Source organism: Pollicipes pollicipes, unplaced genomic scaffold (assembly GCF_011947565.3).
Source record: "Pollicipes pollicipes isolate AB1234 unplaced genomic scaffold, Ppol_2.1 Scaffold_7261;HRSCAF=8764_pilon_pilon_pilon, whole genome shotgun sequence".
NCBI classification, from domain to species: Eukaryota; Metazoa; Arthropoda; class Thecostraca; order Pollicipedomorpha; family Pollicipedidae; genus Pollicipes; species Pollicipes pollicipes.
In genome coordinates this window covers 56,815,564-56,933,581 of record NW_023597054.1, presented here as the reverse complement: position 1 = coordinate 56,933,581, position 118,018 = coordinate 56,815,564, and the positions used below count along the sequence as shown (strand labels likewise).

Below are 118,018 nucleotides of genomic sequence, written 5' to 3'. Positions count from 1 at the left end.
GCGAACGGCTCCCGTGACGTCACTGGCCTCAGATCAGCCACTGTCTCGTCGGGAGGCTCAAGCGGTGACTGGGTGACGACCCCATCCCCAGAGAGGCGTGTCCTCGGTCTCGCGTCAGCTCCCCGTGCAGGCCGGCGCGCCCCGGTCCACCCAGTCATCCCCTCAGCGTGGAACACCGTCAGGCAGCCCAGCCAATGGTGGGCCAGACCGTCCAGCTCGGTGATCCTGTGGCGAACAGAATCACGATCTCTCCGTTGTTTGGGGCGACGCAGGCAACGGTGCCTTACCCAAACGCCAGCGCTGAAAGTCGGCTGGACTGGCCTGTTTCTCCGGCCCCAGTAGGCCTTCTGACGTCGCTGCTGCTTGACGACACGGTCCTTGGCACGGCTGTGGTCGATCTCCACCTTCCTTGATGGACGCACCGCTGCGTGTAGCACCGTCAGGCGTTTCATGCTTTTTTATAGAAAACCATCCACGAGGGGCTTTTCGGTTGTTCGGCTTGTTGCGACGTTCACTAGTTTCGGTTCGTTACATCATTCATTCACTCGTCACAACACATCACAAAAGATACTTTAACAGATGATGCCACGAAATGTACTATGAAATGCGAAACTAGCACCTAGATTATGGCATATTATACCGTACAATACGATATGATAAATACAGTACAATAAAATACGATGCAATAAGATACGATACGATCAAATACAATGCGGTCAGATACGAGGCGATAAGATGCATTGATATGCAAAACATACAGAGTCGAACGGTGAATCCAATAAAGGTTATAAATTGACAACATAATGTGCCAAACTCAGCGTACACAAACAAAGATGAAGGAAAATAAATTGTTAGTACATGGAATCAGCACTGACTTGCAGACCACACGCACACACATATGGCGTACAATCACACAGGTAACGATCATGGGCTTAAACTAAGGCGCATGACCTAACATTTTGGTTTTGAAATGCGAGTTTTTAATCCCGCAGAAGTCAGAAATGAAGACATAATGGTGATCGGAGGCAAGCGGTTGAAAGGTGCTGTGGCACGATAGTTGGCGTTATCTGACATCGTTTGCCCTAATTGTGATTTTAAGTTTATGTGTTTCGTCTTGAGAATGTCAAAAGATTGACGAAACGTGGACAAGATATCATAAACCAGACAGGAATGCGGCTCGCTTGGGATTTTCTCTCAATGAGTCTTGTTTCTTTTTCGAGCAAGCACAGCCCAGAGAGCAAGCAATTCGTACGCACGATTGAAGTACCCCTTGGAAGATAAACAACGAATCGGCTGCTATTTTCAACAACCTGTATTTATTAAACAACCTGCTACTAAAATACATACACACATACAAACACATGCATATATATATATATATATATATATATATATTATATATATATATATATATATATATATATATATGGCAAATATTCGATGCTACAACATTTACTAGGATGTGTATATGGTATAAACGGTATAGTGTTAGATTCCCTGGCCGTAAAAATAGCTTACTGGGTGCATCGGCTCATTCTGGGGAGGAAAAGCTGCCAGCACCTATTATTTATCCGGGGATTTTGTTCATTTCGTTGCAATACAAAGGGCAAAATATGAATGTATCATACCTGCTAATGGCCGACGATATTTGCTGGTTTTCGATTATTGGAATATCTTTGATTGTACATTACGTTCATGGCGCAGGGCGCTACATTATAAGATAATCACAATAACAAGGAACCACGTCACAAACGGGCTTCTGAGTCACATTCGTATTGCAGAAAGCAGTGGCTGTGCTCATTGCAATAATGTTACGGAGACCATTGAGCATACATTTTGGGACTGCCCGACAGTGCAACGATTTTGGCAAGCAATAAGAGCATGGTTATTATAAAAAATATTATCAGGGGCATAGCTGAATCCAGCGAGTCAACAGTGATGCTAGGAACGGCTTAAGATCAATTGACGAATCAATGGCTGTATGTGCCAAAACATAATTAGAGGGAGGCTTAGGCTTACATCTCAATCGTGGTATCTTTTTGTTTGAAAAAAGACAAGTGGAAAGGCTGATCGCGACACTTAATGAAACCTTGACACAGTATGAGACGAAATGGACAACCCCGATACGGGAACGTGGTGTCTGAGATGGCTGTTGATTTTTTGTAACATGTTTGTAAAACGGCGTAAAAGAACGGGTTGAGAATTGCAGCTGATTCCCTTTGAATTTAATTCTTTGAGCGCCAATATGTAATGATTGTATACTGTCTGAATTTGTGTCTGTCAAATGTTTATATTATGTGCCATTTGTAAGATAATGGCACGGAGCTTAAACAAGAAAGAGGCCACTTTCCGTCCATTCTGAAAAAAACTTCAGCGTTTATGATCTTGCCCGTTTGTTGAGGTTTGGGGTTTCGCATGGTGCTTTTGTCGCTCCCGTGTGTCTATGTAGAATACTTCCAAAAATCATCTGTCTCAATATTTTGATCAGCTTGATCATCATTATCAACACGTTTAATACACGTTGAGCATGCAGTCGCACACAGTGCACATTTAAACTCAAAATTCATCGCATTGATACGAAATAAACGTTCGAGGCATTTGAAAAGAATATTGGAACGCTATATGCAATAACTCGAGGCACACTTCTGTACGACTGAAAGTGTAACATTTGCATCACATCGAGTTGAAGGATTACTGCGCTGGTCCGGTGGCTCGGCATTACGGGAGGGGGTCTGTCCTACTTGCCGCACGTCGCGCAGTGACAGTTGCATAGGTTGTTTGGTTTCATGCTAATGATCGGCGCTGTCTCTAATGAACAATGCTTCAAGTGTAGTGAAGCGTCTGTGGTCTGTGGTATGCGCTAGTACGGTGGTGTTCATGACTAACATATTTTAGTGAGTTTGGCATTGTGGTAAATACACGGATGCGTTTTCGGTACCCCGTCCCGTAAGTGCATAGTTAAACGTCCACTGAGACGCATTGTAGTGCGATTACCTTGGGTGTGCGATTACCTTGGGCGTTTCACATCCCGGCAACACATTCAAACAGTATGTACGTTCGTCCGCCTCAACTCATTGTGAGGACAATGAGAGGCAGAATCTATATTTTCGTGTTCCTGTCGCTGTTCATCTGTTCAGATGACAGCCTCAACATCATGTAGGTGAATCGTGTGCTCCAGGCTAATTTTTGAATGGTACGGCTGATTTTTAAGGACTTTCCGAAGCATTATTTCGCGACGACTGTTCTCACGCGCCCCTCGTCCGCTCTCCGGTGTTACCTGCACCGGCCCACGCCGCTCGGTTTGATTGAAACTATAATCTCGGCCATCGGTAGTCTTGCTCTCAAGGTTCCGAGCACGCAGGCTCAAAACTTTTTGTGTCATTTGCTTTGCAAGTCGATTCGGAGCAAGAATGGGCGTTCTTGTTTGTCTTGGCATTTTTCCTAGTTTATCTCACTTCGACCCACCTTACTGAACGCTAAGAAAACGACCTAGCCCTTACCGGTAAGGGGCCCCGTAGGCCATACTGGCTGCCATACTGGCTGCCAACTCCCCGTTCTGTACTGAGGCCCGTGATTGACACAGGGCCTTTCTTTGTTTCATTTTTGACTCCCATGGGTAAGCTCTCATGTCCACTTTCGTTGTCATAGGGCCACGACCAACACAAGAGGCCCTCTGATGATTGGGCTCCCCGTCCCTGTACCTGCTCAGTATATGTTCCTCTGGTTGACTTGAGGCCTCTTGTCGATGCAGGAACCTCTGTTAGACACTGTAAACCTCTGATCGACGCAGAGATCCTCATCGTTTCAGTGGTCTCGACTAATGTAAATCGTGGGCTCAGGCCTTGTCCTTGCTTGGGGTTGGGTCACCAGGGCTCAGACTTCGTGGGCTCAGGCCTTGTCCTTGCTTGGGGTTGGGTCACCAGGGCTCAGACTGACATGGAGCCGACTGTTCGGTGTTGGTGGTCTCTGGCGGAAATAGAGGCCCACATTGTCCCAGGGTGTCGTCAATCGGTGCGAGAGACCTCCTAACTGACTGACTTGAGGCACGACCCTGCGGGCCGAGATATTTAACTTCACCTACAGCCGGCGTTTCGGGCCATCCAATCGGGCATTTGATCGTTGGTCCCAAGAGGCCGTTCGGGCCCCCTTGCGGGTCCCTAAACACTGTTCCGGACCAGCTCTGAGCCTCTTGCCAATACATGACTCTCGTTAGGCACTATGGGGCCCCCGACCGACGCAGTGGACCTCCCATCGATTAACACGCACCCGGGTGGCCGGCTAAGTATCCTTCGCTCGGGTGGGGGGGTCAATTTGACCGCCGCCCTGAGATCTCGCGAACTAAGAAAGCTAAGGACACCAAATTTACCAGGTGTTTCTAGCTCATGACCTTTGGGTCAAATAGGGTCAAACAAGGTCAAATTCCAGGTTGGTCTCCAAAGTGCCCCAGAATCTAGATAACTGTTTCAGAGGAAAAGGTAACATTCTCATTTAAGGTCAGTGACCTTTTTTGATCTTTTGAAGTTCATGGTGACCAAAATCATACAAGACTGTTCTGAGTTTTGCATTTGGACAAGCGGCAAAGATTACGCTAGGCAGTATGTTTCTGAAAACAAAATGTCGAACTGGGTCATCTTAGGCCAATGACTTTTTCTGACTTCTAAAAGTCCATGGAAGATGTGTAATGCGATTCCTGCTATCAGTAAATTTGAAATAAGCACCATAAACTATCCCATACAGCAAGCCCTTGAGCAATAAACCAGATTAGTTTTGACATTGATCTGGCCCTCATACCTGACCTTAGGTCAGCGTTATTTGTTCATTCAATATTCGTGTTACCTAAGAAGGCATATCAGAAATGCATGGCTTCGTCTAACGCTCCGTTGTTGCATCAGATTGAACTATTCCCCAGATACTGATTTCGCTGAAAACATGGCCTAACTTTGATCTTCCATAGGTGAGTGACCTAACAAAGTACATCTAATCTTTTTATTCCGAACGAACCGCTGTTCAATTGTCTGCAGTTGTGCAAAATTTGGCGTGGCCACGCTAGGCCGTTTGGAAACCATTCCGAAAAATCTTCGGGGGGGAATTTGACCCCCGCCCGAGCGCGTGTTAAGAAGCTCGACTAACGTAAACGCGGCCCCCGGCCTTGTCGCTGCTAGAAAAAAACGGGTCCTCAGCCACAGGCCTGACGCTGGAGTAATAGGGAGGCGAATCCAGCGCGTGTCACGGCTGTTAAAACTCCAGCACATCCCTGAATTGGTAACATCCAGTCATAAACACAAAAAAGTGTCTCTCATTTTGGCCCACTTTCCTCTTGTCGTTTCAGAGGTGAAGGAGAGACGAAAAAGGTTTTCGATTTACCAGGGATGAACGGTGACCAGTTAGACGAGTCTCAAAGCTTAGTGTTTGTCTTTACTCGTCAACGCTTGCGTCGTGAGCTCGTGCAGAGCCATATAAAACTTAAGTGTTTTGCTGCATGTGCAATTTGAACCATGAATTGCTGGTAAGAATAGAAGCTTTAATCAGAATAGTTTGTAACAGATATTACAAATATACTACAAGCCATACTATACCAGCGCTGACGTCACAGATCAGTTGTGACAGTGTTTTCCATTGTTCCTCAAATAAGTCTTTCTCCAATATTCCCAGCCAAGATTTGCTCAGCATACTAAGCAACAGTACCAAACCGTCAGGTTCATTACTAGTCGTAACAATTGTAGATGGTCTCAGCACCTTGCAACATACGTGATCATTCTGCCACGCGGCGTTTTAAATTGTCGTGCCCTTTGAGACAGATGGCTTTGAATGCTCGCCACGCAGTTGTGAGCTGAAAGTGCAAAGCTATTGGCTGCCTTTGGTTATGTCCGTGTAATGGGTAGCTCATCGGCTTGAAGGGCGTAGCTAATTGTTGGCTTCTATAGGCGCTGTGCGAGGATCTTCAAAGGATCTTCCATGGAGAGTGACCTCGGTCCCTGGCCTTAGAAGCCCTGGCGATCTAGCAGGCTCGTTGTTTGTGTATACCCGAACTGTACCTTCAGAGGTCAATGTTGAGGTTAAGAGTTGAAAAGGGCGTTAAAGCGACGCATGCCAAGGATTCATCTGGCGCTTCCTGCCGCTTAGAGGAACGGCGGCTTTGGGTAAGGGGCCGGGTATCGCCGGCGTAGGCCTCGTACACCGCGCACTGCAACGTAGATCTAGCAATTGACCGGTTGACAGGCGTGAGTTGAAGCACTTCATATTGCCAATTTATCGTAAAAGGCTGTCTGAATGTCTTAGGAGTGTTAAAGAAAGCCTCACGCATCTGCTGATATCATATTGTATGGGCATTGTACGAGATTCCCTTGATCAAGGCCATGTTATGAAATACGGGGCCTACGTCGGTGATACTAGAGGCCGCTGGATTACCTGGCCCACGAGTGCTTGCTGAGGTATGAGTTGAAATGCATGGTCTTGTTCTAAATTGCGTGATTTTAACTTCAGGTACCTGTAGGACCATGTTCACTGGTAGATGTACAGCTGAAGGGATGCTGTTTTGCAAAATTCGTGAGGGCGAGAGAGAGAGAGAGAGAGAGAGAGAGAGAGAGAGAGAGAGAGAGAGAGAGAGAGACGAGAGAGAGAGAGAGAGACCCGGAAGAGAGGAGAGAGAGAGAGAGAGAGATGAGGAGAGAGAGAGAGAGAGCGAGAGACGAGCGAGAGCGAGAGGAGAGAGAGCGAGAGAGAGAGATGAGAGAGAGAGAGAGAGAGAGGAGAGGAGAGACGAGAGAGAGAGAGAGAGAGAGAGAGATGAGAGCGTCGCACGCGAGAGAGAGAGAGAGAGAGAGAGGAGAGAGAGAGAGAGAGAGAGAGAGAGAGAGGGGGGGGGGGACTGCTCAGGAAGACATACATGGATGAGCTTGCCTGTGAAATGTATCTGAAAACAGTTTTTCCTCAAATTTCACACACTTCAGGGATGGGCTCAGGGGCGGACTGTTGCAAAATTAGCAGAAGGGAAGGGGGAGGCTCCGCTTCGATGAAAATAAATCCGGGTCATATGATGGCTGGTCCTCCACTATGAAGATACTCAAGGAACAGCCATCCAGCAGATAAAGGCTACTGAATTTTTAGCAAATCTGTCGTTGGCCACCATCCCTTGCGCATGAATCTGGGCATCACCAATATGTACGAAATTACACTTCCAAGCAATTTTGGCCTGGACCCGATCCGGTCGTGCATCGCACCGTTTCAGGCAGCTGTCCACCACCAGACCTCACAGCACATGTAGCCCCGACTGACGAACACCGACCGAGCCCACCCGGGTTGAAAGGCAAACGGCCGCCGGACGCTTATGCCCAGTGAAGCCTGGAAGGGGAGCGGGGGGCGGGGATGTGTGATGTTGCCATTCATAGCAGGCAGTGCATGACGATTACAAACGATGCATTCAGCGCAAAGGCAATGGGATGTCAGGCTTGTGACCACGGAACGCTAGCTCGCCTCCCGCGGAAAATGCATCTCGCTTACTCTGAAGGGCTGTGTGCCGGAGGCATTATGACACCTTTGACTACATATGTCGCGTGGGTCAAAAAGTAAGGAGAAAATACTTTCATTTTGGGATGCATGTATTTCAGTCCTCGCATACACATGTTTGGGCAGTGAGCATGTACAATTCACGGTTGCAGGCTTTTGCGATCGGTGGGGTGAGGGCGACAATAAAGCCAAGGTTATACTAAGGACGGGTACTTTTGGTAGACAGTCAACAACTGTTCACGTGAGTAACGATGGCTGGCCACGCATCCCAATCGTTGGAAACTGCAGATGACAGTGCAGTTATACTACGGATAGGTACTTTTGGTGGATAGCCAACAACTGTTCACGTGAGTAACGATGACTGGTCACGCATCCCAATCGTTGGAAACTGCAGATGACAGTGCAGTTTTATTCAGTTCCACATTTGATTGCTGCAACACTCGATGACATAGTTCACAAAACGTAAAGTACGAGCCAGGCACGTTTTTTATAAAAAAAAATCCGGTTCTCACTGGAAAAAATATGATGCCTTAGGTCTCAATGACACAACACTGCAAGACGCACGAAAATATCCCCAAAACATATCGAATACGTTACGTAGCTTTCTTTACGTGAATCACAACAAATAAACAAAAAGCTGTGATGCTTCCTTGGGCATTTAGCGTGATGCAAGGCCATTGAAAATTCAGTGGTGGCCAGCTTTTCATCGTTTCTGTTAAGAAGACTAGCATGCTGTGCGCACCAAAACCTTATGCAAGTCATTCATGAAATGCTGACAGGAGGGAACTTGGAAAGCATAACATTGATTCGCACGCGTTCGGATGGGGGTCAACTTGACCACCCGAGGATTTTTCAAAAATGGTTTCCGAGCGGCGCGACGGAGGCACGCCATGTTTTGCATAGCTGTAGACAATCGAAAAGCGGATTGCATGGTAACAAAATTAGGTGTACCTTGTAAGATCGCTGACCTACGGCAGGCCAAAGTGAGGCTATGGATTCAGCGAAGTCAATTTCCAGATAATCGTTCAGTCTGATGGAACAACAGAGTGTTAGACGAAGCCATACATCTTTGAAATGCTTTCTTAAGCAACACAACAATTGCATAACCAAATCTCATTGATGTAGGGTCAGGTATAAAGGTCAGACCAGGGTCAAAACCAGCCTGTTTTATTACTCTAGAGCTTGCTGTACGGGTTAGTTTATGCTGCTTAATTGAAATTGATTAATGGCAGGAACCGCGTTAGTCTTCTTCCATGGACTTCTTAAAAGTCATGACAGGCTGCTGACATAAAAAGACCCAGGTCAGGATTTCGCAGTTAAGAACATGCTGCCTAGCATAATCTTTGTCGCTCATTCAAATGCAAAACTCAAAGCAGTCTTATATGATTCTGGTCACCATGACCTTCAAAAAGTCAAAAAGGTCACTGACCTTGAATGAGTACGTGACCTTTTGCTGAGAACAAGTATCTAGGTTTTGAAAACACTTAAGGAGATCAACATAGAGCTTGACCTCGTTTGACTTCACTTGACCCGAAGATCATGACCTAGGAATCTCAAACTTTGACCAAATTGACTTCACGTGCAGGCTAACACACCCTGTGAATGTGGTGTCCCTAGCCCTCTTAGTTGCTGAGATCTCAGAGGGTCAAATTGCCCCTTCACCCGAACGAAAGGTATCCGATCGGCCACCCGGGCGCCCAGGCGGCCGGTCAAGGTTTTCATGTCGCAAGAGTTGTTGACATTACTAACCCCACACAATGACTATGAAAGGTACCAATAAACCCCATTGATCTCAGGCCTTAATGCGACTGACAGCCACACGCAAGACAAGCATCGACGTAACACACGTAAATTACTGTTCCATTGGCACTCGGACAATGGGACAAGTGTCAATATTGTGCCTCAGGAATTCTTAAGATGGTTAGGGTAACCGAGCATAGTTTTGCCCAAATCAATCATTTGTTGAAACGGTGCTGTGGCATTGCTGACCAGCTCGATATACTTTAAAACTCGTCCTGATCGAGTGGGGAGTCGACGCGCCCCCTCCCCCAAGGTTTTTCGAGGACGCCTTTCCGGAATGTCGTGCAACAGCGCCCAAACGTTCAGTAAGCTATGGGGCATGCACTGTGCGTGTTTTGACGCTGAAAGCATGTCCCTAGTTTTATTTTGGTTTCGAAGCAGCAGCTTTTAGGAGCACTGCACGGCGATCTATGGCCTGTGAGGGCGGCAGGAGGCAACCGACGATGCCGTGAGACGCGCGTAGAACCGACATGGTTACATCGACGTTGCCATACTACATACATCATACATATATGATCAAAGAATATAAAGAATATGCGCAAATGCACTCCTAACTCAACAAGAACACACCCTTTCAGGTACTGTGTCGCTACAAGGCATGGTCTCGTGTATATGAGATTGTACAGCTGGAAAGTGAGACTTTTGGGAAATTTTAACCTTTAGCCTGGCACAATGGAATCAGTTATTGACTTAGCGACAAAATTCCCTATTATAAGTTGCGAGATCTCGTTGAAATTAATCCACTCGTGTTTTCCGATAAGCTCTGTCATTCTAAATTTGTAAACGACGGGGGTCACATCGACCCCACATCACTCTGCGTTACGAAACACGGCGAATTAGGACGAGGGTTAATCGATGATAAAACGAAAACAACGCAAAAATGTACACCGTGACGCAGCACAGTATGGAAGTACGTTCTTTTACGATTCACATTGTAATAAAAACAAAAATTACGAACCAGCAAAGGCAACTACCCCAGGTAGGTCAAGAATCGTGTGCACACAGTTCGTTTGCCAATTTATGCAAATTTTCAGTGTCGTATGCCGTTAGTACATGGGCGGGACGAAACTTCTTATAACAAGCACTGATATCGCGCTATGCGATATGCGCTATGCGATTGCATGCCTATTTTCTAGCTAATTGTGAGTACGGAGTTCTCGTTGACCTGCTACATTGACAATTCTCGACGTTTCGGGCTACCGCAGCCATGTGATCATAATCGTGATCATAACCGTGAGCATAACCGTGATCATAACCGCAACGGTTATGATCACGGGTTCACAAGCACAGCTTGAAGCGTCGAAATTACTAAGGTTTACACTTCTTAGGCAGCTAATTATTCCACAGATGCACGAAATTGGTCAAAGTTCAGCTAACAAAAGCGGGGGCCAGATTGGGAAAAATATATATAGCTTAGGCTCTCAAATCTACATAAAACAATGTCAGACAAAGAACACCGCACCTGTGATCAAAAGTGGCGGCTGAGGCATACGTGTAAAAGGGATGAGAAAATTACTTATAGGGAATGGTTCACATTTGAAGATATTGAAGCAAGCACCACACAGGATGAAACAAGCTCAATTGCAGCTATTGATAGACACTTGAGTGGGAAAGACCGCTTTAGACAGTACAATTGTCCGTTTAGTAAATATGCTCCTCAATGCGCCATGGTCTGATTGCGTCATCGTAACCGGAACAGCATTGATTAACAGCCAATTGACGACCGCTGTTTTTGGAAATGGGGCTCGCGAGCGCCATATATGAAGCCTCGACAATTACATTTTAAGTGACGTTATTATGACGTCATGAGTGCCAAGGTGACACGTTCATCCCCTGTCCTATCCATCACATTCCATGTCTGCCACATCAACGTGCAGAGTTTTTATTTACACCTGGAGGTGTACTTTCCGCGCACATGTCTTCAGCCACAGACGTTGGAGAGCCTCTCACGAATGTGACTGACGCTGCGGTGTGACATCAAATGGCAACGCGTTTTCGCGTAGCAATGTTTGCGGTGTGTTTCGACAACGTGGGGTTTTCCACCGAAGAGATCGCTTTGCCATTTTCTATCCGATCAACCTCGGTGGCTTCATCATCCCAACAAAAAAGGGCTCTTCCGTCCTGCAATACAGCTCTTCTTCGTCTGGCCATCGGACTCTTGTCCCACACGCACACGGGGAGGAAGTGTAACGCTGGCTAAAAACTCCGCCATCTAGCTCGCCACCCCCCCCCCCCCCCCCCTCCCCCTCTTTTCCTCGCCTCCTTCCCATCAAATCTCCGAGTCCCGTGTCCTTCTGCGGCCTCTCAGGTGGTGGAGCCCCGGTCAGCGGCGGCGGCGCACTGCGTGGCGACATAGTGCGCGCGCCGCCAGCTCGCTGCCGAAAGCCACAAGCGCGGCGCCCAGGCCCAGCGCCAGACACATAAAGGCACTCTGCATGTCGTGCAGCGTCATGGCGCGCACCTGCTCGGTGGGGAGGCGCTGGTGCTGCTGGCGCGACACGGCGTCCCGGATCCACTTGTCGACGAGGCCGGCCTGCAGTAGGCGCAGCACACTGCGGCTCAGCCGGTCCACATAGCAGGCGTCCGTCCGGATCGGCCAGGCCAGCCCTGTGGCGAAGAAGCTGGCGCTGCTGAGACGCAGCTCGGCGCCGTCCGGACGGTTCGTCTCAGCCAGCCGCAGCTGCGTGAACTCGTTCATGTAGACGGTGTCGCGTCGCATGGTCACCGTGTGGATGTCGCGGAAGCGGTAGGGCACCAGCTTGCCGGCAATCTGCGCCATGCTGCGGTCGGCCGAGTCGGCGAAGCTGAGGATGTAGGACCAGACGGCTGAGTACGGGCTGCAGGCGACGGACAGCGCGCTTCGTCCCAGGTCCTGCAGCGAGTCGACGGCCGGCGCTACGGCCGGCTTGGACAGCTCGGACACCAGCACCGTCTGGTAGCCGATGCCGATCACCATGCAGAAGAACCACCACAGCGCCAGGAAGAAGCGTGCGTAGCCGCCACGCGGGTTGACGCTGTTGGACTGGCCCATCACGCTGGTCAGACTGAGCAACGCGGAGCGCGCCAGATTGGCCTCGGCGCGGCGCAGCGCGCGCTTACAAAGTGGCGAGCCCGGCGCGCCGCTGTCGCCGCCGTCGCGGAACACGTCCGGCAGGAAGGTGAAGACCAGCGCCGAGGCGAGTAGGCTGAGTAGCAGCAGCAGCCAGGTGGCGGAGTCAAACGGTCGCACGATCACCACCCATCGCGGTAGCGGCCGCGGCTTGTGGCTGATGAAGCCGATGTGCTCCACGTGGAAAGGGTAGACGTAGTTGATGGCGCGGCGGCGCGCCAGTGTGTCCGATATGTCGCCGACGGCCACGTCGGCCAGGTCACGGTCGAGGATGCCGATCACGCCTGTCCACGAGCCGTTCACCTCTTTTCCGAACAGGCCGTTGGAGTCGTTGGGCCTCACGAAGCGCACGCCGAACCCCTCGGCGGCGGCGATGGTGTCGAGCAGCTCTACCTCGACGCCCACCTCGCGGCCATCCCGGAGCCAGGCGAACACGGTGGCGGCGGCGGCCGTCGACGTCACGCGCAGCTCTGCGCCGCGCAGCGACAGCGGACTGACGCGGAACTCGGGCACCCGCTGCCAGGCGCCGGGCCGCGCCCGCCGCCGAGCGCAGTCGGTGGCTACCGGCCGCCACGCAGGAGTCGAGGCGTTGTGCGGCCGCAGCAGCAGCAGCGGCCGACGCGAGAAGGCAAACTGCGCGGCGACCAGCCGCTCGGCGTCGGCCGGCGCGGCCGGCGGCAGCGCCAGCACCAGTCGCAGGCAGAGCCGCGCCCAGAGTGTGTGCGGCCGCTGCCGAGCCGCCGCCGGCATTGCACGCCAGCTATCCGGCTTCAGCAGCAGCAAGCACAGGTCGAAGCGGCGCCGTGTCGCCGCCAGCCGCTGCCGCTCGTGAACGCCATCGGCGAAGCGGTGCGTTTCTAGCGAGGCGGCGCCGGCGTGTAGCGTGGCCTGCGCCGACGCCGCTGGGGCCGCCCAGCCGGCGTCGAAGACGAGGAGGGTGCTGCGGCCGGCGGCGACGACGGCCAGGTCCGCCGTCAGCTGACTGCTCCAGGTCGGCTCGGAGCCCGCTGCTGAGGCCCGGAGATGATTGGTGGCCGGTGCCGCGGATCCGGCTAGCGCAAGCAGTATTCCTGCGAATCAGATCAACGGGCCAGGCGTCAGAGGCGTTGACTCGGGTGTTGCCGTTGAATGAGCCATTGCGGGTGTCATGGTTAGCTGACCTCCACCGGCGCGCAAAGGGGTGCCACTCTGTTGCTTATAGAATCAATTTCCGGGGGCGGGGCTGAACCGATGGCTTGTGGCGTACCCTGCTCCAAAATCTGATTGTTGTCGCGATTTCGTTTTTTTACGTCACGTTTCACACGCTTTACATTTTTTGCGTCACTCCAATGTTTCTTGTTTTAGAAATAGTACTGTTTCTTTTCGTAAAATCTCAATTTCCCATTTCTCCATCATCCCACTCAAGAGACGTCCGACGTGCCGCATGGATTTTTAAGTTGCTGGGAGTAAGGCCGTTCATGGTGGCTATTTTCATTGACCTTACTATGACCGACTGATCCTTATTTCGCTGTGATTGCCCACCATGTTGCAAACCCCAGCGCCTTCCTTGGCCCAGGGCATCCGCTTAATGTCATGCGAACCTCATCAGCAGGCGCGCATTTCAAACGCAAGGGTTTCTTTGTTTAGTTAATGAACGCACTTGAGACCATTCATCAGTGTGCTATTGAGAACAATGAATAGAATTGCTGTACCGAGACGGATTTCTTTTTGGAAAGGGTGGCGCCGTCAGCAAGGGGGTAAAGGTAAAAAAGTAACGAGGGTTGCGTGCTCCCAACCATTTTAAAATGTTACGTAACACCTGCGGCGTTGAATGAAACCGTAGACTTAAACGCACTATCCCATCTTTTTTTGCACCTGTCACGCGTAGATAGATCATACGAGTCCGACTTCATTGGTAATGCCAAATTTCCCGAAATGCCTCTGAAAAGCTCAGCAATTTGATTTGAAGGAGCCGTTTTGGCCGGAGCAATCTCTTGGACTACCTCTTTACCACTACGGAGGTAATTAGCTCGATTTGTTTAGCTCTTCTCAACGTGTCTGTTGTGTGATATTCTCAATACACCAATTCGCCAAACCCCAGTGCGATAAATAGGACGTGAGCTTAAACCCTCTATTTGGGGAAGAAGTGAAACATGTGAAACCATTTCCACGCGGATTCAATGAAACTTTGCATTGTGACTTTCATTTCTCCCCGATGGCGTTTAGCAAACTGACTGTTTGAACGGCGCTTTGGCTTTGCAAAGCACTCCATTCAGATGCTTCGTTCAAGGTTGCATTTATAACGCCGAGGTATACACCAGCGACACACCAGCTGGTGAAGTGACGCCTGCGTTTCACCAATGCAATGTTCACCAAAGGCTTACGCCGCACTTTGACGATTACGTAGGTTCATCTCTACTGTCAACAACCGTAGCTGGTCAACACGCAAATGTCACACATGCCCACAACCGCAATATTGGTGGGTATAATTGCCACGCAACTTAAATAAAGATATTTGGCTTAACTTTACCGTTTTACAAAATATGAACGGAAGCGCGCCACGGCATCGATAAGCACTAATGGCGCTGCTTGCCACGATGTGATGACGTTTCACATGGCAAGAACTGCTTACCAAAATGGCACGTCGGTGCTACTGCAGATTATCAATAGTAGTTTTGCCTCTGGGAAAGTGCCATGGAAGTTGAAGATATCGCCTGTGGGGCGGAGTTTTAGATCCGGTCACATTGGAAACTTCAAGCAAATCTCACTCATTTCCGTAGTCTAAAATCGGAGAAAAGCTCGCGCGCGGGCAGGCCAGCACGGGTTTTGTAGAAGTATTCAACTGACGGCAATCCAGAGCTTGTCAGTTAACGTAAGCGAGCGTTGGATATCGGCGATGGGGCCTTAGCTGGTCGTCAAGGATAATTGATTGCGTCATCGTCACTTGTTGTAGAAACAACATGTAGCGCCACGGGCATCATGTCCATGGCTTAACTGCCTACATTCAGGGTCAGTCAAGGCATGACAAAATGTTGAAACCCGAGCTGCGTCACTCATCCCAAGAATTGCAGCGTGTGCCATGGATCGTGCTTAAACCCCTTTGTTAAGTGCCTTCAAAAATGGACGTAATTTTCACGTTGGTGCCAAAGTATGCGGATGACGCCAGGTTCTTGTAACAGAAGCCCACGGCATCGAAACAAACTTAATAAAGTCATAGAGGAAGCTCTTGGATTACAGCGCGACGTAGTTCGCGTCCAGCGAGATGAAGGAGTACGCAATGATAATTGACTCATGACCGCGGTCAGGGAAGTGAGAAATTTGGATGCTATTTTCGATTAATTTCTGTCTTGGAAATCCCAAATTCGTGTGACTCCGCAGAAGTACAGGGCGTTTCTGGTTGCACTTTAATTTCATCGTCATCTGATGCTAACAGCCTCATGCGCCAAACAGTGCAGTCGCTGCTTATTATATCGCTACATGCAAAAAGCCGCCTGTTGGCGTAGACAGCTCCACCAAGATGGGCCGTATGCCGCTATATCTGGGTTTGAAGTGCCTCCAGCAACTCATCACACGTCGTCGGCATCGTTATCATCTAAGTTAAGGAAGAATGAGCCAGGGTCCTTCACCTTCGTTTCTAGCAGAAGCCTGTAACATAAGCGAGCTTCCAGTGTGCGTCTAGCCCTGTTGACATGGTGGATCCGCCGACGCCGTTTTCTCTTCTCTTATTGAGGTAGCATTTCAAATTGTAGGACTCTGGTTAGGTTCTCGCTCGACTGCGACATGCATAATGTAACGTTAGAATGTGTATTAAGGGGTCAATAATAATAGTTTCCTATTCAGCGCGCCCATACCATCAACACACAAGATGCGGAAGGATGCGTTGTTTGTCCGGTATCCGTGGCAACCAGTGCCATGAGTGACATTGCGCGGCTGCTGCGTGACAGCTGGGCCTCAGTCGCGTCGGGACGCGCTGAGCCACATTGGATCCCTTACTGTCCTGTCGCGTCTTTTCGTGCCGTATGGGAAATGCACAGCATGGGGCGGCACGTTCGGCTCTATGCTCAATTGTGCTTGTGTCATCGCCGATGCCATGGATGGTCTAAGCGAGCGCCATACACGCCATGACACAAACTAATTATTGACGCTCTCACAGCGGGAGGGTTTCACTCAGCTGGGGAGGGAGGGAGGGGAGTTCGCCCCGTCACACGGCGGGAGGGTGTGGCTCAGCTGGGAGGGCCCGCCCCGTCACACGGCGGGACGGTGTGGCACAACTGGGAGGGCTCGCCCCGTCACACGGCGGGACGGTGTGGCACAACTGGGAGGGCTCGCCCCGTCACACGGCGGGACGGTGTGGCACAACTGGGGGCGCTTGCCCCGTCACACGGTGGGACGGTGTGGTTCAGCTAGGAGGGCTCGCCCCGTCACACGGCGGGACGGTGTGGTTCAGCTAGGAGGGCTCGCCCCATCACACGGCGGGACGGTGTGGCACAACTGGGGGCGCTCGCCCCGTCACACGGCGGGACGGTGTGGTTCAGCTAGGAGGGCTCGCTCCGTCACACGGCGGGAGGGGGGGGGGGGGGGGCGCTCATCTGGCAGGGTGCTCACCTTGCCACCGTGAGGTACGGGGTGCGAGACGGGTTTGTTGTCAAGTATTGTATCGCCCGCAGCTAAGTCGGTGTAAGAGGCTCCGACGCTAACAGACCTGAGCTGTAGGTGCGACGCGAACCCTAGTAACAATAACAGGGACGCTAATACACTTTGCTTATTTCGGCTGAAAGCATATATGCACGCGCATCCAAGTGCACCACTATTTGTGAGTCTATTCCGAATGGTTTGTTTAAACACTATTCGTGGTTTATGGTTTCTTTAAATGGTTTGTTTAAATGGTTTGTTTAAACACCATTCACCATAAACAAATGGTCATAAAACACCACTATTTCAATAGATGTCAACAAGAATACACGCCACCAGGCATTAAAAATACAAGCCTCTTACTCGCATGCGCCGAATTTCTTCTGCCGCAAGGCAACGTTAATTACCAGTAACCGTGCAGCTATGTCTAAATACATGAAGTAGCAACAGTGGGTCGATGAAGTCTGTCGTGTCCTGCCACAGGCGGCAAGCCTGGCCATGGTATCCCTCGTCAGGCAACATTCAAAGCCTGACAAAGGACAATGTCTTGGAAAGAGAAAGAAAGAGAAAGACTTCTAATTAACTGACCTGCAATTTACTCTGTAGCCTGGCGTGACCACCAGAGGATCGCATTGCGTAGAAAGTTAATTTAACTGCCGAAAAACGTCAATTGGACAAGGGCCGAATGGAGTCTGAGAAATCAACGGGTACTTAGTCCGTGGTCCACTTTTCCTCACCGCACATATTAAGAGCATGCAAGCTGCAACTTCACTTTATGTAACTATTCTGCACAAATGTCGCCTGCCACGATCGCACCGTTTGCGAGTGTGTGGAGGACTCGAACCCAGATCGCACCGTTTGGGTGCGTGTGGAGCGCTCGAAACCGGTATCGAAACCGCACGGGCTGAAGTAACCAAATTTACAAGGTGATTAGGTATTGCAGTGAATATGAATGCATGCAAAACTCATTGCTCCAGGAAAATATCTTATTTAACACACGCCCAGGTGGCCGGTTAAATACCCTTCGCTCGGGTAGGGCCGATTTCACCACCGTGAAATCTAAAAAATAAGGTAGCTGGAGACACCAAATTCACCGGGTGGATTGGTTTGTACGTGAACTCACTTGTGCCAATATTTGAGGCTCCTGGGTCATGACTTTGGGATCAAATAAGGTCAAACAAGGATAGAAATGCCCTTCGCTGACATTCATGCCCTGACTTTGACCTGCCACGCGCCAGCGATTTTGCAAGGCCCACCTCAATGTTAACACCAAAATATCTGCTACTCAGTTCACTACAGATATACATAGACTGGCGTGTTTGACACCCGAGCGCGTGTGGGGTAAGTGTCGCTAGGCTGGCCTTGGGGTTGGTTGGGCGGAAGCAATCCATCGCTGACAGTGCCGGCATTGCCAGTATATTCGACCGACGAATGATGCCCTGTCAGTATTTGTTGGCCGAATCGTATCTGGTTTATTTTGAACGACGAGCCAGAGTTTATTTGCAGTGATTCAAACATGCATATCTTCCGATTCATTTCGGGGATATTTGTGAAAAACTTGTTACCTTACCAAGAACAATAGGCACCACAAATGTTCCATGAACGTTATGAACTTATCGGGAGTCAGGTTCTCACATCCGAGCGCCCCATCCGCGGTGTCGCCATGAACTGCCCAAAAGACAGGCGCAGGCGTGTTGCATTCCAAAAATCGGTTGGGGCCTCAGACGAAAAGGTTGACCTCACCGACCTCAAAGCCCGAATTCTCCCTGAATTTCGGCCACTTGAATTTACATCCTCATTGCTGAAGTTTAACCAAAAACTCCTTTTGATATTCCGTAGATCTAAAATTGCGTTCCTGCGGAGAAGTGCTTCCCATTTCAGGGTAATGTGAGCTGCATTTTGGTGAAAATTTTACAGTGGGGTGTAATTCATAGGAGAAAAATAAATATTAGCTTATCTTACTAAAGGATCACTGATGGCTGTTCTGTCGCTGGTCGTGTTGAATAACGACCACAGCCATAATTATGCGACAAATGCAATTCCACTTTCGGGGAAAACATTGTTAACACGCGCTCGGGTGGTCCGGGTGGTCCCTCACTCGGGTGGGGGTCAATTTGACCAGCTGAGATATCAAAAACTAAGAAAGCAAGAAACACAAAATTCACAGGGTGTGTTGGCCTGTATGTGAAATCACTTATGTCGAAATTTGATGTTTCTAGGGTATGAGTTTTGGTCAAATCATGTCAAATAATGTTTAACTCGAGATTGGTGTACGAAAATTTTTGGGTAAAAAAGCTTGGATTTCTGCATTCAAATAAGCGTCAGTGATTACGCTAAGTGGCATGTTACTATGTTGAGCCGGGTCATCTTATGTCAGTGACCTGTTCTGAGCTTTAAGAAGTTCACTGAAGATGCATACTGAGGTCTCTGTTACAAATAGATTTAAAATGAGTCCCAGAAACTACCCCATACATTACGCTCTCGAATAAAAAACGGGTTGGTTTTCATTTTGGTCTGACTTTTAAACTTGATCCTAGGCCAATGAAAACTGCTTATTCAACTGCTATGTTGCCTTAGAATCTATCTCAGACATGTATGACTTCGTCTCACATTTCGTTGCTGCATTAGATTGCATGGTTCCCAAGAAATTGCCGTTGCTGAATCCACGACCTGCCTTTTACCTGTCATATGTCAGCGACCTTACAAGATACATCTAAATTGCTGATTCCAAAAGATCCATCATTTGGTTGTCTACAACTATGCAAAATGTGGCGCGGCTACACCACGCCATTCGGAAATTATTCCAGAAAAACCTTCGGAGGGGGAGGGGGTAAATTGACCTCTCACCCAAGGACATGTTAAAACCTTGGGGGAGGGGATAAATTGACCTCTCACCCAAGCACGTGTTTAATTCGCATCTGAGCCATCCCTTACTTTTAAAAGCTGTCGCGTATTGTAGTCGGTTGTTCTTCATCCAAAACCTAGTGTTATCATTTGAAAAAGGTTCAAGACCTGCAGACTGGCCTGACAAATGAGGGAGAAATGCATAACAAGACCATCAGGTAACTACAGTGTGCTTTTGGTGCAAAATTCACATGATACGTATTAAAGTGATGTGTTTAGGTAACTACCCTAAAGCATACCAATATTTAAGATAATTTTCCTGCATTTATTTAGCCCCATTATCCCTCTTTGTTCATATGCATTGAGGGAGCTCATAGAGGCCTTGGGGGAGGGCTCGAGCCAGCATTGGGGAGCTCAGGCCCCCCAATGTGTATAAAGTGACGTCCCTGGACAGGCAGCTAAGCCGGAAGGTTTCGATGACCCATACCGGGTATCGGGATAGAAAGAAATTTGCCGGCATTTGCCGGCAGTCCCCCCCCCCCCCCCAATGCTGACTAAGCACCTCAATGTTGATCCGACCCTCTCCCCCTCATTGCACATGAGCAAAACAGGGACAACTAGGCCAATAAAATGCAGAAAGTGTCTGAACTGCAAGTGCGCTAGGTCCTAAACACATCACCATCTGCACCATCATCATTATGTACTATCATTATCACCATCACGTCGGCTTCAAATGGGAAGTCATTCCTCAACATAAAATAATTTTGGAACAGATAAATATTTGAGGCTAAATTTTGGCATCAGGTACGCAAATCAAAGTGGTCAAAATAGGGGCTAATTCAGGATTTGAGCGTTGGTCGGGTTGACTGCACTGGCTTAGCATCGCTCCCCAACCGATTTCAGATAGCAACCCCAGTTAGCAGGCATCGGTGTTCATCACAGCTTAGAGGTAGCTATCACTAAACGTGCATTACCTAAGCAGTGCTCCTCAAACCAGGTCCCACGATGATGTTTCTGATAGAGATCTAGTTTCCTATTCCGTTGAGGGCTCAAGTCCCCTTCCCTCTCCTAACGCCGCTAAATTTGAGATGAAAGTGGGTCAGTTTCGGAGAGAAAATCCTTTTTGAGGTATTATGAGGGCACGTTCAGCCATTTTTTGCTGTAAAGTGGCTCAACTTATTTTGTTAAACTGCACCGCTGTTTGGTGTTCCCGGCTTCGGACAGATTTCGAATTTGCGGTGGTTCTTATGTCTACACATACACGTTGTCTTTAACTGTGGCTAGAATTTACATTAAAGTCGGTATTTGTCACCCTAGACTCCATTGCTGCGTATTGGTGCGTATTGTGTTCCTGGTGGTGTGTCCGATTTCCGGAAACGCGCGCCTTCAAGCTGCTGATTAAACTGGTCACGAATCTATCCTAGGTTTCTTTTACAAGGAATGTTCCGAGCCATGGCTTATAAGAGACCTTACAGCTCATTAACACACTAATGGGCTGAACTCATCAATAATGACAAGAAAGCGGTGCCTGCATGCCATATGCAGAGAGCGGCACGTGTCTGTTCCGATCGCCGGTGATGTGAGCGTAGCGTAGTCTGTCTCTTCTTTTCCGCGAGAACAGTTGCCCGGGAAACCGGGAAAAGTCTCCCGCTTGGAATGCACGTTCTCAAATTGGCGCCCGGACCGGCTCGCGAAAAGTCGTGAAAAGGTAAAACAGACAACTTCAGACTGTAAAACTCCCTTTCATGCCTGACGAGCTGTAAAAGTAGGTGAATGCCGCCCTGCTCGAACGGTTTACACGGTCTTAAGCTAACGTGGGCTAACGATCCCAGTTTGAGATTAATTCTAGTTCGATCAACCCTGGAGACCCCAGCGCGTCCAGCAGGGAGTGGGACTTTTCACACATATGTTAATGGGCCGAGAGGAAATGTAAGGGAAAATGAAGTGTGTAAGATTGCCAGCCTGGGGACCACCATAAGGAGAGGACCACTGGGAGAACACATGACAGACCCACGCGCAGCAATGGCCCGTAGTGCAACGAAAGCCAAAAAAGATAGCGACTGATGATGGTACCACGAACCTCAAGATATTGGATCGCTGTGCATTCGATACTCTTTGCCCTACCTCGAACAAGTAAGATATATTTCATGTATGAGAAACAAAGCGAGGCATTTGTGACCAGGAGAGCACATGGCAGACCGACTCGCAGCAATGTACCATAGCGCAACAAATACCAGCTTCAAAAGGCAGCTTAAGAAAATTATATGCGTGGGGGGTATTCTCCATGTTCAGCCTGGCCTTCGTAAGATTTTTTGGAGACTTTGTGCGTATATCTTCAAATTACGCGCATTGCTCGTAAGGAGTACCTTTCTGCCAGTCATCATGCATGTGTCAACCACGCTTGCTAGTCCCCTCTGCTTGAACATCCTGAGTCTTGCTGAAGATGCAATTCCCGAAACGTGACGAAATGCATTGCACTATTGCATTTTCGTTTTTTTCCCGCAGAAAGTGCGCTTCCAAAACGCATTGTTGTTGGAGGTTTTATGCAGCCAGATTGTCTTGGGCGTGAGGTACCGATCACGCACGGGCATCTGATCCGCATGTGCTCAAACTAGAATTGGAGTCTTCGCCAGCTCTCTAGTGCGAAGGCTTTGGTATATTCACAGCATATGTGGGTGTGCTAAATGTCATACTTTAGAAAACAACACTGGTGCTGGTCTAAGAACAAACGTACGAAAAATTCATCACAAGCCCGTACGTATTATTTATCGCCTTTGGGGCGCTGTGCAGTGCCAGTTTAAATTGTGTGGTTGCGTTGTGAAGAGACCGCGTTAAAAACATTGATCAAAACATCGGCAAGCCCAGATAGCTGGCTATTACCAGTAGCCTGTGCCATATAAGAAAATGAAGCTCAGTATAAGCCCCGTGAGATGTCGAAGCTCATCTGCCCGGTAGTGCCTAATTAATCCGTAGCGTGGTATCATGAAATGTCAGTAATACAACCGATCGATCATTGACTTGCTCACTGGGGAAATCAGGTAGTTATAGTTTGGTTCGAGAGCATACCCATTGCATCTAAATGCTATGATTCAATCTTGCTTTTGTCATATCTAGGCTTGCAAGCGTACTTAATAGGTAATCTATTGTCTCTGCGAAGAAGCATCCCGAATTATACCTTGACCTTTCATTTTGTGCCTCACCAGACCGCTGTAGGATGTGCTTGTTAAACTCTTCGATAACTTTGCTCTAAAACATTTAAAGCGTTGGGATAACATAAGGGTTATTCTAAAACCATCACGTAACATTACCGTAAGTACCTTGAAGACCCCATTCATCATCGGCATTGAGCGTCGTGGTCCAAATTCCTCTTTCCACCAATCTGCGCCAGTTCATAACGTCGCGCATGCTAGTGGACGTCCATGTTAAACTGGACAAAACTAAACGCATCCCTCCACAGGCATAAAATGATAAAAGAATTGTGCGTTTTGTGGAGGTACAAGCCATTGCATTACATGCAGCGTGTGCGTAACCCGACTGATAGTAGGCATCACAAGGAGTAGACGGTTTTTGAACTCCCCACCTCGCCCCCTGTTTCCACGCATATATATCCACTGCGCTCGTGGGAGCAGGCTACAGCTGCAGACCCAGTCTTGCACAGCATCTCCCCCCCCCCCCCACACCACCACCAAGAGTTGTGGGTCCTGTCAACGTGTCTTTCTCACCTGCCAGAAGCCAGTGCATCGTTCAAGTGACGCCTCCGTGCCGCGAGGCGGGGCTTGCTCCGCTGTCCGTCACCAGCGGCGCCGGGTCACGGCCGCTGACCTCCTGACCTTCCCCGGCGAGCCCGCAGCAGCACAGCGGGTCACGAGACAGGGCCGCCCCGACCGCTGTCTGCCGCCAGGCCGGCCCAGCCCGCCCTCTTATACATGGCGCGTGCTCGGAGTTGGCGCATGTGCGGCAAAGGCCCTGCCGTCGAGCGGCTGCGAGCGCCACTATACGTGCCAGGCTCGATACGGGATGTCCAATGTGCTGGATACAGGTGAGTGGAGAATCGCAAGGAGGCGAGCAGAGTCAGTTAGAAATCAAAATAAGTTAGATTTGCTTGAGGGTTGTTTTGCAAGACTGTCAGTATTACATAGAAACAAAAAAGATTGATATCATGTCGGCGTTAAACAGTTCAATAGATAAATACATGGCATAGCATTCACCAAATATCTTATCATAAGCTTTTTTGGGCTGTGTTGGCCAACAAAAATCGAGAATCAGTAATTGAAGGCAAGCCAAATGGTTTGTGCGTGACACAAACTATGCAATGTTGTACCGCGCAAAAAGAAAACGCAAACCAGTATGCTTACAATGCGTAAGAAGATGATAGCAATTAACAAAGACAAACGGTAATATGGACAACCTACAACCACGATATTTTGAACAAGAGGTATGTATTCTCCATAGGCGCTAAACGAGCGCGCTGAATACACACATGGCTAGACATCTTTCGATTTCCACTGCCTGTGCGGCGACGGGACGCTCTGTCCCAGACAAATCGGGCCAGTATCACAGCCTCTGATGTCAGCACCAGTCCTATATTGTAAGCCACCTTGCACCATTCGTCAAAGGTATCTGAATATCCGTAATCTGTTTTGTTTTTTTTTCATTTCACATTTCTCCAATTGTCGACAATGCTCTGTCTGAAATATCTAAAATCAGATATATATATATATATATATATATATATATATATATATATATATCACCCCTTTTCTGTACCAATCTCATTACTTGTGACATGTTTGACCTGGTTACATCTGTCGGTACCCACCTACCTAGTAGAGACAGGGACGTAATTTTTCAAAATAAACTGAGAAGGGCATTATGGCTATACCTACTCGCAGTAGCGGCGTATCCAGAACAGCAGCCAGTCGAAGAGCAGCCCTCACGCTAATCTTTTGAGAAAGACAAACGGACAGCGGACAATGAGACCCAGCGGATAATCTGCTTCCCCCAAGTCCTCAAGATAATCAACAAAAAGAGGTACACTACTGCTCTCGAAAAGCCGTCCAACCGTGAAAGAACATTCGTTTCCTGCTGCCATTGTGTAAAATGGTTGTGAAGCTATGTTGTGTTGGAATGCAAACAATATATTTTCACTGGTGATATGGCCACTATATGGCTACACTTAAGATTCGTGGCCATTTCTAGAATTAAAGATTTTCGGAATTAATTACCCACATATGAGCCCATGATTACTATCAACGTACCATATGTAACCATGTCTTCAAAGACCACTTCAAGACACCCTAATACCACAGGAGTACGAAGTTGCTGAGACTATCAACGTTGAACCGCTGACCTACCAAGGCCAAGTCTGTCGCTGGCAACACCGTGCATCAGAATATCTATGCCATACAGGAAAAGTAGAATCGTTCGGTCATTCTCGCTTCATCTCCGCTTACTAACGTTAACGTTAGCATGACGTCACTGGTGCCGAGACGTCAGAGCGGCGGGCAGCTGGTCGCCGGACGCAATGCTATAGGACAACCGGAGTATCGACACATTCGTGCAGGTGACGAAAAAGCCGCTAGCAGAAGGTGCATGCACCCAGCGAGCCACGTGCGTAGAATTGTATGGCGAATATGATGATGCACTTTGTCAGCCTATGCTGCACATCTTTAAAATACAATGACATTAAAAGTGAAGGCTCCTCAGGAGATGTATTCACAAAAGAGCGACAGGAACACCGGCTGTTTTATACCCAAGGCGAACAAACTGTCAGTGGCAAACAGGTAAGAACAGCGAGCCGATCACATAAGATTCGACGATGAGAATGATGATGTGTGGGACAACCTTAAGTGCCCAGTCATTGTAAAGCACCTAGATCTAACACGGCCTCGTACCTCGTGGTCCGTGCCGCCGGCAGTGCGAGCGAGTGGCGAACGTGGCGAACCTGTTATCTGCTGCGGTTGAGCAGCGTGACAGCAGCGTGGCGAGTGTGTTGTCTGCTGAAATACAAACCACCTTGCTCGGTCTATACCTGTCAGTGGGACCGGCTATGCTCGGTCCACACCTGTCTGCGGAGCCGACAGCGCCCGGTCATGACCTGTACGCGGGGCCGACAGTGCTTGGTCCCTACCTGTGCCTGCATGATTATCACGAGTGTCGTGTTATGTATGTTGCGTTCTTGAGACGTTTGCGCGCGTCGCTATGTTTGACGCCAAACTAGCATGTGGGTAGAATTAGTAGCAGCAAAACTAGGGTGCAGAGCAAGGTACGTATCTGTGATACCATCATTTTTAGTGGGGACAACGTTAACTGTGCAATTGGATGAGTCTCTGTGCATTCCATCTAATTGGCAGTGCGCTCCAATCATTACATTTACTCAACCTACGAGCCCGCTTTGTTAGGCCACGACCACTCAAAGGCCACGATAATGTGGGACCCACAGACTGCCAGGTGCGCGAAGTCTCATGGGCAGCACGCGAGCCCATGTGAACCTGGTTCATGGTTGGATGTGTTTTGGCATCTGTCGCCCCTTGTTCAATCTTCCGTGGCGACATTAGTGCCTCGTAACAAAAGATCGCCTTCCTCATGCTAAATACAACTTCTGTAACACCGAGTTACTTAACCTCGCAAAAAATAAATCTACGATTAGCATTCAGCACAGAACCGGCCAGGTCTCGCACAAGCACGGGGGCAACGGAAGTGCTCCAAAAATGGGGGGCGGGGGGCGATATCCATTTTGTTTGATCACTTCCTTCCGGTCAACGCCCAAAGGGCTCAACGCTAAATTTTAAAAAGTGCGGGTTTGTTCCCTTCCCTATCACCTGCGCCACTATGCAGGCGTGTTCGCTTCCTACGCCGATTGAACCTGAACAGATTTGGTGAACATAACTCACAAAGCACATCACTATGCTTGCCATATAATTCGACCTGATTGGTTCGCGGATATGTGTACCTAGTAGTAATTTTTATTTGTTTATAGTAAGGAAAGAGTCCCATGTTCAGGCTTCCTATATCCACCAGTTCACTGGTGCAAGTTTTCGCTTTTCACGCTGATTGCATTTGAACTACATCTAACCGCACCCGGGAGATGAGCTAGCAATTAACACGTACCCGCGAGGCCGGCTAAATACTCTTCACCCGGGTGTGTGTGTGTGGGGGGGGGGGAGGGTCATTGTGACACCTTGAGATCTAAAAAATTGAGCTAGCTAGAGACACCAAACTCACAGGGTAGGTTGACCTGTACCTAAACACATTTGTGCCAAAATTTGAGGTTCCTAGGTCATGACCTCAGGTCAAATAGCGTCAAACTCCAGATTGATATCCTAAGTGCCCCGAGAACTCCTCCTGCAACCGCCGTGAAGATAGTTACTTGTTCTAAGCAAAACTTCGAGGAGGTCAGTGAACTTTTCTGCTCTTTATAAGGCCAAAGTGACCAATCACCTATGAGATTGTTCATATTTTGTCATTCGAATAAGAGTCGGAGATTGCGCCACGCGGCTTGTTCGTGAAAACGAAAACTGGCCTGGATCAACAATTCTGTGACCTACTTTAACCTTGAAATAGTCCGTGGAACACGTCTGTTGCAGTCCTTGTTTTTAATGAATTAGAGATGAGTACCTGAAACTACCCCATAACGCCATGCTGTCGAGTAAAACCCAAAGTGAGTTTTGACCTCTTTTTCACCTTTGTATCTAACCCCAAGTAAATGGGGTTAGTCGTAATTCTAAATTAAGCTGGTTTATTGCCTAAGAAAGTCCAACACTCCCTGGTTGCATCATGTTGATCGATTCCCTGCAAAGTACCCTCCGCTGACACCCATGGCCTGACTTTGACCGGCAGCAGGTCAGCGATCTTACAAGGTGTATCTCATTTGTTTGCATCTAAAAGATCCAATATTCAATTATCTACAGCCGTGCAAGTTTTTGCGCGCCTAGGCCACGCCGTTCGGAAATAAATGTGGAAAAACCTTTGAGTGTCAGTTTCACCCCTACCCAAGCACGTGTTAACATGCGCTCGACCCAGGTCGATCGTGTGGTATCAAAAAATTAGATGTACCTTTTAAGGTTGCTGATCTAGGGCAGGTCAAAGTCAGACCATGGATTCAGCGAAGTCAATTTCTAGGGATTCGTTCAATCTGATAGAACAACGGAATGTTAGACGAAGCCATACACCTGTGAGATGCTTTCTTAGATAACGCAGCAACTGAATGACCAAATTTGATTGAACTGGATCAGCTATGTATTTCAGACCGAGGTCAAAACCATTCTGTTTCTATTATTCCTAGGGCTTGTTATAGGGGGTAGTTTCTGGCGCTTATTTCAAATTTATTAATAACAGGACCGCATTAGAAATCTTTCATGGACTCCCAGAAGGCCAAAATAGGTCACTGACCTAAAATGATCCAAGTCGGTATTTCGTTTTTAGGAGCATACTGCCTAGCGTGATGTTTGTCCCTTATTCAAATGCAAAACTCAAGGCAGTCTTCTATGATTCTGGTCACCATGACCTTCGAAAGGTCAAACAAACAAGGTCATTGAACTTGAATGAGCATGTGACCTTTTGCTTAGAACAGGTATTTAGGTTCTGAGGACACCTTTGAGACCAACCTGGAGTTTCACATTGTTTGACCCTATTTGACCCGAGGGTTATGACCTAGGATCATCAACATTTGACCTTAGTGAGCTCACATACAGGCCAATACACCCTGTGAATTTGGTGCACCCAGCCCCTTTAGTTCCTGAGATCTCAGAGGGAGGGGGGAATAAACTGACCCCCCACCCAGCGAAGAGCATCCAAGCGACCACCCAGGCGCGTATTAACACGTCACCAGACTCCCAGTTAAATTCTAGCACTCGGCTCTCTGTGCAATGTACCTACCCTCAGCGGTCTGCTCATTATCGGGACGAAGGCAGTCCGATGTCCCGGCCGCCCATCTCTGAAGCAATGCTCGCCTAAGTGTTTTCAGTATCCACGCCGTTTTCATTGCAATGGTTTGTCGCATAAGCATGCACAGCGCATCATAATACCAAAACTTGAATATGCCAATGACTCGTGTTTACATGCACCTACCGCTAACAGTTTGCCCATTACCGATGCAACTTTAACGGAATGTCCACCATACAGCCAGGTGGTGTTTTATCAACGCCGGGGTTTTGAAACGCACCCCACGCACATGGGAATGAAAACCGTGGCCTCTGGGAGGACCTGGGCATCACTCACCATTGTACACACACTGCAGCCATCCGGAGCCCTGTTGACTACAGTACGTATCATAACTGTTTTCCCTCTCCCCTGTCTCTCTCCTTTCTCTCCTCCCTCTTCATAGGTACGTTTGGTGTACCAGAGAACGCACTTTTGCCTGCTTCTGAAAGCGTTTGAGTCGTCTACACCTTCTCAATCTGCCTGCAAAAATGCCTCTGACAAATATGCCTTTCTATGGGCTGCTTACTGTGGCTTGTCCAGGAGCCGCTCACGAACGCCACGGTGGGGTTGTCAGTTATACTTTCGGGGGCCCCGGCCGGGCTCGTAAAAACCAAATCCACGAGGGCCTCTGCTGTATTGGATCAGAATGCACGTCCCACTTGTCAGGCATTCCGTCATCCAAGCAATAAAATACACACTTTCCGATATCAAAATTTGTCTGGGCCAGCACAGACATGGCTGACAGGCAGATGTGCTCAACCACTGTCTGCGCCGCCTGAAGCCTTGCGTGCATCGGAACATCATGAAGATTATGGACCCATCTTTCAAGACCTTTTTGCGCCAGCTGAGATAAGCTCATGACCGGACCATGCAGTAAAACGTTAGGTCTTGAAGGTTCCAGCATCAGTGGTTCGGTTTCATATATTTGTCGGGCGAGACATGTCAAAAGATGGTCTGGGACCCGCACTGTGAACAAAGCAGGTCAAGTGCATGACGGAAGCGTTGCGCTTTTGACAGCCAATTGAATTACTTGGGCCCACGAGATCGACAACGAGGGTACGTTGGCGGGGAGAACCGAAGTCGGATGCATATTCAGTACAGGAGCGACAGTTCCCTCAAGGGTAAAGGTTGGCTCCAACAGTACGCTTTGGCATTTGAGACTATTTTTTCCGTACATCGCCATGGGCATATGTTCAAAGCTGAAATTACTGCCCGTCCCTCATCCTTTAAGTACACAACGTGACACTCATGACGTGGCAAGGTAGACTTCAGCTCACAATTCTGCCAGAGATGTCCAAAGGCATACATGAGCTAGATCTTGACACTGCCAATGAACAGTACCGAAAATTTTGCAGTCATCTCCGAGAAAGCCAAAATTTTCAGCCCTGTTGGAACAATTAACGTGCAATTGTGTGCTCATGACAACTGATTGCCACGTTGCACCGAAAGTATCACAGACATCTGTGCAGCGCATGCCAACCACAACTTCTGAGACCAACCAGCAGGTGGCAGTAAGACATCTCACGAATAGCGTTCATCAGTACACCACCAAAGACATATCCAACAGATGTCTTAAAAAATAGCACTATTTCTGGGCGCGGTGCGCAGAAAATGTGTTAGAGATCCTCCCAGGAGGACTACGTGTTGATGCAAATATTTACTTGGGAAATACTGAGACAAAATGAATTATGGCCAAGGCAAACATGGTTGACAACGTGCATACAGTTTTGCATCCAGAAAGAGTCTACCAGTTGGTGATCATTTTTTATCCGAAATTCCAGATGACTGGCGCAGCCACCTAATAGCATTGACTTCGTCAGAAAACCTCAGCACATCCGCCACCCGCCCGCCGCGGCAACGTCGCCGAATTACACTGAGCTCGTTCGCTAACAACAATAAGCAGCCCGTGCGCCGTCCGCCGGATCCCCAAAGGTCAGGTCGGCGCTGGCGAGCCAACTGAACGCTACTCCGGGGAGGGCACGCTGCCCCGCGAACACACACAGACACATGCACACACACAAGGCGCGCCAGCTGGCGCCTAAGGTGTGGCTGCAGCACGCCGGGCAGAGGGCAGGACCACGGCCACCCTCCGTCCGCTTCGACACATCGCCGCCGGCTATATCAGGTCCATGGTGTTCTTCTTCTTGTCGTGCACCGGTGCCAGACGGTTGGGTTTTCCTCGTCGACACGGGGGAGAAGCTGGACATACCTGAGGGGCAGCCACAGGACGCGTCAGCGGCTGCAACTTCCACGAGCAACTTCCGATGCAACTATTCCAAAACAGGTTAAAATTAGGCTTGCTTCCATGAGAGCTGGCACATTTATGCTGATCACCATGAAATATGGCATGGCTGCTGGTGCATATACTATGTTTTACTTTTCAACCATGCTGCCGGCGATATTAGCCTCCCAGTACACTGACGAGTTGTCAATATCGTTGAAAAGTGTTTTTGCTTATTGTTTTATAAGGCGCAAACTAAGCTAGTGCTCCCTACGTCACAAACTAATTAAAGCGGTGCAGTTTCCTACACCTGCAACAGTATTAGAACGGACTGGTGGCGCAATGAGGAAGTGGGGGGAACATTACCAACACGTTGGAACTCGGCAGACAGCATGGAAATTAGGTACGATAACTGCACTTCCGTAAATTTTCTGATACTGCCCACTTGACAACATAGTTGAAATACCAATGCAGTCTCAAATATTATGCCATCAAAGTTCACGCGACACACAGGGCATGCATTATGCAACAATGCGGATGGATGAAGCGTGGAGCTGTTATTCAGATTCGAATGCGTCAAACGGGACATGCAGGCGCATGACATCATTCCACACCCACAAACGCCACAATGCAGGTGCTCTCCACTGGCTTAGGCCGGAGAGGGACGGAGCATACTTACCAGCTTGCCCCCGGCCCTGCCGCCAGTCCCACAGGAGACCCCAACTGGAACCGCAGGAGAGGGACGGAGCATACTCACCAGGCTGCAGTCCCCTTAAGCCAGTCCCACGAGAACGCTATTCAAGGCTATGGTAAGCCGCATTGCATAGCCCAAAATTCTGATGTCCTTGTTACCGCCTACAGATGTACGTTTCCACATCTACATTCCCATGTGCTCAAATTCACCACACACATATTTACTTCCACTTTGTACAAAGAAATACTTTAAGAATACGCAAGCGAGGTCAAACAATTAACAGACTCCAGCCAGGCAAGGTATCCGAATTTGAAATCATTGGGAAATTATGCGTGTGCCAACACCGCGATGATTATTGTATACAGGTGCACACGTCAGTGGTCGCGTCTCGGCCCTTAAATACGGCGGCAGGTTAGTTGGCCAATAAACGGGACCTGCAAATCGCCGCGGACCTCATTACGCATACGTTTGCTTCGCAATGCAGTGCTCAATTATGCATGTATGTATTTCAAAGAACATCGACGATGGCAAATTAGTTATTGCTGGTACACAGCCATCTTGTCACTTTTCTAAACCACTCGACTTACTTCTTTGAACTATTTGGGATAACCAACCTTTAGCGTATGCTGATAGGAAAATAATAAAGCATGTAATGGTAACAACCTATTCAGTACAATACCAGCACTTATATATCTCAATAAAGTCATTCGACAAGGTCTGTAATATTGTCACCATACCACTGGGAACTCATCTCTAGCAGAACAACATATTTCCTTGAGTCGCCACGGAAGCCTGCTCATAGTGGTGAAAAGGACCTCCTATGAGACGGAGGGGGCATTGTGCTCCAATGTGTCGTTATCATAAATGCCATGACACGGGCCTCCTGACATGCCGCGGACATCGACTGTCCCAGGTCTCCTCGCTTAGGCCGGGGGTCTTCTTTCACTCATGACACGGGTCTCCCGCCATACCTGGGCTCTCAACCACTCCAGATTCCCACACACGTTGTTGAGGGCCGTTCTCATCCAAAGCAGGTGTTTCCTGCAGCACGGTGACGTTGACGGTCATGACCAGCTGCCCTATCCACATCACCTACTGCTGAACATGTACGACAGGCCTATCACGGCTTTCGGGGGTCCCCTGAAACTTGAAAACAAAAGAACGGAATAAGCAAAAAAAGAAGTGCGCGCAGCTTGTTTGACGTTAACTCACCGGAAAGCCTGTTGCACGCGACTGTTGCTCCGTGCAACTAAGGACGAAGGAGCTTCTTACCGACTTTTTTACCGACAGAATAATCGGACGAAATACTTGGGGACGTCACCAAAAGTGTCGTCGCCACGTAAGTGCCAGGGGAGTAAAGCAAGCCCCAGTTATGGGGTGGTAAGCCGAACCTTCCCCGCAATGGCTATGTGTCGGACGTTCCCCCTATTTACAATAACCATTGATAACCTCCCCGGACACGGGCGGCACCAGCATACGTACCTCCGGCCACGCGGCCGTTGTTGGGATGCACCGTGGCCGACCCACCAAGCCTGGTGCATGCAGGGCGGCTCAGAGCTGGGCGCTCGTCGGCAGTGACGACACAGACAGTCCAACGCTCACAGTCGGGCGCGCATCGGGCTGGCGCACGCACACCCAGTGCAGGGAGCAGGCGTGCACGGCCGGGGCGGGCGGGCGGGCATGGCCGATGCGGTCTGCCGGCGCGCCAGGCACCGCCGGCCCGGGACAGTTTGTATCGGCGGCGTGGGGACGCGGGGCGCGAGGCCGAGGCCGCTGATCAAACTCCGGTCACCACGTCGTTAGCGGGTGTGAGGACGGTTGCCACGTGATGGGGATACCTGTTACGTGATGAGGACGGACAGGTGAGGCTAGCTGTCATGTGATGAGGACGGGCAGGTAGGGACGGTTATCACATGATGACGATGGACAGGTGAGGATGTCCGTCACGTGACGGGGACGGCTAGTTGAGAACGACTGCCACGTCATAAGGGCGGCCAGGTGAGGACCGGCTGTGGCGAGATGAGGGCGAACAGGTGAGGACAGCTGTCGCGTGATAAGGGTCGGTGGATGAGGACGGCTGTCAAGTGATTCGGACGGGCCCCTTCCGCTGGTTGGAATGCACACGGCCACGGACCGAGCAAGGCGCATGGAAAAATAGCGGGAGACCGCAAAGGCCTGCAGTCAGATAGAAAGAGCAGGGCGTTACGAAAGATACATATCCTGCCTGTCCTCACGCCGTTAGTGAATGCGTAGTTGTATGCACAGCATGTGTAAATAAGTCAAATGACCGCCTTAATTCTGGGTCGTACGCTCAGAATCACGAATTTTCTGGTATGTCCGTGGATACGCAACAACCACGTGATGGGAAGAAACAAAAGATTTGAATAGCCCGGACAGCAGCGGGAGGTTTAAAACACCAACTGGCAGATATGTGAGCAGATTTTAGATATTCGTAAGGATTTTTACCGGCCTCATGCATGACTATTACAGAAATCCGGCGTGAGAAACATCGCAACACAGGCGAGCGTACAGACGCTGCCGGCGGCAAACGGCGCCGCAAGGTCGCGGTCCTAAAGAGCCGGGCAGGGTCTGACAAGAGGAGAGGCCATGGCCTGCGGAGGCGAGGTCAGGGCCTGCGGAGGCGAGGCCATGGCCTGCGGAGGCGAGGTTCATGACCTGCGGAGGCGGGATCATGGCCTGCGGGGGCGAGGTCACGGCCTGCAGAGGCGAGGTCATGACCTGCGGTGGCGGCGAGGGTTTGGCAAGCGGACCGGACATGGAGTGCGCGTGCGACCACCGCGCCGGGCGTGGCTGACAGGGGCATGGCGAGTGGCAACATCGCCCGACCACAACGAAAGCCAGGTACCTAGCCACTGCTTGGACGCCGACCAGAAACTCAGCGAAGTGTCCAGCAAGGTTTGGGAGCCGGAGGGGCTCCCGCTGCCTAAGCTCTCATTGGAGGAGTGCGCCTCTGGAACGCAGCAGGCACAGTGCGTTAGCGCTCGGCCAGTCTGCCGCCCGCGACCGCGTGCCACCCGCCCGTCGGGATACAAACCGCCCCGGGACCCGACCGGCCAGGCGGAGTCGCGGCACCGCCGGCCCGGAGGACGTGCGAGGACCCGCACACAAGCGCACGGCACGGCACGGCACGCAGCACAGAGCGGACGGGCAGGTCCCGGTCGGCCGGCGGGCGGGTGTACCGAAGCTCGTCAGTCCCAGGTGGCCGGTTGGGGAGTTGCCCCACGAGCTGCTCCTCGAACTGTTGCTGTTCAACGAACCGTTCAGCGAGCCGTTGAAATTGGTCAACGTGTTGAGGGCGTTGTGACTAAAGCTCATACCGAAGCTATTGCCCCCCGTTGGGGCGCATGCGATCTGCAACTGACGTGGGAGCCAAGTTAGACGACAAGGGCGGAGATCACGCACCAGGGGCGAGCTGTCACATCACATACCGTCGTCAGGGATCGCGCACCAGGGGCGAGCTGTCACGTCACTGACCGTCGTCAGGGATCACGCACCAGGGGCGAGCTGTCACATCACATACCGTCGTCAGGGGTCACGCACCAGGGGCGAGCTGTCACGTCACAGACCGTCGTCAGGGGACACGCACCAGGGGCGAGCTGTCACGTCACTGACCGTCATCAGGGGACACGCACCAGGGGCGAGCTGTCACGTCACAGACCGTCGTCAGGGGACACGCACCAGAGGCGAGCTGTCACGTTACCGGACAGTCGTCAGGACTCAACACATCATGGGCGAGCTGTCACGGCACTGGCCGTCGTCAGGGGACACGCACCAGAGGCGAGCTGTCACGTCACAGACCGTCGTCAGGGGACACGCACCAGGGGCGAGCTGTCACGTTACCAACAGTCGTCAGGACTCACACATCATGGGCGAGCTGTCACGTCACCGACCGTCGTAAAACCATTTGTGGAACAGTGAATCCTCGCCGTGGATTAGGATGTAACCATGGGGCATTGGTGCACATGACGGCGGTTTCGCAGCAAAGAGGACTACCTTGTCTCGCTGGCACGCAATGTGTGTTTAAGAGCTGCCGGAGGATTACGGCTCTGAAATACCATCGCTGTCACGTGATCAAGACAAAATTGCTATGAATGTGTGCCAGGTATATCAGTCACGATAAGAACTGAGGAGCGCGCCACGGAGGCCATGTCGAAGAAGCGTGGTTCGTAATTATATTTCAATGGGTGCATGGATGATTGAATGAAGCGAATCCGGAGGCTGGCTTTCTATTTGGCTTTCGCAAACACCTCACCTTGGTTAAGTTTGGCCGCTTCTTCTCCGCTGTTTGCTGAGTTTTGAACAATATTTCTGCTTGCCGGTTTCCAGCAGGGTTTGAAATACTGTCCAGCGACATTCTCCTCAGCACTGCGTTCCAACCGCTGGAAGAGTAACGAGTTTGTGGTGGAACAGATCAGGGCTTCCATACTGCTTCATACCTTTATGTTGTCATTTTGAATGAAGATGAAATTCGATGACGTGTGGCTGGTGACAAGCAAGACACGAAAACACGAGTTATTAGATAATTGAAAGGGCTATCCATATCTGGCTGACTTACCTTGGGAGTCCGGTTGGAATGAAGGCAGAGCTTGAGGCTGTTTCATTATAGCAGCAGCGAAACCCAACGAACGAAGGAAAATCCTTCCTCAACCCTCAGCTAACCCGTGCGTCTTTCCCCGCCGGACCTACACCACCACCGTCGAGTGGAGCTGACCTTGAGGAACTTGTCCTCCTCCTCGCTGTCCCATGCGATGCCGAGTCGAGCCGGCGCCGTCTGCGAGGGCGCGCGGCCGCCGCTCTGTCCCGGTCCCTTGAAGCTGCTCAGACCGGGGCCGCCCAGCACACCGGAGGGGCCTGGCACCGGGAATGCAGCGGTTAGCGCGCATGCGCCGGCAGCCCCACGGTGCGGGGCCGAGGCTGCAGCGCCCCGCCGCTCACTCCACAGCCACAGTCGGCACACCAATCCGGCTGCCCTTGTGGGGTCAAGCTTTCTAAAGCTTTGGTTGTACAAATTCAGTCGCCACTGTCTTGCTCGGATGCTTTTGGTGTCTAGAGTCAGCGCCCATGCTGGGCAGTGCTGGTTGCGTGAGGCCTGAACCCACCATCTGATCGTGTAATTTCGGGGGAACTGCAGAATTTGGTGACGAATACTTTAGCGTGCCTAGATGCACGGCACGGTCCGTCCTGCCCTTTGAAGTGACTTGTTCTTTAGCGCGGCCGCAGGCCAGCACAGTCAGGGGCCAATAGCAGGCGCCTTAAGCGATTCGAACCTACCCCGCCACGGATGGATGAATTGGGTGGCAGGTGCTCTAACCAACTGAACCGCTGGAAATCCTTGCCCATTGCGGAAACGGGTATTAGACACGTAATCTAAGGATTAAAACCCGTATGTCATCAGATGGCAATGTCCAATAGTCATGTGGCACGTACACCTGGCAGTTAGGGGCACACTCCGTCAGAAGAAGAACCCATTTTTTAAGAAAGCGCTCACTCCACCGGCGGCCAACAATGTAGAACAGGCTAGCGTAGACGTCTGATCCTGAAAGAGTCTGTAATTTTGGCTCACCGGCGGGCGGCAGCTTGGTCTTGACCACCTGGACATCGGGCAGCCGCCAGCGCTGGTCGATCTCGTCCCACACCGCCTGCTTTTTGATGGCCTCGACGTCGGCATAGTTGCAATCCTTGCGGATGGTGGGCTGCACGCGTTCCATCAGTTGCTGCAATCAGCTTCAGCTGCTGGTCCTGACGCCGGATCGTCTCGAGGTAGTCGTCGCGCTCTGTGGCGAACTCCCGCTGGATGTCGCGGATCTCCTCCTCCTGTGCCCGCAACTGAGGACGGCGACGGCGGATGATGCCGTTCGTCCAGCGAGCAATGGTGCCAGTGAAGAGGACACTACTTGCTTCATGCGGGGGCAGCGGTGACATGCAGCCATGCCTGTCTTGCAGCGGCTGAATAATGATGCTACTTCTGGATATCAGCAGAACCAACAACCGCAATTATATCTAAAGATGTATGCAACGGCCGTAGCTTGCACCCAAACGCCAACAGCAACTGCAGGAATAGCTTCGGGAAACTGAGTAATTCAAGTACCGATAACAATAATGATCAGTGTGCATCACCTTCGAACAAAAACAGGAGGCAATGCTCGTGAGACTAGCTCTTACTAACACCATGCTAAACGCGGCAGTTAACTCAATCACCGCGCCCACAGAGCCGGTCTCCAACCGCCCGACTGCACTGTCTCACCCATACGCACCCGGACTTTCATCTTCTTGGCGAGCTCGGTGCGTGCCTTGAGCGTGGCCTGGACGTCATCGTAGGCCTTGACCAGGATCTCGTCGTCGTCCTCACCCTCGGCCGCGCCGCGACCCACCGCCTTGGCGATCTCCTTGCGACGTCGCTGCACCTCCTCGCTGACCTTCTTGCGCTTCTGTACGGCCTGCTGGTTGTTGGCCTGCTCTCCACCCACCATCTGATTCTGCAGCGTCTTCAGTCTGCGGAAGGGGAGGGGATGGGCTGAGCCGAGCCGAGCCTGCTGTGCAAAGCTGTCTGTATACACCACTAATGGGATGCACGTTGAGATTATGCTGATTTCGCCGCTGTTGTTACCGCAGCTGACGGCCTACATCAGGGCATGTGTTCTGATCTGCATGACAAACACGAATAAATAGGCGAACGTGTAAAGTTACGCGACAAACGACCGGATAGCAATTGCAGATGGTGTCAATCTAACAGCTTTGCATCTAATCAACTTCAGACTTGCTGCAAGACGTGAGCAGCCGTCCTAGGACATTTTAATGCGATGCGCGTACTTCTCGTATATCTCCGGATCGACGTTGTCTGGAATGGCGCCGCCGGTCAGCAGGGATCTCTGGTGTTCCAGCTCTTCCTGCGAACGTCCAAGCAGCTGATCAGGTGATGGCCGGCGTAAGCGTAGTGGCTCCCATCACTGCCCCAAGCCGCCGGTGCACAGGACTATGTCCCCCGGCGACATTTCAGAGGTAATATCCTGGCCGACTGGCACGAATCATGGGCTGGTATGGCTACTGAGCCAGCTGAGAACGCTTTCATGTGTCATCGTCGACATCACATGCTTTCATTGCCACATGTTTATCAGAAGTGCATCATCCTCATAACCACAACAAGGTTAAATATTAGAAACGTGCATAACTCCCCTTTCTGCAAACGACGTAGCAACGCAACGGACTCGCTCTCCCTCACATTCAGTCACTTTTCATACTCCACCTTTGGTCTGTCTCTTTCAAGGCATCGCAGATACCACGACGCCAACAATGAGCCTGACCTTAAGCCTCTTTTCCCGCTCCAAGAACTCCTGTCTGATTTTCTCTGCTTCTTTTTCTAGCTTCTTTTTGTTTTGGCCTCCGGTGGATTCTCCTAACCTCTTCTGAGCCTCCAGCTCTTTACGCATTTTCTTCATTTCCTCTTCATACTCGGCTTTTAGCCTCTCCCTTTCTTTGGCAACAGCTTCCTCGTCCACAACTGAGAAAATGGAGAGAAATACATAGTACGTGTAATGTATCGTGGCGAGGAGAGAGAAAATCTCGAAAAAATAACGCAACTGAAGAAGACAGGGGTATCAATAGTGCCAATGACAGAGTAAAAAGCGGGCACAGTGTTGCTCTCCGTAGACTATTCATCACCAATAATGCAGGAAAGCGTATGCAAAGGTCCGACCGCAGTGCAAGCAGCCGCTCCATCGTGATAAATGGTTATGTCAATTTGCGACGACAGGTCTCATTCGAGGAGCGATGGGGCAATGGCATGTCCTGAGGAGATGGAGAACACCTATCCTAACAATATTTTTCCTTTCTTTGACACAAAGGGCCCTCAAATTGGGGAGATGACCTCCAAGCAGCCCTTGACCTCCCCCGTGATGCAGTTCTGGATCCGCCCCTGCCAAGTTAGCCATCTACCGACCTTTCTCAAGCTGGGCGGGCGCCGGCGCACCACCGTCTCCAAGTTGCTCCCGTAGCTTGCGAATCTCGTCCTGGTACTCCCTGAGCAGCGTGTCCTTGGGGTCCTCGTTGATCTTGGGCTTGTTCTTGATCTGCTTGGCGCGGTTGGCGTAGCGTAGCGTGCTCAGCGTCTCGTCATAGTTGTTGTCGGCCGGCGAGAGGCAGGCCACCATCATGGTCTTGGTGTTGCCGCCGAGCGAGTCCTGCAGGCAGCGACCCGCCGTCAGAGCCGCCCGCGCCGCACCGTTTCGACCCGCTAACGTCGCCCATTGTCCAAAGGAAAGCCGTCTGTTTGTGGCGGGAGCACTGTCTCACGCCTCACGCGACGCCGACCTGACGCTTGAGCGGATTCGGTCAGCGAGAAGCGATCGCCTAAGCCGGTGGATCACCGGCGGCGGCGGGTCAACTGTGGGGTGGTGACACCGCCGCCAGCGTGGCGGCAGCGGTGTCACCAGTCACAACAGTTCGCCTGCCCGCCCCGCGCCGGCTGCCGGTCGATGGCGGGGTGAATGGGGTGCGTGGCGGCCACGCATGCCACCGCGCGTACAAATGGAACGGCCTTGCCCTAGATGCCACGCACGGCAGTCCCGACAACCCCCCCCCCCCCCTGGCCCGCCCCAGCGGTGGGTGGAACGGAGCGGCCCGCCCCAGTCCTTCACTGACGGCGCCGCGGCTGGTGCAGAAGGCGCCGCCGCCACACGCAGTCCCGAGAGGGTGCTTCTTGAAGCTGGGCGCCCTGGCCGGCGTGGCTCCTGAGGCCGGGCAGCGATACGGTCGAAACCAGGTCTGTGCCACACGCAACCGGGGAGTCGGCGCCAACAAAGCTAACACAGCTGGCGAATACGCGCTTGGCGCTGAATAAACATCGCGGACACACTTTTCTGAGCAAACATCCCATTGTCCCAGTTTCCCCTGATATAAGCAATGTTTTGAAATCTAGAATCGCCAAAATGATAGATCACGACAGCCCACATTCCAAAAAATGACGACGAAGAAGCAGAAAGTGTTGTAGCAACTCAGCGTTCATTCACGCTGAAACAATTGTTTGCAAGCGTTGATCTGTTACCCTTGCTAGGCCTAGTAGCAGGACGCATTGCAAAGCAACCGAGAAGAGAGATAATAGATCTTAAAAAGCCTGACGCGACGGGAACTCCGTGAGGGCAGCAACATTGCGGGCAACGCAGAAGATATCTCGTGAGTCAGGGGACCACGAGCCCGTGCCTCGATGGCAGAAAGAGTGGGACATGTACAAACACATCGGTCATACATATGTACATACATATTGGTCATGCACATGCACATACATATTGGTCACGCATATGTACATATATATTGGTGTGGCATTGCAGACACAAACAAATAAAAACACGACGATAAATAGCCCAGCAGTTGTTGATGGTATCCTTCACTTCTGGCTTGGGTAATCACTGAGCATTCAACATGTATAGTACAGCATACTAGCACACAGTAGATTATAGGACATGGACAGCGCTTGATATCAGTGATAGTATGCGAAACTGAGGACATAACCCCAGGCGGTCCGCGACCAAACTAGAGGTGCTTGGTGTAATCCAACGTCCCAGTTGATGTAAACCAAGACTTATCTGGTGGGAGTAGTGGTCAGCCTGGTATGTTAGGCAGTGGATGACACTGGCAGCAATGGTGAGACCGCGGTCAGACCGAGGTCCTGGCAAAGTTTAGGTGTGCCAGTTAGCGACCCCGGTGAGATTATGGTGAGCAGAAGCCGTTTGCGTAGCTTAAAGGGTGGGAGTTTGATTCGTAGGCGTGCTTACTCTAATTCAGGAGATCAACATAAACAACTAGCTACCTTCGTCTGTACCTCCCCGGCTAGTCAAGCTTCCTGTCTGCATCGACAGATTCAGCTGAAATTCATGGACGCTGAGCACCGACCTCCCCTCCACACCTTGAGAGCGGTCTTCAGGCGCCGAATCGCGCCCTCGTGCGCCGTCGCGCCAACTTCACGGCCGTTGGCCCGAATCAGCCGGGAACTCGAACCGTTATCCGCTGACCAGGTTAGAAAAACAGCGCCCGAGCCGGCCCTCGGGCGGCGGCCTAACCGACCCCGGTCACGCGAGCGTCGTGGCGGCGCAGGGTCGGCGGCCGACGCTCCGGCCGATGGGGCTGAGGCCCGGGGTCGACGGCTGACCCTGGTGGATGGGGCTGAGGACCAGCATCATCGGCTGACCCTAGCCGACGCTCCGGTCGATGGGGCTGAGGCCCGGGGTCGACGACTGACCCTGGCGGATGGCGCTGAGACCCAATGCCAACGGCTAACCCTGGTGGATGGGGCTGAGGACCAGTATCATCGGCTGACCCTAGCCGACGCTCCGGTCGATGGGGTTGAGGCCCGGGTCGACGGCTGACCCTGGTGGATGGGGCTGAGGACCAGTATCATCGGCTGACCCTAGCCGACGCTCCGGCCGATTGTGCCGAGGACCGGGGTCGACGGCTGACCCTGGTAGATGGGGCTGAGGACCAGTATCATCGGCTGACCCTAGCCGACGCTCCGGTCGATGGGGCTGAGGCCCGGGGTCGACGGCTGACCCTGGTGGATGGGGCTGAGGCCCGGGTCGACGGCTGACCCTGGTGGATTGCGCTGAGGACCGGTATCATCGGCTGACCTTAGCCGACGCTCCGGTCGATGGGGCTGAGGCCCGGGGTCGGCGGCTGACCCTGGTGGATGGGGCTGAGGACCAGCATCATCGGCTGCCCTAGCCGACGCTCTGGTCGATGGCGCTGAGGCCCGGGGTCGACGACTGACCCTGGCGGATGGCGCTGAGACCCAATGTCAACGGCTGACCCTGGTGGATGGGGCTGAGGACCAGTATCATCGGCTGACGCTAGCCGACGCTCCGGTCGATGGCGCTGAGGCCCGGGGTCAACGGCTGACCCTGGTGGATGGCGCTGAGGCCCGGGGTCGACGACTGACCCTGACGGAAGGCGCTGAGACCCGGGGTCGACGGCTGGCCCTGGTATCTGCAGATATCAACAGCGACGCACGCCGACGGCATGTGGGCTGGAAACGAAGTCCGGTGGCACAGGTCGTGGATATCCCGGATTTTTTCCGACGTCACAACACAAGGCTCTGATCGGACCGCAGTTGACCTTGTCGCATCCTTCTTGACCTTCTTCTCAGGTGGCACACGAGATGGTCACAAACGATCGGCTACGAGCTTCTCGCTGGCTGCTGCGTAGATCTATGCGAGGGACGACCAGCGATATGCATAATTTATTCGGCTGAGCCGACATCACGCGTACCACACAGAAAGAACCGCCACCTAGGCGGAGCCGTTCAAACAAGAGAGCACCGACATCCTTGAGCCTTGCCTGTAGTAGTCGGGTGAGTTTGGAGTCCCGGTAGGGTATGTGCTTGCTCTTGCCGTCCACCAGCGCCGAGATGACGTTGCCCAGCGCCGACAACGAGAGGTTAATCTTGGTGGCCTCCTTCAGCCGGTCCCCAGTCGCGCCTGTGGCATGGCTCGTGTCAAGATTAAGAGCAAATATCGGCGCCATGCCCATCGTATAGGATAGTCGAATGATGCGTGTGCATGCTGATGCAGCCAAATCCATACGATGTCAGCAGGAGGTTAGATGGAGGTACTGGAATAAGCCGTTTTTTGTTGTGATTGGGGACAGCGTGTTTTGATGTCGGCATTTTCATGCACGATCTTTCTTATTTACTAGCATTGTGATGGAGTTAACTTATACCGACTCGCAATGTAAAAAAGTGCATACGCTCGCAACGTGTTGGATTATAACGTTTTAAAGTTAAAGCAGATGAGCATTTCTGAAATCCGATTACAGTTTGGTTGCTCAGGGCCTCATTGCAAGGCATGGCGGGATCGATGCGTACCGGCCCTCATGACCATGGCTGTGTCCGAATTTTAAGGGAATAGTCAACCATCAATATATCCTTATTTGATAGCAACGTGTTGCTGAAAGATATCGTAGGCATGTCCCACAACGCTGTAACGGTTATGGCAACATGAGTGCAGAGTTTATTGTTACAGATCTTTTACTAGATTCAAGAGAAGCTAATGGGAAGGTTGATGCCTTAATAGAAGCGCACGGTGTGCGACGTAACTTGGTGTTCTGTCATGATACCGCAGGCTGGCTGATTTGGTTTATATGGTGAGCATATATCATTACCACAGAACGTTTTTACAACCGATCACCTGTTACTGGCTTGGGTATAGGGTGCCGGTAGTGTAATGGTTAAGGCGTTTGCGTTTACCACTGCACGCCTGGGAAACCAGAGGTACGGGGTTCGATTCCCCGCTTTGCCCGCCCTTCCTACCATGGCGAGAGGCAGGCGACTCCATATAGCCTCAGCAGCTGAGTGCGTCGTAAAGCCCCAATGACACTGGCTCGGGCATTCTGCCAACCACACCCGTTTGTGAGTTACGGGTTACCCCTCACCACTTCACGGCTCAACATGGAGAGTTTAGAAGCATTAAGAGATAATCTACAGGCTTGGCATAAAAATCATCAACATTCGCGGACGAATTAACAGCTAACTATAACATCGGTAAGATTGGTTGTATAATGTTTTAGCTGGCACTCAAGAAAAAGCATGTTCTTGCAGGTCAAATTCATACTGCGATGTGGGTAAAGGTCAAATCAAAGTCAAGTTAGGTCTGGTTTACGTGACCTCATTAGACATGATGGTTTCTGGTCTTGGAACGAAAAGGAGGACAGGGAGGTGAAGCCTCCAAAATTTTCCGAAAATTTAACACTGACATATGAGCGTCGACTAGAAAGAAATAATCAAAGGGTGCATCGGCCCAACATTGGCAAAACTGCCGTAGGTACCATTCTGTAGTGGTAATTTGTTAAGAGACACGCAAGTTATATCGTGTATGGCACAAATGAGCGGCATACATCCTTTCGGTTCGATGGTTAGAAGATGACCTCAAATAAATTATTTTGTTGACCTCAGGCTTGATGTAACCCGCTATAATGCGACAAACCCAGACCGGCAAAAGCACAAACGTTGGAATAAGTACATGAAACTGCCCAAAACAAAAAGAATCACAATCATTGGTTGCCTGTGGCAGGAAACGTTGTTGTACGAACTCTCACTGATAACGTTATAACGCCATGAACTGTACCAGGATCCAAATATTTCAGCCGTTTCAAAATGCCTTGAAAATTAGCTTTTCAGAATAACCAGAATGTAGTGGGTACGCCTGGTGCGGTTCGGAAATTATTCCAGAAGCTAGGAGCTGGGTGTGCATTTAACCTTCAGTAGGCTGCATTTTAAAGGCGGTTTAAGAGCAAAGTCTCGAAGTGCAGCTACTCCTTGTAAAATACGCATGAACTGTTATGAACGTTACGGTTATAGCTTAAAGGGGACCTAATCAAAAGTACAAAAACGGAAGGCAGCAATCTTGGTTAGGTGGGTAGGATTTCATGCTCAGAACGCTTCAGAGCTAAGGGATTTGAAGAGGGAGGTAAAATGTGAGTGATGCTGTTACAGCCATGGGTGATTTTTGTGCCCCGTTTGGGACTTAGCTTCTAATGTTTGTCTTCGCCCTCCACTGTAGAACATAAAAGAGGAAGTTGGAAAAGGAAAAATCCGAAATCTGCGCTGCCCCACAATTTGATCTTAGCCCCCTGCCGCCTGCCGCCTGCCGCCTCTTGCATTAAGAGACTGAGTTACAGCTGACGGAGCGTCCGAGGGCTGGAAGCCGTCTGGGCGTAGCAGGTTGCGCCATGACCCCTGTGAGCGATATGAATAAATCCAGTCGCTGGCGTTCAATGAAAGGGGCGTGACGATGTGTGTCGCGGTCCCTTTCCATCGAAAATGGAGCCGGGCGGCTCCAGGCCGGGGCCGACCGGCAGCTGGCATGCAGTGCAGCCCCGTTAAGACGAAGTGTGTAAGAATGCAAAACAGCGGACGAAGCGGGCGGGAGGGCGGATGCGGAATGGCGGATGCAGAGCGCGGATACAGAGGCAGATATAGCAGATATAGAGGCGGATACAGAGGCAGATATAGCAGATATCGAGGCGGATACAGAGCGCGGATACAGAGGCGGACACAGCGGATACAAAATATAGAACACGATTCGCTTTGTTTCCTCAGCAGCCTTAGGAAGCTGACCAGAGCATGGCTACTGGAACGAAGGGATGAATATGCTGTGACTACCGGTTTACGGGAGTCGCGAAATGAAACTTTGTTGGAAAATTCCGCGGGGGAGTCAAGATGGGTGGAGCATCTCCCAATTTGAGAGGAATGGCTATAAGCAGCATATGTGCTTTCCATGTGGCCCTGAAGATATTTAAAGCGTTCCTGGAGACCGTTCCTCCACTTCGATCGATGTGGATAGCCCAATCATAAACTGAAATGAAATGAAAAGCGTGTATTATGATTACGCTCTTAATAACAAAGTCGTGTTTCTCCGGTCACCTACAAGTGTATTAAGAAAGATATGATGTTATTTCAGGGATGGTTTTCCAAGAGCCTGGGTCCTACGGCTTCCACGGGGTGGACACGTGTGCCACTTGTGGAAGAGGCACAATAAGTACATCGGTAGTTGGCAAGACCAGTGTTTGTCCATGCGAACTTTGTTTTGAGCAAAGCATGGCATAAGAGTCCAAAATTGTCCATGGCCAAGTAGATTGTCCGTCCCGATAGCTCAGCTGGTTAGTGTCTCCCTCCGAGTCGTCCAACCGCGGTACCCTTGGGTTTGGAACACTTTAATCGCTCGCTATTGGCCGGTGGCAGCGACCGCTAAAGGTCAGGTGACGTCCGAGGCGAGGGCGGAACGTGCCGAGCATTACGGCACATAAACCTTCGCAGCAGAATGCTGTCGTGTACCTGAAATTTCACAATCGGTTGGCGGGATCAGGGTTCACGCAACACACATTGCTAAATGCGTAATGTGGACTATGATCCCAAAAATCCATCCAATAAAAGGGTTCGGACAAAATCTTTAATAATCTGTAATATATATATATATATATATATATATATATAAAATATATATATACATATATATATATATAATATATATATATATATATATATATATATACATGTTGCGTACTGCTGACATACCGGGCTGTGTTCTGGCCATGCAAATTGGTAGCCGGTTGTTGCGCATCTCTATTGATCGTTAACTACATGTATGCATGGTCATTTTGACGCTTTTCTAAAGCGGTTGTTACAAAAGTGGGGTGCAGAGTGCGCTCTTCATCTCAGGCAAAGCATTGGATGCCGTCGGCGTAGGAACCCACCCAGGATGTTGCGCACACGAGCTATTCATTATCGCCTTTCTGAGCTTGTTCCTGTGAATTCTGATCGCGATCATCCACACGAGAATTGGTGACTCACCGTGCGAGACATGTGGCCCTAAAAACTAACAAGAGCTTTCATGAGAACCTGGTCTATTAACTGCATTCTGCGGTAGGCACCCAACACTATGGCTGGGGAATTAAGTGAAGGTGTGAATAGGCACTTGTTCCTGGCAAAAAAATGGATAATGTCGTAGTTACTGTTGGTTCCTTTGACGGTCCTGCAAAACAGGACCGCGGTTCCTGCTGGGTTCCTCCACCTTATCCCGGGTTTATCCTAGCTTGTTTTGCATCTCTTGCCATATTTTAAGCTGACTATCGGCTGTTGCTGGATCACTGGGCTAGTCCCGAGCTAAACCTTGGCTTCTGTTATTATTATACCGATGCTTATTACTGACTGAATCCAGGCCCCTGCTGGTTCCTCAGTATCGTTCAGTGCCTGATTCTGGCCCTTGCTGAATCCTGCGGTTTGAGTCGAGGCTGCTTTCTACGTTCTCACTGACTCAGGAATTGAACTTTCATATTTGAGTCCACGCCTTCTCAATTATAATCCTGTGTGTCAGAGCTCTGGAGTATTTAGGACTTGATTTGACTACGTCATAAATCAGGTGCTCTGCTGACTGGTGTGTCTGTGCCTCACGTGAGTGCTATTCAAAGGGTCACGGTGACGGTACGTATTGGCATGAATAGCTCCGTTGCACCAGTGCCAAAGCAAATCCATGGCGCCGCTGGAATGTAGACATCATTGCTCGGTTTGATGTCCTCCAATCTAACGCTCGCCATCACAGATACTGCTGCCTTTTGTGAATAATCGACCAGCCTATTTGACTTGGAACAGCCGATAAATCGATCTCTAGACTCGGTAACGCCCGAATCGCTGACAAAATGAGGGCCCCCAATGATGCCTTTCTGGGCTGCTACGACATCCGAAGCTGCAAATGGTGTGTGCCGCTCCCCTCCCCCCCCCCCCCCCCGGCCCGTCCTCCACAGAGCGGCCCGCACAGTGCACGTAGCCGGCGCACCGTGGCCGTCGAGCCGCCGCCGCGTCGTGTACGTCACACAACAGGCCGGCCCGGCCACCTTATGGCATGGATCGATGCCGGCATAACCAGCTGGCCCCCGCCGAATCGGCGGCTCGCGCCGGCCGCGGCACCGGCGCGCGTGTCGCCGGCACCTGCCGCCATCGCCGACACGCCCGGGCACAGAGCGATGACGACAGAGCGCCAACAAACCGAGAGAAGCTGCTGGGGGCTGGAGGCAATGTCTCATAATATAGGCTGTTGTATAAATGAAAGATTGCATTGAATGCCAGGGTCGTCATGACCGCATGTGTCAATAGGGATGGAAAGCGTCCTCGAATAGTGCACTTTCAGCCAGGCCACTGTGCATTCCAAATTCCCCATCGAAAATATTTTGCAAGTCAACTATGGTAAGTCGAACTTATGAATGTCATGTGACATTGACTATTTCGGGCATACGGCGCGGAAACACTGCATCTCACAAACCTTAATAAACACATCACCACATAGACATAAACACATAAACACGCATCCTCTGCTTTGTGAAATATTGAGCATTGCTGGCATGACGTGTAGATCTGTATCCAGGACATGGACCCTCAGCCACCTTCCAAATGTGCTGGTACTGAGCCCAACCCCTCACTACTTCCTTCCATACCCCCAAATACCAGCTTACGGAGCCAGCGCATCGATGCTCTTCATAGATCACCTGTCGGTTTGCCCTGGATGTGTCTGCCGCGACAGCCGAAAATGGCCAGGATCGTCCCAAATCAATACGTAAGCGCAAATGCCACGGAAAAATGCGGGCTTCCAACCGCGGAAGTTTATTAAGAGCTCCTTATTCCCGCATGCAGATTAAAAATAGCTTATCATTACTCAAATAATTGCATAGCGCAGGAGTAAGCTAATTGTTATGGGGCTCGCCGGAAAGCGATGCAAGCAAGAAGCCGTGGGAAGTGCGTTCTGAGGCCTGGGCTGGAGCAATGCAAACAGCACGTCCGGAAGGGTGAGCATTTGCGATTGAGCCCTGTGTGCCACTGGAGTCGTGGGAAGAAGGCGCAGGCTGAGCGACGGGCGTTACTGCGTCCCGCACAATCTGAGAGCGATGCGCAGCTTGTGCGCAAGCTTCCGCACTATCTAACTTACACACGTTTGAATGCCTCAAGCCTTTTGAATTTCGTCCCTTGCCGCGTGAATTACCTCACCAGGGCCTAGGAGCCGATTCAAAGCAGCCACGTGTGGATTGGGCACGGTCCCAGCTTTGAGTGATGACGCTGTGCTAGGTCGTCATGCTGGATCGACCCCGCCCCATTCCATGAGCTGCGTATGAGCGCTATCCATCATCGAGCCGGCACCGACGGGCTCACGCGAGCGCTCACTCCAGTCACCCCTGCCTGTCTGTGCCTCCCTCCCTACAGTCAGCTGACGTCGCACACCCCCTCCGGCCCTTCCCGGCACGCACTGGTGTCAGCGCGGACCCGCCTTGGTTTGTCCTTACCCCCGTCACATACAACTCTACGCCTGACCCAAAATCGGATCAACCCGTACCTGGCTTAGCCCGTCCCCATTCCCCCCATGCAGTATCTGTCTTGCCATGTCCACACTATCATCCCGTATCTGGGTTCCCTTGGCTCTACTCCCATCATCCAGCGTCTGTCCTGACCTGTCCTCATTCCCGCCAGGGCGCAGCTCTCCCTGTCCGAGCCCGCTCCCGCCGCTCTGTACCTGTCTTGGCCTGCCGCTCCGAGCCAGCCAGGTCGACCAGGTTGAGCTTGCCGGCACGCAGCTGGTCCTTCCCCTTCTTCGCCGGCGTGATCATCTCCAAGAAGATGGTGAAGATGGAATGCGAGCGCGACGAGTCCTTGTTCATCAGCGTCTCGCCGGTGGAGCGGTTGTTCCAGCCCTTCTGCATGAGCATGTCGCAGTCGTCCTTGTTGTGGCACGGCTGCCGGCTGAGGTCCTGCACGTAGACGCCCTTCTCCGGGTGCTCCTTCAGCTCAATCTTCTTCTTGGGGTCGTTGCCCAGCAGGTCGCGGATCTCCTCGTTGTAGATTTCGAGGTACGAACCGTGAACCTGAAACGTGGTGAGGGGAGTTAGCGGTCGAGCACGGCGGTTCTGGGGTGGAGAACCAGCTGGCACACCTCAAGCCCGTTGGCCCTACCTTCCTGCAAGTTGCTGAACTTAACCGTCACGACCATCCCACCGCAGAAACTTAGTGACCAGAATGATGGTTTGCAAAGCATGACATTGGACTTCAAGTCATGCGTGTTATGTGTAGTATGCTTGGCTTTTTAATGACCGTGAGAGTTTTCGGTTATGCGAAACCCTAGTACCGATCGCCGTCAGGTAATTCGTTAGTACGCGACGTATGCCAACTGTTAATGCCTCACGTCAATATGACTTATCTATGAGTTCATGACTCGAGCGTGGTAACTCATATCTTGCCCTGCAGCATCACCTAATGTTCCATCAGCTGTGCTCAATGCACATCATGTTCGGCCTGTCCGCTTCCCATCATTTTCTCACAGAAACGTTAATTCTAAGCGTCACCAAAGCGTCGAATCATCGTTTACCCGTAGTGTATGCTGACCCGGTAATGACGCCATGCCACTGGGGGCAGTATGCGGTAATCCTCACCAGGTATTTGGTCTCGGTGGACGTGCTGATGACATCAAACACGTGCTCAAAAGCTCGTGGGATGAGCCCCAGCTGCGTGGGCGGGTCGGGGATGCCCTGCATGGAGAAGGACTTGCCGCAGCCGGTCTGGCCGTAGGCGAAGATGGTGCCGTTGTAGCCCTCCAGCGTGCCCTCAACTAGCGGGTAGGCCATGTCCTTGTAGATGTTCTCCGTGATGGAGTCCATGTAGTATACGCCGTCAAAGGTGAACGTCTTGGGCGGTGCGTTCTTATCCCCGGGGTTGATGATGGAGACTTGCATGACGCTGTCGTCCATGAAGACGACGACCTGCAGACGGAGGGTGGGAGGTGGCATGGGCTTCCAAACAGCAGCACACGCCCTCAAGCTGTTAGGTCGTATTAATGCATATCATAGATGCGGTAAGGGGAGCACGTGGCCTTGGGGTGCACCACGTCCGCACACTCCTGAATAGTGGTTCAAAGACCGCTGGTGGGGACCACCCAGCACCCAGACCACATGAAGCATGGACGGCCAGGAATGGTCGAACTGGCCGCGGTGTTGGCGCCGATGAGTAGTCTCCGTTTAGAACATTCAGCCAACCAGCGCCACTGAGCCCGCGACAAATCACAACGGTGTCACCACACATTGGCTAGGGTGCTGACGTTCGCGAAGCACGCTTGCTGCAAACTTGTCTATGACTAAACACATGGTGAATTGTCTCATCTGCCGCTGTTGCCAATCGGTGCATATGTTCGTATCATTGCATATTTCCAATGCTGTGTAAATTCGTTGCGCACGCAACGAACAATACGTACGTGTTTTATCCAAGTACGTGCTGTCCTTGCATGCGTCGTATCCAAGCAACGCTCGCGACTTCCATTAAACACAACACACCCAGTTATTAGCATGTACCAAACCTTCCAGGCACTTCGGATGGCTTGACCCCGCCCCTCCAGCATTTCTGAACATTACCAATGCATTTAAAGACGTTGGGGAGGAAGAAGTGGCTCGAGACGTGGTGTGCCCCAACGATTGTGATAATTTCCACCGCTGCACCAACCCAATCAGGGTACTCTGCAGCTATGAGATATCTGTAGTTCCCTTCACTGAGCAGCTTCTCGACCATCATAAGCAGCTGAATCGCTAGGCTTGTTTTAAATACGCAGACGTTTTGCCTCTCTCCCGATGCACCGCCCAAGTGAATATTCATTTACTTACTCATACTCGGGGCGAATCAATGTCTATGTTGTTTTCAGCAAGGGCTGGCTGCGATGGCAAACACTGGAAAATTTTGCCCTATGCAACGATCGTCATTGTGGTATTATGCCAATTGTTTTTGTCAAGTTGTCGATAAATCAATGCCGATCACATCCTAGTGGCTCAGTTCTTATGAAGCCGGTCGTCTAGTGGTCGCTAGCACTCGGGTTGATTGGCTCCGCCCAAAATACGGCCCTGCCAGAGCGCGCGCGCCTGGCAATAACTGCGTTGTGCCCTCTGTTATGTATGCGTGACGAACTGGACGCCACAGTTTACCTGCCCTGAGCAGCCATAACCCGACCATCAAAGACTGCTGGACAGCAGGCGGAGGGTGGAGACACTCGCACGAAAGTCCGACCTAGAACGGCGGAAGTTTGCTCATCGCCATCGGCCGGGCCGAAGCGTCGGCCCGAGTCGAACATCCGCCGCCGCCGAGAACCGGAGAGCCGTAAAAACTTTGGACCACCTTGCTGCTTGAAGCCTGCTGGAGCCTGCTGCTTGAATTCAACCGCCCTGGACTTCGAGCAGTCCTTGCTAAATCGCACTGGATGGCTTTGCTTTCCCATTAGACATGTGTCACGTCATTAAAGGCAGCAATGTTGCTTCGGGAACGCATCGCATTCCACAGAGGGCTCATTCCGAGTCAACTCATTAGCCTGATCGACAATGATCAATTCAACATACATCTTGGAGCATTCTCAACCCCTTCGGAGGGAGGTATGTTGTGCCTCCATGGCGCGTCGCGGCCGCTCGGCGCCGAGCGCCAGATGTGGTGTGTGGGGGGGGGGGGGGATACCTCCTACCTCCTATACCTCCTGGGCGGTATCTGGGGGGGGGGGGGGGAGGGGCAATCCGGGGGTCGTGCTGTAGACACGCGCGCGGCGCCCCTCAGTCGTCAGCCTGTTGTGGCCGTGTTGGCCACCGCGGCCAGTCGCTGACGCCCACCTCAGGATGGTAACGCTGCAATGACGGCCTGCCGCGCGGGCGGCGAGAAGCGCGCGCCGACCGCAGACCTGCACCACACACATGTGCCTCCTGCAGGGACCGACACAGGCGGGGAATCAGGGTTTCGCTGGTGCCGGCGGCATGGGGAATGACGCCGAGACCGCGCATTGAACCCAGAGCTGGGTAAGGCGGGCCGGGGACGGGGACCGTAGCAAGGTCCAGGGTAGATGCGTGTGCGGGGAGGGCAAACACGGCTGTAGAAGAATCGGGAGTCGGAAAAGCAGCTGTGACCTACGACGTCTGGTGAACCGGGCCTGGTGCGCAGTTCAGGACAGGTATCCGTCGGGATTGAAAAGCAGCTGGGACCTACGACGGCTGGTGAACCGGGCCTGGTGCGCAGTTCAGGACAGGTATCCGTCGGGATTGAAAAGCAGCTGGGACCCACGACGGCTGGGAAACCGGGCCTGGTGCGCAGTTCAGGACAGGTATCCGTCGGGATTGAAAAGCAGCTGGGACCTACGACGGCTGGGAAACCGGGCCTGGTGCGCAGTTCAGGACAGGTATCCGTCGGGATTGGTACGATGGCTGATAGGCGCAGGCGCCAGAGTACAAGGATATACGCCGAAGCAAGTTGGTGTGCGAGAGGTGAAAGGGGAAGGTGACAGTACACATAAGTCAGACGAACTTCGTGTCTGGATGTCGTGGCAATATGGTTTAACAGCTCTCCAAAAGAGGCAGGCTGCTAGATATGTGATGAAGCGTTCAGAAATCCGAACTCGTGCCGGGATATCACGACTTCGCAAACGACAACGAAAAAAAAACACGAACTTCAAACCAGTGAGGGAGCATGGGGCAAGGCACTTCGTTCCTTTTAAGCGCCCACTTGGGATCTCTGCCGTCTTTGCGTTCTTTAGGCCGAATTGGCTCTGAAGCCTCTGCGACCGAGCGCTTGTAATGGATGGGTACTGCGTCGAATGGACTAAAACACAAAACCATTATGAATTGAATGAAACGTCGTTTTACAACACATAATCCCATTAGCCCCGATATTGCGTGTTTCAGTACATATATGAGAGCATTAATATTTCAACAATATGATTCATTGGCGTCTTACGGACAGCGTGCAAAACAGGGAACACATGTAGTCCTTTGAGTAAATGTAAACCATGGGATCTGCGACTTTAATCGGTGACAATGCCGTCGTGTACAAACGAACCTTGTTATCTTGATGGCTCCTTCCATGCATATGGTCGTCGTGTCGTGCAATATCAGATCACTCAAAGTAGCTACACATAGGTACCAAGAAGACGCGACGGAACGGGAAGCGCCAGTACCAGCCGGATACAGGAGTCGGGGTCAACAATGGGACAAGGGCCACTGCCGTCTTTGGTGCGTTCACTGCCAGCGGCGTGGTCTGCACCTGTGCAGCAGGAATCAATCGCCTCAGAACCAATTCGGGTTTCGTGTTTATCTCCCAAACGGCAGCGCTCACAGTGAGAGGATCGCAGCGTCGCCCATTGGCTGGTGGTTACTGTTCCGTGCCGTGCCTCCCCCGCACCGCCAGCTCGCAGCCCCCTGTTGCCCGCCGGGTCTCTATGGCGACCTCGGCCGGACACGCGTGCGGCGCGGCCACCGCCCCTGGCCGGCCGGCCGTATTGATGCCCGTCTCTGTGGGCTACCGGCCGTCCCAGTGGCCGCTGGCCTTGGCGGACGTCGGCAATCGATGGATGAACACCGCACAGCAGCGCTGACGAGCGCTGAACGGCGCAGGACAGCAGCGCCGGAGCGTGCTAAACGGCGTAGAAAAGCGGCGCCGGAGCGCGCTAAGCGGCGCCGGACAGCAACGCCGGAGTGCACTAAACGGTGACGGACAGCACCGCCGGGACGCACTAAACGGCGCCGGACAACAGCGCCGGAGCGCACTAAACGGCGCCGGACAGCAGCGCCGGAGCGCACTAAACGGCGCCGGACAGCAGCGCCGGAGCGCACTAAACGGTGACGGACAGAGTGGCGGACAGCAGCACCGAACAGCAGCTCTGCACAATACACAGCAGCGCCTGACGCGCGCTGAACGGCGCCGCACAGCAGCGCTGGACAACTCACAGCAGCGCCAGGCGGGCGCTGAACGCGCCGAACAGCAGCGCCGGGCCCCGCCCCGCGGCGAGCCCGGCCAGCGCCGCCTCAGCCGCGCTGGCCGGAGCGCGGCAGGTGTCACCGCACTCTCGAGCGATCGAAGTCGCGACTTGGAGCCCTCAGATCGTCGTGCCGCTCTATGTCGCCCCATTCGCTTTACAAGCGGACTTAAAAGGAAGACTGTCGTGGTTTCGGCCGCTGATAATATGTCCCGTTCTGACATGAGGATCTAAATCGGGTTGTATCAACCAGCCATGGACGCTAATTAGTGTAAGTCCAGCCAATTAGCGCTCTTTCTAGCACACGTGAAAGGACAATCTTTGAGAAAAGCCTGTCCAAGGACACGCGCGTGACTTTTGTGAAGGACAGTGCACAGCGTACTGAATATTTCATCCTCCTTCTCATGGATAATAGCTACAATAGTGGCACACCTCTGTTCTCTTCCTACTTCCATTGGCGGCTGGATGTGTTTGTTGGTGTGTTTGTTTGTTTTCACGAAATAGACCAGTTTTACAACTACTGAGAATTTTGCCTCTGTGACTTTGCTGATGTCCGTGAGCCACCTGCGTGACGTAGTCTGCATATATATATATATATATATATATATATATATATATATATATATATATATATATATATATATATATATACATATATTAGAAACACTATTACAAAAGCAGATATTACAATTTTTTGACCCTACAACCGAAGCAAAAAAGCACGAGCAAGGCTAGGAGCAAGTGAAGACAAAACGGGACAACAACAAAGGCATGTACATTGACCATCTACAAAGAAGTAGACATATTTCTGTCCTTCTACCTCGACGATTGAGTGCAAGGCTTGGAATTTCTGCACATATTTGTTTATTCGCCGTACGGCAGACTTTTTAGGCGTGAAGCTCACATTGTTTTTAGGCCACGCATGCACCTGCAGTAAACGAAGCACATGCCATTTGGATATCAGTCGCAAGTGGAGTTGATGGGCAGGGGTGGAGTACTGCTTCAAAAGTCGGTGTGATATGCGGAGACGATGCTGATGCCGTGCGCAGAGGTTGGTTGACACGGATGTTGCTATCGGCTGGGGGACTGAACCCATCGCGAGTGACTCTACCCCTTCACTAAACATCCCTGTTTTTGGTAACTCGGTTTGCGCTAGCGGGATATTTCACTAAACATTTCAGATGATTTGTTTCATTCTGCCACCCCGTTGTTTTCGGACCCAGAGTCGCCAAGGCCCCCTCACAGGATTAAAGTCTTCATTTGGTCATAAGGCTGAAGGTTCCGAGAGGCACCGGCTCTAGGAAAAGCTCCCATTCATCCGAGTGACTTTGAGATGGCGCGGGCGTCCGACCTAGTCTGGAGACCAACAGACGGACACGAGGTCGCCATGGCGTGGGCCTCCGAACTATTCTGGGGACAGTCAGACGGACACGAGGCCGTCATGGCGTAGGCCTCCGACCTATTCTGGAGGCAATCAGACGGACATGAGGCCGCCATGGCGTAGGCCTCCGACCTATTCTGGGGACAATCAGACGGACACGAGGCCGCCATGGCGTGGGCCTCCGACCTATTCTGGGGACAATCAGACGGACACGAGGCCACCATGGCGTGGGCCTCCGACCTATTCTGGGGACAATCAGACGGACACGAGGCCGCCATGGCGTAGGCCTCCGACCTATTCTGGGGACAATCAGACGGACACGAGGTCGCCATGGCGTAGGCCTCCGACCTATTCTGGGGACAATCAGACGGACACGAGGTCGCCATGGCGTGGGCCTCCGACCTATTCTGGGGACAATCAGACGGACACGAGGCCACCATGGCGTGGGCCTCCGACCTATTCTGGGGACAATCAGACGGACACGAGGTCGCCATGGCGTGGGCCTCCGACTTATTCTGGGGACAATCAGACGGACACGAGGCCACCATGGCGTAGGCCTCCGACCTATTCTGGGGACAATCAGACGGACACGAGGCCGCCATGCAATGCTGAACAAATGGTTCGGGTTTACGGTGGGTCACCCACAATGATCAAGTCGAAATTACTCTTTGGTGATGCATGTAACTGATGCTGATCAGCAAGGCTGCTCTGTGAGTGCGAAGTTATTTGTAGTCATGGACATCCTGTTTTTAAACTTGTGACGATTGACTTGAATATCCGCGACGTCTCTTCCGACGGCCCAAAAACACGCTTACGTCTACGTCTATGTCAATAGCGCTGTTGGTGCTAGACATGACTAGAGCAGGGGTAGGTCGCATCAGAGGCGATGGTTTCGTTATGGTTGGTTTGGTCAACGGCAATGTTCGTGACTGTTCAAAGAAGACTGTTGTTTTTGTGTCAGTGGCTTGATCGCAGAAGTTGGTGCAATTTTAAGGTTGGCCTTGCCATGACTACACATGGCACACCACGCTTTCTACCTGCGCCCACAAAATAACTTGAGAAAATTACAGAATGGCCGACGAATTGCATTCGCAGTTGGAAGTAGAACGCAGCTTAAATGGTAATGCGTTGCGGTACGGGTTGAATGTAATAGCTATATGCAATATGTGAAGCCACGCATACCAACCACATATACATAGCCATATTTGTATAATTGGATACTGCGATATGGAAGCTGTGGTGGCGGCGATACCAGCGTGGATACACATTAATATAGGTCGAAAAATTCCGTCAAAAATGCTCGTTTCTCTGCTGCTGCACTACGCCACCTTCTCACACTATCGACTAGTCATACATTCTCACTGCATGAATAACTTTCAGCATGATTATTTGATCGGAATGAACTACTCAGACTACAGCAGGTTCATTGTAGGCCAATCTTGTTTAGCCGCTGAATGGCGGGTAAAGTTGACTGGAAATATGCAGCGGCTATAACCCCACCAACATCCGGATCTGAGCTAGATGATATTCAGCTTAATGAGACGGCAGCTATCAATTCAGCGAAAATCGCCTAGCACGTCCAACTGATCCAGTTACGTAAAGCCGTTCTACACGCAATGCCAACAGCCCGGCCACAGGCTTCAGAATGAAACCCGGCTCCGCCGCAGCTCGGGGGCACTTAAGAGCGTCGACCTTGCGGCGTGGTAACGATTCGGCACCGGGGCGAGGTTACCATGGCTCTGAGCGTAACAGAGCGGCCGGCCGGCCACGGCCGTGCGGTCAGGGTCGATCGTGCAACACGACCCAGGCGTGCCCCGCGGCGACGGAGGCTGGCAGCCCATGTGGGCCACGCCGGCCGCCCCCGGCCCGGGGGCAGGGCGCACGCCCCAGCTAAGTGTGGGCACCATCTCGGACGACAAACGACGCCTTCCGATGGGCGCGGCAGGTCAAACGGACAGCATCGCCCTCCGCGGAAGCGTCCGAGTACACTGTCACTGGCTGTGCCTGAGACCCTTCATTACGCCCCGCGCTGTCCAGTCCCGCAGCGCGACTGACCGAAGGGGATCGGGCCGCGCAGCCGGCCGGCCGCGGACGCCCCGCGGTAGCTGCCGCCGAGCGAGCATCAAAAATACATCCCGTTTATCACCGGGTCGATGCGTCTTACCGATAATGGCGGGCCACGTTTTATCGAATGCCTGCGGCGCGCGCGCGGCCGCTGGCGCCGGATCGGGCGCGATGTGACGCGCGGGTCGGTTCGTGTGTGACGTGACGTGTAGTGTCGGGCGAGACGTGGCGTGACATGACGTGCAGTGTCGTATCGGACGTGACGTGTCCCGGCCCTCTCGACACGGGGACAATAGTGCACCCCGGCCGCCCCGTCAGCCGACCGGGGCGGCAGGTCACCGTCACACGCACTGACTGGCTGAAGCAAAGCGTAACGGTGTTCGCGTGATGACGCTTTCGTAAACATCGTGTCTTTTGCCACATATCTATCAAGCGTTGTTCAAAGCTACGACACTTTAAACTCCTCACAGCTTGTTAATGAAATAAAGAATAAAAGTAGCATTGTATTCTATGTTGCAGGCCAACTTTTACGTGCTGACTAACGACGGGAAACTATAAGTTTTTACTACTGCAAGTCAAGACATCATTTTCCTTCAATTCGTAGAATTTTTATGTTTCAACTGGCTCATCATAGGCAGCAGAACTGAACACATTTTTATTTCTAGTTCGAAGTTTTTGAGTGGATGGATTTCGATCATTAGCGCCCACACTGACGAGTACCTATTGGTTGGACCCTGACCCTACCATCCGACCGTGAAATTCCGGCAGGACTTGCGGCGAAAGCTTAACGTCCCGTGATGCTCGGCGCGGTTCGTCCTGCCCGTTGATGTCCACTGCCCTGTAGCGCGGGCCGCTGCCGCGGCCATGGTCGCAGGCCATTCCAGTCAGCGGAAGATCGCAGGCTCCTAAAGCGACTTGAAGCGGGGCAAGCATGCACACTCGCCGCCACTTAAGACGTTTTGACAGTGCAAATTTACGGAAAGGTACTCTTCGCTTTTTCTGAGATCTGGAAGGGCATTATCCGGGTCAATCCGGCTCCGAACAGCTCCCCCATAACTGAACAGTAGTACAAGGATCTGATCCAGAAGAGGCTACTGCCTGCGGTCCAGCAGAGGCGGCTCAGTCTAGCCTGGAGATACTGCCTGCGGTCCAGCAGAGGCGGCTCAGGCTAGCCTGGAGCTACTGCCTGCCGTCCAGCAGAGGCGACCCAGGCTAGCCTGGAGTTACTGTCTGCGGTTCAGCAGAAGCGGCTCAGGCTAGCCTGGAGCTCCTGCCTGCGGTCCAGCAGAGGCGGCTCAGGCTAGTCTGGAGATGCTGCCTGCGATCCAGCAGAGGCGGCTCGGGCTAGCCAACAGTGTCCTACCGATTCACCCCGTAAAACGCGTGTCGTGATGGATTCCTGCTCGAGAAGCATGTTGAAACCGTCCTGCGCCTGCCCTACTAGGCACTGCGCCTGCCCTACCTGGCCCCATCAGACCGTTGTGCCTGTCTGGAACTATGAAGGACCGCGTCCGTGGGTGTCACTAACCGGCGTCGAAAGCGCTCAGAACCGTCATCCTCCAGCAGGATGGAGACATCCAATTGAAGAGTTTCTATAGAACTCTTGGAATGATAGGTAAAATAATACAACATAATGAAATAATGGAGTCAGGCGAAACGGTGAGAACGTTTTCTGAAGAAGCAGAGGAATTAGGCTGAAAATATATGAAGTTTTGGCCCTCTGCATTAATAAATATATTTCTGTAAGCAAAATGTGTATTATTTTCGGGTAGTGCCGTTTACCCGGAGAACGCCCCCGCACATAAACTAATATGCAATGATGTCATGCGACCTTGATATACGACCTCCATTTTGAGTTATATATATATATATATATATATATATATATATATATACATCATCCTTAAACACAATTAATTTAAATCATTCTTCAGCGCAATTTTTTCGATGCGATTTTCAGCTGAAGCAGGTAAAGGCGCAGGCAGAGGGGTGACAACTAGAAGTAAGATGTGGTGGGCAAAACAACTAAATGCAGATTCGCACTACGTCATTAAAACTTAAAACTCACTGAGCTCGGAAACAAATAATTGCGCAACAACCGCACCGCAGTCTTAAGTAATGCAGCCCGTTCGGTTCCTTTTATCTATCTAATGAATGAAACTAGTGCTACCGCTGGAATTGTGATACTCAAACAGTTCATTCCCATTGAAACAAACAATACCTAATAATGGCAGAGCATTCACTTATGTCAGTGCGCATGTTGCAAGAACCCTTATTGCATGCAAGTTGCATTGACCTATGGGTTTAAGGCGACGGCTCGTTGACCGATGTCGCGCTTGCTTGTGAGCTGACCAGGTGGAAACCCTTGTGACCAAACTGGCCCCCGTACCATTATCAGGCAGCGGACCTCCAGCCCTTTAGAAGCAGTCACGCCGTCGTCGACAGCACTGCAGCTCGTCTACCAAAATAACACAAAAATCACGGGTTTGCGAGGAGGGACAGTCATCTGCTACATCCAGAGTGCTGTCTCCCGCACTGAGGGTGCGGCAAGGTCGTGAGGAAGGTGTGTCGCACCTCTGCCGCCTGCAGCAACGCCTTCGATTCTCTCTGGCACGTGTCGTGACGGCCTCCCCACTAACACTGCGTGCGTGCCATCTGCGCCACTCAGTCACTCCAGGCGACGCTCCGGCCTTCGTGGAAGTGTTGACAGCGGTCCGCCGTCGGCGTAGTCAAAGGGCAAACGTGTCGTCACAACCGGTGCAGCCGAGCCGCCTCAGAATCGATACACGCAGGGTCGCGGCTGGGAAAATCAGCAGGGACTGACTCATGTTCACGCAGACAGTGACTCACCGGCGCCCCTCAGCTCACCTGACAGCATGACCACGTTCTCCCACTTTCCCAAGGTCTACAAATACTTTCGAACTGACGTGGAGCAAACAGCGCAGGCCACCCTACGCAGCGCTGAAGGCAGGGTTTGTTCGCACGCGGCTGGCGCTGCAGGCAGGTTTGTTCGCACGCGGCTGGCGCTGCAGGCAGGTTTGTTCGCACGCGGCTGGCGCTGCAGGCAGGTTTGTTCGCACGCGGTTGTCTCCTGAGTATCACACAGCAATCAAACAAAATGGTCTCCACCAGACCGACCCCGGGTACATGCACGCCAGGCCGACCCGCGAGGCCCAGTCTGGGCTCCTGACCGAACAGCGGTTTAAGATTAGGACATAGCTGTTTCGGGCCAGGAAATGGCGATTCAATTAAGTGTTTATTTTGGCACCGAAAGGCGTACGGTTTCCCTTTGGGAGGCGAAAGGGAAGATCTTTATATTCTAGATCGCTTCTCGTGAATAAGTTACAAAAGTGTGATGCATCTCCTCATGCGACATGAAGGACGTTATGTAAGTACACAATCAGATAAGATCAACCAACAATTAATCAGGCAACAGGGACGCATATACGTATGTCATGAAAACTGAGTGAACGAGGAAGCCGAGGCAGTAAGAAAGACACCCATTCAGATACATACGGAAAATACAAAAAAATTAAGGCAAAAAACTTGCATGTTGAAACCAGTACGGCATTAATGCTATACTCTATTCTGATGAGCAAAGCATACTCTGTTAGATTTGTCTACGCCTTTCAATTTCGGGCTCCTATCATCTCCCTACAAACTCTCGAAATGTCGGGTCCAGTTCTCAGTGGTTGCTAACTAAGTGGTCTGCCGAGACAGGTAGACGGTCTGCCGGAAATGACAAGACGCAATGCAGGGACCATGTACGGTGCACGGAATCCCGCAAGGCATCAAAATTTGCACTGCGGCCATTCCGCCGCAGCCTAGAGCAGAGGCGGGGCCGTCGCACGCGCGCTCATCCTAAGTCCTGTCCACTGGGAGACCGTTCTGTTCGCGCGGTGATGAGCTGTACACTGGACCGGCGAGGGAATGGCGCTGTACGACAGGACCGCCGACCTGCTCGCGCTGGTGGGTGAGCTGCTCACAACAGCGGGTGGGCTCCTCCCCCAGCGTATGACCTGCACCCAGCAGTGGCTGAGCTGCACCCCAACAGTGGCTGAGCTGCACCCAGCAGTGGCTGAGCTGCACCCAGAGTTAAGTGACGTGCTTCCACCAGTGGGTGATGGTGAGCGGTCTACTTCCACCAGTGGATGCGCTACTCTCAGCATCAAATGATCTGCTCCCACCAGTGTCAGTGAGCTGCTCCCATCAAGTTGTAACCTGCTCCCACCAGTGAATGGAGACAATGGATGCTCCCATTGTGTATGCTCATGGCATAAATCTTCTTTTTCCTTGGAAATTGAGCACCTCACCATCCTGGTCCGGCTCTTGCGAGGTGGCCGGGCCTTTTGTCCATTAACGTAAACCCAATCTAGGAACATGTGACGCAGGCGCGGCTATAACCGAGCAATGCCAGCTTTGCGATCTGGCCCAGCAGCTCCAGTCGGACAGCGCCAACCGTGTGGCAACCGAGCAACCCTCTGTGCCGTGTGCGACCGCTGCACCTCGCTGAAATGTGATGCCACTGGCATACCTCGCAATCGAGCTTCTTCTCTCGTCCGTTCATCGGTCGACATCTTACGAGCACCTTGACAGACTCCGCCATTGTTGCAGGCTGAAAGAGGAAGTCAAGTCAGCCGACTAGGCCGCGAGAATGCGTGCACCTATCAAATAGCACAATGGAAAATGACAGAAACATCGTCCCAATTCACAGAGGCCGTCACACGCTTTCGCTTCTGTTGTGGGAACAGAGACGAGCTGGCGTCTACATAACGTGGCACGCAGATACCATGGCGCAGACAGGACTCCCAAAAACAATTTTTGAACTGGCTTGAACTGATTTCGAAGTCAAGTTTCCTCATCCTTTTACGTGGAGAGAGCAAATTTATTGAATGGTACCGGTGTCATGCATAGGGTAAGTAGGCGGGTGCCTACAATCATTTGTGTCTGCATGTTTACAAGGTTCCACAGCGCAAAGGTGGAAAATCGTGGTGCTACAGTGCATTGCTAGCTCTGGGAACACCGGTCTTCTTATCCAGTGGCTCTCAAGGTGCACAGGAGCTAAATATGCACGTCATTAACGGTTGTGACATGCGTTTGGCTCATTCGTGGGCAGATCAGGTCCTGGGAACTTCTGGGGCATAATGTCAAGTTAGCTTTCAAACTTGTGAAATTATGAGCCGCATCAACTGAGAAGCAATGTAAAAAGGCTCCGCACTCACGGCCACATCAATTCAAGTCTTCAAATCCGCCCAATGTATAAAGGTGAATTTAGATATTGAGTGCCATTAAGAATTCATACATTCACATACGGAGCATTATGGGTGGCCACGGAATAGCTTCAGAAGGCCTCACATTACCCCTTGTGGCTAAATGAACGCGAACTGACTTACTTGCATGTCAGCTCTGCTTTGCGGGCGCGTGTGACGTTATTTAAAAGGCGTAAAGAACTGGCGTGATCCCGCTTAACCCGGCCGAACAAGTCAACTGCACCAGTTATTGCAACATCACTGGAGTAGATCTTGTAGTTCACCTGCAGGGCTACCAAAGAGTTTGTATTATTCTTTAGTTCGTGAGTTGTAAAATGAGCTAAGCGGTCGCAATCCCCTTCCCCCTCTCCCCGTGGCGTAGAAGGTAACGGAACACTGGGCGTTGGGAAGTTTAAGTGACATTGAACGGAACATTTGGTTTGGAGTCAAACAGGACATGCTCTTACCTGAGCTTACATCGGTGGTGCAATGCTACTGATGCTCGTTTGGCGTAGATTATAGACCTTAGGTCACGTCTTGCGCTGCCATCGTAATAAACTTCCAAAACGTAACAGAGCTCGTCGATGCTGACAGTTGTCTTCACATAGTGTTTGTCGATGTTGTCACGTTCTTATAAGCAACAGTCACTGAAATAAAGACCGCAGTGGTAAATGCAGGCAAACAACACAGCCGATATCGCTAACCTTTGTTGCATCATTTTAAGAAATAACTTAAAACAAACAGTGATCCTTAAAGCAGCCGAAGTTCTGGCATGAGCACGGACTGAGTAAATACAGGGCTAAAATAAAGCCTAGCCACTTCGATCATGAATATTTCGTATGGATACAATATTCTTGGTTCATAAATCATTAATAAAGCTGCATTTTTGTGAACCTGAATTCAAGAAAGATTCATTGATACTCAACACACACATACACCTCCGAACCCAGCCAACGGTGGCAACTTAATTGTGTGTGCTGAATGCTACTGCTTAATAGCCGCACCTTTCCAGGATTTTTGGCCGTTAGAGTTAAACAGTGAAGCTGTTTCTACTTCAAAGTTCGATTTGTGTTTTGATACCGCAATGAGGATGTTAGCATTAGTGGGTCGTTTGGAAACATGCAATAGCCTTTTTATGTTTCATTTAAAGGGAAATAATATTTCCTGTGCTTTGGCTTCAGTGTTATATCAGAGGCGTTCCATTTGATAGGTAACACCATTTTCTCAAAATCAGTTCTGAATTCCTCAGAAATCTTATTTCAAGTAGCCGCTTCGGCGGGAGAAATTTCATTGGACTCCCTGCTGACCCCTATGAAAGTAATACCTATTATTTGCCTTGTTTTTCCCTCTTCTGTTATGCTTGCAATACACCAGTCCGTCAAAATGTTTGTGTGATAAATGCTGGGAAATCTTGAAACATTCTTTTCAGGAAAGTTATGCAAACAATGAGCTATTATCACGCATATTCAACGAAACGTTGGACCAAGGCTTTGATTTCTCCATTTTCACAACAGCGGTTCTTTTCGAAGCACACACTAGCTTTGGAAACCGGAGCATCTCATGATATATAGTGACGCACTAGTTCAAATTTCAATCAATGCGCTTCTCGGCGATCTCCCTCACAAGCGATCTCTTGTACTGACGTCATGCATACTCGTAGGGATGCCACTTTTAAGACCGTAGACCCACAGTGTGAGGGACAAAACAGCTCAGAAGTGGTACCTCTAGTAGAAAACAGCTAACGACGACCCTCAGCAGATTCTACCGTCATGACGACTGCAGCCATAACTGCCGTGGTCACGGGGATACCAAAAAACGAAGAAGTGTAGTGCTGTGACAAGACGCTGAGAGCGTTCTTTTGATTCGAAAACAGTCAACAAATGTCCCCTCATTGTAGTTTGACGGTGCTGCAGGGGTACTACAAAAGGCTATTCCTGCACGTGACTGACCCTCTGGTTTCAGCGGAGCATGTGCGTGAAATATGCCCCAAAGGCCGGGCACTTTCTTGAAGTGCCGTTGACCGGGGCACTATACTACATATGCTGGTTAGTGCACGCCAGCCAACAGACCATGAACAGTTGTACCTCATCAGCAAACGGCACTGCCAAAATTCAGACCAAAACGTTCTTCAGGGGCTGCACATTTGCTCAGTATGCTTGCCAATGCCTTCTCAGGATACGGTTAAGCCTGCTCTTGTGTACTGTCGGTGCCTGTGGAATCCTTCAGCAGATCAGACCAGAGGTGAGCTTTCAGCTTGGTTTTGGAATGGTATTCGCACGTTTCATTTGGATGTTCGAAATTTGTACACAAGTTGGTAACAATGAGGTGAATGCATGGTGGTTCGGATACGCACAAACACACAAATTGTATTTGCCATGCGCAATCACTAACGTCGGGTCAGTGACAAAAACCACTGAGGGGGAGAGAACTACACAGCGTGGCTATCTAGAGTGATCGTACTGTTCAGATGGCATAATCCTAGCTGCCAGTTTTCTTTCCTAACGCTTCCGGAAAGAGATGTCGTTTGTTCTGGCGCCGACAGGGTAAGACACCTCTCGCGAGAGGTCGATCACACATCCTGGTCATTTGGAACTGGACATGCAAGTGGTCCAGATGCTGATCACTGACGATCGCATCGGGGGCGACGTCTGGTGCTGCCATCGGTCATCCCATACCGAATCCTCAGTGAGATGCCCCGCTTCATGCACCTTGTATGACGCCTGGTCGAAGCGCTTGATGAGATTGACATCAAGCCCCCCATGTATATCATAGTAGTGACGCCTGCAGGGTCTGGGCCTTGCTATGCGTGCTATGATGCCTATCTGCGGCACCGCCGTGCAGCCAGCACGATGATGCTGAACATCACCGTCATCTGATGTTAACTGATAGCGACATCCAACGTCGCCGCCACCTGATGACGACATAATCTGGGGATGACTTACGTCTCCGTTATGTCAATAGGTGGCTCCTATTTGCTTCTGGGGTGGTCTCAGTTTCTGTGCGTTCCGGGCTCTGGTGCCATGTCATGGCATGGCATGCCATGTCCGGTGGCACGTCATGGCATGACAGGCTTGGCCCTAACCGCCACGGGGCCCGGGGAGGCCGGGACCAAGGCAGGTTCTGGGAAGAACGGTTATTGCATATGTTGTGTTTTGGCCATAAAAGCGGCGTCAACAAGGCTCGAGCTACGACCAACTTCATGGTGGGGTTACGCCCCCAGTCCAAAGGGCCTAAGCCCAAACTTGTCCAGGTCACTCACCAGTTACCGATCGGTGCCCCTGTGCGGGGTGCGGACCGCACCGGTCCTATATTGGTCCACTGTCGATGTTCTGACAGCACTCCCCACACCACGACGTGCGCTCCCCTCCGGAGCCGGGGCACAACTGTTGTCACATGGCTCCCAACGTCAACAAACGGTTGCCATGGACAGTGGTGCAGCCTGTGGGTGGGGCGACGAACTAGGCTCACCTGGTCGGCCGGGCCGACGAAGCCGAGCCGTGCAAATACAACAGTGTCCGTTCATGCATCGCTCCCTCGCCAGCATATGCCGTCCGGTTCCCTGTTGGGTAATGCAGCACTGGGCCCTCGAGCCCCGGACTGGAGTTCGCAGGCGACTCGCATGAATCTACTTAACGGAACGATGCTGGTAGGTCCAATGACAGCGGTGTGGAGAAGCCCACGTAGTGAATGGGTGAGTAATTACGAGTGATCCGTCACCGTGGCGTCGGCGTCCAAGGCCGGGTCGTCACGCGGATAATGCGCCTCGTAACCCAATTAACCAGACAATGCGACGCTAGGACGGGCCAGGGTTCCACTCCGGCGAGGAAAGCTGGCGCTGGCTCCTCAAATGCAGCCCAAGTGACGCTGGGTGTGGACCACGAGAGTCGTGGGGCCTTCTGCTGGCGAGATCAGTTGCTTCGCTTTGTTGCACGGGACCCAGTTTAGCAGCATTGGTGCACGATAACGGTGGTCTGACGCTCGCAACGAACAGCCGTCCGAATCGTCCCTGATAAAGCATGAGGCAGAAGGAGCAGCAATATCCATATGGTCGTGACGCCACGAGCCACTGAATTCGCAAGAAGTCATTTACTCAGGCCCGTAAAGGCTTCATGAGTGTTGTTTTAAGAAAATAGGTTTCACCAGGCATGACTTCAGTCCAGGCCAAACACGTGCAAAGATCTGTAACACTTGTACAGTGGCCTGTTCGAGCCGGAACTGGGCTGCTCCAGCGACTGGGAACAAGGGCGTGTCGCTGCGCTGTTTCGGGTATGGGCCACCGCTGCTCGCCCTCAAAGAAGCTACCACAGCCATCTTGACCTCCAAGTCAGCGCGAACATGATGAGACCGATGAAGACGTCTCAATACAGGGACCGGCCATGTCTGTCAGAACACTGGGCTGCGGGGGCGTGTGTCTGTGCAGCAGCTGTGACCTGTCTGAGAACGTCACCACCCAGCTCTAGGGGTAGCCTCGGGTGGACGAGCTGTTCAACAGACTGTTGGTGCGGGAATGCTTACCAAGCTGATCCCGGCCGAAGCCTACCTACATGCCGAGCTGGACGAGCCCACGATGCGATATCTGGCCATCGACACCCACGAAGGCCTGTTCCAGCAATCACGCCTGTGATGTGGCGTAAAGGGGGCCGCGGCGCTCCTCGACACACCGTGTCGCCGTAGCAGCGAGGGCATCCCAAGTATGGCGGCTCATGTGGACATCTCTGCCACCACCTCAACACCAGCGGAGCGCGCGTCTAGAGTACGCGGAGCCCTGGTGCTGGAGTGCGTCTCGCGTGCACAGAGCCCTGGCCCTGGAGCGTGTCTCGTGTGCACGGAGCCCTGGTGTTGCAGCGTGGCTCGCGTGCACGGAGCCCCGGTGTTGGAGCGTGTCTCGTGTGCACGGAGCCCTGGTGTTGAAGCGTGTCTCGCGTGCACGGTGCCACGGTGTTGGAGCGTGTCTCGCGTGCGCGGAGCCCTGGTGATGGAGCGCGCTTCGCGTGCACGGAGCCATGGTGATGGAATGCGTCTCGCGTGCACGGAGCCCTGGTCCTGGAGCGCGCCCCGTGTGCGCGGAGCCCTGGTGCTGGAGCGCGTCTCGGAAGATCGCCTGGAGATCGACGAGACAAACTGCGTGGGGCTCGCTTCGCCGACGGAGTCGAGAACCTAGGCTACAGAACTTCGCAAGACAAACGTTTAACCAGCGCAAGAGGAGGGTCGCGCGGTCCGAGAAGCCCCCTAGCCCGTCAGCTTGCGGCAGCCGCGCTCCCACCTGGGAGTGCCGCGGTCCTACAGCCGCGCTCCCACCTGGGAGTGCCGCGGTCCTACAGCCGCGCCCCCACCTGGGAATGACGCAATCCTACAGCCACGCTCCCACCTGGGAGTGCCGCGGTCCTACAGCCGCGCTCCCACCTGGGAGTGACGCAATCCTGCAGCCACGCTCCCACCTGGGAGTGCCGCGGTCCTACAGCCGCACTCCCACCTGGGAGTGCTACAGTCCTACAGCTGCTTCCCGCGCACCTCGCTGACGCTGCCCTGTATGCCGGGCAAGGGAGGGACGCTGTCTGGACCTGAACATATACCGAGACGGACGCGTTCGCTAACGAAACGCCCGCTGACCTCTGCACCGGCCTTGCTGCACTACCCACCAGATGAGCCGCTCGTGACGCCCACGGACGCTAGCTTGTGCGGCGTGGCTGCCGCCCTGAGCAATCCCGACGCTGACAGCGGGGACGGCGTGGCTGCCGCCCTGAGCAATCCCGACGCTGACAGCGGGGACGGCGTGGCTGCCGTCCTGAGCAGTCCCGACGCTGACAGCGGGACGGCGTGGCTGCCGCCTGAGCATCCCGACGCTGACAGCGGGGACGGCGTGGCTGCCGTCCTGAGCAGTCCCGACGCTGACAGCGGGGACGGCGTGGCTGCCGCCGCCCTGAGCAATCCCGAACTGACAGCGGGGACGGCGTGGCTGCCGCTGAGCAGTCCCGACGCTGACAGCGGGGACGGCGTGGCTGCCGCCCTGAGCAGTCCCGACGCTGACAGCGGGGACGGCGTGGCTGCCGTCCTGAGCAGTCCCGACGCTGACAGCGGGGACGGCGTGGCTGCCTCCCTGGGCAATCCCCCACGCCAGCCACGGCCTCTGTGCCGCCGAACACAACTACAGCCAGCTGGACACGGAGGCATACGGCGTTGATCTTCAGCATTATCGAGTTCCACCTGTCCCTGCACGGCCGTGCCTTGATCACCAGGGCCAGACGCCAGCATGTGCTCAGCCTGCCTGGTCTGGGCGGCTAGGCGGTGTCTCTCACCGTCTCGCCGGGAGCACTCCGTTGGCGACTTCAGAGGATCCGACTGTGTACGCGCACGTGACTTATGCCTGCAGAACGTCACTGGGATTTAAATCCGCATTTGAGGCAAATGACATAAGGTCAGAAATGAGTGTCTCGTGAAAAAGCTTAGCAACGCGATGCTACCGGGGCATTGACGTTTGCTTTGGGCCCACTGCCCCCTAGCGGAGAGGGAATTTACGTGCCACCTCCTTCCTTTCTGATGTTTTTGAGTTGCAAAGGGTTATGTATACGGACAAAGCATCATTCGATAGTTCATGCAAAACAAAACAACATGTGCTGAGACCATGTCAGTCTTTGAGATCGGGCTTTAGGTCAAATCAGGGCAAGTTATACTTTCATGCATAAAACACCTTGCCTTCAGACTCACATAAATGGAAGACAACTAAATAAGCCAGAATAATATTTCATCCTTTTTTTTGCAATCTCCTAACGTAGCATTCCCAAGGGGCCACGCCGACCGGGCTGGCGTCCGTGGTTACCACTAGCTGCCCATCTGTTGGGTAGTGCACCAGGACCGGCGCACAGGCCAGCAGGTGCTTCGTTTCAGCGAGGGCGTTCTTCTCGGTATATCGCCAATTGTAACTTTCCAATGTCATATACTCAAATTATTTATGCAGCATATTTGTATTGTAAGTTATAATTTTCCGTTCTCATCAGATTTATTTCTCTCCAAACACTGTCTCTTGAGCCTTTTGATGTAAAATTGCCTATATAGTACGCTTTAAGAAATGTGTATATACCATTGGTCGAATCCCATGTATGGCCAATGTGGTCACTATTCCAGTATGATATACTTCGTGTATCGTTATCACTTCGAGGTGTAAGTGGCACTATGAAGTAAAATAGAAAATGGGACCGATATCTACCATGTGCTTGTCCGATACACAGATATCGGATATCTATGAGAACCGATATCTACTACATGTTTCAAGGTGCTTCAGAATAGACACAGCAATGTCAAGTGAGGTTAGTGAACTATGGTGACATCTGACGACAAAATGCCACTGATAAGCAATGCTTTTGGATAATGTCATTAAAACCCGACAACTCACGCAATACAAGAGATGATGCTACCAAGACCAGGAGTTTAAGATCAAGCTGGGTCAATGACACATGATGACCATAATATATCATTGGAAACTCAAGGAGCAGGATCGTTAGGCAAGCCACTTATAAATATCCCAACATGACCAGATTACAGCGCACGGTCAGAATGCTTCGAGGTCACTCACATTTTGGCCCGACATGCTTGGACAAAAACTGCCCTTGGTCAGTGGTCTGATAAAATAAGTATCTTATAACTTTAAAGCATAAGTGAAACTCGTGGAGCTAACGCATTGCGATCAAAAATGATAAATAACGCTTAATTCTTGAATTGCATGCACTTCAAAGATGTTTTATGCGCTCATTGATCATCTACAGTATTCTGAATTGCATTTGCAATCATTCTAGTAACTTTTCCTCTGTGAATTCATTCAAGGTCAAGTTAGGTCAAACTCTACCGTTTGGGACCAGATTTAATCCTTTGGAAGTCACACCATCTAAATATATATGGCACATACCTTACAGGTCTATAAAGCATTGGCAAAGCTTTTCTCCCCATTAACGTGGCTTGTTTGTTTTGTTTATAGCTGAAGGGGTCAGCGCAACAATCGCCTTCACTCTCTGACCTGGCATGACGTATCCCAGGTCACATGTGTGGGTGTCCTCTTGTACATATGTGACGAATATCTATAAGAGCTATTCAATGCCGTCCTCCGAACAATCAGATCATGTTTAGTTTTTGATACAACAGGAGCGGTGCAGGAGCAAGTGCTAATTTGTCCCTATGTCCAGATTTGACCTGCCAAAGCTTACTCTCGCCATTGTTTAGTCACAACTATCAGATGCAGTTTGATGCGAGCTTTCAATGCCGTTTTTCGCGTGGCTCAAGCCCAGATTTTCATCAGCTTGTGTGATTTCAGGTAATAACGTAGTAAAAATCGTGATCTGAGAGCGACACCTGTGCCGGCCTTTCACACAGACACCGGCCAGCTTTGTATACTCGGTACATGTATACGCTCGCCGGCCCAATACGGCGGCGTGTTGTTTCACCGGGCCAATATGGCGGCGTGTTGTTTCGCCGGGCCAATATGGCGGGTGTGTTGTTTCGCCGGGCCAATATGGCGGCGTGTTCTGGTGCGAGCAGCCGAGACTCACCTTGTGTAGTTGGAAAGAGAATCCAACGCAAAACCTTGATCTGACCGCGCTGCTCCTCAGCAATCTCACTTAGAAATCTGAACTGCTCTCATATCCTAAAAGCCTTCGAAGTTTTCTCTGAAATCACGCCTACACCTTCATGACCTCATGTCAATTTAAGACGTGTTTTCAGGGCCGGCTGGATAATGGCTGCTGCTCAACAGAGCGCTGCTGGGCGGCGACCGACACCCACCAGCCGCCTCCTGCTGGGCGACCGACACCCACCAGCCGCCTCCTGCTGGGCGACCGACACCCACCAGCCGCCTCCTGCTGGGCGGCGACCGACACCCACCAGCCGCCTCCTGGCACGCCGACGGTGAGCAACGGGGAAAGAGCGGTATAGTAGACGAGACGCGGTCATTGTAATGGAGGCAGAGAGCAGCCGCTTGTGCATGCCATCAGTTGCCTGGAAACACGCCAGAATACTCCACAGCCCACACCATTGTATGGTTTCATGTGAATATAGAACTTGGGTATAGAATATTCTGTAGAAACTTAATTTGTTCCGATTTGTTATGGTAAGGCTCAGATGGATTCGTTAATGGTTTTAAAGTGAGCTGGATGGCTCAAATATTTTCCTTCCCTTCATTTACACGCTCCAACGAAAAAAAACGTGAATATCAAGCTCACAATTATCATTTCCCACCATTCAAGGCTCACCTTTTCAGCGGATTCTGGTCTTATGGATCAGCTTCTTCCGCCTCGGCCCTTGCGTGGAGTTCTCCCGTTGCTACCTGTAAATCCGCTGCGCGCCGTTTCGTTAAGCTGACGGCCCTCGCTACACCTCACCTTCTCGTTTTTTCCACACTGCTCATGCGTTTATGTTTGAGCGACCAGTTGCTGACATGCTATATGCATCCGCACACTCTTATTTTGACACTGTGCATTGCACACAGCCCGGTCTTTGTAACACAGCACGTATAAAATTGAGTGCTGTTCCTGTTGGCGATCACATTATAAACACATACATCACGCTGTCACACCATTCATCTGGCCTTTTAAAGGACACTGCATTAGATCACTGCCCACCTCAGTGTATTGTAGCGGCCGTCCACTATATTAAACGGGATCCATATCACATACGCTTGGTGAAAAGGGTAAGGTCCCTTCCCAGAGGCAACGGATGAACTACCACAAACGCATTATATTGATCGCAAAGCAGCACAGCTTTCTGACAAACCATGTCTCTCGCAAAAGACACTCTAAATCCCGTTGCATTATGACTAGATAACGAGACGAAGCAGGCAACGAACGGTGTATATGGGTTCAGTAACACTCACGTATACAATAAATACAGTCAGCCGAGGCTGCATTCAGTGAAGGTACATAGACACTACAAGGGTGAAAGGCATTCAGTGCAGCGCTCAAATGAGATCACAGAAAAACAGCATGCGGGAACAAATGGAAGTATCATAACTAACGTGAAATAAAAAAAACACTGAAGAATGAAATAATCTATACACCATGCAACGCATCTTATACATCGACGAAACCACACTTTCGAACCAAAAATCGTATGGACAAAAATATATGATGCAAAGCAAGGAAACAGGTGGGGGAGCAGTCGCAGACCTACGGCGGCTCAGATCGGGTGCGGTTCACATCACAGACTCCTCCTCCAGCCCGGTTATCACCAGCCGGCGATCAGCTGTTGCTCCAGCGGATAATACATGACCTCCTGAGCGCCGGCCAGCGCTCCTCCGACACCCGTGTCCTCCCGCAGGCACACGCCGACGCCCTGGCCCCCGGGGTGGCTCAGGTAGGGGGGCTCGCCCGACACGCAGCCTAGCGGGCCGGCCTGGGGCTCCCAGGCCGGCTCGGTCGCCGTCAGCGGCGCCGCCACGGACGGCAGCAGCGGCGCCAGCTCTTCCTCGGCCTTCATAAGCGGCTGCTCCAGCGCAAAGATGTCGCCCGGCTGCGACATGTCGATGTGGTTCAGGAACTGGCCGTCAGGTGGTAGCCCTAGCGCCGGCGTCCCGAACGTCGTACCGTACTCGATGCTCGGGTCCGCCGCGTAGTTCACGTATGAGGCCTCGCCGTTCTGTCCCACTGTTATGTCCCACATGTATTCAGCTAACCCGTCCGCGTCGCCCTCGCTGCAATACGGGCTCCGCTCCTCCACGAGAGCGCCCTTCTCGTAAGGGCAGCTCTCCACATCCGAGCGGAGATTGTAGCGCACTTCTGTTTCCAGAGGCTGCCAACAGGTGGCAGTAGCCGTGGTCATCCAGTCTCCTGGGTTTGCAATGGAGACTGGAGGAGGGGCTGGTGCTGGCTCCTGGTAGGCAGGAGCCGGGCTGGAGCCACTCCAATGGCACATGCACTCGAACGGTGGGCAGGAGCACATGTTCCACGACGTGTCTGAAATAAACCACTCTGTCAAACCCAGTAATCATGATCTGCTCAAGTCGGTGTTTTGCCGCGTGCTTAAGTTTGAGCGAATTTAAAAGTTTTTTTCAAGTAAAAAACTGCCTATACAAGTTGCTGCACACACCGCGCAAAGGGCGTCACGGGGATTCGACGCCAGGCACAGCAAGCCAACGTTCAAGCGTGGTACAAACTGGGTCACAGTGTAGGGAGCACGACCGCCGAGCTTGAAAGGGAAGTTAACGCAGGAGGTTCGCCGGTGACGCTAGGAAAACGCAAGAGGCTAGAAGGCAATAGACTCCCTGCCCCTCCCCCCCCTCCCCTCTGTTCCCAGGTGACGATGCACATGTCCCTTGCACAGCAAGCGTAGCCAACTTCCCTCAGATCGCATAGTTACCTGTCCAAAGTAACATAAATCGTCCGCCCATGGGCGTGCAAGATACGGTCGGTCATGTTTGCTTTGTTCAGTGCATTGGCATCCAATTTGAGACTTGCACAAGCCCAGAACGAATCCATAGCACTCCTAGGTACGATATCGCATCTGCCCCTGCGCGGTCTTAGCGAGTGCCGTGTTTTGTATTGCATTTGAGACAAAGCCTGCATGTATCGGTTTTATATTTAAAACTACTTAAAATTAACTAAAACTAACTAAAATTAATGAAACTAACTGAGCCTTAGCATAACAAATCGGAAGTAATTAAGTTTCTACAGACTGTTCTATACCCAAGTTCTATATTCACATGAAACCATACAATGGTGTGGGCTGTGGAGTATTCTGGCGTGTTTCCAGACAACTGATGGCGTTATTTCACATTTGATGCCAGACAATAACTGATGACAAGCAGCTGTTCCCTGCCTCCATTACAATGACCGCGTCTCGTCTACTATACCGCTCTTTCCCGTTGCTCACCGTCGGCGTGCCAGGAGGCGGCTGGCGGGTGTCGGTCGCCGCCCAGCAGCGCCCTCTCCAGCAGTTTGCCGGCGGGTGCGGCAGGCGGCGCCACCGGCGGGATGCGCGGCGCGTGCCGGGGCCGTCGCGCCGAACCCACCGAGCGGCGAGCCTCCGCCGTCGACTTGGCTTCGGGCCGCGGGTGGCTGTGCACGCCCTTTGCCTGAAGCAGGAGCTGTAGCTCAAAGGGTGCCGGTGGTGAGCGTCTCGAACGTCGGAGGAGGGGGAGGGGGGGGGGGGGGGGGGGGTGAGGAGGGCACATCAGTGTAAACTGCAGTCGTGCAGTCGTTTTGCTGCATTGCTACACCGCAGCCATTTTTCACACATTAAATGCTATCTGCCACGTTTAGGCCACATTTCAAAAACATGTTTTAATGAAACCTAAAGACCACTTTGTCAACTAATAACAATAGGTACCCCCTCTCTAACAAAATTGGCTTATATAGAGTGATTGTGTGTGTGCTTCGGAGTCAGGCGAAATGTGTCGATTTAGCCAGTGATCGGAGGCACCGCCCGCACTCGGCTGGGCGTCAGCTGTCTCAACCGGCTGGCCGACCCACCGCTGGTCCGTCGCCGGCCAGACGATGGACGTGGTATGCAACAAGCACGAGCTGAAAGACCCACCTGTCCCTCATTTACATCTGATCAAGTCGTGACTTTGCGACTTTAGACCAGCACCTTCGAATCCACTAGAGGTCGAGGCGACGAACCTCATCGCAAATAAGCCCCTTTTGCGGAGTGGCATGAGCGAGATGTTAGCAGAGATTATTGCTATATTCATATAATGACATCCAAACATAACCAAACGAAGCCCGTCGCCCTGTGGAAACCATATGGATAGAAATCATTGGAGTGCATTGAAACATGCTGTTTTCATGACGTTTGATGTTTGTGAACACATCATCAAAATATATCACTGAAATATTGCCTGAATTTAGATCTGCTAAGGCTATGGCACTTGAAAGTGAGAACATCGACATGTCTGGAATAGTTGGAGTAGTTCAGCTTTTGTGATGAAAGTTTTGTAGGAAAACGCTCTTGTCTTCAGTGGAAATTAGTCACAGCAAACATGGCTGTGTGCCCATGTAGTTTGTGTAAACCAGTCTGCCTATGGGATAGGACACAGCGTGCAGTATCTGAGTTCGGTTTTGGGACGGTGACATTGGCTTCTCCCCGATCCGTTACTGGTGCTCTGATGACTCGAGGAGTCCTGGGACCGCACTGTCGCTACGACGCCTGGTCGCAAAATTTTGGAATTACTTGCAAACCACGTTCTTGAACTTTTTGAGACACAACAATTGCATTTTCATATGTTCATCAAACGTGGAGTAGAAACGGTGCCGATCTTGTGACACGCCGAAATACGCCGTCTGGTCAAACAGCAGCGCGGATTTAAATGCGTTTGGAACAATACAGCACGACCTGAAAGGAACTTCGTTAATTGTTTGTGAAAACACCATGGTGGTGGGATCAACGGTTGCCAGACATAATCCCTTCAGAAACGTCACTGTCCGAGCCGGATCGCCGAAGCTACAAACCTGTCGTTGGGTCGACGTCAGGACGCATGCAGCCCGCGACTTCGCTCTCGTTACAATACAACTGCAGTAGCAGGATGAAAATGCTTAAAGCATCTTCACAACGCGGGGTTGGTGGCCAGGGAGGCTCATTTGCCTCGCGTTTGGGATATGGAGCTCGCTGCGACAAGCACAGGTGCAGGGCCTCCGATTGCTGGCAAGCAGACGTGTGTGTACTACGGAAATAGCCCCGGTCTGGCTCCTGAGGTCGTGGACCGGGTGCTTCCAGGTCGAGTGTAATTTGAAGAGCCTTGGGGGAGATGTGCTTTGATCTTCCTGGAACTTACGAGGGTCTTCTTAGCCTTGAATCCCCTTGATATTGTGGGAAATGTTGGCACCGCGGGATTTGGTGGCTTCACTCACTTTGATTTATTAGATTCACGAGACACGCTCACCCTCATATGCTCTGGATTCATGACGTGCCTTTCATGGAAAGATCAACCATCTGCCACTAACCCTTTCTTCCTGTTAGGAATTGTGTCCCTTCCTGAAGCAAATCCTGTACACGCCCTTGGTATGCACACCTACTGAGTTACTGCATTGATTTAGCACAGGTACAATGAGCCCCTGCCATAAGCTCGTTCAACAAAGCCTCCGGTGGTGCCTGATGAAGAGCTACACCCTGAATAACGATCTGTTAACTCCATCTATTCTGCGGCGTGGGCCATTGCAGAGAGAGGCTACACGTTTCACTCAGCATGCTATCTGCAGCGATGACCATGCATTATCGCGCTTCCTCGTGTTGTCGGGCGGGCCGGAGGTCCGCAGGGCTCACGCGAGGTTAACTAGAGGCCGCGCTGCAGCGGCCCGGGAGGGTCGGCAAGGGAGGTGCTCAGGCCGCATGAACCATCCAGAGGGGGTGGGGAATGTTGGCAAGAAAGACACCCAGGCAGACCGGCCCGACCGCGAGGGGGGTGGGGAGTGTCGGCAAGAGAGGGTACTCAGCCGCCGGTATCGGCCCAACGTGGTAAGGGCCCAGGAGTGACATACCGCCGCTAATACGACCACCCGCCACCAGAGGCGTGCCGCAGCTGCCAAGACATGGAGGATACGCGCAGTCATCTTAGCCCCCCCCCCCCCCCCCAACTTTGGACAATGACTTGGAAATCTGAACATATGGGACTCGATGATTTGGGGATTTGCATCACCACAAGAATCCCTTAACATAGTTCGCGCCGTGTGTCATGCTCGGCGTAATTCAGATGAATGTGTCTGCCGGTAGTGTTCTGTGCCATATGGTCTTTCAGGCAATAAATACCCATGCAGGCTGTGGTTTCCATGCCCCTTTACCCCCTTTGTATCTCAGTTCGCTTGTTCAGTTATTTGACAGATTTGAACGGTTTTGTTTTCTGGGCACGTTGCTTCTTTTGTACGTTGATTCATTTGTGGCACTGATGTAGTAAGAATTCCAATGTTCAGATTCATACCCGGTAGCTAAGACTCTGTGGTCAATGGCAGGCTGCGCGCGTGGTGCATGCCCCACCGCCGCCACGCCCCGTCACAGCACTGTCACCGGTGGCCCGGGGCTGTTTATGGCCGGACATTCAGCTGAGCTGCGCGACACCGCACAGCGCCTCACCGAGGTGGCCGCGCAGCCCTGCTGTTGGGGTGGGGTGGTTGGGTAGGGGGGACCTCCACTCCTTATAATTGGAGTAGATGCAGGTAATGGTCCAAACAAAAATAAATACAATTGCAGCTGTAGCTTTCAATCATCTGTAGGGAAAGCAGCTACGCTACCTAGCTTTGATACGCGCGCAACATGGGCACAACCGGGACGTATTTTTCTCCGTCATAAATAAAGCAACGAAAGCAGGCTTACGTGTCCTATACAAGTATATGTGCAAAGGTGTCGCTGCCAAGACGTACGAAGTTACAACCATCCTTATATCAGCTGCTGCCGACCGCAAGACAGCACCCACCAGAGAGCACTAACATAACTGATGATATGCACCCCACGAAGCTGGACAACCAGCTGAAAGGGCCATGAGTTATGCAGTTGCTAAGCTAAGCTAGTGGCTAAGTAGGAATGGTCACGTAGTGACTAAGCTGCGTGTCTGGAAAGCCAGAGGAACAGGTTTTGATTCCCCGCGGTGCACGCCCTTTCTGCCAGGCTGAGTGGCACGCGACACCGCCCTCACCGGCTAAGTGCGTCATGAAGCCCCAATGAGAATATGTGCCATGGATCTGAGGACACGCACGCAATGAGTGCATGGTTCAAATAATTCAAATAAATAAACAAATGAACCAATGTACAAACGAAGTAAGAGAAACATGACCTGAGGTACCTCCCACCCACCCCACCTCAACAGCAGGGCTGTGCGGCCACCTCGGTGAGGCGCTGTGCGGCGTCGCACAGCTCATCACAGCCCGGCCATAAACAGCCCCGGGCCACCGGTGACAGCGATGTGACGGGGCAGCGCGGCGTTTGGGCACGCACCACACACGCAGCCTGCCATTGACCACAGAGTCTTAGCTACCGGGTATGAGACTGAACATTGAAATTCTTACTGCGCCAATGGTATGTGCAAAACTTGAAATAAGCTTGAATATGAGATGGGACCTATTTTTGTACACTCAGTGATGATTGGCTTGATGAGCATAGTGGGAAAATACAATTGAATACATAAAGTGGTCTTTGCTCACGATTGGAGAGGTAGCAAGGAGGTGGAAAATATCCAAACAATGGTTAAGGATCCGACTTGCGCCTTATACAGCACCTGAGTAAGAAGATCAACCACCACTCAATACGGCTGCCTTCAAAGACACGGTTTTTAACGATTTTATACTCAGATTCTGAAGAAGGTGCAATCCGAGCATACAGCCACCATGTGGAAGTTTCTCCTTTTCTCTTCGCCATTCCGTTCATGAGCAAAGCCCTGTTGATGATGTGTTTAACTGGAACCTATCTGTATCACAATATGCGCTTTTAATGCTGTTTCTGGTGCTCCGGTTTTGTAAAGATGCAACATGCGTTAAAAATCGACGTTTTTCACTCGCTCGTTTCAGCCGACTGCTACACGTATTGTTTTCAAAAGAAAAACAAAGATAATTTCGAACATGACAATAGCAGATTGCGAGCAAATGTAGCCATCCACCTGGAGGCTGGAGGCCGCGACAACGGCTGTTACGAAAGGTCTTTGCCAGCTACGCCTCGGCAGGAGACCACGCGGCTAGCGGCCAGATGCAGTATGCCGCTGTCTAGTATAGATACATGTTTCGAATAATGGGAACATTTTCTCAAGCAGCGATGCTGTGCATTCTATTGGTGTAAATTGCAGCGCGGAAAATGATAGGATAGTGCCTGAAATTATTCACTTCACAAAGGTCCGCTGGTGGCGTCGGCCTGAGCCCCACCGCGCCGGCGGTGGCGCTGCCGCCGGTGGAGCATCGCTTCCTCGGATCTGGATGCTGCTGAAGCCGGCAGCGCAGTGCTGACCTCGGTCAGCTGGCGTGACGTCAGCGTCACGTGGTCAAAATCCCCAGGTGAACACTTCCTGGTGTCACACTTATGCACTATGGAAATGAATTGCTCTGTCTGTTCGTGAAGCTGCGACACAGGCGCGGGATCATTCGCAGTGATTCGGAGAAGGGAGAAGGGGTGGGATGAATCACTGTACTTTGTTTGCATTGTCTGACTGACACCGCACTGCCCTTGAACTCCGCTGGGACAGGACTGCGGCGGCCAAGGCTGTCCGGGCCTGGCCATGCTGGTGCTCGCCCAGTTCAGTCGGGAGAACCTGTCGTGTCTAGTTTCGCTGGGTTAAACATGTAAGTGGCTCTATCCCTCAGTTCACTGAATCCGCGTAGATGAAGTAAATCTATGTAGATCTTCTGTAGATGAAGTCTATGTAGATAAAGCTGTTCGCGCTGTCAAAGCACACGTGCATGTGTTTGACATTCGGGTGACACGCATGCATGTCATCGGTATGTGTTTGACATCGGGTTTGACATGATGTGGGTACGCAGCATTCAATTTACAGCCTGGCATGTTGACCACTTTCAGTCGCTTTTAATTTGTTTCAATCACTTTCAAGTCTTTTAATCACTGCCTGCGGCAGCGTGCCTCTCAAGGACACTTCAAATGGCATCACCACCGATTTTTTCAGATTGTGGCTTGTGAGAGATAAACAGAAGTTATAATATTTTCTTCAACTTGGCATTCGGTTGAAGCAGCTTAGTGACACCAGGATTGCCTATTGACCCACTCTGTTCACGATTCACATGGCTCACCGCGCTGAGCGCATTGCCTAGCCACAGGAATTATGCTAGGTTTTGAAGTAACTGGTGAATATTCGCCACAATGCATTTCGATGTCTCCAGATCTTGCTGTAATCCTGTTTGGTTCCAATAAAGAGCTCATCTATGCGTAAAATCTGGCCATACGTTTTGTAAATGTGCATTACAGATTGTAATCAGCCGAAAATCGAATTGGTTTGCATAAGGTAAATGTGCATTACAGATTGTGATCAGCCGAAAATCGAATTGGTTTGCATAAAGTAAATGTGCATTACAGATTGTGGTCAGCCGAAAATCAAATTGGTTGCATAAGGCAAATGTGCATTACAGACTGTGATCAGCCGAAAATCGAATCGGTTGCATAAGTTTTGGTCGACCAAATCGTTAGATCCCGGCTGACATCACTAGCGGCAGCAGTCCAGGACATGTTCGTGTTGGTGCTCGGTTTCGCACATACGACAATAAAGCATTCAGATTACAAATAGTTCGTGACTCATCTGTTAGACCGCCAACGGTTTACAAGGTCGGCGCGCCCACACTGACGTGGAGTCCTGAGCGGCCAGCAAGAGCATTGCAACTAGTCACAACTTTAAGAAGTTCCTCACGAAGACCCCAAGGCCACATACGCTGCATGCAAACTCCAAGTCACACCCCAAAGGTGGTGTGACGCAGATGTTGTCCGTTCCGGTAGCTCAGTTGGCCTTCCGCTTCACCCATACATGACTGGGTGGGTTCGGGTCGCTTTAGGTGCTCGCTATTTGCACCCTGACCGGGATGGCCTGAGACCGGTGGCAGCGGCCGCGCTAAAATTCTGGTGACGTCAGTGCACAGGACGGACCGTACCGAGCAATGCGACGCGTCAACCTTTTGTCTCAGAGTTCTACAGCGGACCCAGATTTTGCGACCGAATGTTAGGGTCAGGGTTAACGTAACAATCACTGACCAGCGTGGGTGCCGACCCCACAACTTCATTCAATCAAAATATTCGGATCGAGTCCAGGAATCGGAGCTGGTACCGCTGCTCAGAGGGATCAGAGCTGGTACCGTTGCTCCGAGGGATCGGTTGTAGCTGTTATCGCTGCTCCGAGGGATCGGTTGGAGCTGGTATCATTGCTCCGAGGCATCGGTTGAAGCTGATATCGTTGCTTCGAGGGATCGGAGCTGGTATCACTGCTCAGAGGGAACGGTTGGAGCTGGTATCGCTGCTCCGAGGGATCGGTTGGAGCTGGTTTCGCTGCTCCGAGGAATCGGAGCTGGTGCCGCTGCTCCCAGGGATCGGTTGGAGCTGGTATCACTGCTCCGAGGGATCGGAGCTGGTACCGTAGCTCAGAGGGATCGGAACAACTACCGCTGCTCAGAGGGACGCTTCGAGGGATCAGAATTGGTGCCGTTGCTCCGAGGGGTCGGTTGGAGCTGGTGTTGCTGCTCCGAGGGATCGGAGCTGGTGCCGTTGCTCCGAGGGGTCGGAGCTGGTATCGCTGCTCCGAGCGACCGGAGCTGGTACTACCGCCCCCAGCTCTGCTGAGGCGCGACACGTTCGCCTCAACAGTCTCCCGGACCGCACTCGGGCCTCACCTGGAAGAAGGTGGCGAACGGCGTGTGCCTCCAGAAGTGGGTGACCGGGTAGCCCTGGTGGCCGCGGCACGGCAGGATGGCCAGCTTGCCGCTGCAGCGAGCGTTCGGGCACGGCTTGCCTGCAACGGCGGAGTGTGTGCTCTCTCAACGTCTGACCGTGGCTTATTGTGCCCGCCTGTGTTGGTCAAATGGAGCCAAACGGGCAGCCCGCGTACGCCTTGATCTCCAAGGCATTGGATAAATCAGGATATTTGTGTGCCAAAGCAGTGGTTTTGGTGTCGTAATTAGCTGAATTGTTGGATGGGTTTGGTCTGGCGATGGCTGTTCTTTACCAGCGCCACTCTGACCATTGATGGAGAACTCTAAAATGAGTATCTCTCAACCGTTAAGTGTTTACATCGACCTACTTCGATTTAATTACATAATGTCGATTCCGTGTGTGGTGATCCGATCTTGTCTGCTCCCACAGATACTGTGCGCCGCTTGGGGGGGGGGGGGGGGGTTCGAGTCGCTCTGTTTAGAAAACTGCAACGCTTACTCAAGGGTCATAGGTGGTAGCATGATTTTGCCGTCAAGACGTTTGCTGCACGCGTGGCACGGAGAACTGAAATCCATTTGAAATGAAGATTGTTAAAAAAATACAAACATACCCTTTCGATCAGGGCGTAGCTTTGCAAAAATAAATTGGAGGGGCCTCAGCGGGAAAAATGCTATACCTACCACTAACATAAAGCCAAAAACAGACATCTCCCGGAATTGTACGCACTTTCCTCCCAAAAGTTGGGGTAGAATGCCCCCCCCCCCCCCCCACCTCCCTCCCCAACCCGCCCTAAATGGAGAGGAAGCTACACCATTGCCCTAGACAACACTATTTCGATGAATCGTGTGTTGTGCCGACACATAGAGGACACACGCCACACGTGCGATCCGTGATATTAAGCCATGGGTGTCTGTCATGAAGTGCCTACCGAGACAGGTGGCCAAAGAGCAAGCGAGCACAATGCAAACCCTTGGAAGTGCATACCGTCAATCGACCTTGCATCGATAGTTACGATGTTCACGTCAATGAGTCAACCGATATATCTCAAACAGAAGCAAAAATAAGTACATTACCAAAGAATGGGTCCAAAACTAAAACAGCTTGATACGAAGATAATTTTTTAAATTCTAGACGCGATAGATGTAGAGGGGCAATGGATTCGCCTGTTACGGTGAGGGTCTCCACCTGACGCGACGCTAGCCCAGGTACCGCTTCGAGGCCTTACCCTGCTGCTTGCGCCTAGCCTTGTCGCAGATGGCCGGCCGAAGGTGGACGAAGTTGCCGTCCTCGAGCGCGCAAGAGTTGGAACACACCACCACGCCCAGGCAGCTCTTCTTCAGGATGCTCACCTGCCAGCAGATGCGGATCGGTGAGCAGGTGTCGGGGGGGCGCGCGCGCGCCGCCGCCGCCGCCCGATCAGCATGGGCGGCGCGCGGCGCCGGCAGCTGGCGCGGGACGCCGCCCTCGGCCGGTCCGCTTCGGGTGCGTGGGGGGCGGCGCCGGGGTTGGCCGGGCCCGGGCGCCGGCCGCCGGCCGACTGCGCCGCCGTGCGGGCCCGGCCGCCGCGCCGCACCGGACTCCGCCACCACCCCGCGCCGTACCGGCGACAGCTGGCGCCGCAGTGGCGGGCGACGGCGGCGCGCGGCGCCGGGCGCGGCCGGGTCAGAGCGGTGTCCGGCCTGACACACCGGCGACAGGTGCCCGGAGGCGCCTCAGCCGCCCGCCGCTGGCCGCCGGCCGCCGGCGCCGTCGCAGCGGCCAGGCCCACTCACGTTGTGGTTGTTGGTGTTGCGCATGGCCCAGCCGGAGGTGTGCTTCTTGGCGTCCTCCGAGTCGGGCGCGTATACGCGCTGGAAGTCACCGTCCGGCCACTCCTCGAACTCGCTGTACCGCACCACCTGTCGCCGCGGCAGAGGGGTCAGGTCAGCGCGCGGCCGGCGGGACGCCCTCCAGGCCTCTTACTTAGCCAACGGGGACACTGCTGGTAGTAGCTGAGGTGGAGGAGTCCCTCACATCGTGGTGGTGCCGAACCAACTTTGAAGTCGATGCTTTCCATTTGTCGCTATAATGTTACTATTCAGCATTCTCAGAAAAGGTGGGAAGGGGACATGGCATCTGTACTTGTGCCTGCATGGCATCTGCACTCGCATGATAGTGCTCGTGCCATCTTTCTACTCAGCGAATAAAGGTCGTGTTCACCCATTTTGCCTCCCGTTTGCCAGTTCCACAACGCCTCTTTAAAAGAAAGGGTTTAAGAAGCGTTGAAAAGCTTCCTTGCTCATACGTTTACTGCTGCCGCTGTCCTAAGACTCGATTGCACATAATCGCGCCAGGATGAACCGTCCACACCAAGTACCACCAACCGACCAGCACGCTGGGGCTGCAGCCCTCTGAACATAGCATGACACGTGGGTAACCGAAAACGTCTGGTGTTATGTCATGCGTGATCAAAAATGCAACTTACATTGCCGTAGTTGACACGCGTGCTTATACCCTTAACCAAAGGTCGCACTATACAGTGAAAGCATTTAGATATATCGATAAGCTTAAGGTGAAATCTACAAATAGTTAGCTAACTGGACAATGGTGACTTTCAAATTTCCCATTTGAACGGCATTGATTTATCAAACTAAAAAAGCCTTAAAGGTAGGTACCAAGCGACTTCAAAACATTTAGAGCCTGTTTTCGGATTACTAGCACAAAAATTGAGCCCATTTGCCCAATACCCACAACTGCCTGTTGTCCATCAGGGATGAAGCCAGGATTTTCTCAAGAGGAGCCTATTAAGGTCGGAGGAGCCTGAACCAAGGCTATGTTGTATTTCCTCGCACATCTCCCGCACAGAGGTACCTTGCAAAAAGATAGGCAAAGTCATTTTATCTGAAACGCGACAAAATTGCATTAAAAGCATGTTACCATGAACTTGGCCTTTACAAATGTATTTTATGCCAAAGGAGAAGCGTCCATTCAGTACCACTCTCGGTTTTCGGATATCTGAAGGCAGTAAATAGCAATTTTCTGTTCTTCAGACATGTTTTATGGTTTCAAAGTTCTAAATTACCATAACTGTTAGGCTCTATATCTAATGATCAGCCTGTATCTCAATAGAAGTGGCGAGTCCTTATGTTGAGCATAACCGGCCTTCGATGCACCAACAGGCACTGGTTAAACGACTTATATTCATGTTCGATGCACCAACAGGCACTGGTTAAACGACCTTATAGGCATTGGCTATGTTGGGAAATATCAACGATTCGAGGATCCGTGTATGGTCACCACACGAACCGGTCATCGAAACAGCTTGGAAAGATGGAGTTTTTTTCAAGATAACCACTACTGCTTGATATCGTCGTTTGGCCAGTATCTCGTGGTATATCAAAGATAAAGAATAAAGTTGCAGTGATATGTTGTCATCCGTGGCCTCATCCATGGGCTTAATGGCTTCACCAGTCCGACATATTCACAAAGTGATGTCGCTGTCTCTCGATGCTGTCGTTCCTGTCTTCCTGCTGTCGGCGCGTCCTTGCCTGCCATGTTAGCACCTAAAACGATTTTCCTCCCCTGGACGTGACCTAGGTGATGCAAACTTTGTTTGATTAACTTTATTTCATCGAAGTATGTATGGTATAGTGCCTTAACCCTTAACACGGGGCAAAGCCCCCGGCGTCCTTTCGCCCTATGTACCGACTTCTCAAGTTGGTGTGAGCGGGAATTTTACGTAAAATGTGTTTCAGCCAGATGAGTGAAGGGGGTCCAAGGAGCGCTGAAATTTGCTGCCACGGGAACGATTCTGGAGGAGGTATCAGCTGCTTGCGCGCAACACAACCAGTTTTGTCGCACTGACGGCGAATGACAACGAACGTTAATGTTTCTGGAGGCGTTTGTTCAAAATGGTAGATATTTATAACACAGAATAGTGACATGTCTGTAATAGTTATAAAAAGGACTTTATAATCAATGTACTTGCACCAAGCTGCACACCTGTACTATGTTTACTTTATGTGACAGTAAATGGGGCCAAAAAGCGCATAATGAATGGCACCAATTATGTCTACCACAGCCTCCTCTAGCCTCCTCCGAAAAAACTTTTAGCTCCGGGGACGTTGGAGGAGGTTTGGGGCGAACTTTGAAAAGCTTGGAGTAGGTTGGAGGAGCCACGGGAACGATCAGATCAGCTTAGAGAGCTTGGATGAGGTTAGGGAGCGGCAGGAACAGACCCATAGCAATGCAGTATTTCGGCTGATGCCTCGGCTTCAATCATACGTTACAATTGGTGGCAATCTGAAGCTTGCGAATGCCTAGTTGTGTTTTAGTGTTCCCAGTTCAAGTCAATGATAAGTTTACTTGTTGGTGTCAGGAGTAGTGTGTCCAGCACCAGCCCAGCTATTCGGTTTTGTAATATCTGTAGTCGGTTCGTGGTCACGACAGCTGGGTTTCTATCGTATACTATGCCGCAATAGTCGATGCGTGGCTTTTGTATATGAGTGGAAGGTCACACATTTGGAACACATTATAAAAGCGTATTCTGGTGAAACACAAGAGGGCGGGGGTAATGCACGGATTTGAGACATGAAGTAAAGGATCTTCAGCACAGAACAGCTCGTCGCCTGTAGTGCCGTCGCTCGAGTCGCTGAGACGGATGAGGTCCGAGCATCAAGCCTACGGGTCAGCCCGCAGACATGTTTTGAGGTTTTGAGGTGTTAGCCTCTACCCTTTACAACTTAGGCTCTGTCAGAGAGACAACATTTCGGCCTTGTGGGGAGAGGGCCGGAGATGCTACACTAGTTTTCGTGTTTCTAAAGAAGTACGATTTTATTGGAATGCTTGAAATATCTAAGTACGTTGCCGTCGTATTTCCGTTTTTCTCGTGCAAAATAAAGATGGTAGCTAGACAAACTGACCGAATTTGCGTACAGTGGCCGCCAGACGAGTATCCATTCCTTTCTCAGACAGAACATTGCTAGTGAGGCGAGAGTAGATCCGATGAGAGATCTTGTTGAAAACAAACCTCTCCAGTACTTCACAGAGACAGAACCATTTGTGCCGGAACAAAGAAAAGGGGAGGTTCTATCGAGTATTGCCATATACGGTACGGTCCAGCAGGGTTGTTCGATCTCGCCCTCCTTATCAAAATTGACCGCAAACACCCAGGGGTGAAAAAGCTTCTAATTTACCGAATATGTTAGGTGACAAAAACTGACACTTTTGCGAAGCCATTGGTGACAAAATTTCAAAAATGAAAACAAATGTCATCCAATCAGACCATCTCACAACAGATCATTCCAGCTAGACGAAGCTCAAGGCCTGGCATTGGTCTGCACTCGCTCATGCATGCAGCGTGAGCATGTGTGGAGCACGTGTCGAAACGTTGATGGTTCGCTGTATGAGCAAGCTGAGCCATAAGATGCTGCCAAACATAGCAGCTTTTATAAGAGTAGTTTTCAGCAGGTGACAGAAACATACTGCAAACTATGCTGTATGAGTGCTGACATCACAGATCAGTGGTGGTGACACAGCGTTTTTGCAATGCCCCTCACATCAGTGCTTTTCACAGGTTTTCCAGCCGAGATTCCTCTCACGTACTTAACAGTGTAAAATACCAAATAACTAGGCTTATTACTATTCGTACGGACCGTGGCTGACTACAGCATTTTGCGACGAACGTAATCAGTTTGCTGCGCAGAATTTTGAAGCGTCCTGCCATTTGAGACAGATGGACCAAGGCTATCTAACGAAGTAGAACCGTCCGGTCCGAAAAAGTGGCAACATAGAGCTTGCTTGAGAAAAGAGGTAATTTGGAAGCAAAGCCTGCGTGACGTCAAGTATAACCATATTTGATGACGTCAGTGGCACGGAGGCCTCTCAGTTAGCCAGCTGACTGTTACACAACCCATTAGTTTGAATAGTGAGCATGTTTTAATGGCGTGCGGCTGGCGGTTCCCCGTTGGACTGAGAAGAAATTATCCGTCATTTCGCTATTCGCACACATTTCTGGAATGAGCAGTGAATCCTGGAACAGTTAAGCCTCATCGGAATGTACGATTTTGCATTTATGATGATATAACACGGGGTTATATGTCATGCGGGCATTTGTGGCGTATTGCATTCCATGACCAGGCTTGTCGTTAGATAGCCTTAGCCTTGTCTGAGCCGTTTGTGCCTGGTGGCAGAGTTGAACAGCTCATCTTACATAATTTACTTTGCCTGTAGGTATGACTATATGAACATTTGCAATATTGATTTGTAATAGCTCTCGCTCTTCTTATCACGGTGATATGAGTGCAGTAAGGTAAGTACAGTAAAACCCTATGATATTGGCTTTATGATGCTAATGTCAAGTGTTTCTTCACATCAGGGTTTGTACACATATGCATAATAAAATGTTCACAGACTGAGCATTTTAAATGCTACCAATTGTTCAAGACAAACTGCTCAGGAGATCTCTCGTACGACACGTAGTCATGGCAACTGGCAACAACCCACTGATATAAAGCACCAAGCAACTGCGACACGCGATGTGCTACAAACGCCGCATGACGTTTAACCCCTAGTTATGTACACCTCACGGAAGAATATACAATTCTGATGAGGTCAAACTATTCCGAGATTCAATCTCCCTTCCAGAATTGTGTTTGCATGAAAAAACTGTGGACCACTCATCCAGAGTCCAACCAGGAAGCGCCAGCCCCACGCCCCCCAAACATACTATTCAAACTAGTGGGTTGTGTAGCAGTCAGCTGGCTAATTGAGAGGCTTCTGTGCCACTGACGTCATCAAATATGGTATACTTGACGTCACGCAGGCTTTGCTGCCGAACTACCTGCATTCTCACGCAAGCTCGATGTTGCCACTTTTTGATAGCGTTAAACGATACGGATGACACCCCCCCTGAGATGGGCTCGGACGCTCGCACGCCGTAATGCGTTGGGTTCAGTGCTAGGCTGTGGGCTGCTGTTGGTTGTGTTCATGTCGTGAGAAGCTGGCTGACAAGAATAATATAGCTAACTGTCAGCTTTTTAATGTAATAGCTTTAAAAACCCTGCCGATCTACGAGGATTGTTGTTTGTGCATACCTGAGCTGTACTTCAGAGGTAAACGGAGGACGTTAGAGCGACACATGTCAAAGATCCATCCAGGGCTTTCTGCCGCTGGGAGGAACAGCGGATTTGAGGTAAGAGGCTGAACATCGCTGGTGTAGCCCTCACACATTACCCGTTGCACCCCTGACTTAGTGTATTGGTCGGTGGGCATGCGTGAGATAGAACGCCTTTTGCTCTCATCAGTTTGCAGGTCATCAATGACACTGGTGCAAATGAACTCCCGAAACAGAAATGTTTGATGGTTATGCCGCATTATATTTGTATTTGTTTTTGTGGTTTATCGCATTTAAAGATACATTACAACGGCTTCTGAGAGACTTGACTCCGGGTGACATTTCAAACGGTTCAGAATTTCGTCTGTGGCAGAAAAGGTACTTTTTCACCATTAGCAATGCCCCTATCTTAAGCCCACTTTCATACCGCCTAAAAATGCATGCCGATTTGCCTAGTCCACGAGCCATGTTTCTCAAACCGCACTCAGTACAGCTATCTTATGTGGTAAATGACAGCATCTTATCCTATGATGTACGGCGAACGGAGATTCTTAGTGACGAACTCTAGGTTCAGCTGCTGAAGGGACTGTAATCATAGGTAACTCCATGAACCTGTGCTGAACTTCAACATAGGTTCATCGAGTTCAAAATTAGCATGTCATACGCGGTTGGCGTAGTCCAGCATGTCCACACAAACGAGGTTTTTACATAATCCCGGTGTTCCATGTAACTTTGGCACAATGACCTTTATTGCGCTATGTGGGTGAAAATTGGAGAGATAATCTGAACGTTACAAGTTCGCGGATTTTTTCGTCGGCGTCCTTATCAGGTTATTTGCCTAACCGATGCATCATTTTGGAGCATTTCATTGAAATTGGTTGTTTCAAGAAAGGCTTGAGAAAGAAAAGTGCAAATAAATTTAGCTAAACAAGGTGGAACTAAACAAAATGAATTTTTCTCTGCAAAGAGTGTTTAAAGCTTTCGTAGCACTTTTTGCATAAACATTTTGACATGTTAGGGTGTTGCAAACATTACAGAGCACAAACGTTGGAAAAGCAGGCCAAATTAAATGCACTACTTTCATGGTGGTAAGCAGGGAGTCCAATGAGAACTCTCCCGCAGGAACGGCTATTTTATATGGAAATTCTGAGCTATGGAGAAGGAATTTGAGGACACCGGTATAACCGATCAAATCGGACACGTCCGGCTTCACGATAAGTGAAAAGTACAAGAAGGTGGCATACTTCCTTTAAAACATGTGTTCTTTCGTTCTGCATACAAAAGCAGATGGGTTTGCCACGTTGGAGGGAGGAGTGATCCACATTTACACGGGAGTTTAAAGTCGAAATGACCATAAAGAAGACTTGCGGGGGGGGGGCACTGAAGCTTTGTGACGCACTCAGCTGCTGAGGCTATATGGCGTCGCCTGCCCCTCATCCTTGCAGGAAGGGCGGGCATCGCGGAGAATCGAACCCCGTACCTCTGGTACCTCGAACCCCGTGCAGTGGTTAACGCAAACACGTAAACACTACTCTATCGGCACCCCACATACAAGATGTTTTGATGCAGCTCACGGTCATGCCCTTTTTAAGACCTAAAACCCTCTGGTTCCTGAGCTTAAAGGCCTCAAAGATATCGAAGAGTAATTGTGGGACAGTATTCCAGTGCCACCTTGGCATTCATGACATAATAACGTTATTTATATGTTGTCATTCCATATGCCATGCAGCGATCAAGGCCAAGATAGATATAATGGTCGGGTCGTTCATATCTGACGTTTGTGAGCACGATTTCTAGACATGACGGCCGGCGATTAGCTCTCAATGTTGTGCAAGATTCGATGGCCTAATCAAACAATGGCGTATCGAGGAGCATGTTTACTAAACAGAGAGACTAAGATGTTAAGAGCAGCCTTCGCTGCTTAAAAGTACACCAATAGTTATAAGTGAACCTGATTCATCACATATTATGCTAATGTGTCTAAATGTGAACAATTCCCTTTAAAGGGGGGGCAACGGAGTGCCCGGTGAACCAATTTATGCGTAGGCAGACAGTAAGGCAGACAGTGGTCTGAAAGCTTAATTTCTGTTGCGGTGTGGGGTAAGAGGAGATAGTTTGATAGTATATAAGAAGAGGTAGAATATTGTTACGGTCCCATCTATGCTTTATACCGAATAAGCAGTGATGCTTGTTCATAAATATGCAGCAAGGCAGTGATACAGTCACTTCGCAGTCAGTCATGCTAGGGACAGCAGTCCAGGGCATTGACCGCTGGCGTCGAACGGGAGCAGGGTTCAGGCGAGGAGTATCCGAAACAAGGGCCTCCATGCTGCGACTTGTCTTTTAACAAAAGAAACCACAGTTGTATGATTGTTGTCACATTTCTTTTGACGAGAAGCATTTGAAGTTTCCTTATGGTTTCCGCCTAAAGAACTGCGATCAATCTGATCTCTTGAAAAACAGCTGATGAAATTCAGGCGCATGAAAACTCTGATATGCTATGGACCATTGTATTCAATCGGAAGTTCTGACTGTCCTGTGCCCAATCTGTATTTCAACATCTACCAAGTGAACGCAAATGCCTCTCAATGACCCCAAATGCCTACAGGCTCGTGGAATTTCGTTTCCTAGGAAAGGCAATGCTGAAATGGAAGGAACATTTCGGAAACTGGGAAGCCTCATTTGTCGAATGCCATAGATGAATCGAATAGATAAAATTGCACGTCAGTGGGAAGCATCCGTTGGTGTATATCTAGCAGATAACCACGAAATTTAGAGAAAACTAGTCGACTGGAATTTTGTGCCTCTTGAAAATAAACGTTATGTGGATCAAAAATGAGGATTTTGGTCAGCTTCGGCACGATAGTTTCACTGCCCCCTTGCCCAGGGGGGGGGGGGGGGGGAGGGGGGGGGGGCATGGCTCCATACCCAAGCCCTCTGAACATACGCCTGTGTTCATCAGAGCTGGCTAATACTCTTCACCGGTAAACACGGGGCACACAAAAAACCGTTGGAGTCCCTTTTCTCATCCGATGGAATTTTCTACGTACGGTTGTTGCAGTACCCGATAGCACTCGAGATAAACTTGGGACGCCTCCTGCATCTTGTGACTCTTTTTCTGTTGTGATTCCATATCAGGAGAGACTACTGGATTTATTGCACGTACAAAGTTCAAGTCAACAATGACGTAACCAGAGGGAGAGAGTGACATAATCTACCGTTGCTCACTGCCCTGGAGATCGAGGTTCTGAATAGGGCCACGGTCCAAAATGTCCCTTATACAAAAGCCTCCTTGGCAAAGGAACCTCCGAGAGTCGCATTAGCCCAAAACATGTAAAGATCCCTGAAGGTCATTTATTCGACAACCACTGAGGGTCAATGGATAGACGTTATTTATCGGATGGGCATTTCACAATCTCACAACGCTGCGGGAAGTTAGTCCGCTGGATTTCTTCGTCCCTCTTCAAAGGTCCATTGAACTTTATGGATTCCTTCCAAACAGAACTGTTTAAATTTTAGGGGCTCCTACCAAACAGGACTGTTGAACTTTTAGGGACTCCACCAAACAGGACTGTTAACTTTTAGGGATTCCTACCAAACAGGACTGTTGAACTTTGAAGGACTCCTACCACAGGGACCTCCTACAAACAGGACTGTTGAACTTTTAGGGACCCCACCAAACAGGACTGTTGAGCTTTTAGTGACTCCTACCAAACGGGACTGTTGAACTTTAAGGGACCCTACCAAAAGGGGAGCCATTCAGCTTCTAAGAACCATACAGATTCAATAGAGCTTCAAAGGCTTTTTTGGACCTCCATGGCTCGTTTCACGGCCCCTTGGTTTTCCAGGACTTGCCTCATCAAAGAGGACGTAGTCAAGCGAGGCACCTGGAAATCCACGCCCCCACCAGTTCCATTGTTCATTGTTCGAGGAGGACCTTCTGCAGTAAAACGGCCATTGGGGGGTCCATGGATTGCTGGCGGCCTCGTCTTAAGAGGCCCTTGATAATTCTAGGGTCATCTGTCAAATATGTCCATGGGTTTTTAGGGATCTTTTCAGGGAGTTAGTCTGGGGTCACTCTGTTCCAAAACGTAAATTTGGGGCTACAAGAGAGACATATGTCTAGTGATGTGCCCAAACGTTAACCACGTAATATGTACTCGAAAATTATGAAAATTAATCGGATTATCATTTATTGCTGGTGCTGCAGTGACGCTCTCCAATGCTATTATTAGAGCTAAGTGCCCCTGAAAATTAACCAGAGTATGCTTCTTAAATATTCGCCAAAGGTGGCACACTCCCTTTAACGAGACCTCAAAGTCAGTGGGGTATTCATACGATGGCCCCTCGAGGCATGTGTCTCCGCCTCTGTCAAACCTCTTATATGCCAATGTACGTGAACAAATGTAAACACTTACAAATTTAAATCGGCATGTACGCATAAAAGACCGGAATCATGCGATGTTTTTGACGCCATGTAAGATTTTTTTGCGCGTGAGGCGGACTCAACTGAGCTGGATTTCAGCGGGCATGTTTTTAGCTGTGCCCACTATTGGGAATCCGGCATACGGCATCGTCCAAACGCCATCGTCGAAAGCCATCGCTGTGCTAGAATGGGGTACACTGCTGATGGTGGCACGGTAAGTGGCCATGGGGCAAAGAACCTGTTCCACTATGTCGCAAATTTAAAATATTTTTCAAATCATTTCAAGAGATGCGAGAACATGGACAATGGCAAGACTAGTAACATCCGTAGCGGTTTAACTTACCCCAACTGCAGCTCACCCCCCCCCCTAAAAAAATTACATCAGAGCACCGAAAACGTCGCGAATCTCTGATTCAGCTTCGGCTGGACGCGGGGTCAGCAGAAAGCCGTCACGTGACACTGGCGTACAAGTGCAGTATAGAGGATGACGTCTGAAACGCCGCAGCTGTGACAATGGCTATGCTGGCGGCAACATATGCCTGGAGTAAGATGCCTCTGGCGATGTTTATCTCATAGCCTGGCATAAAATTACACGCATTTACGAAGCAGTGCTACTGCAAAATGCTCAAACTGCTTTCGGTTTGGACCTTGTCGGAATAAATCACTGGATATATATATATATATATATATATATATATATATATATATATATGTGACTTTATCATTCTATAAGAAAATCATAGATCTGTGATGTCTAACATTCTGTGATGCGTTAGTGTCACATGTCATACATTTTGCCCATAATATCCAAAAATATAGTTAATTGAACAACCGTGCGCTTGCAACTGACATCTCCAGCCCTGCAATGGGCGAAAAAAGAATGAGCAAACGGGCGGCGTGTCTCGGCCAGCGCGAGCGCGCGGGACCGCTACGCCGCGTGGACGGTGCCGTGACAGCCAATGACCGGCCGGCCGCCTGCGCACGGCTGTTTCCCAAACACAATGGGCTGGTGTGTGCCGTAGGTTATCCAATTACTAAGATGTTAACGAGACACACGTGGATAAATGGCCGTGGTCTTGGGCGGTACAAAGCGAGAATGATCTAACGCCTTGCGTCTATTGCATTACGTGACTTGACTGGGCATGAGGTGGGAAATCCATTTGTTAGTTGCTGAGACGCCGGACATCATGTTGAGTTAAGTTCGGCTGCATAATCCGTGACGCGTCACCTGCGCCGAAAGTGACTGCGGGCGAGCGGCAAGCGGCCCCGCCGACGTAATGGGGGAACATCACATGCATCACGCGACAAAGGTCGCGACCACTGCTCACCACGGGATCAGCCGTGCATCAAATCAAGTCCATGGCACCGGCGCATGCTTGTCATTGCAGCAGGCGTGGCGTCGTTATCACACTTAAGTAAGGCATTGGGCTGCAGTGGTTAATACAATGAAGAAGTGGAGTGATAAGCATCCATCTTACGGCGTCCCACGGGGGGCCTCGGCTTAGCTTGGTTTGAATTTTTAATGACACTAGGTGTGACACTTTTTTCTTATAACAAACCAGACCAGGATGCGGAAACTCACAAGAGGTGGATAAATTTGCCGAAGTTGTGCATAAAATGTGGGACACGGGCCATTCCTGGCCTCCCACTCCTCTCCCCCAGTTCCCGCGACCTTGCGAAACGACATTTCACGCATCGGCTTGTAAAAATGTCCATCTGGGGTTACCTCGGTACATATTGCATCAAATCATCCGTGTACCTCACAACACATTTTGGTGCTCTTACGATTTAGTTTTTTCAAAGCTTTGAGTGACATATGCTCAACCAAGATATACTTAAACGAATCCCCCCTCCGTACGCTGAAGACAGTGGCGCCCACTACCAGTGACCACCAGCCCACGGACCCCCCCCCCCCTCGCTAGGGGAGGCCTGCCGACCGTGGTGCGCGGCCGGCACGTGCGGCTCGCCGGCGGCGGTCAGCCGGATGACTTGCAGACGGTGGCCACCCGGAGACCGTCCGGTTTTACGAGCCGCCGCCGCCGCCGGGAAGGCTGCGCCGACCCGCGGTCCTCATTGAATTCAACGAGCAGCGCCTGTCATGCCAGGTGACGGCGTGACGGCTGACGGTCGCGCGTCCGGCGTGGGGCCGTCCGCCTCCGACTGTCAGCCGGCAGCTGCAGCCTCCCACTCCGCGCCGTCCGCTAGCTTTTGATTGGTTCCATATTGCAACTTGATGCCTTTTATCGCCTCATGCATTTGCCATGCGAGTATGCCGAACACGATTTCACTTTCGGTTTCGCGCTCTGCACGCTTCGGTGCAGCTGGAGCATCACCTCGAGACCGATCGGCTCCTGATGGTACGGCGGCGCTGGTCCAGGTGCGAGATGGACACGAGGTGCACGCGATCCAGCGCTGATAGGACCGGCCAGACGTGAGCAGCCGGGCCGCTGTCAGTCGCCACTTGTTTGTCCGGCCGCCGTGCAGCCTGGCGCCGCTGTTGCCGGCGCCCGCTGCAGCGGTCTTACCTTGGGGACGCTAGCGTCGCTAATGTCGTTAATGTCCCAGTCGGAGTCTTGGCGCGGGCTCGGCGGGCTCCGCATGTTCATCGTGCAGCTCACGGCGCGGCCACGGCATCTGCGTCAGGAACGCTGTCAGTACCCGCTGCTCATGGCCGACGGCGACGCGACGACAGTCACGTCAGGGCATCAGCGCAGCAGTCTGCGCGCAGGGATGCCGTCACGTAATTAGATGCAATTGTGCGACGCGCATTGGCTGGGCGCGCGCCGTGCCGTAGAGAAGCTACGCACTGGGCCGCCGCCAACTGGGTCGTCTGTCGGCCGGCCAATCGGCAACGCCGCGGAAGCTCATCTTTCATAACGTCGGCCAATCGCCGGCGCCAGCGCACTCATTAAACGTGACGTCAGCCAATCAGCGCCCGCTGCGCCCCGTCGCCGTTTGTCATCCGCTGTGACGAGCGGCGGTCGGCGTCGTTTGGGAGGGGGCGGATCGGGTGACACCGCGGCGCCCGGGGACGCACCGCGGCGGCGCGGGGTGCCGACCGAAAACACATATTATCCCGGCCACCAAGTGGCGAGAGTTAATTATCTGAATCACCGTGTCAGTCAGGGCGGGCGCCCTGCCGGCCGGCCGACTGTTCGGAGAAATTGGTGCCGCCGAGCCGCGATAGCCAGCCGCCGGCCCGTGGCGGGCTTGCTATTGAACAGCACAGAAGCGGCTGGCAGGAAAACCTACAGCGGCCATACATGTGCAAATCGGACCCGTGAGAGCGCGATGGGACGGGAATAGACTGGCGATCTAAATAGGGAACACACGCCACAGGTGATCTTGTAAAGCGTGACAACTGTTGGATATAAATTTCCATAATCAGATTGTTGAATGTGAGCTGTTCTTCGCTCTCCTGCCAAAGTATCCATAATGTTCGACCTATTGAGGCACACTCTCAGCGATCTTGTCACCACGGCGTGCATGCAGTTATTCAAATCGGGCACACTTCACTTTACGTGATAGACAAAAGGCCAGGCCATAGCGGGACAGCCAATCTATCAACTCTCCAACAGCACTCCTTAACTCATCAGCATCCATCACTTGTTGTCCGCATCGCCATGTTGGCGGGGCGATGCTAGTTAGTGATGTATGCTAGTGAGTTTAGCAAGAGATGTATGCTAGTGAGTTTAGCAAGTGATGTATGCTAGTGAGTTTAGCAAGTGATGTATGCTAGTGGGCCTAGCATGTCATGCATGCCTAACTAAGATTTTTTTTCGAACTACGAACATGCTCGTGCTGAACTCTTTAAACATGTTCGCCAAACCACGAAATTGGATGCGGGACGGAGACCTAAGAAGTGTCGAACTATATTGCCATCCGTAAAAAACAACAGCTCTTCTAAAAGCACTACGTATTCAGTGATGCGGCGCATCGGTGAGGGATAATGCATAAAACGCAATGCAAAGGAAAAAACGAGAATGGAGGAAGGCATGAAGAAAAAGGAGACGAAAGCCGCAAAGCACGAATGGTCGTGTTCCTGCGGATTATAGTAAGAAAACACTGGTGCACTAAATCACTCACCTACAAAATATTCACAGAAGATAGCTTTAAGTATAAAAAGAGACAAAGAGCCTACAAGTAAATAATAAACAAGATAAAGCTCAGAAACCTCGAATTCACCGCCTCTACAGGCTTACAACGCCTACCACAAGTGTGCGAGAGAGTACATCATAGACGATGAAGCATAAGAAAGTGGTATATCCTACAACGCGGTACATATCTTCTGCTGGTCCTGGCGGTGACGCTCCACACTGTGCAAAGCTTTCGCCCGAAGGTAAAGTTTCACAAAATGTGTTCAGGTAAGGTACTGGACAGTGAAAAATGACCCAGCCTGACCCGAAAATATGCCAGCAAATGGGTTTCTCCCCAAATTCAGCTCCTTTCTTACCAAAGTTGAGGATGGGGATGAAGCCGCTTGACTGAATAGGAAACTGCACCGCTGATTTAAGTCCCAAATAAAGTTCTCGGGGAAGGTGATGATGTGGATAGCCATCAGCACTCGCGAAATTTCCGATTCAGCCGGCTGTGAGAGCATCGCGACCGTCAACCGCGAGGTCTGCCGAGCGAAGTGCACCAAGGCGAAACTGACGTCTTTTTTGCATGCAGAATATCTCAAGAAGATGTTGTGCTCTGGGCCGGCTTCAGGATCCTAGCGTCATGAAAATAATAAATTTCAGCACCTAACAGCAATCAAAACCCAATCAGTAAATTTAGCTGTGGTTAAGCATTAACACTCCAGACGTGTTGTCTGTCCTAAAAAGAGGTATAGCGGAGCTACAGCTATAGCGCCGAGAGCAAAATCAGATACTCGGTACCATACTTTGACTACGCCGAATTTAAAGTCAACGACATCTCAAAACACTTCACAAGCCAGGAGATCACCAATCCCTGGTCTTCGGTCAGGCACGAGCGTGTTCCGACAAACAGCCTCGTTCGTTTGATTTCCTTTTATATCTCATTAAAGTTGAATGCATGTGTACAACGCGAAGCAGTGAAGTTAGCGGTAGACACGTTCGGAGTTTTATCACGTGTCTTTTTTGCCAGCTTGCACCTTGTCTGTGCAAGGCGAGATGAACATCTTAACCGTACACTGGTTCTTCGGTTCTGGGGCAACGCCCGTTGTAATGTTCCTTACAAGTCAGGACAAAACCTGATAACTCAAGGTTAGATTCCTGAATGAATTAGACGCTAGCGAACTCTTCTCGTCGCCAGGTGCGACGTTCGTTCCGTCATTTCATTTGTAACTGAGCTGGGGAATGTCGTATTGCGTGCTTGGTTGCACGTGCAAGTATCGTGCCATTTCCTCCACCTGCGTTTCTGTGCCTCAGTTGTGCGAAGGCGTGTGCCGTCGTGGGTGTACATAAAGGGCTACGCATGGTATTATGTCGTCATTGTCATCGCGCAGACCTGACCTTTCGGTCTCAGCTAGGTGCCCACTATTGTTTACATCTGTCAAACACCGGTGATTCGATGTGACATGCCGTGACTGCTTCTGCACCTCGCTGAGTTTTATAGAGCAATGCAGCACCAGTCGCCTGAAGTCCTTACCTCGCCGTGTACGCCGAGCGATGCCTTTAGTTTCACAGAATGGTTAGTTGGTTCGCCCGGTTGTCATGGTAACAATCCTCGGGAGACCCCTCTGACAGCTGAGCGGTCGCCAGTGAAGTTGTCAGTTGTCGCTGCTCTGTTCTGCTTCCTGGTTTTACGGTGCCCAATGTTACAGTTTTTGTGCCCATGTTCTGTTGCTTCAGCACAGGCTCACGAACGAGAAGAAAATTCCGCAAGCGGTAGTTCCATGTTAGTTCCATGTATTGTCTGTGACACTTAATGCACTGCCTCGTCAGTCCTGTCTATCAGATGGCATGTGGAAGTTGATAGCAGGAAGTGTACTTTATTGCTTAAAGTCCCAATTAAACCGATAGTCCAATTTAAATTTGGGGTACAAGGTCTGTGGGTGCTTTTATTCACAATGTTTCGTCTCGCGCACTAAGATGACAATACAAATGATAGTCGTCGGTCTAAACAGTCTTTCATCGCCCTACTGTCCAACAGAACCAGAATAAAGAGCTAAACTTTAAACGTTAGGAAGGCTCTAGGGCGAGCCTGAAACATTAAATCATTAACAACAACATTAAACATTAAATCCACAGGGTTTATCCTAGCAAAGGCACGTCATAGGGAGGATAGCTGAATACTAAGTGACACAACCGGTTTATTATCATCTTTGGCGGTACGTTATTATTGCTGTCAGTTTCAACTGCCACCCTGTGAGAAGGACCAGCTGAGGGTTGCCGAATTTCTGGTCTCCTGTGTTACACGTGTCAGTTCACGTCAGTCCTGTCCAGTTCGTTTCGTCAGGGGATCTCTCCATCACAGCACTGCAGTCGCATGAAACCTCACCTGGCTTGCCAGCGCCTTCCCAGCCCTCGGCTATTGGCCCAGTGCCATACAGACCCAGTGACTGCAGCGAAGGTCTGTAGCGTGCTTGTCTGGCACGAGAGTGGCCCTGCACTGCAGATGCATTTGCATAGCCGGTGCTCCGATTTCCATACCAAACCAACAGCACGAGGAGCCCGGACGGCACAAAAGACGGAAGACACCGTGTCTGTCTGTCTGCAGCTGGCCGAGTCTTGTTCGTTGAAAAAGGTGTGATCAGGTCGTGACCTGATCCGAATCAGCCCCAAACGATCTCGAGCACCTCGAAACACCTCAAGAGCCAACAGCGCTCCCTGGAGGCGACTAAAACGGGCACGGACCTACAGGAGCCGACGACGGTTGCCGGCACGGATAAGGCTTCATAAAACCCATAGCCGAGACTGGATTTTTGTCAAGTCTGGGGACATTCTAGAGAACAGAGGCAACTCCTTATCAGTACTCTGTAGCGACTTGAAAGCGATCTGTATCAGGCAATGGTGGAGAGAGTGACGAGGCATTTATGAAGGAGGGGCAATGCGCCCAGAACAGATACAAAAGCGTAATCAAGATTCATTATCTTCAAGCCCAAACTACACTGCGCAGATAACGCTCCACCACTGGTTGTAAGGAACGGATAGGAGCAGCCAGAAGTTCGCGGGAACGGACAGGTGCGACAAAAACCAACAGAACGTGACAGAAACGGACGGAGCTGAATCAGCAGCGGACTGCAATCAACAGGAGCGAATAGAAACAGACGTGGACTGTCAGAGGTCAAGTCTTGAAAGGTGCCAGATGGCGAAATCTGACGATAGTCAGCACCAACCACGGGTTTGCGGAAGCATACAGAAACTGTCAGGAGCAGACGAGAGCCAACGGGAGCCGACAGGAGCTGGCAAACTCCGAGAGGAACACACAAGAGCCGACAGGAGCAGACAGGGGCTGACAGATACTGCCAGTGGCTGCCAGGATCTGACAGCAGCAGAGGAGAGCCGACAGGAGCGTACAGAAGCGAACAGGAACCTCGCCACGAGCTGTCGCTGCCCGGTGGCCGACCGTGCCGGCTCGTGTGGGGGCCACCCGTCCTGCGCTGGAGGCGGTGGCAGCGCTGCTAACGGTACTGCCGGGCGTGTCTGGTGCCAACTGAACGTCCGGCGGCCGAGACGCGAGGAACCACGTGCGACTCGCGATCTGAACGGCGGGGTCATCGAAGGAAGGAGCGAGGAAGAGCAGGATTCGAAATCAGTCAGAGGAAGTCGACTAGAAGCCTATACACATCACGGCGGGCCTTCCCAGGGTCACGCGGAGAACGGTGGCCGGCCGGATCGTTCGGGACATGCACCGCTGTACCGGACCCCGGTCGAACTGAGCGTCATTCAGCTATTACAATAACGTGACTGTTAAAAGTGTCCATGTCCACACGTTCCAAGCCTGGCTCAGGTATGCTGCAGTCTGTTAAGCGTCACTGAAGAATAAACATTTCCGTTACGTTTCGGAACATGAGGCCATTAAGTGCCCCAGGACAAAAGTCGCACATCATGAGCGGACATCAAGTTTGCGGCGTCGGCCCGCGACTGGCAGGAGTAGTCACGCACGAATGTGTCCACTCTAGTTGTTTGAAAACGGATTCCGATCACGTCAGCGTTAGAGCGATGCGCTGTTTATGACAGCATGTAATTTACCTTGAATATAATTTAAAGGCGGATTGCGGTGACGTCAGTGGCAAGCAAAGTGAGAATGTGCTTGTGTTATGCGTCAGGTGGTGTACTCTGTCAAGCGTCATGCAGAGCTTACTCGGTTTTGGTTAAAATCTTGCACTCACTCTGACTGAACATGCTGCATGCACCGGACGAGTGCCCATCAGGCTCAGCGTCAGACATAACAACTGCGCCCCGCACATAAGCGAAAACGTCAACAACTGCGCTCCGTTCATCATCAAAAACATAACAACTGCGCTCCGTCCATCAGCAAAAACATAACAACCGCGCTCCGCACATTAGCAAGAACGTAACAACTGCGCTCCGTTCATCAGTAAAAACGTAGCCGAAATCGATGTGTTTGCAGCTGCTCCGCCAAATAAGCACAGGAAGCGTTGAGCACGACATGGATGTTGGCTCGAGGAAGCTCACTCTGGCACTTTGCCAACAAGCTACAGCCGCTCCCTCCACGCGAAGATAGCTCAGCCCAGCTGGTCGGGCCGGTGAGATGCTGTTGCATACAAGCGATCGCCGCTTTAGGCGGCTGACGTCTGATAGCGCCGGAGAGCCTCGCAGCCGGGGCGCTGCCGAGCGGCGCCGCGGCGCGACCCCCGACAGCGCCGGGCTACTTCCAGCGCTGCCGCCCGTCACAGGGCCGGTCTGCGGCCCTGGCCGCCGACTCCGCCCGGGCCCGGACGCCACCTGCACGGACGTGACCAGCAGGCGCTGCACTTCCTCGACCAGCGCTGCCCCTCCCCTGGCCTCTCACCTGATCACCATGGCGTCGAGGTGTTCGGCAGAGACGGCGCTCCGTCCTCCTGGGCCCGGGCTCCGCTGGGCCGAGTGTGTGTGTGTGTGTGTGTGGCGCTGTCCAGGCGCGGCGGTTCCCTTGCCCTGGGGGCCGCGGATGTCCCTACTGATCCACTGCCGCCGAGCCCGCCGCCCATTGGCCGATCGGCCGGTCACGTGACCCGATCGGCGGCGTCCCGGCCTCGCCGAACGCTCAAAATTGCATTTTGTACGGTCGAATGAGCTGTTTAAACACTCCGGCGGCGGCACACGAGTTTCCAGAGTGCATATTGACACTGCAGAAAAGTGTTGCTGATTACTACTCGCTTCTACGAGATATGCAAGTTTTGGAGGCGCTGTAGTGGGCCGTTTCAGAATGCCGGTTTGGTCTCTTGCCTAACGACCCGTGGGAGTCTGGGGAGGACGGGGGTGCACCGGGAATCATATCGCATCGACAGTGCCATTCATGCTAGCAAACACGAATTCGCCACGTTGAAGCATCGACAGGCGGACAGGGCGTCAAAGTAAGCACTATGTCTTGGCGAGCAACGAGACCGACTACTGACAAAGTCACATACTGGCAGAGGCTTGATCCCAGGTGTCCGACAGCCCTCTTCGCCGTCCTGTTCAGATGTGGTACAGTCGGGTGAGCAGCGCGGGCAGCCGTCCTCCCCGGTCGTCACACAGAGCGAGCAAACGCGGACTCTGCCCGCCGTGACGGTCTGGGAGCGCCTTGAAAACCTCGACAGCCCCAACTTATATGGTGAGTAGTAATGATGGGTTCAGCCGGTCCGACCATGACCAAGAACGTGATGTAGTAAAGATCGAGAGGAGACACCGGCAATGAAAGCATTACGTATGGCGGGGAGCACTCGTGCTGCAGGAGGTTCCTGTCATGCATGAGAGGAGGTCCCGAGTGTGTAAGGATCTTTAGTGGTTGAGAGACGGGTTATGATCCAGCGAAGGTCCTAACTCCTAGCCCAGCACTGCGCACGGCTTGGTCTTATCTGTGAGTTGGGATGACACGAACGGGATGGGGTCACAATAATGTAAGGATTTTGTGCTATGGGAAGCAAAGCTGCGCGAGCAAGCTGCTGTCGCGGACGGGGTTGGGTCCGTGCCGTACTCTACACAAGACGGATGGTCGAGGGTCCATAGTTCTGCGGCAGGCATTCCCCAAGTCGGTGTGGTCGCGGTGCGGTGAGGCACGAGGCCGCCTTCAGATGAAGGGAATGCTTCCACTGTGGAAAGGAACAGCTCCGGTCGCCACCGAGAGAAGGTTCCTGGCGTCAACTAGCAAAGGCCCTAGTCATAAAGCGACTAGTGAGGCGAACGTCTTGGATGGTATTATGGGGCTAAATGAGTGTCGGCACTTTACCGAAATCGTGGTATGTGATGCATGTCCAGTGATGTTCTCATGTTCATTTCTAAGAAAATGTTGGTTTACGTGTTCTCTGGAGAAGTGACCGTTAAGTGTGTGAGAGAAAAGGTTACCTTCTTTACTATTATAGGTGTCTCCTGGGAAATACATGCGTGTATAATTGATCACTGTAATGTAAAGGAACTAAAGACATAATTAAAACCGTAGTGCATTGAGGTTTTTTCCACCGATAATGTTATGCGAATGCGATAACAGATCCATCACTTAATTGGTACGGACCACGCTCCCTTTAACTATGAATTGAATTGTATGATGTTTTCGCTAGTCCGCTAATTTGGCGTTTCAGGTCACGATGCTGGTGCCAACAGCATCTTCAGCACGGAGAGCAGCTAGATAAGTTTCCATCACTTAGAGGAGGCCACACCATTAAAGAAACATTGGTATGCGTTTCAGCCCTTTGCGATCATCCGGTGCGTTAAAGGGCTGGACTGACGACAGATTATGGTGTCTCCTGCTGATTCATACGGTATCCTTCCTTTTCTTTAGAGGCTCGATATTTCTGTGCAATATTTCTGCAAGCTTATACATTCAACACTGCCTCCTGCACACTTGACACACATATATTGCACTTTTGGGAGAGTGGTATACGTACCACACGACAGCTGCTGGCATTAGAAACAGGACACCATCGTAAAGGTGATTATTTCCCGCTTGACTGTTTAAAATTATGACCGTAAAAATATACACTTCCACCTCCGTCCAGAAATTACCGAAGTGGAAAACAGTATTTTGAGTCGATGCCCCGAGGTACTAGGGTTAAACACGACAAAAATATGCAGGGATTCTGGAAATGGCGGAAGGTCATAGTGGGTGATAAAAAGGACCTCTGGAGTGTGAGGCCTGAAGCGGCTATGATCGCAGGTGTTCGCTCTCAGATACTTAAACACGCTCGGGTGGGGGTCAAATTGACCCCTCCGAAGGTTTTTCCAAAATGGTTTCCGAACGACACGGCGTAGCCGCGCCAAATTTTGCATAGCTGTAGACATTGAATTGCGGATCGCTTGGCATAAACAAATTAGATGTACCCTGTGGGGCTGCTGACCTCTGGCAGGTCAAAGTCAGGCCATGGTTTCAGAGAAGGCAATTTCTAGGAAATCGTTCAATCTGATACAATAACGGAGTGTTTGACGAAGCCATACATCTCTGAGATGCTTTCTTAGGCACTAAAAATATTGAACGAACAAATTACGTTTACCTAAAATCAGGTATGAAGGTCAGCCCAAGGTCACAACCAGTCTGATTTATTACTCTAGGGCTTGCCGTATGGGATAGTTTGAGGTGCTCATTTCGAATTTATTGATAGCAGGAACCGCATTATGCATCTATCATGGGCTTCTTAGAAGTAAAAAAAGGTCGTTGACCCAAGATGACCCGGGTCGACATTTTGTTTTATGAACATACTGCCTAGCGTAATCTTTGTCGCGTATTCAAATGCAAAACTCAGAGCAGTCTTATATGACTTTGGTCACCTCAAGGGGTCAAACAAGGTCACTGACCACAAATGGGCTTTTGACCTTCTGCTTAGAAACAGTTAACTAGGTTCTGGGGCCATTTTGGTGACGAGCCTATAATTTGACCCTGTTTGACCTTATTTGACCTGAAGGTCATGGTCTAGGAGGCTCAAACTTTGACCTAAGTGAGTTCACGTACAGGTCAAGGCACCCAGCAAATTTGGTGTCTCTAGCTTTCTTCGTTTCTGATATCTCAGGGGAGTCAAACTGACCCCCCTCCCCTCACACTCGAGCGAACGGTATCTAGCCGGCCACCCGGGCGCCTGTCAAAACAAAAACCTTCAAAATAATATTTTTAAAGTCAATGCAAGCTGTTGTTTGCGATATGGTATCACATGGTGGGAATCACATCCAGAGTAAAATTTCACGGAATATCTGGCATGTTCTGGCGCCCCTGCAATGACACACCTCCTTGCGAGCAATTCCCAATAGGCAAAGTTGAGTATTTGAACCGTGTATGTACCTGTATCAGTGGCTTTCGGATGTCTATTTCTTCTACAAAAAAAAACTGTCTGCTTTAAGTTGTCTCGCCGTTTAACAGTACGGAGTGCTGTGGCGCAGTGGGCTTTCCGGGACCTTCCGACTTTCCGGGAGGCACGGGGCCGCCGGGACATCCTGCCCACCTCGCACATGCCTATAGTCATAAGTCATGAATGATAATTACCTCATGAGCGTGATAACGATGCCCGTCACGAGCTTGACCATTTGATTTATGACGGTGGCTGAGGTTAATAAGCTATGATTATAGACCGATGCATAAATGGGATATATATGATGTTGCGATGCGGCCTGCACGGTAATGATACGGCGGCACGTGGCCTCCGGACGCATAAGATTCAGCCCTTGGTTTGCTGCGTGCGCGTCGGGTACGCGATTTCAGCCCGGCCTGTGCATGTGAGGAAGTGATCAGACTTCTGCCAGTGCATATCTGGTTTAATAGGGATGTTCAGACTGCTTCTGGCCTTGTTGCAGAGGAGATGGGCTCGTAATTTACATTAGCATCTAATGATTACAATCAATCACCAAATTAATGAAAATGGCTGGGTCAATCAAACATGCGTATGGCAGCCTGAGAACAACCCGAAGCTGAAGCCGTGGGTGACCGAGACGCGGTGCCCAATGGCATGGCGCCTGATCCCAGTCGCCGCTGTGAAGCGATCTTGTTCCTCTCTACCTGATCAGGCGCAGGAAACCAGGTCAAATGTTTTTTCCATGTGTGGAGTAGCCCTAATAAGGGTCCGTGGGATTCTGATCACGCTAGCATGGGGGCCAGTCAGGTTAGTTGTGTTTTCACTGCATTTTATTCGCAACATGTATTTTTTGTGTGTATTTTCAATGTATGTGTGTGTACATGTATTTTCATGTGTCCGAAAAGGTGGTGTCGTGTTTCTAATGCCAGCAGCTGTCGTGTGGTACGTATACTACTCCCCCAAAAGTGCAATATCTGTGTGCCAAGTATTCAGGAGGCGATTTTCATGTATTTTCATGTGTATTTGTATCATGTGTATTTCATGTATTTTCATTTTCATTTTCATGTGTTCATTTCATGTTTCATTCATGTACATGTGTGTGTACATGTATTTTCACTATATGTCACCAATTGAACACGCTATATATATATATATATATATATATAATATATATATATATATATATATATATATATATCTGTATATGAGTGTGTGTGTGTGTGTGCATGTATGTGTGTGCGTATGCGTGTGCATGTAAGTTTTGTTACATGCAAGAGTAAATGTGCACCTCATTAGTTTTCTTGCGCGTTTACCAAATTGTCTGAATTATATTTTTCGTTGTTCTTGGTAACCGATAAATCAGTTCGCCTATATATATATATATATATATATATATATATATATATATATATACTAGTTTAAGCTAGGTAACCTTTCAAGGACATTCGTTCCCCATTCTCAAAGCAATGTAAGAAAATCTGACGGCAAGCATTGGAATATGGCAAAATGCCAGGCGCGCTCTGCGGGACATATGCTCGTAAGTGCTATACGAGATGTAATCAAACGTGAAGCATCGGTTAACAGATTAGGCGTCCGCATATCTGGTTAGATTCTAAAACACATACAAGCACACGCGCTTCATTTTCCAGCCAGCTTAACGCCATGGAAAGTTCAAGACATCAAATCACCCTGCTGTCATTAGGTGACTGTACAGGTCCAAAGTGATGCATGGCTTACGCTGCTTGTTTAAGTCAGACATCCTTTCTCTGATGAGGATGGTTTCAAGAGCTTTTAACAGCGTTGTTTGGACATGATTTCAGAATCAGTGTGTTTCGGTGAGGACAGAGCGTAGAAGCTTCGATTATGGGTTTTGAGCATATGCTGGTCTGGTGCTCCACCCTGCAGGTGTGTTGTCATGCGTCGTTATAGAGATGTCGTGGTCACTCCAATACAGGTCGAGTTGCAGAGCGGCGATCCTCCGTAAGGGTATTTAAATCCATGCGCTTGTCTGGTGCGCTTTAGTCGATGTTGGTCTGTTATCAGGCTGCTTGCGAATGCCCAGAGCGTTACCGCACGGCCATCAGCCGTTCGCTCGTAGGACGCCCTCTAAAATGTGATCAAAACTAGGTCCAGCACACCTCACGAGCTTGAGCGGTGCAAGCAGTTCCTCATTAATAACGGGCATTCAAACAGCACAGTGACAAAAGGACTATATCCGCATTAAATCGACGAAGCCTGAAACTACTCGATAAAAACCGTACCCATCAACGTTTTATCAAAATCAAATGTCAAGGTCATATGGGGTGGACGAAAAACGTTTTGCAGAACATCACCAGGACAAATTCCACACCGAATTGACGAAGGCACTGAAAAAGACTTACCATCAATTATAAGGGCTGGACAACCAGTAACCTTCTAATCAGAAACATCCTGACAGCAGACCAAACCAACTAAAGCGCACCAATGTAGTTTACGAACAATGCCCTTACGGAAACTACCGGCTCCACAATTCGACCTATAGCCGCCAGACCAAGCATATGCGCAAAACCCACAATCAAGCTCATGCGTTTATGACATAACCGAAAACACACTAGACTTTTAAATCATGTCCAACAAACGCCGTTTCAAGTTCTCGAAGCCATCCTCATCAGAGAAGGATGTCCGACTTAAACAAACAGCTCAGGTCACGCATCACTTTGACCCGTTTAGTCGCCCAGTGACAGCAGGGCGATTTGATGTCTTGAAACTTCCATGGGTGTTAAGCTGGCTGGAAAAGTGAAGCGCGTGTGTATGTTGTGTGTTTAGAATCCAGCCAGATTCTTGGATGCATAATCTGTTAACTGATGCTTCGCGTTTGGTTATGTCTCAAAGAGCACGTCTGGCATTTCGCCATATTCCAACGATTTCTGTCCGATTGTCTTACATTGCTTTGAGAATGGGGAACGACTATCTTGAAACGTTAGCTGCTTAAACTAATGTAAATGACTATAGGCGAACTGATTTATGACTCACCCAAAACTAACGATAAGGAACAATCGAGGGCACTGCACTAGCAACTGATTAAATGTACATGTACATTTGCTCTTCCGTACAACGAAATTTGCAGTAATGAAAGCATACCGCCCCACTGCATCAATGTATATATGTATATATATAATATTATATATGTTATATATATTTATGCATGCATGTCTATGTGTGTAGGCAAAATGAACCCTAGTAGAATTGAATGTTTTCGTTGCTGACCTTGTGTGGACACAGAATCCAGTGCGTCTTAGCATTGAGAAACACCCGGTCCACATACACGTAAAAAATACAGGGCAGCGCAAGAAGAATGTCGAATCCAGGCTTTGATGTGGTATCAGTAAGCATATTTTTGGCATTGATGCGTGCTTGAGAAGTGTAAGAATGTACCTACCGCTGCGCCAAAGCAATCTTAGCTTTCCGTTCGTTTTGTCTGCGATGAGGAGCCTATCACCAAAGATTCCCGTTCCCAGGCTCCACCTTGTTCCGCCTTCCACTCTCTCCAGATGTTCTCCACGCCTCAGCTCCCATTCACTGACCCAAGCGACGCGCTGACCAATTTTACGGCGATCGTGGCGCGGCAGCGACGACGTGCGGCGCTCCGTTTGGTTCCTGCGATTCGACACCCACCGCGCGGCCGATAGCATCACGTAATTACATGCCGGAAGAGCGGCGCATGCATCTACACGGCTGGACGGCGGGCGGCCCGGGCGCCGATCGGTATCAGCCCGGCGACGGTGGTCACACAAGTACCCTTCTCGGCGCAAACACCGCACTGATTACCGGCTGCCCAGTTTGTCAATGTGCGCGGCGGGGGCGGCGACCGGATATTTATTGGGGTATCGGTGCCGGGCCGCGCGCGCGTCTCAATCGCCCGGCGGGTCGGCCTTGTACCGACTTTTTAACGTCTCTCCCTCCACCTGCGTGGGACCCGGCGTCGGCGTGTTTTGAATACTTGGGCGGTGGATTAGAAAACGTTCAATGAACTGCTTGATTCCCATGATGTGCCGGTAAATTGGGGTGGGTAGCTCGCATCCTGAATGATTCGTAACTGACAGGAGCCTGGGCAGTTGTCTGCCGGGAAACTCTGGCATGTGGTTGTGTCGTAGTTTAAGTTGATTTCGTCTAAACGTTATTCAGGCCAGCTGGCTGAACAATTTGCGTCCCCCATAAGGTTTTAGGCGCAAGCTCAACAAAGAAGGGCACACAAGTTAACTTAAAAACGCATGGAAAACCGCCCTATGATGAAGGTCTGAATTGACGCGAAGGGTTTGAATGCCCAAGTCACAACACGTCTTCACTTGACTCCTCTTGGTTCTCACTGCTGAGAAACTGTTGTCACAAGCCCAGCCCAGGTTGAATCGGACCGCCGGCTGCGCTGTCCGCCTGCACGGTCTCAGGAGGCGCGGAAGTCCGCAAGGCAGCCTTCGCACGTTTGCTGTGAGTTTTCTGTTGCTGAGATATTTGTTAAAATGGCTCCACGTGGCGTCGCTGTTCGCTGAGATGATCTCTTTGAAAAACAAGTTCTGCTCAGTGCCCTTCTGAAGGCGGAGTGTAGTCCGCTGCGTTGATCCTCGGTCGGCCTGCTCCCCGGGTCAGCTCTGCTTGACGCCGCCGCCCAGTGCCCCGTCGGCGCCGCGCGTCTCGTCACGTGACACCTCGCAGTCCGCGGTTGATCTCCGGCCGGCCTGCTCCCCGGGTAAGCTTGCTGCTGACGCCGCCGCCCAGTGCCCCGTCGGTGCCGCGCGTCTCGTCACGTGACCCTCGCAGTCCGCTGGGTTGATCCCCGGCCGGCCTGCTCCTCGGGTAAGCTCTGCTGCTGACGCCGCCGCCCAGTGCCCGGTCGGGCTGCGCTGTCTCCGTCACGTGACACCTCGCAGTCCGCTGGGTTGATCCTCGGCCTGCCGGCCGACCTGCTCCCCGGGTCAGCTTCTGCTGGCTGACGCCGCTTGCCCAGTGCCCCGTCGGCGCCGCACGTATCGGCACGAGACACCTCGCGTGACAAGCACCGATTGGAGCCGACCTGAAATGAAACAAAGGAATGCTTAACAAGCTCCCGCCGATGGGGCCGGATAGTGGAAAGGGTTGACAGTTGGACACGGCGCTGGCGGCAGCCCGGCGCTGATAATGAGACGTTTATCGGCAGACAATTAGTCGACATTTTCCAGTTCGGCTGTCGCCTTCAGGCCGGGGGCGAATAAGCAGCGTGACGGAAACACTCCCGGAGATAAGCAGACATCACACAGAACGTCTTGCTGAGCGAGTTTACGGCTTGTGGCATCAGACGAAGCCCGAATTAGTACCGCGGTATCGGATTGACAGGAACCTGTCGGGGGTTATCAGGGAAGGGCGACGGGTGGTGTTTGCAAGGTCGGGGGTCAGCTCGGGCAGCTCGATAAGGGACATAAGATCAGTTCTATGGCGTGCATCGTGAATAAGTGGCAATGGCCACAGATTTAAAGGTCGCGTCAGAACACACTTTGCACCGGGTGTGGACCGTGGGCATTGCTTGCCAACTTCATTTCCGCAGAGAAGGTACATCCAATGGCCAGACTTTCTGAGCGGCCCGTGATCTCGAGCACATGTTTCAGAGCCCGAACATATCACACCATACCGACCTCAGTCTGTGCTGCACCTCCTGCTGTACCAATTCTGAGGAGCCGTCCCACCCCCCCCCCCCCCCCCCACCCCCCCCCCCCCCCCCCCCCCCCCCAGCAGCAGCACGGGTGCACCTCGCCCGCTAATGACTGTTCACACACAGCCGGCCGGCCGCGGCGTATGCAGAAGCACGTGCCGAGGGAGGCCCGCTCCGACGAGCCACAATGGGCCGGCGGGAGCGGCGCCGGCGGCGGCACCACTGCAGCCGGCCGCCACACCCCGTGGCTGCCGTTGGATCGGCTGCTAATTTTATGGTTATTGACTCATGGCCAGACGGTACCGTAACGGTGCGATGAGACGCCTCTGCCGCTTGGGAATGGGCTCCGCCGGCACGGGGGGACCCTGCGGCGGTACTGCATGTGGCTTTTCTTCACTGATGTATGAGCTCAACCCATGCATAGGTGGGCATTCCCGACCAGCCGCTGCCAACCGGTCTGCCCAAACGAATTGTGCCAACTAAAAAGTTTATTTTTGGGAAAGCAAATACCATAGTCGGATTCCAAGGGGATGTATTTCACCCTTTCAAGTTCCTAACACCTGAAATCTTATCGCCTTTTCGACTTGCATTCGATCGCAACGCCACAGACCAAAACCAGTACTATCAGGGTTTTGGCGGAAATAACAGCTAGCCATGCTCTCAGGTATCTGGCAGGCAAACTGCCAGTCAGTACTCTCAGACGTCTGACAGGCAACAACAGCCAACCAGTACTCTCAGACGTCTGGCAGGCAACAACGGCCAGTCAGTACTCTCTGACGCCTGGCAGGCAACAACAGGCAGTCAGTACTCTCAGACGTCTGGCAGACAACAGCCAGCCGGTACTCTCAGATGTCTGACAGACAGCAGCCAGCCAGTACTCTCAGACGTCTGACAGGCAGCAACAGCCATCCAGTTCTCTCAGACGTCTGACAGGCGTCAACCGCCGGCTTTCCTGACGCGTTCCTCAGGCCCCGCAGCTCCTAAAAGGAACGCCCGGGGAGCACAGACCCGCCGCAGCAGCCGGGCCACACCGATAGACGCCGATAAAACAGCGGCGTGCGCCCCCCCCCCCCCCCCCCCCCCCCCCCGGTCACCTGCCCCCAACGGGAATTATATTTCACGTGTTCTCCGAGCCATTTGGCCAGCAACGCGCGCGCGGCTGTGTTCCGAGCTTTTTGCCAGCCTTTTTTGCGCGCTGATCGCGGTGTTTGATGCCGCGACCACAAAAGGGCTGCTGCGGGGGGCACTTTGTTGAAGTGAAGAGGGCGGCTGGAGACGCCCCGCGGAGGGCTTCGGCTGGCGTGACGTCGCTGAAACGAAATCGTCGCTGATTCCCATAAAAGCTTCTAATTGTTCACCAGCAACCAAGATAGTAAACACGAAGAATGCGCTTCAAATGTCAGCAAGAGACAACTTTAGCCGCAACGAGTATGCCTGCAGACTTGACCACAATGACCGTTTGGTGTGCGATGCCAGTTGTGTGGAGCGGTTCAGAGCGACATCACCACAGGTGCTGACGGCTGAAGCTGCCTAGTTTCCGCAGACAGTTCCAGACATCGGTCACCTTCGGGCGGCGGGTAAGCGGCAGACACGGCCGCCACCTGGGTCGAGAGGTCGGGCCCAGTCATGCCCGGACGCCAGCTCCGGCGTCTCCGAGACTGCAGGCGCTCGGTGCGAACACGAGCCTCCGGTCGGGCGTGGCTCCAGCGCTGGCCTCCAGACGATACGATCGGCCCGCACGGGTACCCGCTCGTGCCACCTATAGAGCCCTCGCACTTATCGGTATGCAGTAGCACGACTGGACAACCAGCGAGCAAATTTATGCACAACTGCCGCTTCGCACCACATGCCAATCTCAATTGAAATAGCATAATTGTCAATCGCTTACATCCGAATCAGCGTTTGCGGCCATCCGATTAATTACGGCTAGTTAATGTCTGCCGTGCGAGCGGCGCGTCACCGTTCGCTGAGCGGCGCCCGGCGGCGGCGGCGTCAGAGGAGAGACTCATCTGCACCTCACCGCCGGGGTGTCGGACCGCGTCGCAGCCGGCGTGCCCTCCCCGGGGAGCCCCGCTCGGCAGTGCCCCGACAGGCTGGCCGGACGCTGACCCACAGGCCAGCAGGTTAGCTGAGTCTTGTGTGTCACATGGCAGAGGACGGAGGGCACCATCTTCTCGCCGCCGGGGTGTCGAACCGCGTCGCAGCCGGCGTGCCCTCCGAGGGGAGCCCCGCTCGGCAGTGCCCCCGACAGGCTGGCCAGACGCTGACCCACAGGTCAGCTGTGTCCCAGGTCAGCGGATTAGCCGAGTCATGTGTGTCACATGGCAGAGGACGGTGAGCACCGGCACCTTAGCGCACGCTCGCGACGACCTTTGCGAGCGGTGTGTCGTCCGGTTTTCCTGAGCGGTTGAAACGACTTCGGCGGATGTGAGTTGTATATGATCACGGTTCCACTCGGGATGGACTAATCTAGCAATGTGAGTTGAGTTTTGGCACTGGTTTAATTAAGATGAAAGCATGAGCCACAATTCTATCGCCTCAATTCTAGCCTAGTGCCAAAACGCCAACTTCCTTATGATATGAAGGCCGCTTTTGGAGCAACGGAACTGCTTTCGTGGTCGGTGAAAACACATGCACAGCGCTCGTGAAAGACATTTTTCTGCTTACAAATGCATTTTTGTGGTCAAGTATGCTGCTGTGGTATTCAAAAGCAGTGTAATGTTATAGGCGTGAGTCTTATCTATAATTCGGTGGTATTGCCGGTAACAATATTGCATTTTGTGCGTATTATACACGATGCAGTTGCTTCCGAAAGGTTCACAGGAAACGTGTCAGTCCTCAAAAATTGCAGTGCTGAATACCCGACCCAAATATTCTCACTTCATCTTACATTTTAAAGGAATGTCACCATGTATTAGCGTTGTGGTAGTTAATATTGCCGGGACACAATTTTTTGGCCCGACGATCACCTTCGGGCTCTGATCCATAAACTAAGTGAAATGAATCAGCAGGACCGGCATCATTGGCGATACCACCCAAACGCAGGCCAAAGCCGTGCATGGCAACATGTTAGGAAGTGGTGCATTCTACCACAGATAGACTGGGCCTGAGCACTCAGCGGCTCAGCTATTGCGTTTTAGCTAGATCTGACGTATGTCTTACAAGGTAAGCCACATGCTCTTTTTTATACTCGGAGACGTGGGATGTATTTAGCTGGCTGTATGTTCTTTAAAAATAACACAATTTTATACCATGTTAAAGCCCGTGATTAAGAGATTGCAACACATCTTTTGGTTCTTTAATTTGAACAGCTTAGTTGAACAACACTGCGTGACGTTTGAGCTGTGAAGGTTTCAAATTTTAGCATCCCCTAGGGACGTTGTTTTTCAATTTTTTGTCCTGGCAAAAACTTGTGGTTTTTCCAAAGGATGCCGAGCTTTCCACAGAAAATATGTAAAAAAGTAGGCATGATCAAAAGTAAACGTGAATAGCGCGTATTTGAACGGCAAACACTATAAACGTAAAATAACCCCTTGGTGCTAACGTAAATTCCCATGTTTAGTGACTATTTGTAAAGGGCTTGAAACACTGAAGTGACAAAATGATACTTTTGAATTTAGGGCTGAAGCGATCGGAACAATTTTGCTTCGCTTGTGTCGCGTGTAAATTAAAAACTGTAAGCTGAGCTCAAAATAACTTTTAACTGCGCGCAGACACATTCCGTGCCTGCATCTCTCACATTTTAAAAAGTGCACACGACTTATGGGCATACTTCCGCATTACCTAGAGCACAGTAGGATTACGCCGGACCACACGACCTAAGCGAATACCTCTGAAAGTGTGTCTAGCTCATGTGATGTTTCCGACCACGCTCAAGCCCCGCTAGAGCCACCCGCCGTTATGCATAGGATGCCGTGTAGACTCAGCAGCTCGACGTCTCGGGGCTTAGGTGCCCCTCCGGCCTGCCGTCACAGCGCCCGGCTGTCCCTCAGGGCTGCCGTCCCAGCGCCCGGCTGTCCCTCCGGCCTGCCGTCACGGTGTCTGGCTGTCCCTCCGGCCTGCCGTCACAGCGTCCGACAGCGTCTGGCCAGCCAGCTGTTGATCCTGCACTTGACTGGGCTGACTTATTGTGCCGTGATCTGGCTCTTCTGGCCTGGCCTGGCGGACCGTGTCGCTGTCTACCCCACGATGACGCGCCCGTCCGTGCTGCGCCGTTCCGGAGGCCCAGCCGCCGGCGCGGCGCCGGCCGCGAGCCGCCGGCTGACCCCCGTCCCCCGGGGAGGGGTGGCACGAGCCGGTGTCGCTATCAGCGCCGCATCAGATGAGGGTACTCAGGTGCGGCCGCAGGTGCCCCGGCTCCACCTGGAGTCGGCCGCGCCGCAGCGGCCAATCTCAGCCGACCGCCGATCACAGCGCGACGCCACGGGGGGAGGGGCACAAAGGGGATCCGAGGTGTTCCGCGGCCACAGCCGTCGGCTCGACGCTGGGCACCGGACAGGCAGGTCGTGGCGTTGTGGGGGACATGTGTCGTGCGGGCTTAGATGGCGGGACCGGCAAGCGGAGTAGGATGCATTCCAAACATCCGGACTCGGCGAATCTCGTTGAGCATACGCGCTCGTCCAATCACACTGCAGCAAGCCTTACTTCCAGGGCGACCTTTTCACCAAGGCGCTACTGACGGATAATGCGTTATTGAACTGAATCGTCGTACCGTGTAAAATGAACACGTTTACCTTAAACATTTTTGCGTAGAAGTACCACATGCGAGTCACGCCGTTCGCCACAGGGGCAACTCCGGTGCTGCAGCTCTGGCATCGACGCTGACGTCATAAAAATTTTCATGATGTCATCGAAAGATGATATATCGGGAACTGTCTTTCCAAATGAGTAAGATTATGTTATTTAGAGCAGTCTTTTGCGCTGAAAAAACGTACCAATAGCTACAAGCCAGCGTTCAAGGATTATACATGACGCGTGCCTCAAAATGTTCAAATGTGAAACTGACCTTGTTTCAGGTATTGGAAGTTCGTTGGGCGCCGTACATCTTAGCTCACAGATACTGGATGTTCTAGACATAAGATAACCGAAGTGAGCTGCTATGGTTCCATAACTATGTGGCAGTCTAAAAAAAACATTTTTCAGGCGAGATTGAGAGCGTCATGGCACGTCACCATGGCAACCCATGTTACAAATCACATATTCGCTGTTGAGTTTTGGCTCTGTTATTTACAGGCTCCATGTGGACAAGCGAACAAAACAAAATCGCCTTAGGTCAATGATTGCAGCTTGGCCCGGTGGTACGCGGATACACACAGACAGTTCATCCAAAAATTGACGTAAAGCACAGAAGACTTAGGCACAATCAACGCTTTTGGTTTTTAGACGGGTGATCTCCTCCCAAGCCAACAAAGAGAGAAAGGGCTGAGCAGAGTGCTAA

General features: G+C 51.4%; 2 protein-coding genes across 2 annotated transcripts; both read right to left on the bottom strand.

Moving 5' to 3' along the window:
- Positions 1–35,445: 35,445 nt before the first annotated feature.
- Positions 35,446–64,346, bottom strand: LOC119111653 (osmotic avoidance abnormal protein 3-like). The gene is given in 14 exon segments (XM_037235459.1): positions 35,446–35,510; positions 35,981–36,107; positions 36,440–36,579; positions 37,292–37,448; positions 37,450–37,554; positions 37,983–38,220; positions 38,539–38,615; positions 39,030–39,226; positions 39,665–39,905; positions 43,051–43,190; positions 49,764–50,112; positions 50,677–51,003; positions 62,990–63,070; positions 64,182–64,346. Coding segments are annotated over 13 exon segments (2,235 nt in total). The 5' UTR covers positions 63,062–63,070; positions 64,182–64,346.
- A 9,564-nt stretch (positions 64,347–73,910) lies between these two features.
- LOC119111652 (transcription factor glial cells missing-like) lies at positions 73,911–103,495 on the bottom strand. The gene is made up of 9 exons (XM_037235458.1): positions 103,481–103,495; positions 97,063–97,171; positions 84,791–84,916; positions 84,244–84,367; positions 82,979–83,097; positions 75,653–75,756; positions 75,555–75,607; positions 74,270–74,461; positions 73,911–74,065 (listed from the first exon to the last, which is right to left on the bottom strand). Exons 1-9 carry the CDS (start codon positions 103,489–103,491, stop codon positions 73,911–73,913), a joined length of 993 nt encoding a protein of 330 aa, XP_037091353.1. The 5' UTR covers positions 103,492–103,495.
- Between the last annotated feature and the right edge of the window lie 14,523 nt (positions 103,496–118,018).

What these genes read in the sequence shown, in the direction of transcription:
- LOC119111652 (XM_037235458.1), bottom strand. An exon ending in GGCTAGGCGCAAGCAGCAGG is followed by an intron (nt 83,098 to 84,243) that starts GTAAGGCCTCGA and finishes CCGCCGTTGCAG; the next exon opens with GCAAGCCGTGCCCGAACGCT. An exon ending in CGGCACGCGCCGCGCATCCC is followed by an intron (nt 75,608 to 75,652) that starts GCCGGTGGCGCC and finishes ACTGCTGGAGAG; the next exon opens with GGCGCTGCTGGGCGGCGACC.